General features: G+C 38.7%; 1 long non-coding RNA gene and 1 pseudogene across 3 annotated transcripts; one reads left to right on the top strand and one right to left on the bottom strand.

The window, feature by feature from the left end:
• Positions 1-25,790: 25,790 nt before the first annotated feature.
• On the bottom strand, positions 25,791-28,729 carry LOC104210473 (uncharacterized). Of its 3 annotated transcripts, none has more exons than XR_706900.2 (3): positions 28,369-28,678; positions 26,470-26,667; positions 25,791-26,273 (listed from the first exon to the last, which is right to left on the bottom strand). It is a non-coding gene; the product is annotated as an uncharacterized lncRNA (long non-coding RNA). The 3 variants fall into 3 exon arrangements; XR_706899.2 differs by having other exon boundaries at positions 25,791-26,266; positions 28,369-28,673; XR_706898.2 differs by having other exon boundaries at positions 25,791-26,667; positions 28,369-28,729.
• A 58,024-nt stretch (positions 28,730-86,753) lies between these two features.
• On the top strand, positions 86,754-130,289 carry LOC104221368 (peroxisomal fatty acid beta-oxidation multifunctional protein AIM1-like; annotated as a pseudogene).
• The last annotated feature ends 13,890 nt before the right edge of the window (positions 130,290-144,179 follow it).

Genomic DNA, 144,179 nt, shown 5'->3' with positions numbered 1-144,179 from the left:
GTCTGAATGGATCAATAATGATAAGAGCGAGATCTGAGCTGGTGTCTTCCTTAACTGCTCCACAATGGAATAGTCTTGAACTTTCATCTTCCTCGGAAATTCTTTTGCTTCTTCCTCAGTCACTACTTTCTTCACCAACACTGGATTATCTTTTGAGGTCTTAGCTTTTCTCAACTCTTCGGGGGCAAAGCATCTCCCCGATCGAATCAAACCATGAGTCTCACACACTTCTTCTTTAACCTCTTTCCCTTTGTAAGTCACGGTCACTCATTCATAATTCCAAGGGACTACCTTGCTGTCAACTATCGGTAATTGAGTTATCGGTTTGATAACAACAGGATCTGTGGGGGCGCCCTTCACAATTACCACATGCTTGTTCCTCACTCCTAGCACAACTACTTTTGCTCTTCCATGTTTTCCTGCGACGTCAATGGAGGACCCCTTCTTGACCTCTATAGATGGTTCATTATTTTCCCTGTTCAACTTGATCACAGACTTCTCACTTGTTGACTTTTCAAATGGTCTGGCTTCACTAGCCCGAATCATCATGACGGCTTGCGAAGGATTCTTAGGCTCCCCTCCCTTATGCACTATCTCAATCACATTTGTTTCATGATGGGCTGGCAAGGGATTCTGATTGATATTGGGCGCCTCTGGAGCTTGGACCTCAATCCGATTGGTGTCAATGAGTTCTTGAATGGCTGTTTTCAATTTCCAGCATTTCTCTGTGTCATGTCCCGGGTCCCCTGAACAATACTCACAACTCACCGAGCAGTCAAGATTTCTAGGAAGGGGATTCAGCAATTTAGCCTCGATCGGATTCAACATACCTAGCTGTCTCAGTCTGTGGAATAGACTAGCATACGATTCTCCCAATGGAGTAAAAGTCTTTTGCTTCTGCAACCTCTCATCCTTAAAGGCTTGATTGGGTCGAAAACCTATTCCAGGAGGGTTTCTGTAGGTTTTTGGGGGTGGATAGTTATTTTGTGGAGCTTGGTAGGGGTTTTGTGGAGCTGGCGCACGCAATTATAAGTGAGCGGGCGGCTGGGTATAGGTTTGAGCATGATGGACAGAAAAATGGGGATCTAGCGGTGGGTAATAGTGTTGTGGTGGGTTATATGGAGTGTGGGGGTAAGTTTGGGGATGGGGTCGCGGCTGGTTGTAGTAACAGGGAAGGTTCCTGGATCCAACCCAAGCTCCCGACTCAATTGTCGCAACGTCCTCCTTCTTCTTCTTCCCGAGCACACCCCCAGTACCGTTTTGAATATCCTGAGTGGTCGCCTTGATTGCTGAATAACTCATGATCTTGTTGGACTTGAGTCCCTCTTCAACCATGCCTCCCATTTTCATGACTTCATTAAAGGACTTACCTACTGCTGACACCAAGTGACCGAAATATGTGGGTTCCAAAGCCTGAAAGAAATAATCAACCATCTCGCTTTCTTTCATCGGAGTGTCAACCCTCGCTGCTTGCTCTCTCCAGTGGAATCCATATTCCCTGAAGCTCTCACCGGGCTTCTTTTCCAGCTTTGTCAACGACAGATGATCTGGGATAATTTTGAGGTTGTATTGAAAATGACAAGCGAAGGCTTGGGCCAAATCGTCCCTTGTGTACCACCTGTTGTGATCTTGTCTGGTATACCATTCTAAAGCCGATCCACTCAGACTTTGGCTTAAATATGCCATCAGCAATTCATCTCTTCCACCTGCTCCTCTCATCTTGCTACAGAATCCTCTTAAGTGTGCTATCGGGTTACCATGCCCATCGTACAGATCAAACTTGGGCATTTTGAATCCTGCTGGCAACTGAACATCCGGGAACAGACATAAATCCTTATAGGCTACACTCACTTGACCTCCCAGCCCCCTCATATCTCGGAACGATTGCTCTAAGCTTTTGACCTTTCTGATCATCTCTTCATGCTCGGGATTTTTAGGCGGTTTCTCGGTCTCTGCCAGGATATCAAGATGAGGGGTGTAAGGATATGGTTCTCGAACTTTGAAGGTGGGTTCAGGGGGATAGTACTGTTTGTCGTGAGTTTGGAACAGGGGTTCACTAGAAGATCGGTGTAATGTAGCAGGTGGAGGTGCCACGAAAACAGGTGTAATTGGTGGAGGAGGATATGGGACTTGTTTTGGTGGTGGAGCTTAAGAAGTATGGGAAGTGGTGCCATGGCATTGTTGGTAGAGGGGAAAGGCTGGAGATGAGTTCACAGTGGGAGGCTCCGGAGGTTGGGCTGATGGTGGGATATAAGCAGGGTTGGCGGGATAAACCGGTGGTGGATGCCCCTTCGCCCAAGCTTGGTACATTTCAGCCATCTATTGCTTCAGCTTATACATTTCTTCCCTCATCGCATTAACGTCCACTTCTTCCATGTCTTTCGATGGGTCGACAATACTTGTTTTCGGTTCCTGGTCGACCATATTCAGCCTGTCTTTCGATCGGGTGTTATAGGAGTGAGTTGCCAGAATGCCAGACAACTAACCACCTGCCTGGGCTTAATACATCAAACAACAACCTTGTTAGCGATTAGGCTTTAACAGATTGCTAACCGCACATTGGGCATGAATGCACCTAAATAGTTAACCGTCTCTATTATGTATTTGATTGGTTGCATGCATCATTCCGGCCTTCTCTTACTCTCGATTGCAAACCTCCCCCCTTTTCTTTCTTTTCCTTTTCCTTACTTTCGTTCCCTCTTTGTTTTTATTCTTTTTTATTTTTATTTTCTCTCTTTTCTTTCTTGTGTTTTTGCTCTTTTATTTGGTTACGATCAAATCCTATGGAGATTGCCTACGTATCATGACCCCACATGAATCAGACCAAGCGTAGTTCTTGGGGATAAATTCAATAAAGAAAAACATTTTGGGATTTTCAGTTTTCATATATATATATATATAATGCTATTACACAGATTGAAACTAACAGACTCGAAAGAAACTAACAGACTCTGATGAAAGAACGAGATACAAACTCAAAAATAAACAACCCACATACTATGATAACAGAAATACCGGCTCCAAAACAACTGGCAGACCTTAACGGAAAGAAAATACAGACTCAAGAAATCACGAATACATCAATGCCTTAATTGTCCCCGGGACCCGTGGGCCGTCATTCGGCTTTGCTGCAGGTCGACTCGCTAAATCCTCCTGAAGGTGGTAGAGATCTTCCATTACCTAGCGAAAGAAAATCATCACAATGCGAAGAACATAGATCTCATCATATCCTCGTAGCTACTGCACTTCATTGCGATATAGTTGGCGACCCTTTTGACTCGCTCTCTTGTGATGCCTGATAATAGGCGAAATCTGGGTGATTTAGCTGTTGTTTATGCTTCTGCTTGATTATATTCCAATGTCATATTATGGATAATTGATGGAAAAACAAGCTCTACTCAAAATATGTATACCTTGCAGGATGAGAAGCCTAATGATGCTTTCAAGAGTAGATTGGAATGATTTATGAGCAAGAATAACCCCTAGGAGTCGAGTGTGTGCAAGGACGAGACGGAAAAAAATCACAAAAAATCGAGCTACTGAAGCGCGCGAACTATCGCGCGAAGTTTCAAACTTCGCGCAATAGTTCGCGAAGGTTTCTGCATGGAAGCTACTGAAGCGCGCGAACTATCACGCTAACTTTGAAACTTTGCGCGATAGTTCGCGCGGGTCTTATCCGGAGAAGACTTTGTTTAGGGGTAAAATCGGAATTCTTTCTTAAATCCCACTCAACTTACATAAAGCAAGAACTCCATTATGGAAAAGATCAGATTTTGGAGGGGAGTAAGTGCAAAAATACTATTCATCCTTGAGAGAGAAAGTGAAGGAGGAGTTTCATCTTGGAGCTAAGAAAGGAGAAGAAGAACAACATCTTGGAGAAGGATTTAAAGAGTTCTTTCAAACTTTCTTCTTGTTGATTGTTAATATTATGTTTAAAACTTTTATTGTTGATTTTTGTATGATTATGAGTAGCTAAATACTCTAGTATTCTTGGGTCATGGATGTTGGATGATCTTGTTATTTAAAGCTTAGATTGAAGATCTTGAATCTATCGTTATGGGTTGTTTATTTGATTCTGCTTCTAATTATTTTACTGCGTAGCTAACAGTGAAATATTATTTACTAATCTTGAATTAAACTTGAAAAAGGAAATTCTTGGTTGCATATAGAATCAAATAGAGCAAGATCCGGATCCTGGGCATCGGGTGAAAGATTCGCAATTAAGATAAAACTATACTTAATTGCCTTGCTTGGTTGAGAAATAGGATTTGTAAATGCATTTGAATTAATATTAATACCATAGACATATAGGTATTAATTTAACTTGAATAGATGCATAAGAACTCGAAAGATTCTTATGAATATTATTAACCCTATAATCAATAACCCGGATAATTCAATAAATCAATCTTAAGCTAAAATAGTAGCATGATCTCTAGCAAGTCCATGACCCTGGAATATCTTTACCAAAATTGTTATCAAAATATTGTGTAATTGGTGTAGTAATTTTGTGTTGAATTATTGTGCAATTATTAAGTAAGATGTAAATTGGTTCTTTATATATTTTGTGATAATTTAGCTTGAATTGATAATTGTTTGAGTCTACATCAGTCGATAAGTTGATCACAATTCCTCGTGGGAACGATACTCTACTTACTACTATATTACTTGTCGATCACGTGCACTTGCGTGAGTGTTTTGGTCGCAACAAGTTTTTGGCGCCGTTGCCGGGGAATTAATATTAGCTACTTGACTGTTTTAAGATTTTATTAGCTGTTAATAAAAAAACCTAAATTTTCCATATACTTTGTTTGTGTTGCGCAGGCTCTTCTCTTGAATGTGGAGGAGTAGAAGCACAAACAACCTCTTCCCTTTTGATCCTGAAATTGAACAAACAATTCATAGAACAAGGAAGGAGTGGGAAGCTAGAAACAAAACAGAAAGAGAGTTGGACATTCAAGTTCAACCACGGCCAACAGTGATGGAAGGTAATCAAGAACGTGCGGTGATAGAAGCAGCAAGGCCAAACCTTGCTAATATGACTCAGGCCATTGTGAAGCCTGAAATCATCGGTCACTTTGAGCTTAAACAGTACATGGTGCAGCTGATACAGTCCACTGGGCAATATGTTGGTCTATCTCATGAAAACCCACAAAGGCACATTCAAAATTTTTTGGAAATAACGGATACTTACAATTATCCAAATGTTTCCAAGGATTATGTCAGGCTGACCTTATTTCCTTTTTCAATATTGTGGGATGCTAGAGAATGGTTGCAAAAAGAGCCAGCTAATTCAATCCACAATTGGGATGATTTAGCAAAGAAATTCCTAATCAAGTTTTTCCCCACCAAAAAGACAAAGTTTTTGCGGAGTCAGATTCTTGGGTTTCAACAACGGGATGGTGAAACTCTTCGCCAAGCTTGGGAAAGATACAAGAAACTACTTCGGGATTGTCCTCATCATTGTCAAACTGATGAAGTATTGGGCCATACTTTTGTTGATGGATTAGAAGAAACTTCCAAAATAAATCTTGATTCAGCTTGTGGAGGTAGTTGCATGGCAAAATCATACAGTGAAATACAACTTCTGCTGAATAACTTTACTGCTAATGATCATAATTGGCAAGGTGAAGGAGAACCAAGAAGGGCAATGAAACAGAAAGCAGGGTTACTTGAACTGGATGACATTTCCGCCATGAGAGCAGATTTAGCAAAGTTGGCAAATCAAATGACCAGAATGACAATGGGACCATCACAACCAATGCAGCAGGTTCAACAAATGTCAGTTTGTTGTGAAATGTGTGGCGATAATCACACCAGTGACATGTGCCCCGTGAATCCTGAATCTATTTACTATGTTGGGCAACAAAGCAGAGGGCTGATGAACCAACATGCACAATATGGGAACACTTACAATGCAAATTGGAGGAATCATCCTAATTTATCTTGGGGCGGAAATCAATCAAATCAGCATCAATATAGACCCCAAGGAAATTTTAATCAACCACAAAGGCCACCCCAGCAGGCAGAAGAAAGTACAAATGATTTGTTGAAAAAATTGTTGCAAGACAATCAGCAACTCAAAACGGACTTCAGAAGTCTTGAAAGGCAAATGGGACAACTGGCTGCAAATCAAAACACTAGACGTGTAGGGGCTCTTCCAGGTGATACAGAAAAAAATCCTCAAGTGAGTGCAATTACACTTAGAACGGGAAGGGAATTAGAAGAAGTTTCAAAGAAGAGAAAAGACAAGCTTGTACCTGAGGGTGAATTGATTCCCAAAGCAACACAAGAGGAAAAGAAAGATGATACAATTCCAACATCTGTAAACATTCCAAGACTACCACCACCATTTCCACAAAGGTTGCAGAAAAAGAATGACGATCGCATGTTCAACAAATTCCTTTCTATGTTGAGTCAGATTCAATTGAATATTCCGTTGGTAGATGCGATTCGTGATATTCCAAAATATGCCAAATACATAAAAGACATTGTGGCTAACAAGAGGAGACTGAGTGAATTTGAAACAGTTGCACTTACTGAAGAGTGCACTTCAAGGGTCCAAAATAAGCTTCCTCAAAAGCTAAAGGACCTTGGCAGCTTTACTATCCCTGTGAGAATAGGCAATGTTGATGTAGGCCATGAACTTTGTGATTTGGGAGCAAGCATAAATTTGATGCCATTATATTTGTACAAACAATTGGGTTTGGGAGCTCCAAAACTCACCACTGTGATGTTACAACTAGCAGACAGGTCCATAGCTTACCCGGAGGGGGTGATAGAGGATGTACTACTGAAAATTGGGAAATTTATTTTCCCGACTGATTTCATTATCTTGGATTTTCAGGCCGATGAAAAAGTTCCTATTATACTGGGAAGACCTCTCTTGGCTACAGGTAATGCTATAATTAAAGTAAGAGAAGGAAAAATGATCATGAGAGTTGACAACGAGGAAGCTGTTTTCAATGTATATAAAGCAATTCAACTTCCGCGGCAGTATGAAGAATTATCTATGATATCTGTTATGGATATTGATGAACAACTTGTCACCTCAAGTGTATATTTGCAGGATTCTTTAGAAAAAGCAATTTTGTTGATTAAAAGTTTGGAGATTAATGATGAGGTTGAGGAGATGAAACATACTTTGCATGCAACATGTGAATATATAAAAGGTTTTAATCCCTTTGAACCTTTGAACATGCCAGATGGTCCTCCTCTGAAGCCCTCAGTTGAAGAAGCTCCCAAATTGGAATTAAAGCCTTTACCTTCTCATCTTCATTATGCTTATTTGGGTAGTTCTGAAATGTTACCTATTATTATTTATGCTGACTTGTCTGAATTGCAGGAGGAGAAATTGTTAAGAGTACTTCATGAGCATAAAAGAGCAATTGGGTGGACAATGTCCGACATAAGAGGTATTAGTCCAGCTTTTTGCATGCATAAAATTCTTATGGAGGAAGGGCACAAGCCAAGCATAGAACAACAACGCCACCTAAATCCGAACATGAAAGAGGTTGTAAGAAAAGAAGTGATCAAATGGCTTGATGCAGGTATTGTATTTCCAATATCTGATAGAAAATGGGTAAGTCCAGTCCAATGTGTTCCAAAAAAAGGAGGAATGACTGTAGTAACAAATGAAAATAATGATTTGATTCCCATTAGAACTGTTACTGGGTGGAGGATTTGTATAGATTATAGAAAATTGAATAATGCCACCCGAAAAGACCATTTTCCCCTTCCCTTCATTGACCAAATGCTCGATAGGTTAGCCGGGCAGGAATACTACTGTTTTTAGATGGCTACTCTGGATATAACCAAATTGTTATAGCCCTAGAAGATCAAGAAAAGACCACCTTTACATGTCCCTATGGGACATATGCATTTAAAAGAATGTCATTTGGTCTTTGCAATGCACCTGCGACTTTTCAAAGGTGTATGATGGCTATTATCACTGCTATGGTTAAAATATTTGTGGAAGTATTCATGGATGATTTTTCTGTATTTGGATGTTCTTTTGATGAATGTTTAATGAATCTTGATAAAGTCCTTGCTAGGTGCGAAGAAACAAATTTGGTACTAAATTGAGAAAAATGCCATTTCATGGTACGAGAAGGCATAGTCTTAGGGCATAAAGTGTCCAAGAATGGATTGCAGGTGGAAAAAGAAAAGGTGGAAGCAATTGAAAAATTACCTCCACCAACATCAGTTAGAGGCATTTGTAGTTTCTTAGGCCATGCGGGTTTTTACCGTCGTTTCATCAAGGATTTTTCAAAAATCTCTTCTCCTTTGTGCAGGCTTCTTGAGAAAGATACATCTTTTAAGTTTGATGATGCTTGTCTGAAAGCATTTGATGAGCTGAAACGACGATTGGTTACTGCACCGATTATCATTTCTCCAGATTGGAAACTTCCATTTGAATTGATATGTGACGCAAGTGATATAGCCATTGGAGCTGTTCTGGGGCAGCGGAAAGAGAAAATATTTTGCTCTATTCACTATGCGAGTAGAACTCTTAATTCATCTCAAATGAATTACACTGTTACTGAAAAAGAGCTGCTCACAGTAGTATGGGCATTTGATAAGTTTAGATCCTATATAGTGGGGACAAAAGTCATAGTTTACACAGATCACTCCGCTATAAGGTATTTATTTGCAAAGAAAGATGCCAAGCCAAGGTTAATTCGATGGATTCTTCTTTTGCAGGAATTTGACTTGGAGATTCGAGATCGAAAGGGAACAGAGAATCAGGTTGCAGATCATTTATCCATGCTGGAAAATAGAGGTCATGTCACTAAAGGAGAATTAATCAAAGAAACATTCCCTGACGAACATTTGCTAGCCATCACTTCGAATGAAGCCCCGTGGTATGCTGATTATGTGAATTTCATTGCAAGCGGAGTGACTCCACCAGAATTCACAGCTGACCATAGAAGAAGGTTCTTACATGATGTGAGATTCTACATGTGGGACGGGCCTTTTTTATACAAGCAATGCGCAGATCAATTGGTAAGAAGGTGTGTCCCTGAGGAGGAGATGAATGCAATATTGCATGACTGTCATTCTTCTCTTTATGGAGGTCATCATGGGGGAGACAGAACTGCACAAAAGGTTTTGCAATCAGGTTTTTACTGGCCAAAATTATTTAAAGATGCACATGCTTTTGTTAAAAATTGTGACAGGTGCCAAAGAACCGGAACGATCACGAAGAAGCACGAGATGCCTTTACAAAATATTTTGGCAGTAGAACTCTTTGATGTCTGGGGAATAGATTTCATGGGACCATTTCCATATTCTAATAGGCACAGATATATTTTGGTTGCAGTTGATTATGTGTCTAAGTGGGTTGAGGCCATTGCTCTTCCTACTAATGATGCGAAGGTAGTGGTAAGTTTCGTAAAGAAGCACATTTTCACACGCTTTGGAACTCCAAGAGTGTTGATAAGTGATGGAGGAACACACTTTTGCAACAAATTGTTGAAAAATGTCCTAGCAAAATATGGTGTGAGACACAAGGTTGCTACTGCATATCATCCTCAAACGAGTGGTCAAGTTGAAGTGTCAAACAGGGAGGTAAAACATATTTTGGAGAAAACTGTGAGCGCAAATAGGAAGGACTGGTCCGGTAAGTTAGAAGATGCATTGTGGGCTTACCGAACTGCATACAAGACTCCAATAGGTACTTCTCCATACAGGTTGGTTTATGGAAAGGCATGTCATTTGCCTGTTGAGCTAGAACACAAAGCTTATTGGGCAATCAAAAAGCTAAATATGGATATGGACTTAGCCGGTGAAAAAAGACTGCTACAACTCAATGAACTTGATGAGTTTCGGTTGCATGCTTATGAAAATGCCAAGTTATATAAAGAAAAGACCAAGAGGTGGCATGACAAGCACATCCAACATCGTGAGTTTGAGCCGGGTCAAGAAGTTCTTCTATTTAATTCAAGGTTAAAGCTTTTTCCAGGAAAGCTTAAGTCTCGTTGGGCAGGCCCTTTCGTGGTAGTAAGCGTGACTCCTCATGGAACAGTTGAATTACGAGACACAAATTCAAGTGGTACTTTCTTGGTAAATGGGCAACGAATTAAACATTATTGGGGTGGTGACATTCAACGTCACACAACCTCAGTAGATTTAATTGATGTATAATGCAATATGGCGTCGTGCCGCGACGTAAAACAGGGCGCTGGTTGGGAGGCAACCCAACGATTGTGGTATTTGTGAATATATAATTTTTTTTATGTACTAATAAATGCAGTGAACAAGGGCAGATGCTATGAGTTAAAAAAAAAATCCGGGGGTAACTGAAACGCGCGATAGTTCGCGCACCATTCTGCCTGAGAGCGCTAAAACGCGCGAAGTTTCGCGCGAACTACTTCGCGCGCCTGGACGATTTTATAAGACTTGAAATTTCAGGCGTTTTATTTTCTGTTTGTGTTTGTTTTATTTTGTTGTTTCTTTTATTTTAGTGAGATAAATAGATAATACCCCTTCCCCTTCCATTAAAACCAAACCCAAAACCCCCAAAACACAATTATCTCTTCAAGCACTCATCTCATATGTCAAAATACTTAGAGTTTCTTCCCTAAAATCATTAGCAGCTTCACCCCACCTCACGAATTCTAACAAGGTATGAACACTAGTTTTAGTTTTCTTTAGTTTTATGATTTCCTTTGGCTATTTTCAGATTTTAAGTTTCTTGTTGAATGTTAAGCTATTAATATAGTTGTATCTTGTTATTTGGGTTTCAAACTTGGTAAAATATATTGTGGGGTTAGTTTGTTGTAAATGTGGGGTGCGTAGTACTTGAATTGGGTGATGAAGGAACTTTTGTGGGAAGCCATTGTTGCAAGACCATTAGAAAAAAAGCTGTGAGAACCTACTGCCCACAAGGTGTTTGTGGAAAAGCCTCAATGAGCATGATTATGTAGTTAAGACCAATTTTGCGTGTGAAGTCTGAGTAACCGCAGCAAGTCATAATTGTTTTGTTGGGCTGAGTTAATATGTCCACGTTTTGCAGGTATTATGGCACCAACGAAAAAGCGCCAAGCCACATGTCCATCATCAAGCCGCCAAAGGGCTGCTCCGGCGCGCTCTTATGACAACACCAAATTTGTCTCCCTTGAGGCTCATAACCGTTTTATAGCAAAGGCGGTTAAGAAGGCAATTGCTGAAAGGGGCATCAACATCAACAAGGTCAAGGAACGATGCCCCCACATGTTCAATGAGTTGATGGAGCGGGGGTTACAAGCTTTCATTGACGAGCCAGGGGAGGCTAATGAAATGGTGGTACGAGAATTCTATGCCAATATACCCGAGCACGTCCACCAGGTGCTCACAGTGCGCCAGAAGGAGGTAGATGCCTCCATTGAGGCGATACGCGCAACTTATCAACTGCCCGGACCTCTACCTGAGAACTCGGACTTCTATGAATATGGGCGTCATCCAACCGATGCCAAGTGGGAGCGCTTCTTTGATGAAATTTGTGAACCAGGGAAAACTGTAGAATGGCTAGAATTTGGAGAGAAGTTCCATTCAGTCGTCTTAACTCAAGAGGCGAAGTGCTGGTTGTATGTGATCAACAATCGATTTATTCCCTCCACAAATACTACAGAGGTGAATGGACCCTGGGCTGCGTTGATTTGGTGTTTCATCAAGGGCCTTTCCTTCGACATGGCCAAAGTGATACATGACGAGATGTTCATCAGATGTACCCAATGCCAGTATGGTTTCTTTTTCCCTTCTTTGGTGACTAGACTTTGCAGGAATGTGCAGGTGTCTGAAAACATTCATGTGGATGGGCTGGTAAGAAAAAGCCACAAGATAAGACCTGGCCCAAACACCATGGAGGCAGATCCAGCAGCAGAGATAAGTAGAGAGAATGAAAGTGGTTCGAACGCTTCGGAGGAGGAAGAGCATATGGATATGGAGGGAGAAGTACTGGCTCAAGCACCCAGAAGATCAGCTGCAACACTATCACGTGCAGCATCCTCTTCAAGAAGTGCCAGAGTATCCCGATCCACCACATTGGAACAAGAGGTGGATGATATACGCACTTCTATACATGATTTGACTACTCGTGTGGACAAAATAGCTGACCGACAAGTCAAGTCGGAAAAGAAGTTCATGGGTTGGCTGCGAGCTTTGGGGCGTGCGTGCAACGTGAATCCCGAAACTGTGTCCGATCAAGAGTGACTCCTAAGGGAAGTACTTCTGCTTCATCTCTTGTTTATAAAGAAAGACATGGGGACATGTCTCGCTTTAAGTGTGGGGTGCAAAGGATGGTAGTAATTATTAGTAATAATTACTACTTTTTAAGTTGTTTAAATTGTTTTGGATTATTGGAATGTTTTGGTGGTGTGGTACAATATATAATATTTTGGGATTGCGTGATTATTTCACTTTTCTTTGAAAAATGTTTTGGTGATTTAGTATTGTTAGTAATTGTAGTATTGTTGGAGTAATTGTTCTTAAACATATAATTTTTTTTAGAAAAAAAAACAAAAAAAAAATTAGACTTTTCCCTACGACGGATCTTTTAGACGAAATTTCTTGAGGGAACTGAGTCTAAAGAAAACGACGAAATCGTTTTTTTAGGTAAGTATAATAAATCCCCCTTGGTTTTTCTTTAAGTCGCGGTTCTTTTCCAAGGGTTTATTTTGAACCGGCATATGTAGTTTTTAATTTCTGTTTTCAATTTTTTTATAGGTAGACTAAAATAAGGAGTTATAAGCTATAGAAAAGTGAACCGATAGCATTGACACACCTGAACACAATAGACCCTAGAGTGTAACGCGCTTAGTCTTAATTGTTGAATCTCACTGAAAGTGCCTTAATTTGTATGTTTGTACTGAATTGAATGCTCGTAATGGAGTGTCTTGATGAGCTGATCTGGAATGAGTCATATGCCATGTGTGGTGAGTATTTGTGTAGTCCATGTATTGTACTTGTGTCTAGAACTTACCCGGTATGTGGGTTGAAGCGAAATTTGAGGTGATGCTTGGTTTGAAAAATGATGTTAGGCTTTCTTTGACTTTTTTTTTTGAGCTTAATTGCTTATCACAAATAAAATTTGTCCCTAGTTAACCCTTTTGAGCCTTTAGACTTTTGTTTGGCACCCGCATTACAAGTCTATACCCTTTTGTTCTTAATTGACATTGTCTTGATCCTTTTACCTCTTAAAGCACGTTAATTATGAGAGGAGAGCTAAAAGAAGTAAGAAGGAAATAAGTGTGGGGTGGCTTTTGAGTGGAACCAATAAAAGGATGAAAGGGGCACTTATGTTGTAAACGAATATACACCACTAGCAGAAATTGAGTGACAAGAAAAATTACATTGTGTTTTGCTCTAGCTAGTAGGAATGAATTAATAGAGTGCTTAAAGAAGAAGGGCGTATTTTTGGGATGATATTGTGTATAAATGAAAAGTGGGTTGAAGAATTTATGCTGAAAATTGCTCATGTGATGTGTTAAAGTGCTTAGGGGTTGAATCACTATTCCTAAATACATCCTACCCGTCCCTTAGCCCACATTACAACCATGAAAAAGTCCTAATTGATTTTGGATCGAGCTAGCCTACATTAGTAGAGATTTACATTAAGGGCAAGCTTATGGTACCAACTGCATACATGTGACTTCTTTTGTGAGATTGAGTGATTTCCTTGATATATGCGGGCATATGAATTGAATGTGATGGATTGAACTCAGTTTTTGTTGATATAATTGTGAGGGCATATGATTCGTGACAGAAAAGCAAGTCTTGACTTCTATCTAGAGTAGTTTTAGGAAGTGTGAATATTGCATGGCACTTGAGAGTCGACTTTGAGGCTAGGATTGTTCACTGCTAAGCGTAATACATGTACATTGTTCTAGATGTAAGGCGTTAAGGGAAAGAGTTGAGTAAAGAATTCTCTAGTTGATTGCTCGAGGACTAGCAATGAATTAAGTGTGGGGTATTGATAATAGGCGAAATCTGGGTGATTTAGCTATTGTTTATGCTTCTGCTTGATTATATTGCAATGTCATATTATGGATAATTGATAGAAAAACAGGCTCTACTCAAAATATGTATACCTTGCAGGATGAGAAGCCTAATGATGCTTTCAAGAGGAGATTGGAATGATTTATGAGAAAGAATAACCCCTAAGAGTCGAGTGTGTGCAAGGACGAGACGGAAAAAAATCACAAAAAATCGAGCTACTGAAGCGCGCGAAGTTTCAAACTTCGCGCAATAGTTCGCGAAGGTTTCTGCCTGGAAGCTACTGAAGCGCGCGAACTATCGCGCTAACTTTGAAACTTCGCGCGATAGTTCGCGCGGGTCTTATCCGGAGAAGACTTTGTTTAGGGGTAAAATCGGAATTCTTTCTTAAATACCACTCAACTTACATAAAGCAAGAACTCCATTATGGAAAAGATCAGATTTTAGAGGGGAGTAAGTGCAAAAATACTATTCATCCTTGAGAGAGAAAGTGAAGGATGAGTTTCATCTTGGAGCTAAGAAAGGAGAAGAAGAACAACATCTTGGAGAAGGATTTAAAGAGTTCTTTCAAACTTTCTTCTTGTTGATTGTTAATATTATGTTTAAAACTTTTATTGTTGATTTTTGTATGATTATGAGTAGCTAAATACTCTAGTATTCTTGGGTCATGGATGTTAGATGATCTTGTTGTTTAAAGATTAGATTGAAGATCTTGAATTTATCGTTATGGGTTGTTTATTTGATTCTGCTTCTAATTATTTTACTGCGTAGCTAACAGTGAAATATTATTTACGAATCTTGAATTAAACTTGAAAAAGAAAATTCTTGGTTGCATATAGAATCAAATAGAGCAAGATCCGGATCCTTGGCATCGGGTGAAAGATTCGTAATTAAGATAGAACTATACTTAATTTCCTTGCTTGGTTGAGAAATAGGATTTGTAAATGCATTTGAATTAATATTAATATCATAGGCATATAGGTATTAATTTAACTTGAATAGATGCATAAGAACTCGAAAGATTCTTATGAATATTATTAACCCTATAATCAATAACCCGGATAATTCAATAAATCAATCTTAAGCTAAAATAGTAGCATGATCTCTAGCAAGTCCATGACCCTGGAATATCTTTACCAAAATTGTTATCAAAATATTGTGTAATTGGTGTAGTAATTTTGTGTTGAATTATTGTGCAATTATTAAGTAAGATGTAAATTGGTTCTTTATATATTTTGTGATAATTTAGCTTGAATTGATAATTGTTTGAGTCTACATCAGTCGATAAGTTGATCACAATTCCTCGTGGGAACGATACTCTACTTACTACTATATTACTTGTCGATCACGTGCACTTGCGTGAGTATTTTGGTCGCAACAATGCCCTTCTCTTGTTCGGTTCTGGCTTCCAAAGTTCGTTCGACTACCTGGTTCTGCTCTTGGAGTTGTTGCAAGTCCCTTTCTAGTCGTGCCATTAAAGCGTAACAATGTTCTCTTTCAGCCTTAAAATTCTTGACTTGTTTAACCATTTCACGCTCGAGGTTGCCAATCACCTCTTCCCAACCTGTAACCCCTATTTCATATCTTTCTTTAATTTGTTGAACGAAAGCTTCAAGCCCTTCGGCGCTTTTAGACAACCTTGCTCGTGCTTTTGCTAGTTCAGACTCAGCTTTCTGTAGGTCATCTTCATAGTCACGTACCTTTTGAGTGAGGTTGTAAATGAGCCTCTCATCTTTCCTGCTTCGGCCTGGGTTCTCGGCTTCAATTTTCAACTGTCGAACCTGAGCTCTGAGGGCTTCATTTTCTCGCACCAATCTTCTCCTTTCACCTTCGGCCTCTTGTGCCTGCGAATCATTGTTGAAGGTGATATTTCTCAATTCTTCTCGTAGACCATGGATGATGGCCTTATATTCATTTTCCTTCCCCCCCCCCCAAGCTAACCTCTCTTGAATTTTATCATCAAAGGCTTGAACATGAGGCCTTTTGGAGGGCCTTTCGGGCTCTGACTCGTTGTTTACATGAGACATTTTCTCAAACCAAGAAGCATAATTTGGATCTACTTACCCCTTGGCGATGTCTGGTACCTGGGTGCCATTTTTTAGATACCGGCAGCTACTCCAATCCTGCTGAACTACAGCCTCAAGCAATGCAGCTTCTGGATGTAACTCTATGACCTGGGTGCTTAGATCTTCATCTTCAAGCACAATCTGATACCTTTCCAATAGCCTCAAGACCCTCTGCGGTGCATATGGCTGAATACTCCTTACGCCCATTATCCTCAGGTATCCTTGGGTAGCAGTCATATAGATGGCCTCTGTCCTCGGAAGCCATCCTATAGTCCACTCGACCTGACCTGTGTCAAGAACTTTCAAATGAGAAACCCATGCTTCAAATCCTTCTGGTGTGTTGTAATCTTTTATCCTCTCCTCATAACTAATGATGAAGTTATTTGGGCTTGAACCGTAACTCATGAATCTGGGATGATGGCAAAGATGCTCGATCAACCACATTTGTAGAATGAAGTTGCAACCCTCAAAAAATTGAGCCCCTGCTTTGCATAAAGTCAATGTGCGGTAGATACCTGCTAGCACCAATAGGGCAAGTGTATGATTTTCCTTGGTTGTAAGGATTTGTGCAATTCTATCCATACGAATATCCACCGTCCCTTTCTCATTTGGAAAAACCATGATCCCCACGAATGCCACAATAAATGCGAACCGACGATGAATTTGCCAAAGGCCCTTATTTTTTTTGTTGCTCAGACCCTTTTCATGTGTTTCAAAACCAACAGAATGCCCGAACCTGAAGTATAAGAAATGGAAAGCACAACACCCGTTGCTCCCACGTTCTTTATTCGTCTGTTTACTAATATTCAGGAGGTCGAAGAACTTGTACACCGATGGAACCCTTGGAAATATAAGTTGTTGCTTCCTCAAATCCCGTCCGAATTCAATGTACCCGGCTATCTCCTCCAAAGAAGGGGTGATCTCAAAATCAGAGAAACGAAAGATATTGTGGACAGGATCCTAGAAAGTTACCAATGCTTTGATCAGATCTTCCCGTGGTTTGATTTCAAAGATGTCTATAAGAGCACCCAAGTGCTTTTTCACCTATTTTTGACCATCGTCATCTAGATCATTCTACCACATACGCAAGTGTAGCCGAGCCTGTTCCCTGACCACTTCTGGTGGTTCCTGGATGGTATTCATTTGTTCCTGTGGAAGATTAAGGTTAGGGTTGACTCGAGTTGACCCTTTTGTAAACAGTTTTTTTTGAAGAAGGAAAGAAAAAAGAGAAAATAAAAGCAGAAAAGAACCATAATCTTTTCCCCTATATGCCAATTTTAGCCAAATGGCTATTTTTGCAAATGTGACCCCTTCCCAATTTCACGCGAATTTTTAGGCCGGGGGGAATTATTTTATTACCCCTCACAAACTTGTCCATTCTTTTATGAAAATAGCCTTTCGAAAACTGAAAAATACTCTGAGGCTACCTCGGCAAGAACGGTTTAAGACATAGCCGAAGCGGATCGGCTTATTTTGACCAAAAATCAAGATTGCATTCACTCGACCACCGACTTTCTTTTCTTGTTTTTTCTTTTCTCTTTTTTTTTTTTTTTAAAAAAAGGCCGAACCTTATGTAGGTTGCCTACGTATCCCACATCCGGTGAGAATCAGACCTGCGTAGTTCGGTCAGTTTTGACACATTTAAAAGAACATAGTGTTTGACTCTTTTGAAATAACTCTTTTTTGAAAATTTTTGGGCAGAGTTTCAGGACGCTTTTCAAATACCGGGATGTTTAGAACCGGGTTTTATTTCCTTCCCTATACCACTCATGGTTTTCCCCCTTTTCCGCTTTATTTTCCCTGGCCGGTCAGCATGCAAGCCAAAATAAATGTTCACATAGCATGTAGAATGCATCATGATGGTCTATTATTTGCATACCTATCATAGACGGACCCAACCCCTGTGTTGAGTCCCTTAAGTCAAATGCACATGATGCAAACAAACGTTCCTACTAGGGATCCGACATGGGGCTGTGTTTTTCTAGGTTTAAATCCTGGGGTTTTGGTCTAGACTTGGGGTACCCGAGCGGACAACTGGGGCCGAGGAGGGGGCGACGTACCGGGAGCACTGAAGTCTACCCGGCCTTGTCATTTTCCCAGCCTCGTTCTATTTGGTATAATTTCTACAGAAAAAGCGGGCTACGCGAACGTATGCACCATTTCCATAAGACTCAGATGGGTGGCGTAAGAAGACAGTTATATACAATTCAGATAATATTAAAGCGGTAAACAGATAGCATTTAGCACAAAAGATTCACAGAATACAGTAATATTAACAATAAATAAAGCCAAGTAAAACTCATGTTAACAAGCTTGAATTCTTGAACCCTGAACCAGAGATTTTGGATTCGATCCCCAGCAGAGTCGCCAGAGCTGTCACACCTCCTTTTTACCTACACCCCGTAAAAGGTATAAATACAACGGAGTTTTTCCAATTAAAGGACAATCGAAATGGGATTGTTTATTTATTAAAAATTAGAGTCGCCACTTGGGATAATTTAGGGTGTCCCAAGTCACCGGTTTAAAATCCCGAATCGAGGAAGTTTGACTCTATTATCGGTCCGCGAACACAGAAATCTGGGTAAGGAATTCTGTTAACCCGGGAGAAGGTTTTAGGCAATCCCGAGTTTCGTGGTTCCAGCACGATCGCTTTGATCATACTTGTCTTATTAGAATTGTTTAATTACTGATTTTAGATCCTATGTGCACTTACCCTTTACCGCTTTTAAATCACTTGATTATTCGTAGTTAAAGAATTGAGTTACGCATACGTATACTCTTTTCCTTTGGCGCGTCAAAAATCATGTCACGCGAACGTGTCCATAATTAATAGTGCTTTGTATTATTAAGAAAGTTTAGCGAAGTTACGCGAACGTATACTCCGATTTATTTTTTAAGAAATTGTAACTGTGTCAGGCGAACGTGTCCACAATCACGATAGCCTTTTAAACGGCCCTAAAGGTTTCTCTACAAATATTTGTTATTTTACATCTATATTATGAAATTAACACAAGAGCCATTTGTTACTAAGTGTCTAATTATGTCTTGCCTCAAATTAATTACCACAAATAATTGAACTAATACGAATTAAGGCCGAGGTATGCAACTATTAGGTAAAGGGGGAGGGGCGTTAGATGTTCAGAAGTCGGACCACCCCTATTAGTTAATATTAGCAACAATAAAACTTTTAGGCTCATGAAGAGGCCCAGAACAAACAAAAACATCGAGATCAATCCTTATTTCCAGAGGGGCTTCCAAGAACAGGCCCAAACGTCAGCTGGGCCTACTGGCCCTAGCCAGCACATGACTAACTGACATGCGTATAAACCAAAGATGCAATACGCCCCAAGTGATCGTCATTTTCTAAAAAAATTGAACATTGAATAATAAGAATTCACAGCTAAATCATCAACATATTACATGGAACTCGAATCCTGATGGTACTTTACCAGATTTGGTACTCGTTGAACTGTAAATTCATAGTCTGAATCACAGTTCATCGAGAGCGAACAGTTTGCTTGAATTCTAAATTGTACCAGAAAATGCGATACAAAACTCAAGCAAGTTAAACGTAAATACCAATTTCAATCTGATCTACTAGTCCGTAAAATAAACAATCTTGAGTCAACAGTATCTAAATCAGTCCAACTACTGACCTCGAGACAAATGAATAGTAAAATGACTACATATAAAGAACTTATACTGAGGTAGACATTAGACTAGGCTACCATGTCGTATGACATTCAGAGATTAAAGGTTGATCCCATTGTTCACAGTTGAGAGGCAGTAAGTGAAATTTCCAGCAAAACAAAGTAGACGAGCATGCTTATTCTTAATTTAAACTTAAACTGAATACAACTCAAAGCTCCGGATTCCATTTTTGATTTCCCACATCAAGCTTTACATTCGAATAGAGTGCAAAGATGTGTACCTGGGAATGAACAAAGACAAAAATGAAAAATCAACAGGAGCAGCAACAAGAATCAGCAATGAGACAGCCAGCAAAACCAGTCCCAACCCTAGAAACTATGTACAACAGCTCAATACAACAAATTCAAACACTCGGTAGCCCAACAAAACTTCAGACCCAATTTTTGGCGACCAAGTTCAGTCCCTTTCCCACTCGGATGAGTAAAAATAGTTTCAGAAGTTGAAAAGGAATCCACAATCACTGAAATTCAATGAAACAGTAAAATGCCTGCCATTTTTGTATTTTTCTGAGCTTATCTTCTTTTCAGCTCTTGGGTCTTGCCTTGAAAGGCAAGAAAAGCTGCCTTTATAGGCAAGCTATTATGGCAGGCTTAGTTTTGCACTTTGCCCCCTTTTCAATTTTCATTATAGCTCAAATACCCTTATAAAAAAAATAGAAAATCAAAACCAACCCCTTCCTCAGCTTCCTAGAAGCTTCCTAGTTTGTTATAGCAAGATTCCCTTAGGTGACTTACCCAATTTACCCCTATTACCCCTGTATTTTACCTTGAAACCCGGCCAGACTTGAACATGGGCTTTGAATCCCCAAACGGGCTCAATGATTAGCCAGACATGGGCTTTGAATCAGGCCAAATAGAACGCCTTTAATCATGAGATCTTAGACTGGCCTCAAAGCCCAAAGACGAAACCCAAATGAACTCAGAAAAATTAAAAACCAAATAAATTAACTAATTAACAATACCAAACAAATGGGGAACTAATTAAGCTCACTAATTAAGCTCAAAACAAAGACAAAAATGAGGAATTTGAGCGTGGCACTAATGAAAAATTAACTAGACCATAAACTTCAAAAAAAAAGAAAGCTGAAAAGCCAATGACATAGATACAAACGCAAAATCAATCTTAAGAGAACCTAGGTTCAGAACTTTGTTCGAATCCCAGTCAAGGTAAAAAAAAACTTAAAGAAAGGGAGAATAAAAGAAGAGGAATAGAAGGTAAACTCGGATAGAAAAGAAAAAGGGAAGGAAACTTACCCTAGCAAACCCGAAATGGCGTCAGACACCTTGATTTCAACGGAACTGATGCTAATCACTTGTTCTTTGTCAAGAACAAATGAGCAGCAGCAATTCGTGTTGAATAAGACTTCAAACTCGAGTAGATCTGAGGCTTAAGGCCATGCATGCCCACAGCTTTGACGGAATTTTTAAGGTTCGAACTCAGATTTGACATTTGGAGAGTTCTGGGGTGATTCGAGGGAATATATGTGGGGATTTGGGGTGAGGGAGAGACGGGGGTTCAGGGGTGTGATTTTGGGGTCGAACCGAGGCGGCGCCACCACCGGAGAACACAGGGGCGGCGCTAGGGTTTTCTTTCAAATCAAGATTCGAGACGTTCTGGGCTTGTTCGATGGAAAGTGCTTGTAGATTTGGACTGAGGGAGTTGAGGAGGGTATTTGGTATTAATCTGAGGTCGGTCCGTAGTGGCACTGCCTCCGACGGTGGGGGAATTTAGGGCGGTGGCGTTAGGGTTTGGCAGGGGCGGGTTTGTGAGGGAGATGGGTGAGGGGTGGGGGGCAGGTTTGGACATTTAAATACTAAGGGACCTGGGCTTCAGGACCGTCCGATCAAGAAACCTCGACGGTCCTGATCTGTTGCCCATGAACCAACGTCGTTTCGTTTGGGGGGAAGCCGGACCGGGTTAGGGGGTTTGGGCCAGGCATTGGGTCATTCCGTCTGGGCTGGGGCAATTAAATAGGTTTTAGCCCAGAGTTGGATTTCTTTCATTTCTTTCTTTTCATTTTCAATTTCAAAATTCCTTTCTTTCTAAAATTAAAATAAATCCCAAATTAATTAATAATAATTTTTAAACTAAATTAACCTACCCAATTAGATTAATCACTCATCATGGTATTAAATCCTAAATTTAAAGAAAAATTATACAATTCAAAATTAAAAAATAAAAATGCAAGATGAATTATTTTTTGTGATTTTCATTTTTTTAAAACTAATTTGCTAATTAATCTAAAAATAAAAAATTAAATCCTAAATGCAGATGCAACATATTTTTTGTATTTTTCATAAATAAAATAAAATAAACGTGCACAGACAAATGCAAATAATTAACAGAAAACGCCACGAAATCTAACAAAATTGCAAACACTAAAAGAAATTATTTTGTTTTGAATTTGTTGGAGTAATTCATATAGGGCAAAAATCACGTGCTCATAGGTACTATATGAGATAATACTGAGAATGCTATAGAAACTGAAAGTAAAGAAGACAATGGATTTTTACGTGGAAAATCCCACACAAGGGGGTCAAAAAACCACGACCTACTCTTGTAGGCTTGTAACTTTACTAACTTACAATATCCCTATTACAAGCCACTTTGCAATAACCCTATTACAAAGACTTCAACTAACTTGTGATGCTCTCACCACAAGCCACTTTATAACTCTCCTAGTTACAAAGGCTTTAAACTTATGATTATTCCTAGTCACAAGATAAACTCAGAAGTTTACAGATTTTTGGTTTTTTTCCTATGTCAAAGCTTCTAAGAAAGCAAACTAGGAAATACAATGAAGAGTAAATAACAAGATTACAACTCAACTACGAATGTACATAAACTCTTCTAAAAACTGATCCTTAGTGGAGTTGTCTTCTTAATCTTGACACACCAATGACTTCAATGCCGAATAAATACTGTTATGCTTGAGAGAGTATCACTGAATGCACAAAAATGTTGTGCCTTGCACCAGGTTGTTATATCACAAAAGACATTACAATAGATAGTGATGTCAATTCTTGGTACACGCTTCTTCCCAATGAGAAGTGATTGTTGTACTGTCTGCACAGCCACTTTTGTGCAGTTGCGTTCCAGCTAGATAGTCGACTTGTACTTCTGTTAGAGAACACTAACGGACTAGATCTTAGTTGTGTTCCTCTTCTGTAACAGTTGCGAGATGGTCACTTTCTGCTGCTACGTTCCAACTGTACAGTTGACATGTACTTCTATCAGAGAACCCTAAGGGACCAGGTCCCTGTTGTGTTCCTCTTTATAATGATTGCGAACAGTCACTAACTTGTACTTGTGTCGGAGAACCCTATGGGACCAGGTCACCAGGTCCCTGTTGTGTTCCTCCCTGTAGTCGTTCATTCATTTGCTGATTTTTAGACTTGGACCAGGTCAGTTGAAATGTATACCATGTGGGCCAGGTTCTCTATCTGGTTCTTCACAATAAGTTTGTTACATCATCAAAATATAAGAAGCATAAGGCCAAGACATTGAAAACCCATCAATTTTTCCCTTTTTGATGATGACAAACTTAGGCATGAATAGTATTTGTTTAAAGCAGAAATAACCAGATAAGATACCAGAAACTACACAAAGTACCCCCTTAATCTCATAGCTCTCTTGAAATCTGATATTCCCACACAAAGTCTGATATTCCCAAACAAAGTTCCCCCTGAATCTTATATTCTTCCCCCTTTTGGCATCATTAAAAAGAGCACAAGCAGGAATGTAGCATAAAGAAGTCTAACACAACTAGCTCATTCCATATATATGCACACAACATGACAAAAAAGAGAAGACAGAGGAACACAGTATTGTACAGGCAAAAAGGAGAGCTGTTTTATTAATGTTTACAATGGACTGAGCAAGACAGGAGTAGCAATTGTGAATTCCAGCATGCCATCACAAAAATAAAGGCAAACAAAAATAAAACAGTAGCCATAAAATATTAGAGCAAAAATAGCTGGACACTAAGAGGATCCTAGGGGACACTAGAAGAAGGAGGCTTGGAAGAAGAGACAGCAATGGTTTTGAGAACCAGGTCTAGTTGAGTATTTGCAGACAGTTGTTCTTCAAGTAATTGTGCCCGAAGTTTATCATTTTCCTTTGTCAGTAGTGCAACTTCTTCATTAATAGAATCAGGTCCTTTAACTGCTTGACTGAGCTGAGTTTCCAGTATGGCATTTTGACCCCTCAACCTTTTGATCTCTTTAGAAGCTACATTTTGAGCGTTGATCAGCTGAGAAATGGTCAAGATGCTTCCACCAACTCTTTCTAAATATTCACATTCTTCTATAGTGATCTTAGAGAAGGTTTTCTTGCGTGCTCCTACTCTGGGACTCCCCAAGGGGACCTTGTAGAATCTAAACATCTGAGTGAGGAGAAAGCCATATGGTAGCCCATGATTCCCACCTTTAAAGTTTGCCAACTTTTGCATATGATCTACCATGATTGCTGGAAAATTTATTAGGACAAACTCATCAAGGTCTTCTATTAAGACCATATCCGATTTTGTAGCAATAGATCGCCTCTCAAAACGAGGTAAGAGCACCTTATTGACCAGTTCAAAGAGAAGCTGATACTCAAGAAGCAATACCTTCGTATGCACTTGTTCCCCCTACTGAATAGCTTGCTCCTTCATGATGGCTCTCCTAAAGTTTACACCATAGACACCCTTGACTGAGGATATCCCTTCACATGGAATTCTGAGAACCTTTCCCAATGTTGAAGCGTCAAGTAGTATGTCTACTCCATTTAGTAGCGCACAAATGTGATCCCCCTCAATAGTGAAGAGAGATGTGTAAAAGGTTTGTACCGCATCTTCGTACACCAGAGGCATGCTCCCTTCAAACAAGTGTTCCCATTGTTGAAATTCCACAATCTCAAGAATTTGTCTCATACCGGCCATCTTCGAAATTGTTGGGTCAAATGTACGACCCCACAAGACTTTCTGATTTCTTAATCTCTACTGCCAAAAACCACTATCACAGGACATGGTCCTTAGTGCACCAGGTTCTTTAATAGTTTCCCATTTTCATTTGCTAGACCCTTTACCAGACTTTCCTTTCAAGCTTACTAACCCCACAATATCATCTTCAGACATGGCTTGCTCAGTTTGACTCCTTTTGGACTTGTTGCTGCCCTTCACGGATGAACCATTTTGTTGCTCAATAGTTTCATCGGAAGCTTTATCCATAGACTTTTGAGTTTTCATAGATTGTTGTACTAAGGAACCAGGTTCCATTGGAGCATTTTTGTCAATCCCACTTACTGGAACACTTTTGTTAGTGACAAATTCCCTTTGATTCATTATCCTCTTTTTCCGTGTCTTGACACTCCTCTTACTTTTCTGCAATGTGGACTCAAAACTCTCTTGCTGTTGTGACCTAATAGAGGGTGATTTGGAGGAGGACTCTACGAGCTTAGAGTGATCAGGAGGTACAGGAGAGGGTTTGCATGGAAGAGAATCAGGTTCTTCAGAAGGTTTTTTTGAGAACATCTCATGAGCTAAAGACTCGAGGAATATTGTGGTTCTTACATCTCCTAGGAATGGAGTTTCTTCCCCCTGATACTCAGACGAGAGATATGCTCCTTCATTCATCAGACTCTCAACAGTGATAGCCATGATGTTATGTCACTACAAGAAAATTGTCTTTTATATACGAGAAAAATGGTCCCTAAAAGTCCGATTCTGGTCTTAAAGTGTCAATAGAGACCAGTAAAATCTGGTCGTCACTAGTCGCTATAGGCTCTGTCTCTAAAAGGTAATAAGGACGAGCGCAATGACTGGTCGTTAAAGAGTTTTAGCGACTAGAATTATTCTGGTCTCTAAAACACATTTAGGACCAGATTTCTATCCCTTAGACAATGACCCATCTGGCACATTTATATATTTAGGGACCAAAAATTATAGTCCTTAAAGATCTTTAAGGACCAAAAGTCTGATTGCTAATTGTTTCATATCCAATTTATTACCAGAATATTATACAATTTGCGAGAAAAATAATTAGCATAATATAGACAAAATTACCAGTAACATCAAGATTTGATATATACACATCAAGGTTAAATCATTGAGACCTTGATGTAGATTTCATTAACATGTCAAATACAAGGAGGGGGACATATACCTTACCTCCAACATATTTCTGAATATGAACTTTACATAGTACAACCATCTAAATATCCTCGCTATACTAGTATATTTAATACATTCCAAAGTGAGTAATTAAACTAATATAATAAGTTAAAAATATTACTTTAAAGGCAAAAATTAGATCAACCAACAATCGTAAAGAAATAACTTAGTTTTGTAGCAGTAAGGAACATAATTGGATAAATGTTGTATTAGCTTTTGTCTGCAGGAATAATGTCTAGTGTAAGAGGCCGATGTTTTTGTTGTGGTTTGAATTCCCTCTGCTAAGCCTTTTTTTCTACTATGAAACTGCCTTGGTAAAATATCTTCATATTCAACAAATCTTCATTTCTGCATCCACTTCGCCCTGAGAACTTCACACGGTATTAATTAGTCTCAACTGTTGTTAAAACTGAGTACGTCAAGAAGCTGAACTCAATGGAGATTACATCTCTACAGCAAAGTCTAAAATAGTGCATAACTACAACAAATTAAAGCTAAAAACCATCAAGCTGCTAGTCTTGAACTACATTAATATTCAAACTATATCCTAATATTTCATCTTAGTACCTCTTGGTGCAATGGTTAAACTCTGTACAGCCTCTAAGGGAACAAAATTTCTCCTAGTGTAGCATCTTCATATGGACTCTATTATTCGAGGAAATTTTTTGTTAAAGGTATTTTTCATATATTTCATTAAGGTGAAAATTCTCTGCACTTTGTGTTCAAAATCTTGTTGTTTGAATATACTTGGACCTTCACTTGTACCTGCACATATTAACACCATATTAGCCTATACAACTAGGAAATAAATAAAAATAAAATATGCTACTGTGCACGAAAGCATTTCCAATAACTAACCATTTGGATAGCATACTTCATTGTGCTCAAATGAAATAAGGTAGTAGGGAATTCTAGTAGTTCAACTAATATGTTGGTCACAATATTTTCAGCTAGACCATCTTAAGGACATCAGAATTAGTTGCATGTTTTACTATCTTTTAAAGCTGCCCATTCATAACATTCAAGGAAGTAATTTCCTTGCATAGAGAATAATGTAAATGAAATCAAGACATTCTAAACAATGACATAGCAACTCAAACAAAAAAAAGTATTTCTTTTCTAGCACTGCTCAAATACTTCACTTTTCAACTACTTATTTATGATAACCGGGGGATATAGTTTGTTCACAAATTTGAATGTCACTCAAGTCATGACAAATAATAGTATTTTCCAGTTTAATGATATTACTTTGGAAAAAGGGTACAGTTGCTCAACCTAAATTAACTGCATACTCATATTTTTGCTCCTATTATTCTCCAAGAAGTCAAAAAAGTCAAATAAGATAAAGGATAACAATAGCTAATCCTGAAATGTAGCAACTGACATCGAAAAAAATATATTAACAACCAAGATCATGATTTCATTAGCAGATAAGAAAAATAACTAGAGATACGCCAAACAAAGAATAGTGAAACTAAGAATTTCTACATAACTTTGCACCAATGAGATTGGCTTCGCAAGAATATTATACATCTCAATGGATTGAAGCTTGTAAAAGTGCTGGGATAATGCAAATATCAAATCTAAGATGTGAAAATAGGTACAAGTTAACTCAAAGGGAGTATCATGGCCAAACACAAAGAATATCTTAATCCACTGATCAAACATAAGCTCAAAATTAGAACAAAATATAGTACATTATTTCTATGGAAAAAGAAAAGAAACCATAACTCAATAAGGGAGCCTCTAACTCTGTTGATTACTCAACTACTTAGATATACAAACAATCAAATGAACATGATAAATTTTAACTACTGTGCTACATCCTTTTATAACCACTGAAAAATAATCTCATTCCTGGTACAAGTTTTGAAGTTCAAAACTCCTAAACTAATTATTAACACCCTTCTTTCACAACATAAACCGTCTAATATTCTTCTATTTTCTTCTCGCATTACATGTGACCATCACATTTAATAGCGCAAGAAGTAACAAATATCCCCCATAGACCCTTCCAAAATTATCATGTCATAAACTGATGCAATTTACATTTAAAATTCAAATTCATGACAAAATATCTTTATCGTTACATTTGAATTCAGTAAGACATTTCTGTGATAATATGTCACAACTCATATGAATATTTATACATTGACATTAAAAGCGAAAAATAATAAAGCAAGCAAACAAAGAAAAACGTTTTAGTTTAACAATCAAAAAACAAAAATTTGTAATCACAATGTAAATCCATAAAAAATTATCTTGGAATGAAATCACTACCTCGTCGCCAATAATGATAAGAAATTTACTTTATTGGACATAGTTTATCGAGAATCCCAAAATATATCTGGAGCTCAAGCCCTAGCTAGATTTGTTATAACTTTTGGAGAAGAATTGACCCAAACAATATGGAATAACTAGATAAACCATTATAGAATACATATAAAAGGATAATTTTTGACATACTCAAAAATCAGCCCACAAACTTGTATCTGATTTAAGAACAATGCAATATTCAACAACTTTGCAGAAGGAAGAACATCAGTACTCCATCCAACGGCTACCCATGTCTCTCTAACAATATAAGAAGAAATCGAAAAAATGAAATCTTGAGAGATGAAGATTTAGGGATCTTACGGGTTTGAGAGATAAGGTCTAGGGTTTTCAAGGTTTTGAGAAGGAGAGATGGAATTTTCAGAGAACTGAGTTCTAATTACAGAGTTTTTATTTTTGTTTATTTCATCTTTTTAAGGTAAAGCTAAATAATGTGGTCTACTCCACTAAATAACAGTATTAAAAACTAGAATTCAACTATTTTAGTGGCCGAATTTAGTCCCTTCGCTAATTAAAAAATAAAATGGAGAACTAGGGACTAGAAATCAATATCGTCCTTATAAGTAAACTTTTAGGGACGAGATTTGCAACCCGTCGCTAGATTTTGGTCACTAATAAGTCTTTTTCTTGTAGTGTGCATTGCTTCTTTTTCCGGTGACTCTTTGAGAGTCACTTAGTCTAAAATAGAGGAGTTCAGATACTGATCAGGATCATCCTCAGGGACCTCTAACACTTCAAAGATGAAACCCCCTGAGTGTTCTTTGATGAGATCAGAGGAGTGACAAGACATAGAGTTCTCAGTATATGGGAGAAAAACAGGGTTTGTCAGAAAAGGAAAGACTATAGGAAAAGAGCAGGAGACAGGTGTGGGTAAACTAGAAGAATGAGTGAAATAGTGAAGCTCTAGGGATGATTTCAGGGATGATAGGAAAGAGGGAGTGGTGTTAATGGTGGAAGAATGAGGCGATTGTTCGATTGTCATTATAGGAGTACTTGGAAGACTAGTAGAGTGAGAGAGAGATGAAGAGAGGATCACAGCTACACAAAAGAGATGAAGGTTCATGACTTGCTGTGAGAAAGAGAGAAAGTTTTATTGGAAGAAGGGCTAATGATGAGAGGAGAGAGAAACAGGTTCTGAATAGTTCTAAAAACGGCGGTAGGTTTGTGGGAAAGCGTTACCGTGAAGAAGGGATGAAGGGATTTGAAAGACAAGACATGACATGTAGACTTTGAAAAGTCGGATGATGTGGCAGTTGAGTTAATTTTGTTAAAAAAATTATTTTGTGAAGCCATGCACAATAAGCACATTACTACTAACCTAGGGTACAAGAACCTGATGCCAGACCAATTTTTGAAAAAGGTTTTAGCAGCTCCTCTCTCGTAGTTCATACTGTACATTTAGCTTCTATGATCGTTATGCGTGTTTACCTGCAACGGTATTGATGTGAGTTAGGCTTGGTCAGAAAATACTTTAGCTAACTTTACCTAACGGTGTCTTGCATAGCCAGCTGATGGAGGATCAGGTTCTTTATTAGACTCTTATGACCCCATCTTCACCTTGTTTGATCCAGAATATTCTCTACTTAAGGCTTTGACAAAGATATCTGAAATTTGGTCTTCTGTTTTGCAAGACTTTCTACAGATCAACCTTTTCTTCATATTGACCCTCAGAAGATAATCCCACCCCTCAATGTGCTTGGTCCTCTTGTTTTGAGATTCTTCTTCAGTTGTTGACGAGGTCATTGAGTTTTGCTTCCTTGTCCCCCAAGGGATGAGACATAATCATGGCAAGTGAACCGTTCCAGAAGTGTTTTTCATTTCCACAGAAAAACCTGCATAGTTAACATTATCATACCCAACAGGATTAAAAATGTTGTCACCTGATAGGTAATACGGGACCAGGTCCTGAGTTCCCTTAAGGTATCTCAAACTTCTGTGGGCATCCTTCAAGTAGTATTCCTTCGGACTTTCACTTTGGATTCTATTCTGGAGTGGTGATACATAAGGAACTAAGGAAAAATGTTTTTTTTTGTTGTTTTTGTGTTTTTTTTTAAAAAAAAACTTATCTAACTCTAGAATAACAGAAAGTGATTGACTTGTCACACAGATGGGAACTTTTGTGTTTGCAGTTTGGGACTGAAGTTTGATTGGTAGGGAAGATTTGGAAGAATTTGATTTCCCCACACTATGTGTTCTGTTGTGAGGAGTTCCATGAGCTGCATCTCCATTCTTTCTTCATCTTCAGTAGTGGTAAGTGGAGTACCATGTTCCTTATGAGAAGTGGAAGATGATGTTGCATTGTCTTTTACCAGTCTCCTTCATCTTACTCATTTTATCAGCCTCCCTAATTGAAGCTTCAGATATTTCTCAGGGACAAGAGTTGGTTCATCATATTGATCATCACTGTTTCTTCTTGGTTAGAGGAAGGTGTCTTGTTGAATACCCCATGAGCACTTCCTTTCATTTAGTGTGCCCTTTGTTATAGACTTTGTGGCCTTACTCTGTGGAGAGTACCCCAGAAGGATTCCTTCGTTCGTCTTTTGCATTAATCTTCCCAAGCTGATCCTTCCCGTTGTCGAGAACATGGCATTTTTAGTCAAGAAGATTCTCAGATGAGTTGTCTTTCTATCAAGAAGGCATTTTGTTTCTATTTGACAGCTCATAGTGGGTTTTGATTCAGGAGGGACCTGATCGACACTTGTTCACCAAGTAGAAAGCAGTATTTACTACTTTTGCTCAGAATTTCTTGGCGATTCCATAGTCGAAGAGCATTGTCCATGCCACATCTTCCAGTTCTGTTCATTCTTTCAGCAATACCATTTTTCTGTGGAGTCCTTAGTATAGACAAATTGTGCGTGACCCCCCTCCCCCTTTTTTGTTTTCACTTGAATATTCTTGACAAGAACCATTAACACCTAGAGAGTCTCCTCCTTTGTTTTGTGGACCCGTGTCCAGGTGACTCTTGAGTTTGGCAGACCACGCATCAGGTCTTTATGAGTTAATTTATTCGGAGGTGAGAAGCTTGCATAGACCATTATTTCATGCCAATTTTCCGATTTCACTTATCTCATACCACCAGCTTTTGGACATTCATAGTCGACCGAGTGGACGTTCTTGTTTCCTTTGTCCACTGAGACCACTCGGCCAGTTATCAGATTGGTACCTGTACTTTAGGCCTTTCACATAGTACACGTTCCCAACTGAGTGCCAAAAAAAAGCATTCCAACTTTACATTTACTGAGAATGTACCCTCTCCTTTCATTTTAAGGATACATTCCCTTCCTGCAGGGCTTTCAGTGAGAAGAAATTCATGATATTTTCAGTCATGTGCTTTGAGCATCCACAGTCCATAGTCCATCGCAGTCTGCTTCCTCTCACTATTCCCTGTACATGCAAATCAAAGGTTAGATTTAGGAACCCAAACTAGTTTGGGTCCCTTGTTATGATAGAAATGATGAATAAGGGCTTTCCTAGTCCATACAGGCAACATCCGCTTCTTGCGAGTGGTATCTGGTCCTTTGTTAGTAGTCATTTTATCAGTAAACACTTTGTTTTTCTGAACAGACTGAATCTTGGCCTGGCAATTTTCTTTAAAATACCCATTGTTCCCACAGTGGATACATAGCCAGTTATCAGGGATAGTGACATACTTGATGTGAGGGTTTTAAGGAGTTTTCTCCCTTTGGAACCCGATGCCCTGCATGTTTCCACTATTGTTAAGATACATGGCAGTGACAACATCTGAGGACCAGGTCCACTTTAGAGATTTCTCAAGATCAATTCTTACTTTCTCCAATTCAGCTTGAAGTTGCTGATTCTTCTCGAGTTCACTACATAGACTGGTTTTCACAATAGTTAATTCCTTTTCAAGCAAGATGTGTCTCACTAGCTACTTCTTTCCCTTTCCCAAGACTCACATTCTTATGTTCTCTATTGAGTCCCTCAATGGTTTCCTCTAGATCGGTGCATATCACTAAAAGGTCATCTTTCTCTTCCTCAATAGTTGCAATTTTTCCTTATAAGGTGTGTTTCTCATTGCTAAGACCTTCTATTGTTTCTTTTAGATCAACAACTACTACCATCAAGTCGTATCTCTCATTTTCCACACTAGTTATTCTTTCATTCAAGGCTTCCTTTTCTTTTTCAAGATTAGTTATGGTCTCATTAGGTCCACTACACAGACCACCAGATCATCTCTAGATTGTTCGGCCTTTCCTAGTTCTATGGTCAGGATCTCCTTATCATTAACAAGGTTATAATAAGCATCAATTGGAACATTTGCTAACGACCTTAGCTTCTTAGAAGAGTAGGATTTCATATTTCTCTAAACATCCCTGAAGTTTACCTCATCGTCTTCATCTTCTTCATCATCATCAGACTGAGCCATCAGCGTGAACAGTGAATCATACTTCGTTGCTTCAGTTTCCACTACCATCATGGAACTGTTTTCTGCATCTGGTTCCCTTTTGGATTCACTAGAGGGGTCTCCCCAAGCAGCAAGAGCCTGCTTAATAATATTGTCAGCAACACTTTTTTGATGGAATCATTTGTTTGGAACCAGGTTCCTTTTTGCTGCTTTGTCAAGATTTTGTTTGTATTGCTCCTGTTTTGCGAGTGGGCAATCTTTGATGAAATGCCATGGCTTTCCACATCTGTGACAGAGATCGTTGTTCCTTGCTTTACTTGAACTGCCCCACTTTAGTATACCACCATTTCTTCGAACCATCTTTTGAAATGTCTTAATAAAATAGGCCATGTCACTATCTTCATCACTTGAGTCACTGTTTTCAGCTTTGAGTACCAGGTTCTTTTCCTTCTTAGGCTCTCTTCTTTCACTATCTTTCTTTCTTTTTATCTCGTATGTCTTCAGATTAATAATAAACTCATACATAGTCAGAGTTTGTAGATCTTTAGCTTCAGTAATGACATTTACCTTACCTTCCCAAGAACCTGGTAGAACACTGAGGATTTTCCTTACAAGCTTGTCTTTGGGAATGACATCTCCAAGTGAATGAAGCTCATTTATGATGGAGGTGAATCTGGTGCGCATATCTTGTATAGACTCATCATCCTTCATCCTAAAGAGCTCATATTCCGTGGTGAGCATGTCGATCTTAGACTGTTTGACCTGAGTAATTCCTTCATGTGCGGTTTGCAATGCTTCCCATATTTCTTTGGCAGTATCACAAGCGGAGACTCTGTTGTACTCATCAGGTCATATGCCACACATTAAGATTTTCTTTGGCGCGATAGTTCTTTTCTACAGCCTTTCTGTCAATGTGTTTGTACTCTTTTCTGCCTTTCAGTACCATTAGGCCTGTTTCTTCAAGCTTCTTCATGAGGACATGTGGACCATCACAAATGATATCCCATAGTTCTGAATCTTTTGCCATTATAAAATCATGCATACGGGTCTTCCACCAGCCATAGTACTGACCATTGAATCTGGGAGGTCTATAAGTTGATTGTCCTTCCTCAAAGTTGGGTGGAGCAGCCATTGAGATCCTTTCTAGGTGTTAATCTTTTAGAAAGAACCTGCTCTGATACCAATTGTTAATTTGTATGAATCTACCAAACTGTAGAGTACGTGGTCCTATATGAGATAATGCTGAGAATGTTATAGAAACTGAAAGTAAAAAAGACAAGGGATTTTTACATGGAAAAATCACACACAAGGGGATCAAAAAACCACGACCTACTCTTGTAGGCTTTTAACTTCACTAACTTGCAATCTCCATTTTACAAGCCACTTTGCAATAACCCTATTACAAAGACTTAAACAAACTTATGATGCTCTCACCACAAGCCACTTTATAACTCTCCTAGTTACAAAGGCTTTAAACTTATGACTATTCCTAGCCACAACATAAACTCGGAAGTTTACAGATTTTTGATTTTTTTCTAAGACAAAGCTTCTAAGAAAGCAAACTAGGAAATACAATGAAGAGCAAATAATAAGATTGCAACTCAGCTACAGATGTACATAAACTCTTTTAGAAACTGATCCTTAGTGGAGTTGTCTTCTTGTTCTTGACACACTAGTGACTTCAATGTCGGATAAACACCGTTATTCTTGAGAGAGTATCATTGAATGCACAAAAATGTTGTGCCTTGCACCAGATTGTTATATCACAAAAGACATTACAATAGATAGTGATGTCAATTCTTGGTACACGCTTCTTCCCAATGAGAAATGATTGTTGTACTGTCTGCACAACCACTTCTGTGTGCGTTCCAGCTAGATAGTCGACTTGAACTTCTGTTAGAGAACACTAACGGACCGGGTTCTAGTTGTGTTCCTCTTCTGTAATAGTTGCGAGATGGTCACTTTCTGCTGCTACTTTCTAGTTGTACAGTTGACTTGTACTTCTGTCGCAGAACCCTAAGGGACCAGGTCCATATTGTGTTCCTCCCTTTGGTCGTTCATTCATTTGCTGATTTTCAGACTTGGACCAGGTCAGTTGAAATGTATACCATGTGGGCTAGGTTCTCTATTTGGTTCTTCACAACAAGTCAGTTAGATCATCAAAACATTGAAAGCCCATCAATTAGACTCGGGGATATCTGGCTCCCGAATCTTCAACTGATGATACCTGAACACAAGTCAATTTTATTGAACACTCTGGCACCCTGTAGCTGATAAAAAAGGTCATCAATACGTGGAAATGGATACATGTTCTTACTGTAACCTTATTCAACTGGTGATAATCAATACACATACGCATAGAACCAATCTTCTTCTTTACAAATAAGATTGGAGAACCCCAAGGCGACACACTGGGCCGAATGAAGCCCTTATCAAGAAACTCTTGTAACTTCTCCTTTAACACTTTCAACTCTGCTGGGGCTATACGATAGGGTGAAATATAAATGGGTAAGTGTCTGATAACAAATCAATGCCAAAATCGACATCCTTGTTGGGCAGCATGCCCAGAAGATCCACCGGAAATACATCTGGATAATCTCTCACTACCGAAACTAACTCCACGGTAGGAGTATCAGCCCTGACATCCCTTACGAAATCTAGACAAGCATTACATCCCTTGTCAACCATACGTTGATCCTTTAAAAATGAGATAACCCTACTAGGAACATAATTTAAAGCACATCTCCACTCTACCCATGGTAATCCTGGCATAGCCAGTTTTACGGTATTGACGTGACAATCGAGAATAGCATGCTAAGGAGACAACTGGTCCATGCCCAAAATAATATCAAAATTTACCATACTGAACAACAATAGATCGGCTATGGTCTCAAAACCACCAAGAACAACTAAACATGACCGATACACGTGGTCAACAATAATAGAATCTCCCACAGGTGTGGACAGATGGACAGAAGAACTCAAAGAATCACGGGATACACCCAAATAGCAGGAAGAGCATAATATCTGGTCTGGACTCTCCCTCAAGGGAGACCTATACCTGCTCGTCTTCCACCTCTAGCTGGTTGTGTAGGTGGAGTGGCAACTGGTGCGGTAATCATGGTATGAGGAGCCTGAGGACCCAGTGGAATACGTGGAGCCTAAGTAGTCGGTAGAGGTACACCCCTCATGAGTCTAGGGTAATCCCTCACCATATTACGAGTGTCACCACACTTAAAATAAGCTCTTGGAGGACGTGGCTGGCTCGGGCCTGATTGGCTGGACTGACCGCTAAACAAACCCCATGCAGGAGGTGCACTAGATAATGGCAGTACATAATAAGGACATGAGGCCTAGGAGTGGCCGGAATACCACTAGAAGCTGGAATTGTTGAATGAACAATGCAACGCACATATCCCCTACCATGATGAGCTGCAACTAGGGCACAAGCACCACTATATATGCCAAAATCTCGAGGCCTCTTGGCCTCCCTCTCCTCTCTCTCCCGGGCCCACATACCCTTCAACCTCCTAGAGATCTCCACTACCTGCTAGTATGCAGTGTCCATATTCAACTCTCGGACCATGCTAAACCTGATACTATGGTAGAGCCCCTCGATAAATCGACGGACTCGCTCTCTAACAGTAGTAACCAAGGCTGGTGCATGCCTGGACAAATCGCTGAAGCGGACTGCATACTCTGATACGGTCATAAAACCTTGGCGCAATTGCTCAAACTCTACACGCTATGCATCTCTAAGACTCTAGGGGACAAACTCCCTTAAGAACATCTCTGAGAATTGAGCCCAAGTGAGTGAATCTACCTCGGCCAGACTACCCAACTCATACCCTTGCCACCACTGATAAGCCATTCCCTTAAACTTGAACATAGTGAAAGCAACTTCACTAGACTCCACAATACCCGTAGTATGGAGGATACGGTGGCACTCTTCAAGAAAACCATGGGCATCCTCTGAAGCCAAGCCACTGAAAGTAGGAGGGTGATAGTTCTTGTATCTCTCGAGCCTGAGCTGCTCCCCCTCAGAAGTTGTTGCCCTAGCCTCGGGCTGAACTAGGGTGACAAGTTCCACTGGTATGACCTATAAGACTTGGTCAACCTAGACCCACTGCTCTGGGGGTACGGGCGGCGGGAGTCTATGCTCTTCCCCCAGCTTGAGACGTGGTAGGATTTCAAAACTCCAACAATTTCATAAATAAAATCTGTTAACTCAATACGTACACCTCCCAAAATCTGGTGAGATATAAAACACAAACTCTAAGTACAGTGTTGAACAATCCTACACATCATTGTCTATAAAAGTGAAATAAAATAAGGAAGACCATGATATAAGGGGACTCTGAGGCCTGCGGACGTGGGTAGGTGTACTTTGAAGACTCCAAATGCAACTCAGCACATTAGTGTCGGGACTGAGAAAATGTACCTGGATCTGAACAAAAACATGTGCAGAAGCATAGTATGAGTACACCATAATGGTACCCAGTAAGTGCCAAGCCTAAGCTCGGTAGAGTAGTAAAGAGGTCAGGTTAAGGCCCTACTGGAGATAATACGAAACAAGACTAAAGATATAATGATATAATGATAATGACAAAGGAAATGAAACAAATAAGGAATTTACGGAAAGTCAACAACACCGAATGAAGACAGTTAATACAACACGGAAGGAAACAAGGATTTACACGTTAAGAAAACAAACAACCAAGGCAAATACAACAAATAAAGAAAGATCAACAAGGGCCACTACCAAGGTACTACCTCATAGTCCCAAATTTATAAAAGTAACTCACAGTCTTTTCTTTATATCACCACGGGAGCCTTTACATTTTGTTTTGAAAACCATTTTCCCGAAATAGCACCCCGTACATGCTCAGGAATTATGCGAGGGTCTCCTAAAGTGCTGGGGTGGCAATAGGCACCTCAGGTGCCTGTCCCCCGATGGAGCTACTGGTGGATCCTCTGCAGCAGCCCGGGCAGGTGTTCTAGTTGCACCACGTGCTCCTCCTTGGCCTCTACACCGGCCCTGGCCTCTCGCGGCTCTAGCAGGGGGCATGGGTGTTTGATCTTCGGATTCAGCGGTGCGTGTCCTCACCATCTATCAGAGAATAGAAAGTCAAAGATTTAGTTTTTGAAATCAACCAATTCGCATGATAAGGAATCAAAAAAGTGAAATTTTCCTAAAAGTTTCGTAGACTTTCGAAGATAAGTACATACGTTTTCGTATCGATCCGCAAGACTCTACTAAAGCTGCTTATGACTCGTAACACCTATGAACCTAGAGCTCTGATACCAACTTGTCACGATCCAATTTTCCCTCCGTATGATGTCGTGATGGCACCTAGTCTCTACGACTAGGTAAGCCTAACAATTAGGAATAATTGAACAGATATAATTAACAAGTTGCTGAAAACAACTAAATAATTGATAAAAACCTTTCGAAAACAGAATCACACAATACACACCCCAAAATTGGTGGTACTGATTCATAAGCTCTACAGAATAAAATTAGGGTACTACTACATCACTGTCCGAAAGGAAACACAATATTAAGTGAGAATAAGGGAAGGTGACTCCAAGGCCTGCGGAAGCCGAGCAGGCATACCTTGAAGTCTCCGATAGGGCGACAAGCAAGAAATCTCTAACGACCGGCACGAGCAGACATACCTGGATCTGCACAAAAAATATGTAAAAGCGTAGTATGAGTACACCACAGCGGTACCCAGTAAGTATTAAGCTTAACCTCAATAGAGTAGTGACGAGGCCAGGTCAAGAAACCTACTAGGTTATAAATAAAAGTATAAATTGAAATACAGATATGTAATGGAAAGTGAAGAAACAACTAATATGGAACAAGATGATAGCATGAAATAGTTCAAAAAATCAACAATAGAAATAGCATATAAGAAGCAACTAAAAGGGCTATGACGATCATGTACGGACAATAACTACTAGAACAATTAAGAGTGAAACAACAAGATATATTCCCACCAAAACACTTTGCAACATGAAGTAACAACAAGAATCACAATGAGGTACCACCTCGTGTATAATGAAATCAAAACCGAGGTACCGCCTCGTATAATCAAGAATCACAACCGAGGTACTGCCTCGTATTCACTTTTCTCAATTTCAATCCTAATTTTTCCTTATACCGTCGCATGAGCCTTACATTTGAAAATAGCTTTCTCGAAATAGCTACATGCATTTTAGCCTACCTTATGACGTCGTATGGCTTCATGTAGTTCCCCTACAAGAAACACTCACATAAGTCCCACCTTATACCACCACATGCATGTCCACCCCAAGTCTTATATTGCCGCATGCATGTCAATATCATATCACAATAGCAATTCGCACCACAAGTGCCATATATCACAACTTGCCAACAACAACAATATCAATATTTCCACAACAATAGTCCATGAATCCACCACAACGTATGCAATAATATCAACAATAACAATGGATGAAAATGCTCAATAAGATAGATGTTTCAACAATAACCAATATTGCCTCAACGTATTAACGACTTTCACAACTTCAACCCTAAATAACTCAACAATGAGAGAAATAATGTATAACCACAACATTAAATAAGACTAACTCACAATAAAAGAGATAATATTCAACAATAAGCCTCAAATAATGGAAATCAATAAGTAAAGGGATAACATGAACAATTGCTTCAAGTAACGAAATATCAATAAGGAAAGAGATAACATGAACAATAATTTCAAGCAATGATAATTAACAATGAAAGATAGCATGTACCATTAACGGAGGCAACAAATTCAACTAAAGCATGAGAGCAATTTAGCAAGTAGGATATAGAATAAATAGTAAACAAGTCAACTAAGGCATTTAAGGATAGTCAAACACAATTAGGAATAAATTGACTATGAGAATTCAGAACATAATATGGCATTTTAATTAAACCATGGAAATAGTCTAAGTAGCCTAAACCGATCAAATACCACGTACAACCCATGTACCTACTCATCACCTTGCGTACACGCATTTCACTTAGCACAATTAAATCAAACAATACCAACCCTAAGGGGTAGTTCCCCCACACGAAGTTAGGCAAGACACTTACCTCAACTAGGCCAATTCAACACTCAAAAATAGCTTTTCCCTTAAAATCCGCCTCCACACGGCTCAAATCTAACCAAATCGACTCAATATCATCAAACAATTCTAGGGAATTCAATTGCAATAGATAAAGTTAAGATCTTTACACTTTTCTCAAAAAGTCAACAAAAGTCAATCCAAGGCCCGCCCGACCAAAACTCGGGTCCAATAGTAGATTTTGTCTACCCATGACCCCACTAGTTCATATATGTGATTAGTTTCAAAATCCGAGTCCAAATTGACTCTCAAAACTTAATTTCTTACTTTTCAAAAGCTAGGTCCTTTCCTCACTGAGGACCATGGGCCAATAACTTAAGATACAAAGCATGCTCTTCTCGTCCAGAAGAATAGTTGTCTTCCTGGTTAACTAGTCATTGGTCTTTGGCACCAAAGAAAATTGAGAAGGTTGGGACGCAAGACTTGACAAATTTTTACTTTGATTCACGTGATTTTTATGTTAAAATCTAAGATATGTTGATGGAATATGATTAGAAATAGATTAGAATCACTTACCAAAGGTTTGTAGGTGAAAAATTCCTTTCCAAATCGCCTCATATTGGGTCTAAGGTTAAAAAATGAGAGAATAAGTCTCATCCCTCGGCTATTTGTCTAGTCGCAGATGTCGCAAATGCGACCTGGGGTTCGCTATAGTGAACCCCACAAACGAGAAGAATCATTCGCAAAAGCGAAGACCTTCCATTTCTGCTATCATCGCAATTGCGATACAAAGTTCGCAAATTGCAAACCTTGGACATCCGCAAATGCGGCCATGAAGATCGCAAATGAGAACTAGCTCTCCCCCAGGTAACTATCGCAAATACAAACCCAACAGCCTTGGCCAAATATCACAATTGAAATTCAAAAACTCGCAAATGTGAGATCAAAGGCACCTGTGCAAAAAAAAACAACAACTTAAACTTTAACAACACTCCGCTAAGCGTCCGAAACTCATCTGAGTCCTCGGGGCTCCAAACCAAACATCCACACAAGTCTAAAAACATCATACGAACTCACTCGCGCGATCAAAACACAAAATAACATCTAAAACTATGTATCGAACTCTAAAATGCATGAATTTTAAAGAAATTTTGAAGAACTTCCAGAATTACAACTAAGCATCTGAATCCTATCAAATCAACTCCAAACGACACCAAATTTTGCAGACAAGTTCTAAATTCCATAACAAACCTATTCCAAGTCTCAAAATCAAATTTTGAGCTCGATAACTAAAAGTCAACCTATGATCAAACTTTTCAACTTTAAATTGCCAAATTTTAGGAAATCAACACAAACCAACCTACGGACTTCCAAAATAAATTTCGGGCATATAACCAAGTCTGAAATCATGATACGAAGCTATTGGAGAACACAGTTCTGGGATAAATTTAATAAAAGTCAAAGTTTGGTCAATATTTTCAAATTAAAGCTTCTAAGTCAAGTATCAAGGGTCCAAATCAACCCGAAAGCTTCCCGAAATAAAACTAACTAACCCCACAAGTTATAAAATCATAAACACACATGTGTGAAGAAATAAAAGGGGTAACGATGTGCAATTACACAAAACGACCGGTCGGATCGTTACATAAACAAATAAGGAAATCAAATCTAATAAGAACAGGTTTCCTTAACCGAAATATTTTAGCTTTTGGAGTATTAATTTAAGAAGGATTTTGTCCAATCTCACACCAATATAAAGAGCCTTATTGATGCAGTTCAAGACTTACGTTATTCGCATAGTTTCAAGGAATTACTCTTGGAAATAGCAAACTTAAGTAAGAAGGTGCTCTTACAGACTCAAACTACTCTCAATGAAGGAACCAGGTCTCAAAGAAAAAGGTACTTAGATATTTGGTTGTTAGATTGAGTCTTTGTCATTGTGAGCACCTAATTTTTGCCCTACATGAAAATATCTCCTAAAAATAAACCAAAAATAATTTTTAAGGGATTTTAGAAGTTTTTTTTTATTTAGTTGCATTTTATGCATTTTTAGTATTTTAAAATCATAGAAAAATGATAAAAAAATGTCACATTTTAATTTCATGTCATTTTAGGTCCAATTTGCATTTAGGAATTTAATTTCATAATTTAATTGCATTCATTAAATAAAAATCACAAAACAATTGCTACAATAGTCATGTCCACATTTTAGCTTTTAGTTTTAAATTAATTAGTGTTAAATTAGTAAAAATAATTAAGATTAACTTTACAAATTAATTTAAGCTAGAGCCTAATTTAGGATTTTATTTAGCTTGTTTAATTGATTTAAAAAAACAAAGAAGAGAAGTAGATTTTGTCTTTTAATTTCGTTTAGGTCAGCTTAACTTGAAGCCCAAAAATCCCAAATTACTCAAGCACAAAACATTGAGTTCATACTCATTCCCCATTTGACCTAACCTAATTCCTACCCCTATAAAATAATCCCTAATTCATAAAATTAAAGAGGACCTAAGACCTTACCCCTTCGAGAATCCGCCGCTGGAACATATAGAACCCCCCCCCCCCCCCCCGTTGCATCCTCAAACACGCAAAATCCTACAGCTTTAGAAAAAGCTGCGCAACAGCCATAGCTTTTTGGGACTGAGAGAATCCAGAGCCTGCTCTTTTTCCTAATCACTCTCATTTTCTTCCACTCTCACTTCCACCATTAATGTCAAGCTCCATGTTCCTCACCCAAAAAATCAGCAATTAAACCACCCGAAAAATCTCCATATTTCTCCATTAAAATCAATAGCATTCTAGCCATGAAACCCACCCGAAAGCAACCTTGAAAATGTCAAAAAATCAGCTCAAACAATGCACCAAAATAAGCTGAAAAAAGCTCTGTTTTTCAGTGAAGACAATCTCTGAAATAGCAGCAAAAACCTGCTGCAAACAGCTCCGAAACTCACCTCTAACACCACCCAAAAACGAGCTTGAAACTAAGCTCAAAATTGAGCCCCAAATATATGTGTTACTGCTGGAAATCCAGCCCCCAAGACACCATTCAAAGTTGCCGAGTTGTGACACCATTCAAAGTTTCCGTCAAGGTCACTGGTTTGGCTAAGCTTCGGTCCTAGTTCTCGTTCATCATACTACTACGGTTGTAACGGAAGAAGCTTTTGCTCCAATAAAGGTCCAATTTTTTAAACATTTTTTGTCCATTTCATTCCTTTTTAACATTGATATGTGATTAATCCGGTGAATGATTTTGATGTGATGTATAATGTTTGATGATATTATCCATTTCTCACTTTTTCAATTAGTTAATGAAAGATTTTATTTTAATTTTTTAGTATATATTTTCTATTAGAATAGAACTTGTTCGATTTGCATTTGAATTACTAATGTTTCGTCTCTTATTAGATTAGTTCTTCATAATACTAATTAGTTTATTTGATGGGCTTTTAGTAAGTGATAAAATATCAAAAGACAAATCGTCTATTTGTTTGCTTGTTCATTATTTTTGTTTGTGAGTTATTATTAAAACTTGCTAAGCACACACGCATCAGAGCGAGAAGAAAAGCGTGTATCTTATTTTGTATGCTGGAGACCTTAGTTTTTTTTTTCTAATTTTTTAGCCACTCCTATGTTAAAGAATAGGGGCAAAACAGGAATAAAGAGGAGTTTTATGGGTTTTTCTTTGTAAAATCACATTGACCGGAAGCTGTTGCCGATTCCTATTTCTAAAGAGTAGTAAATCTCAAATCTAGGAGTTAGAATGATTTTTCGAATTTCGTAAAAATGCTTTAGGCACGACTTAAACAATTATTGTGATTGTGTACACGTTCGCTTGACATAATTAGGATTTTCAAAATAAAATCAAGGTGCGCGACTTTGGCCAATTTTTTTTCTTAAATAACAAAGCGTTATTAATTGTGGACACGATCACGTGACATGATTTTTGACGCGCCAAAAGAAAAGAGTATACGTACGCGTAACTCAATTCTTTCATTATGAACAAATCAAGTGATTAAAAGCGGTAAAAAGATAAATGCACATAGGTTCTAAAAATGAGTAGTTTAAAATAATTTAAGCCAAGTATAAATTGCTAAGCGACCATGCTAGAACCACGGAACCCGGGAATGCCTAACACCTTCTCTCGGGTTAACAAAATTCCTTATTTAGAATTTCTGGTTCGCAGACTTTAAATAAAGTCGAAAACTTCCTCGATTTGGGATTTAAAATAAACTGATGACTTGGAACACCAAATAATTTATTCCAAGTGGCGACTCTGATAAATTAATAATCCCATTTCAAATAATGTCACTTTAATTGAAAAAACTCCTCATATACCATTGGGTGTAAAAAAGGAGGTGTGACAGCTCTGGCGACTCTGCTGGGAAAAAAAACCCAAAATCTCTGGTTCAGGGTTCAAGAATTCGAGCTTGTTAATGTGATTTTATTTGGCTTTATTGTTGATATTACTGTATTTTGTGGACTTAATGTGCTAATTGAAATTTACCGCTTTGATATTACTTGTACTGTATTTAAATGTCTTCTTACGTCTCCCTTCTAAGTCTTCTAAAAAACGGTGTTCACGTTCCTGTGGCCCACTTTTCTGTTAGAGTTATATCAAATAGAACAGGGTTGGGCAAGCAACAAGGCTGGGCAGACTTTCGTGCTCCCAGTACGTTGCCCCCTCCTCGACTCGAGTTTGTCCGCTCGGGTATGTCAGGTTTAGAACACAACCCTTGGTTTAAACTTAGAATAACATAACCTTATGTCGGATCCCTAGTAGGAACATTTATTTCATCACGTGCATTTGACCTTGGGGACTTAACATAGGGGTTGGGTCCGTCTAGGTCAGGTGTCTCCAAAAATAACAGACCATCCTAATGCATCCTAATGTTGACCGGCTAGGAAAAAAATCAAGAAAAAAACAAAAAGTTAGGTAGGATAGAGAATTTACCCGATTTTAAAAATCCCAGTATTTGAAAATGTCTCGAATATCATGTATTTCAAAAAACAAGTGAGTCAAATATCATGCTTTTTATGACAAAATTGATTGAACTACGCGGGTCTTATTCTCACCGGATGTGAGATACATATTCTCACCGGATGTGAGATACATAGGCAAACATCATCCGTTCTGGCCCCAATTTTTTAGAAAAATCCAAAAACAATTTCCTTTAATTCCGTCCTTAGAAGCATTTCCTTAGAAAAATTTTAAAAAAATATTTTACACTCAAAAGAATAGTTTCCTTCTTTCTGAAGTCTTTCATATGAAAAAAAAAATCAATCAAAAATCAAAATCCAAAATACGGGTTTCCTTTGTTTTGAAGTATTTTTCTCAAAAATTCAAAAAACAAATCTTTTCCTTGTTTAAAAGTCTTTCTTTCAAAAAAAAATAAAAAAATTGAAGTCCAAAAATATTTTCGCTTTTCTTTAGAACTGCTTTTATAAATACATAAAAACTCAGAAATCCAAAACATTTTCTTAAAATTCTCTTTTTCGAAAATTTAGAGGCAACATCCAAAATCCAAAAATATTTTCTTTCTTCTTTAGAAAAAGAGAAAACAAATGAAAATTCAAACAAAAAATATTTTCTTTTTACTTTTAAAATTCTCAAAGTTCAAATCAAAAGCAAATGAATTTTTAGAAGTCTTTCTTTCAAAAACAAATCAAAAATCAAAAAAATATTTCATTTCTTCTTTTAAAGCATTTCTTTCAAAAATTCCAACCAAAAAAAAAAGTTAGTTTATTCACTCCATTTTTGTTCTTCCCGAACTACGCAAGATCTGATTTATGCGGTGTCATGATACGTAGGCAATCCTCATCGGATTCGATCATAGCCATAAAATTAACTGAGTGAAGAATAAACTGGAAACAAAAAGAGAAAGAAAAATTGAGTGGAAAAAAAAAGAGTGACAAAAATAAAAAAAATAAAAAAGAAGAAAAGAGAGTGCCAAAAAATAAAAGAGCGACAGAAACGAAATGAAAAAATCAATAGTTATTAAGAGAGGAAGAAATAAAGAAAAGGGGTACATACTTAAAGGGTTAACTAAGACTGTGATGAAACATGCAACCGTTCAAACACATGGTAGAAACGTTTAACTGTTTAGGTGCACTGCATCCAAACGTGTGATTTTCTATATGTTAAGCGTCTCAAAACTAACAAGGTTGTTGGGTGTGCACACTAGCCAGGTTTTGGTGGTTGGTTTTGTTGGTAGTTTAGCCTCCCCTCTCACAATATGCAAAGGCACAGATGGCCTTCGCAAGTAATCTACCAATCATCGGTCCTGAGGATAGCCCGACATCGGCTATTCTACAGCTAGAATCAGTAGCTGCTGAAGAGAATAAGATGTTGTGTCTCCACATATTGGAAATGTGGGATACCTGGTCTAATGGTAGGGAAACGCCAAGTGCAATCCCTGGGTTCCCTGAGTTGATCCCTAGGTCAGGTGAGGTTACCAACGCCCCTGTGCCCAACCCGCTCATCCTATGCGGGCACCCTCCAATGCCGTTCAATGATCCTGGCATGCCTTCTGTGGTTCGCCCCCAGGTGCCAGTTTCCTGGGCACCTCCAATATTGTTATCTACAGCACCAGTATGCACCAGAACACAACCAACTTTACCACGACCGTATGTTGAGCCTCCAATGTTCACCTTTCAGCGTCCACAGCTTCAATCAGAAATAACATATGTGACCCCGTATTCTTTCACTCAACCTCTGCAATATGATCTCTTGGGGGAGCAAGAAAAGGTTGTTAAAAATCCCGAGCAAGAGAAAATGGCTCGGAAGATGAAGAGCCTAGAACAAAGCCTGAAAAACATGCAAGGTCTGAGTGGCCAAAAGAGTGTCTCATACTCTGACTTTTGTATGTTTCCCCATGTCCACTTGCCAGTTGGCTTCAAGATTGCAAAATTTGAAAAGTACAACGGGCACGGAGACCCTATCTCTCATCTGAAACGATATTGTAACCAGTTAAGGGGTGCTGGTGGAAAAGAGGAGCTACTAATCGCCTATTTTAGGGGAAGCCTCACCGGAATCGCTTCTGAGTGGTATACGGATCAAGAAATTACTCATTGGCATGTGTGGGACGATATGGCTCAAGATTTTCTCTGCCAGTTCCAATATAATGTGGACATCGCTCCCGACAGAAACTCCTTGTCCAATTTGAAAAAGAAACCGCCGAAAGCTTCCACGAATATGTTGTCAAATGGCGTGATCAAGCTGCCAGGAAGGCTCCAATGGACGAAACTGAAATGGTCACGGTCTTTCTGTAGGCCCAAGAGGCTGACTACTTCCAGAACATGATGCCTGCGGTGGGTAAGTCATTCCCTGAGGCTATCAAAATTGGGGAAATGGTTGAAAACTGTCTAAAAACGGGCCGAATCTTGAGTCATGCTGCTTTTAAAGCCATGTCACCAGATGTTCAAAATGGTTCGGAGTGTTTGATGAATAGAAATGGGAGTGAGGAGGGAGCCATGATGGTTTCAAGCTGGAGGCAGGCCCGCAGGTCATTCAGCCAGTCATATGTGGCTCCTATGGTCCCACCACACTAATATCCCCTTCAAGATGATTCTTATGTCGTGGCACTGCCTCCCTATGCAGTGATGAACCCGCAAACTTACCCTCGGCAACAATATTATCCACAAAATCGAGCTCCACCTCCCAGAAATGCTCATCGTGACCAAGCTCCATATAATCCTCAACCAAATGATCCCCAATACAATCCTCGCCCGAGAGAATCTTTCAAAAAGAATCAGTTCACCCCTATTGGTGAATCGTATTCAAGCTTGTTCCAAAAGCTAATCAGGCTAGATCTATTGCAGTCAGTGGCCCCTAACCGGTCGAACCCTGAGTCCCCCTCGCACCGAGATGACGCTAGATGTGAATACCACTCTGGGGCAGTAGGACATAGTACAGAGGATTGTTGGACCGTCAAAAGGGCAGTTGAAGATTTGATTGAAGCTGAAAGAATTGTTTTTCAGGATGAAAAAGCTCTTGATGTGATGAACAATCTGTTGCCTGCACACAACAACAGGCCAATAGTCGGAATGATTTGTGAAGATGAGGAATTTGATCTGGCACTAAAGGCTATTGCAGCCATTGCCGAGACAGAAGAAAAGTCAAAAAATGGTCGCCAAGCATGAAAGTTCCCCATCAGACGGGAGTCTCGGTAGACAGTCTTGCTATCCTTTCTGCGTCCGAATTATCTCAGGGTGTGATCCGGATGTTTTACTTTATTGTCTTACTTTCCGATATAAACCCTTCTATCTTCAAAAAATTGAAATAAAATCAAAAATCAAAAAATCAAATAAAATTAATATTTCATTGTCCAGAAATGTCTCTTTTCTTAATCTTGTCATTTTTCTTATTCTCTTTTTAGTTCTGTTAAATGCAGATTTCAATAATATGACATACTTGCGTACTTCATGCCCAGATCCTAAAACGTTGTCAGACCTCGAAATAATGAATCAAGAATTAGATCGCAATGAAGATAAGTTTAAGTAAATAAAGCAAAGACTCGGAATAGCTAAAGAAAATTGGTTCCAGATTGGAAAAGTTCATACATTGCAACAAGAGTACTGCCAAAAGAGTGTGTTGTACTTGGGATAACATCGAAGGAAATGTCCCTGAAACAACTGTCAATGCAAATTCAGTCAAAAGGTACTATGTTGGATCCTCTATATAGCATTAATATTCTCCGGATGGGATGAAAAAGGCTTTCTTTCTCACTATCCAAATATTCAACCCATTGTAAACCCTTTAAGCCGGCTCTTATTCTTTGATTACCCTCTTTGGAACTTGGAAGTTATTATTGAAAAAGATGAATGAAAAAAAATGAAAAGAGAAGAAAATCCAAAAAAAGGAAAAAAGGAAAGAAATTGAAATAAATAAAAAAGGAAAAGGAAAGGAAAAAGAAAGAGAAAACAAAACAAAACAGAAGAAAAAAAAATCAAAAAAATAAAGTTCCTTGAACTACGTTCGACTTGATTCTGAAAGGATACGTAGGCAGCCTCTCTTTGGGGTTCAGTCATACCAAAATAAAAATTCAAATTCCCCTAAAAATTCAAATTCCCCAATAAATTCATTTTATTATAATTGTTCGACGATGGTTTCGCCTGAAAGGTTCCAAAGCTGTAATTCAATCCAAATTCCTCTTACCCCAAATCATGTTCAAGTCCTTCCGATCAATCGGTAAAAGATGTTTAAAATTGGAGGATACAGTTACTTGGATCTGATACAACAAAATGAGAGAAATGAAATAAGAGAGTCTTATTGGTGAAAACCCACACGGGCACCGTGAGGCGACAGTAAGCAGAGAAACTAGAAATGAGAGAGTCTTGTTAGTGAAAACTCGCAAAGAGCACTATTAGGCGATGGTGAGAAGAGAAATGAGAGAGGTCGGCTCGTGAAAACCCGCAAAGGGCACCCCTGATCGAAAAGAAGATCCTCACAGCCATCGACACCGACAGAGTCCTGGCAAGGTTTCTCGATTTTGAGGCAAAAGTTGTGATGAATTTCAGAGAGTCGGACGGTTTATGCAGATCAGGCATCCAGTGCAAAAGGCATGTCATGTTTATTGAAGTCCGCATGTACTCTAGATAAGTCCTTCTTTCCTCTCCCCGAAAGGGACACTTCTTGTTTAAACTCATTCCCCATTCCATTGTTTGTTTTCTTTGAATCACTTTAGGTCTAACTCTATTCCAAAACTAAGACAAAGAAAGGATGGTAAGACTGATTTACAGGGTTCTCATTTGATACAAGCTAATATGCAAAAAGGCACCCAGCCTCGTCAGGGGAATAAGTCGGCCTCGACTGGCCATGGTGGCTGATGCTTCAAAATCAAAACTCTTGGAAGGAGAAAATCAAATTGAAGTGCCTATAAAGGCAAATGATGTTGAAAAGGTTGAGTCCCACGTGGCCAACCATCTCGGTAAAAGTTTGAAAAGCCAAGGTACTTAAATGATCTGAAATTAAATTTGGAAGAAAGAAGCCAGAAATGAAAGGCTTACGAAGGCGAAATAAAGTTGGAAAAGGTTTAGTCCCACACGACTAGTCGTTGTGACAAAGTTTGAGGAGCCAAAAGTCCCCCAATGCTCCGAAGTTTAAAAAAAAGAAAAAAAGGAAGTCAAAAGGGAAAGGCCTACGAAGGCAAAATAAAGTCGATAAGGTTGAGTTCCACCGATCAACCGTCATGACAAAGTCTAGAAAAAACAGAGGTTCTCCAAGGCCTAAAAGGAAATCGGTCCTCGGGGAACAAGCAGTTGCAGTTGAGATCTTCATCACAGAAGTCGGGCCAAAATCAAGTGATTGAAACAATCAAGGCCACAAAACCAACCATCGTTTCAAACTAACAATTGTTCTTTGTTTGAAAACATGAAACAGGTGCAATCCAAAGCAACCTTGTAACAAGCAGGTGCAACCAAAAGAAACTACACAAGGGCTAGAAATAGTTTTGCAGCAATAATCAATCCAAAAAGGAAGTCTCTTCCAAATTCTTTCCTGCATTCTTAATCATTTTTTCTTAAATAAAATAAAAAAGAGAAGAAAATTCAAAAACATGTTAGCCTAGGGTCCCCAATATCTTGTTAGGTTTTTTCAACATAAGGTCTCCAATCCCTAGTTGATTTTACTTTAGGAATAGGGTCTCCACTCCTCAGTCTGCTTTTCCAACATAGGGTCTCCACTACTTAGTTGATTTTATTTTAGACATAGGATCTCCACTCCCTAGTCTGCTTTTCCAACATAGGGTCTCCACTCCCTAGTTGATTTTATTTTAGGCATAGGGTCTCAACTCCCTAGTTGCTTTTATTTTAGACATAGGGTCTCTACTCCCTAGTCTGCATTTCCAACATAGGTTCTCAACTCCCTAGTTGATTTTATTTTAGACATAGGGTTTCCACTCCCTAGACTGCTTTTCCATCATAGGGTATTCACTCCCTAGTTGAAGTTATTTTAGACATAGGATCTCCACTCCCTAGTTGCTCTTCCAACATAGGGTCTTCACTCCCTAGTTGATTTTATTTTAGGCATAGGGTCTCCACTCCCTGGTCTGCTTTTCCAACATAGGGTCTCCACTCCCTAGTTGATTTTATTTTAGACATGGCGTTTCCACTCCCTAGACTCCTTTTCAATCATAGGGCCTCCACTCCCTAGTTGAAGTTATTTTAGACATATGGTCTCCATTCCCTAGTCGTTTTTTCCAACATAGGGTCTCCACTCCCTAGTTGATTTTATTTTAGGCATAGGTCTCCACTCCCTAGTCTGCTTTTCCAACATAGGGTCTCCAATACCTAGTTGATTTTATTTTAGACATAGGATCTCCACTCCCTAGTCTGCCTTTCCAACATAGGGTCTCCACTCCCTAGATGAAGTTATTTTAGACATAGGGTCTCCACTCCCTAGTCGCTTTTCCAACATAGGGTCTCCACTCCCTAATTGAAGTTATTTTAGACATAAGGTCTCCATTCCCTAGTCATTTTTCCAATATAGGATCTTCACTCCCTAGTTGATTTTATTTTATACATAGGGTCTCCACCTCCTACTTGAAGTTATTTTAGGCATAGGGTCTCCACTCCCTAGTCTGCTTTTCCAACATAGGGTCACCACTCCCTAGTTGAAGTTATTTTAGACATAGGGTCTCCACTCCCTAGTCGCTTTTCCAATATAGGGTCTCCACTCCCTAGTTGATTTTATTTTGGACATAGGATCTCCACTCCTTAGTCTGCTTTTCCATCATAAGGTCTCCACTCCCTAGTTGAAGTTATTTTAGACATAGGGTCTTCACTCCCTAGTCGCTTTTCCATCATAGGTTCTTCACTCCCTAGTTGATTTTATTTTAGGCATAGGGTCTCCACTCCCTAGTCTGCTTTTCCAACATACGGTCTCCACTCCCTAGTTGATTTTATTTTAGGCATAGGGTCTCTACTCTCTAGTTGATTTTATTTTAGACATAGGGTCACCACTCCTTAGTCTACTTTTCCAGCATAGGTTCTCCAGTCTCTAGTTGATTTTATTTTAGACATAGGGTTTCCACTCCCTAGACTACTTTTCCATCATAGGGTCTTCACTCTCTAGTTGAAGTTATTTTAGACATAGGATCTTTACTCCCTAGTTGTTATTCCAACATAGGGTCTTCACTCCCTAGTTGATTTTTTTAGGCATAGGGTCTCCACTCTCTAGTCTGCTTTTCCAACATAGGGTCTCCACTCCCTAGTTGATTTTTATTTTAGACATAGGGTCTCCACTCCCTAGTCTGCTTTTCCAACATAGCGTCTCCACTCCTTAGATGAAGTTATTTTAGACATAGGGTTTCCACTCCCTAATCTGCTTTTCCAACATAGGGTCTCTACTCCCTAGTTGAAGTTATTTTAGACATAGGGTCTCCACTTCCTTGTCGCTTTTCCAACATAGGATCTCCACTCCCTAGTTGAAGTTATTTTAGACATAGGGTCTCCATTCCTTAGTTGTTTTTCCAACATAGGGTCTTCACTCCCTAGTTGAAGTTATTTTAGACATAGGGTCTCCACTCCCTTATCGCTTTCCCAACATAGAGTCTCCACTCCCTAGTTATTTTTATTTTAGACATAGGGTCTCCACTCCCTAGTCGCCTTTCCAACATAGGGTCTCCACTCTCTAGTTGAAGTTATTTTAGACATAGGGTCTCCACTCCATAGTCGTTTTTCCAACATAGGGTCTCCATTCCCTAGTTGATTTTATTTTAGACATAGGGTCTCCACTCCCTAGTCGCTTTTCCAACATAGGGTCTCCACTCCCTAATTGAAGTTATTTTAGACATAAGGTCTCCATTCCCTAGTCATTTTTCCAATATAGGATCTTCACTCCCTAGTTGATTTTATTTTATACATAGGGTCTCCACCTCCTACTTGAAGTTATTTTAGGCATAGGGTCTCCACTCCCTAGTCTGCTTTTCCAACATAGGGTCACCACTCCCTAGTTGAAGTTATTTTAGACATAGGGCCTCCACTCCCTAGTCGCTTTTCCAATATAGGGTCTCCACTCCCTAGTTGATTTTATTTTAGACATAGGATCTCCACTCCTTAGTCTGCTTTTCCATCATAAGGTCTCCACTCCCTAGTTGAAGTTATTTTAGACATAGGGTCTTCACTCCCTAGTCACTTTTCCATCATAGGGTCTTCACTCCCTAGTTGATTTTATTTTAGGCATAGGGTCTCCACTCCCTAGTCTTCTTTTCCAACATACGGTCTCCACTCCCTAGTTGATTTTATTTTAGGCATAGGGTCTCTACTCCCTAGTTGATTTTATTTTAGACATAGGGTCTCCACTCCTTAGTCTACTTTTCCAGCATAGGTTCTCCACTCTCTAGTTGATTTTATTTTAGACATAGGGTTTCCACTCCCTAGACTACTTTTCCATCATAGGGTCTTCACTCCCTAGTTGAAGTTATTTTAGACATAGGATCTTTACTCCCTAGTTGTTATTCCAACATAGGGTCTTCACTCCCTAGTTGATTTTTTTAGGCATAGGGTCTCCACTCTCTAGTCTGCTTTTCCAACATAGGGTCTCCACTCCCTAGTTGATTTTTATTTTAGACATAGGGTCTCCACTCCCTAGTCTGCTTTTCCAACATAGCGTCTCCACTCCCTAGATGAAGTTATTTTAGACATAGGGTTTCCACTCCCTAGTCTGCTTTTCCAACATAGGGTCTCCACTCCCTAGTTGAAGTTATTTTAGACATAGGGTCTCCACTCCCTTGTCGCTTTTCCAACATAGGATCTCCACTCCCTAGTTGAAGTTATTTTAGACATAGGGTCTCCATTCCTTAGTTGTTTTTCCAACATAGGGTCTTCACTCCCTAGTTGAAGTTATTTTAGACATAGGGTCTCCACTCCCTTATCGCTTTCCCAACATAGAGTCTCCACTCCCTAGTTATTTTTATTTTAGACATAGGGTCTCTACTCCCTAGTCGCCTTTCCAACATAGGGTCTCCACTCTCTAGTTGAAGTTATTTTAGACATAGGGTCTCCACTCCATAGTCGTTTTTCCAACATAGGGTCTCCATTCCCTAGTTGATTTTATTTTAGACATAGGGTCTCCACTCCCTAGTCGCTTTTCCAACATAGGGTCTCCACTCCCTAGTTGATTTTATCTTAGGCATAGGGTCTCCACTCACTAGTCTTCTTTTCCAACATAGGGTCTCCACTCCCTAGTTGATTTTAGTTTAGATATAGGGTCTCTACTCCCTAGTCTCTTTTCCAGCATAGGGTCTCCACTCCCTGGTTGATTTCATTATAGATATAGGTCTCCACTCCCTAATATTTTTTTCCCAAGGATATACCATCCTGGTTTTATTACTTTCAATAAAGAAATAGTTTAGATTTTTGTTACAAATAACTCACAAAATTTTCCTAGTGAAAACTGGAGCAGAAAATTTCGTTTGTTTGTTTGCTTTGGTGCCTAAACAGGTTTCCACCATGAGGCACGAGGTTCGAGATGACCAAAAGAAGAAGTCTCAACCTAAGTAAAAGAAAAGAAAAATAAGAAAAGAAGTTGAACTCTAAGTGCAGAAGCGGAGAAAAGATGTGGACTGCCCAAGATATGATTGAAGTCATAAGCTTAGCATGTCCCGCCTTGATCCGAAGAGCTGCAGGAAAATGAACCAGCTTTCGCAGCTAACGCGCATCAAGATTCAGATCAAAGTCTGCCGGAAGAACCAGTCAAGACTCAAGATCAAGTTTCAGAAGATTTATAGATAGGAATTTTGTAACTCGTAGCTGATAGGTTTAGTTAGTTTTTTTCATTTTGATTTTGATGTAATAATAGGACCGCGGACTAGAGCCTCGACGGAACCTCACTCGACTCTCGAACTCATCACTCCATTATCCCTCCAGAACTACACCGACCTAATTCCTTTATAACCAAGGAAATATAGGCAACCTCCGAAGCAAGGTTCGGTCAAACTTTTTCAAAATGCTTCTACATAGAGTTTCAAACGGGCAAAAATTGCTCGTAATTGCTCACTTTATCTTTGTCCAAAAACTCTTCATGTTTCCGACCAAATAGGGGCAGCTGTGAACACCTAATTTTTTCCCTACATAAAAATAACTCCTAAAAATAAACCAAAAATAATTTTTAAGAGATTTTAGAAGTTTTTCTTTATTTAGTTGCATTTCATGAATTTTTAATATTTTAAAATCATAGAAAAATGATAAAAAATGTCACGTTTTAATTTCATTTCATTTTAAGTCCAATTTGCATTTAGAAATTTAATTTCATAATTTAATTACATTCATTAAACAAAAATCACAAAAACAAATTCGACAATAGTCATGTCCACATTTTAGCTTTTAGTTTTAAATTAATTAGTGTTAAATTAGTAAAAATAAATAAGATTAACATTACAAATTAATGTAAGCTAGAGCCTAATTTAGGATTTTATTTAGCTTGTTTAATTAATCAAAAGAAAAACAAATAAGAGAAGTAGATTTGGTCTTTCAATTTCGTCTAGGCCAACTTAACTTGAAGCCCAAAAATTCCATATTACCCAAGCCCAAAATATTGAGCCCATACCCATTTCTCATTTTACCTAACCTAATTTCTACCCCTATAAAATAATCCCTAACTCCTAAAATTAAAGAGGACCTGAGACCTTACCCCTTTGAGAATCTGCCGCTGGAACATATAGATCCCCCCAGTGTTGCATCATCTTCAACCCCCAAACACGCAAAAACCCTACAGCTTTAGGAAAAGCTGCGCAACAGCCATAGCTTTTTGGGACGGAGAGAATCCAGAGCGTGCTCTTCTTCCTAACCACTCTCATTTTCTTCCACTCTCACCTCCACCATTAATGTCAAGCTCCATGTTCCTCACCCAAAAACTCAGCAACAAAACCACCCGAAAAATCTCCATATTTCTCCATTAAAATCAGCAGCATTCTAGCCATGAAACCCACCCGAAAGCAACCTTGAAAAGGTCATAAAATCAGCTCAAAAAAATGCACCAAAACAAGCTGAAAAAAGCACAGTTTTTCAATCAAAACGACCTCTGAAAAAGCAGCAAAAAGCAGCTGCAAACAGCCCCAAAACCCACCTCTAACACCACCCAAAAATGAGCTTGAAACTAAGCTCAAAACTAAGCCCCAAATAGATGTGTTACTGCTAGAAATCCAGCCCCCAAGACACCATTCAAAGTTGCAGATGTCACGACCCTAAACCCCGACCCGGTCGTGATGGCGCCTCTCGTGAAGACAAGACCAGCCAATTAAACTTAATTCACCTTCTTAAAACAGTTAAACAATATATAAGCAGTTTAAAAATGATTTAATAATAATAATTAGCAGAAGTACAACCCGATACAGCCCTAACCAGGGCGTCACAAGTCACGAGCATCTACTAAGGTATAAATACAACTGAAAATCTGAAGTGTACAAATACAGACTAATGAAATGAAGAGAAAGAGAGAAGCAGTGCTGCGAACGCCGACAACTACCTTGCTAAACTTCGATGACTCTGCCTCCGATCAGCCAAAACCCGCTACCGGGTGTATAAATACCTGAATCTGTATGCAAGATGTAGGGAGTAAAGTGAGTACTCCAACTCAGTGAGTAACAAATGTAAATAAAGACTGAAGGCAAGAAATCACGTAAAGCATATCAAGATATTGTATAGAAGCAGTTCAAAAACCAGTAGGAAAGCAGTGAAGCTATAAAATCTCTCAAAACATCTTAGCTCAGCTTAAACTTCTTTGAAAATGGCTTTTTCAACAGTTACGCAAATGAATGCAAAACAGTTAGTGCAGATAAGCAGAGAAATCCGCCCCTCAGGCACAAATAACATAGTTTAACAGGTAAATGACAGGTAAATATGAAAGATAAACACATAAAGGTTCGCCCATCGGGCTCAATGTCAACAACTCCGCCCCTCGGGCAATATCTTAGAACAATACCAGCCCCTCAGGCAATCACGTAGAACGGTACCAGCCCATCGGGTAATCACATAGAACAACACCAACCCCTCGGGCTATCACATGGAACAATATCAGCCCCTCGGGCTATATCTCACGTCACAATAGGTATCCGCGCTCACTAGGGGTGTACAGACTTCGGGAGGGGCCCCTTACGGCCCAAGCGCAATATCAAGCCATCTCGTGGCATCAAATCTAGGCCCTCGGCCTCATATCAGTCAAACCACCCCGTGGCGTATATATCTCAGGCCCTCGGCCTCATAAACAATATCAACAAACAACCTTGTGGCTTACATATCTCAGGCCCTCAGCCTCAAATCAGTATCAGTGTTTCCTCATAACTAGGCCATCGACCTTACTCAATCAAAAATACTCACAAGCCCCTCAAGCATTAGTAAAATAGTATTTCTCAGCCCAAAACATCATTTAAAATATCATTTAAGTCTCAAAACGGAGTAAAAATGGCTGAGTAGTAAACACTTTGGAAAATAACATGACTAAGTTCAAATAATAAGTCAAAATAGTGAGGAAATAGTAATAAAATCCCTGAAGGGTTCAAATAGTTAGCACGAAGCCCAAGTATGGCAATCAGCCCAAATCATGATGATAGCAAATAAGTTTCAGTCAAATACGTGGTAAAATCATCAATCGGGATGGACAAGTCACAATCCCCAATAGTGCATGAGCCCACGCTCGTCATCAAGCGTGTGTCTCACCTCAATATAGCACTACGATCTGCAATCCGGGGTTTCAAACCCTCACAGCATCATTTACAATCATTACTCACCTCGAACCGGTTAAATCTCTAGCTCACGACGCCTTTGCCCCTCAAATCGGCCTCCACGCGCGTCAAATTTATCCAAAATCAGAACGAATATGTCACAATATGCCAAGGGAACAAAGCCTAAGCAAAAACAATCATAAAATACCAAAAATCCCAAAATTAGCAAAACCCGAGCCCCGGGCCCACTTCTTGAAACTCAGAAATTTTCACATCATTAGATTCCTTATCTCCCCACAAGTTCATACATATCAAAAGTACCAAAATCGGAGTTCAAATGACCCCTCAAATCCTCAATTTAAGGCCTCTTAAACTCAAGCCCTAATCTTCCATTTTTAGCTCTTTAATTCTTTTAATTTCAGCCTTAATCCATGAAATATTACCATTGAAATGTGTTTTTAAGTCCAAAAATCCTTACCTTAACGAAGTCTCTTGATTTCTCTCTTCAGAATCGCCCAAAAAGCTCCAAGGTCGAAGTCAACAATAGTGGAATAATCAAACTCGCGAAATGAAATAACATATATGCTCTGTCCATCCCTTTCAGCATTTGTAGTCAAAAATTTGCTTCTGCGGTACCGCATTTGCAGTCTGAACCTCCGCTTCTGCGGAAACACTTAAGGGACCAAAGCCGCTTCTGCGACTAAACTCCCGCATCTGCGACATCGCAGATGCGGTCACCATACCGTTTCTGCGGTCTCTGCTCATCTGACCCTTTTTCGCTTCTGCGATGAATTACCCGCAAATGCGGCGCCGCATCTGCAGTCCACAAATCGTAGATGCGAAAATACCAGAAGCAGCAAATCTGAAGCTGCAACACAATTTCAATTTCTCCGTTAACCATCCGAAATCACCCCGAGGCCCCCGGGACCTCAACCAAAAGCACAAATATGACCCAATACCTTATTCAGACTTGTTCCAATTATCAAAACACCTCAAACGACATCAAATCTACCAAATCACATCAGATTCAAGCCTAAGTTTCCAAAATCTTCCGAAATACGCTTTTGATCAAAAACCCAACCAAACCACGTCCGAATGACCTGAAATTTTACACACACATCCCAAATGACACCACGAAGCTACTGCAACTCTCGGAATTTCATTCCAACCTCTATATCAAAATCTCAGCTATCAACCGGAAAACACCGAAATCTCAATTTCGCCAATTCAAACATAAGCCTTCCACAGACCTCCAAAATGCATTCCGATCACGCTCCTAAGTCCCAAATTGCCTAACGGAGCTAACCAAATCATAAACATTTCAATCCGAGATCATATACAAACAAGTCAAATCTTTGTCAAACCCTTCAAATTTCAAGCTACAAATTGAGAACTGTTCTTCCAAATTTAATTCTGATTTCCCTGAAAACCAAAACCAACGATTTACATAAGTCATAATACATCACACGGGGCAAGTCTTGCTCGAAAACTGGCGAGCAAAGTGCAAAAGCTCAAAACGATCGGTCGGGACAACCGAGTTGTGTCAAAGTTTGAGAGTTTCCGTCGAGGTCACCGGTTTGGCTAAGCTTTGGTCCTAGTTCCTGTTCATCATACTACTACGGTTGTAACGGAAGAAGCTTTTGCTCCAATAAAGGTCCAATTTTTTAAACATTTTTTGTCCATTTCATTCCCTTTTAACTTTGATATGTGATTAATCTAATGTATGATTTTGATGTTATGTATAATGTTTGATGATATTATCTATTTCTCACTTTTTCAATTAGTTAATGCAAGATTTTATTTTAATTTTTTAGAATATATTTTCTATTTGAATAGAACTTGTTCGATTTGCATTTGAATTACTGATGTTTCGTCTCTTATTAGATTCTTCGTAATACTAATTAGTTTATTTGATGGGCTTTTAGTAAGTGATAAAATATCAAAAGACAAATTGTCTATTTGTTTGCTTGTTAATTATTTTGTTTGTGAGTTATTATTAAAACTTGCTAAGCACACACGCGTCAGAGCGAGAACAAAAGCATGTATCTTATTTTGTACGCTGGAGACCTTAGGTTTTTTTTTTCTAATTTTTCATCCACTCCTATGTTAAAGAATAGGGGCAAAACAGGAATAAAGAGGAGTTTTATGGGTTTTGTTTTGGTAAAATCACATTGACCGGAAGCTGCTGCCGATTCCTATTTCTAAAGAATAGTAAATCTCAAATCTACGAGTTAGAATGATTTTTCAAATTTCGTAAAAATGCTTTAGGCACGACTTAAACAATTATTGTGATTGTGTACATGTTCGCGTGACATAATTAGGATTTTCAAAATAAAATCAAGGTGCGGGACTTTAGCCAATTTCTTTTTCTTAAATAATAAAGCGTTATTAATTGTGGACACGTTCGCATGACATGATTTTTGACGCGCCAAAAGAAAAGAGTATACGTACGCGTAACTCAATTCTTTCATTATGAACAAATCAAGTGATTAAAAGCGGTAAAATAATAAATGCACATAGGTTCTAAAAATGAGTAGTTTAAAATAATTTAAGCCAAGTATAAATTGCTAAGCAATCGTGCTAGAACCACGAAACCCGGGAATGCCTAACACATTCTTCCGGGTTAACAGTTTTCCTTACATAGAATTTCTGGTTCGCAGACTTTAAAATAAAGTTGAAAACTTCCTCGATTTGGGATTTAAAATGAATCGGTGACTTGGGACACCAAATAATTTATTCCAAGTGGCGACTCTGATAAATTAATAATCCCATTTCGAATAATGTCACTTAATTGGAAAAACTCCCCATATACCCTCGGGTGTAAAAAAGGAGGTGTGACAGTCGTGAATTGTAGCCTATTTGCCTTTTGTGTACGGGTAAAATCGTAAATAATGTTACCCCCAATTTCCTGGTAAATAAATGATAAGGAAGCACGATCTGACACGATCTCGGGTAAAGCCGAGAGGTTCCGCGCCATAGAGCCCGGGGAGGACGAATGGTGCACCCGGGGCTGGATATGGTAGAGCATCGGGTCCGTGAAGAGTGAAGGGACGAGACTAAGGAAAAACTATTAGATACAATAAGTAGGGAGCCGTAATATCTGCCCTCAATCGGATGTTATGGTGAAAATCTCGCCCGGTATCAACTGCAGATCAATGTTTACTAGGAGGAGAAGATTTTTTTACCTTATATAGACTTGTACAAGGATTGAAACTCCCCTACTATATAAAGGGGAGAAACTTTTTATTTTAAACACATTGTTAGCATGCATATCAAAGCTATAAAAGTTCATTTTTATTATTTATATATTATTCATAGTGTTCTTCGGCTGCTTAATTATTTGGTTGCAAACGAGCCTGTCTCGAAGGCTCGACTGAGGTCAATTTTCTGTGTTCATCTAAAAGACAAGGTTAATTGCTCATCACGTTTGGTTTGATCATTTTTTCTCTCTTTACTTTAATTATTTTCCGTTCATAGATCATTCGTGTTAAATCAAATCACGTATCTTTTAATCGCATACAAATTTAATTGTTACTCATTTTTAGCGTAAACAGTGGCACCCATCGTAGGGTTAAGGATAATAGTGGTGATTTAATATGAAACTCCATAACACACCCTACTTTACACTTGCTCTTTGAAGTTTGATTTTAGGTTAATCTAAAAATGTCAAATTCTCAGTCTGCTCACTTGAACATTAATGCTGAGTTAGGCCACCACGGTGAAAACAATAATGTGGTACCCAGCAATGATGTAACCCTTGTTGATCCCAATGGTTTCCCAACCGCTGTCCCGGTCGATGCTAAATCACAGGTTGCCATCAACATCAACCTGCCAAGTGACCCCGAAAATAGCATTCGCGGGGAGAGAAGCACCCGAAGGGGAAGGTGATGGAGTTAGCTTGTAATTGATTTTCAAAATGATACAAGCTCAGCTAGCGGCAATAGCACAGCTACAGACCCAATGCCACGCCCAGAGCAGGACCGCGCCCAAGTAGGTTAGCAAAAACGCTCGAAGGGATGAACAAATTGTTGTGGAACCGGACGTGTTCGGGCCTGAGGAAACTTCCAAGGTGATGAAAATGATCGAAGCACTAATGAAGCGGGTAGCGTCTAGTGAGAAAAAGATAGAGGCAAATGACAAGAAGGTGGAAACATAAAATTATAGGGTCGATCAGATCCCAGGAGCGCCTCCAAAATTGAAAGAGCCGGATTCCAAAAAAATCATTTAGAAGCCTTTCCCCTGAGTGCGACCCAGAAGCCAAGTTCGATGAGATTGTGAATGCCCAACATTCCCAAATATAATGGGACCATAGATCAAAATGAGCATGTAACCTCCTACACATGCACAATAAAAGGCAAAGACCTAGAAGACAACGAGATCGAGTCAGTTTTATTGAAGAAATTTGGGCAAACACTGTCCAAATGAGCGATGATATAGTACCATAACTTGCCTCCAAATTCCATTGATTCATTTGATATGCTTGTAGATGACTTCGTTAGGCCCATGTTGGAGCTATCAAGGTCGAGACAAGGAAATCAGACCTCTTCAAAGTCAAGCAGAGAGACAACAAGATGCTTAGAGAATTCGTGTTAAGGTTCCAAATGGAGCGAATGGATCTGCCCCCAATTGTAGATGATTGGGTCGTTCAGGTGTTCACTCAAGGTCTCAACCCTCGAAGTTCCGTCACTTTTCAGCAATTGAAGCAAAACTTGGTAGAGTACCCAATGATTACTTGGGCCGATATCCATAACAAATATTAGTCGAAAATTAGAGTCAAGGACGACCAGCTGAGGGGCCCCCTTAGTGTCTTTTTACCCCAACAAAGCAAACGACAGGTCTAAAAGAATTATGGACCAGGAGCCAAGGCCAGCCCGAGATCAGTATTAGCCATACAACTCGGACATAAGGGAAAACGGGCCCAATCGCTATCCAACTAGAAACGACAAGAGAAACAATAAAGGACCTAACAACTGGGGTATGATGAATAAAAACGGTTTCGATAGATCACTTGGAGGTAAGGAAGCCTTGAGAATGTTGGAATATAACTTCAACATGGATGCTCCAAGTATAGTGTTGGCCATTGATCGCATCAAGGAGACCAAATGGCCTAGGCTACTTCAATCTGATCCCGCATAGAGGGATCACAACTTGTGTGCAAATACCATGGTACTCATGGTCATAGGACCGAAGACTATCGACAGCTAAGGGAGGAAGTGGATCGACTATTCAACAACGGGCCCTTCAGGAATTCCTAAGTGAACGGGCCAAAAATCATTTCAAAAACAAGAACACCAACAAATAGTTTGAGCAAGAGGAGCCTCAACACAAGATCAACATGATCATTAGGGAAAGAAGGATACTCACCATGGGAACGGGCCTCCCACTTGCCCCTTAAGACTATGTACAACTCAGGCTAGGAGTACGATAGTTGCTTGCAGATCCCCTTGACCCACTCTTTAAAACGGGGGACTGCGTTGGGGACTCAAGTGACCGCTGCAGAATGGGAGAACCGAGAGATGGGAAGAAGAATAAAACCATAAAAGTTTTTTAACTACTCAAAAGGAGAGAAATTTATGTGTTAGGTTCCACTTCTCAAGGAACGGCAAGAGCTCGGGGAGAATGAGATCCTCGGTCTTCACCCGAACGAATCTCCCTTGCCAGCCTCAATCCCTATCTTCATCGATGCTCAAGAATGGAGCTTTCTTTGCCCATTGGACAAGCTAGATTAATCCCCCTAGAAAGATTCGGGGACTGTATAAGCAAAGAAGATGGTCGATGGTAAATTGGGGCTCCTTCGTATTATTAACAAAGTGACGGAGGAGAATCACGATCCTCCAAATAGATGGGTGAATCTGCCCGAGGCAAACCTCCTGCCTTTTACAGAAGTCGAGGACTATTATTTCTGTCGGGCTAATCATGAAGGGATACGAATAGACACTTAAGTACCCCTCCACATGTGTGGTGATGTCCTCGTCAGGGCCAAGGACGACCACTTCTTTGCCCTCCCACTTGCAGTCCTTCGGAACCAATGTGTCCTTGGTGATAGAGCATATGTACCTCCTCACCTCGATCCCCTTGCTTGGAGGCTTTTTTGACCTTAAAGTCGTTGTCTATAGAGCAGCCTCCGGACATAAAAAAGATTTAGAGGAGGTTCTGGTTACTTCCAATAGGACAACTTTGACATTCGTGTCCAGGTTAGAAGTTGAAGGGGCAGTATGTTGGGGCATAGATTTTGAAGTTTTTGCCATTATCTGGGAATATGAAGGTTGGAAGACGAGTGTGAAGGTTTGAAGGCGGATATGAAGATTTGAAGATGGGTATGGAGATTTGAAGGTCAAACATGTAGATTCAAAGACGAAATATAAAAATTTGAAGATTGGAGATGAAGAAATAAAGATACAAAGAACTATGTATGAAGGTTTGAAGGGATCAAGAGCAAGAAAAACGTTCGGAGGTAACTTAAGAAGGTTTAAAATCGGAAAGTAAAAAAGTAAAAAAGGAACCGGGGCTTTTATAAGAGGAAGGTAATTAATGTGTGACATTTCGCATTTGAGGATTGTCAACTGGTGGCTAACACGTGTACGAAGTCAGAATGACGTGACTGATAAGATGTTTCACTAACTCGTCGACCTGATTGTAGCGCACGGAGGAAGGAAACGGAGTCAATTAATCACTTCTCGTCGTTTTGATGAATATGCTCTCCGAAAAGTGAGGGGACTATCAGTGTACGGGTAAAATCGTGGATAATATTACCCCTGATTTTTCGGTAAAGAAACGCAGAGGGAAGCACGATTTGACATGACCTCGGGTAAAGCCGAGAGGTTCCGTGTCTCAGAGCTTGGGGAGGACAAATGGTGCACCCGGGGCCGGATACGGTAGAGCATCGGGTCCAAGAAGAGTGAAAGTCCGAGACTAAGGGAAAAATGGTTAGACACGATAAGCATGGAGCCATAATATCCTCCCTCAACCGGATGTTATGGCGTAAATCTCACCCGGTATCAACCGCAGATCAATGTTTACTAAGAGGAGAAGATTTTTTTACTTTATTTAGACTTGCACTAGGATTGATACTCCCCTACTATATAAAGGGGAAAACCTTTTCACTTTAAATATACTTTTGGCATGCATATCTAAGCAATAAAAGTTCATTTTTATTCTCTAGATACTGTTCATAGTGTTATTCGGGTGCTTAATTATTTGGTTGCAGCAAAGCCCATCTCAACGGCTTGACCGAAGTCAATTTTCAGTGTTCATCTAAAAGCCAATCTTAATTGTTCATCGCGTTTTGTTTGATCATTTTTGCTTCTCTTTATTTTACTTTTTTCCGTTCATAAATCATCTGTGTTAAATTAAATCATGTATCCTTTAACCGCGTACAAATTTAATTGTTACTCATTTTTGGGTAAACACTTTTAAAGAAGCGTAATCATAGGTTAGCATAAACTTTGAGTTTTTATTTCACTTTCTAGACTAGAGTTAATTTAGAAAGGCGTAGCTACAGTTGAGTTGATTGTAGGGGAACAGTACTAGAGTTAGTCCCTTTAGCTATTAAGTTGTAACCTAAAACTACTTTTGAAGTTAGTGAAGTTTTAAAGGCAAATCCTATATGGGTAGGTCATGATTTTTACTCCCTTGAGCAAGGAGATTTTTCACATAAAATTGTTGTGTTCTTTAATTCCGTACTTCGCTAGTTGTTTCTGTTTGAATTAGATACGTCAAAGAACCAGATTCTTTGATTCGTGAAAATCGGCAAGATACAATTACTCCCCCTTTCTTGTGTCACGGTGCAGCGTTAGAATATTTATATATATTTAATAAAAAATTTAATATAAATAATATATTTAAATAAAAGCTACTGAATTCGTCCTTACTCATATGTAACCCTCTAACTCCGCCACTGGGAAGGAGGATGAAGATAGAACACCCACCACCCACTTGTAGGTTTACTATTTTCTTCTAACACCTACCTATATGATTTCTTCCTGCAACTATATATACAGTGTATGTATAGTACGGTTTGGTTTCGTGATGTGGTTATTTTTACATGTGTCTGCGACTGCGTGTGTAGATTATAGCCACGCAAAGAGTGCTGGTACTTATCTATAAACAGGCATGTCATGCAAAGTTTCTAATTATGACCATATTGATTGAAGGCTATAATTAACAAAGGTGTAGCTCCTCAAATTCTTTATCCTTTCAATCTCTCACTATAAGCTGATTTTTATATGTACAATTGATCTTCTATTGTTTGTTCGAATCCAATTTTTATTTTTAATTTGTAGTTTTCTTCTAGCATAGAAGAACACAACTGAATTTTCAATATAACCTGATAATCTTCTACAGAAAATTATGTAAGTAATTCACCAATTTCTTTATCTTGCTTTTCAAGCTAGGCACTATTTTTCTGTCACCAAAAATACGGCCACGACTAGTAAATGAGACTAATAATTATGGTTGGTCGTTTTCGGTAGAAATAAATAATGCTCAACATCTACAAAATGTCTTGTATTAAAAATTACGAAGTATAGAGTAATAGAGATATAGAGCCTGTTTGGCTTAGTTGAATTAGAGTAGCTGATAAGTATTAGGTGCTGAAAAGCACTTTTAAGTGTTGAAGTTGATTTAAAAAATAAGCAGTTACGTGTTTGGATAAAAGTGCTGAAATTAATAATAAACAGCTGAAGAACTGGGTATATGAAAAGTTTTGTTTTAACGACACATAGAAAAGAACAAATAGGGAGGACATAGTGTGGGGTCCATCCCATAAATCAAGGAAGAAAATTTTCTTCCTTGATTAGCAGCCCACCTTTCTTTCTTTTTTGTGTCAAATTCTGTAGGCGTGCAAAAGGCAATGTCAAATGTAGTAGGTGAGGCTCTGCCTATAAAAGGAGAGTTTCGGCTCTTATTTTATACACTAATCTCAGAGGAAAAATATATCTAAGAGTTAGAAAGAAAGAGTGAGGCTTCACACACATGGTATAAGAAAATAGTCTGTGAGAAAATAGAGAGTGAGTGATATTGTAGTAAGGTGGGAATATCAAAAGAGGGTTATTTCTTTTGAGTATTTTACTCGGACCTACAAAGTGTAAAATTCCATACTATAGTGATATCAATTGCTCTTCTCACGGCCGTGGTTTGTTTTCCCTTATTCAAAAGGGTTTTCCACGTAAAAAACTTGGTATCGTTGTTACTCTTTTATTCTTGTTAATTACCGTATCTCGGTGCTACGTTATTATTCTGTTTTTATTACCGTGATTATTTTTGTAGGGGGTTTATTCCTAACAACTGGTATCAGAGCCAGGTTTCGCTCGTTCACTAAAATACTATTCACTATCGGTAGTACTATACTCGGTGAAAAATAAAAATGTCCGGAGTAAAGTACGAGGTAGCAAAATTCAACGGAGATAAAGGTTTCTCAACATGGCAAAGAAGGATGAGGGATCTGCTCATCCAACAAGGATTACACAAGGTACTAGATGCTGATGCCAAAAAGCATGATACCATGAAAGCTAAGAATTGGGCTGACTTGGATGAAAGAGCTGCTAGTGCAATCAGGTTGCACTTATCAGATGATGTGGTAAATAACATCATTGATGAAAACACTGCACGTGGAATTTGGACAAGGTTGGAAAGCCTATACATGTCCAAAATGCTGACAAATAAATTGTACCTGAAGAAGCAGTTATACGCTCTACACATGGGTGAAGGTACGAATTTTTTGTCATATTTAAATGTGCTTAACGGATTAATCACACAGCTTGCCAATCTCGGAGTGAAAATCGAGGAAGAAGATAAAGCCATCTTGCTATTAAACTCGTTGTCATCTTCGTACGATAATTTGGCAACAACCATCCTGCACGGTAAGACTACTATTAAGTTGAAAGATGTCACATCGGCTCTTTTACTCAATGAGAAGATGAGAAAGAAGCCTAAAAATCAAGGACAAGATCTTATCACAGAAGGTAGAGGCAGGAGTTATCAAAGGAGTTCGAGCAACTATGGTAGATCCGAAGCTCGTGGGAAGTCAAAGAACCGATCCAAATCAAGAACCAGAAATTGCTACAACTATGATCAACCAGGTCACTTCAAAAGAGATTGCTCAAATCCAAGGAAGGGCAAAGGTTAAATAAGTGGCCAGAAGAATGACGACAACACAGCCGTCATGGTACAAAACAATGATAATGTTGTCCTCTTTATAAATGAGGAAGAGGAATGCATGCACCTGTCAGGTCCAGAGTCGGAATGGGTGGTTGACACAGTGGCATCTTACCACGCCACTCCGGTAAGAGATCTTTCTTGCAGATATGTAGCAGGTTATTTCGGCACAGTTAGAATGGGTAACACAAGTTACTCAAAGATTGCGGGGAATGGTGACATTTGTATCAAGACAAATGTCGGATGCACATTGGTTTTAAAGGATGTGCGGCATGTACCTGATTTGCGGATGAACTTGATCTCGGGAATTGCTTTAGACCGAGATGGATACGAGAACTATTTTGCAAATCAAAAATGGAGACTCACTAAGGGATTATCGGTGATTGTAAAGGGAGTTTCTCGTGGCATGTTGTACCGGACAAATGCATAAATATACCAAGGTGAATTGAATGCGGCACAAGATAAGATTTCTGCATATTTGTGGCACAAAAGAATGGGTCATATGAGCGAGAAGGGATTGCAGATTCTTGCCAAGAAATCACTCATTTCTTATGCCAAAGGTACAACGGTAAAACCTTGTGACTACTGTTTATTTGGTAAGCAGCATAGAGTCTCATTTCAGACATCGTCTGAAAGAAAATTGAATATACTTGATTTAGTATATTCTGATGTTTGCGGCCCAATGGAAATTGAATCAATGGGCGGTAACAAATATTTTGTTACTTTTATTGATGATGCTTCACGAAAATTATGGGTTTATATTTTGAAAACCAAAGATCAGGTGTTTCAAGTTTTCCAGAAGTTTCATGCTCTAGTAGAAAGGGAGACGGGTCGAAAGCTAAAGCGTCTCCGAAGTGACAATGGAGGTGAGTACACTTCAAGGGAATTTGAAGAGTATTGTTCAAGTCATGGGATCAGACATGAAAAGACAGTTCCTGGAACCCCACAGCACAATGGCGTAGCCGAGAGGATGAACCGCACCATTGTGGAGAAGGTGAGAAGCATGCTCAGAATGGCTAAACTGCCTAAGTCATTCTGGGGTGAAGCAGTTCAGACAGCCTGTTACCTGATCAATAGGAGTCCATCAGTTCCGTTGGCGTTTGAAATCCCAGAGAGAGTCTGGACCAACAAGGAGGTGTCCTACTCGCATCTGAAGGTGTTCGGTTGCAGAGCTTTTGCACATGTACCAAAAGAGCAGAGAACAAAGCTGGATGATAAATCTATTCCCTGCATATTTATCGGATATGGAGATGAAGAGTTCGGGTACAGACTGTGGGATCCTGTAAAGAAGAAGGTCATCAGAAGTAGAGATGTAGTCTTCCGAGAAAGTGAAGTTGGAACTGCTGCTGATATGTCAGAAAAGGCGAAGAATGGTATAATTCCTAACTTTGTTACTATTCCTTCTACTTCTAACAATCCCACAAGTGCAGAAAGTACGACCGACGAGGTTGCCGAGCAGGGGGAGCAACCTGGTGAGGTTATTGAGCAGGGGGAGCAACTTGATGAAGGTGTCGAGGAAGTGGAGCACCCCACTCAGGGAGAAGAACAACCTCAACCTCTGAGGAGATCAGAGAGGCCAAGGGTAGAGTCACGCAGGTACCCTTCCACAGAGTATGTCCTCATCAGTGATGAGGGGGAGCCAGAAAGTCTTAAGGAGGTGTTGTCCCATCCAGAAAAGAACCAGTGGATGAAAGCTATGCAAGAAGAGATGGAATCTCTACAGAAAAATGGCACATACAAGCTGGTTGAACTTCCAAAGGGTAAAAGACCACTCAAATGCAAATGGGTCTTTAAACTCAAGAAAGATGGAAATGGCAAGCTGGTCAGATACAAAGCTCGATTGGTGGTTAAAGGCTTCGAACAAAAGAAAGGTATTGATTTTGACGAAATTTTCTCACCTGTTGTCAAAATGACTTCTATTCGAACAATTTTGAGCTTAGCAGCTAGCCTAGATCTTGAAGTGGAGCAGTTGGATGTGAAAACTGCATTTCTTCATGGAGATTTGGAAGAGGAGATTTATATGGAGCAGCCAGAAGGATTTGAAGTAGCTGGAAAGAAACACATGGTGTGCAAATTGAATAAGAGTCTTTATGGATTGAAGCAGGCACCAAGGCAGTGGTACATGAAGTTTGACTCATTCATGAAAAGTCAAACATACCTAAAGACCTATTCTGATCCATGTGTATACTTCAAAAGATTTTCTGAGAATAACTTTATTATATTGTTGTTGTATGTGGATGACATGTTAATTGTAGGAAAAGACAAGGGGTTGATAGCAAAGTTGAAAGGAGATCTGTCCAAGTCATTTGATATGAAGGACTTGGGCCCAGCACAACAAATTCTAGGGATGAAGATAGTTCGAGAGAGAACAAGTAGAAAGTTGTGGCTATCTCAGGAGAAGTACATTGAACGTGTACTAGAACGCTTCAACATGAAGAATGCTAAGCCAGTCAACACACCTCTTGCTAGTCAGCTAAAGTTGAGCAAAAAGATTTGTCCTACAACAGAAGAGGAGAAAGGGAACATGGCTAGAGTTCCTTATTCTTCAGCAGTCGGAAGCTTGATATATGCAATGGTATGTACTAGACCTGATATTGCTCACGCAGTTGGTGTTGTCAGCAGGTTTCTTGAAAATCCTGGAAAAGAACATTGGGAAGCAGTCAAGTGGATACTCAGGTACCTAAGAGGTATCACATGAGATTGTTTGTGCTTTGGAGTATCGGATCCAATCTTGAAGGGCTATACAGATGCTGATATGGCAGGTGACATTGATAACAGAAAATCCACTACTGTATATTTGTTTACATTTTCAATGGGAGCTATATCATGGCAGTCGAGGTTGCAGAAGTGTGTCGCACTCTCTACAACTGAAGCAGAGTATATTGCGACTACTGAAGCTGGCAAAGAGATGGTATGGCTCAAACGGTTTCCTTCAAGAGCTTGGATTGCATCGGAAGGAGTATGTCGTCTATTGTGACAGTCAAAGTGCAATAGACCTGAGCAAAAACACCATGTATCATGCAAGGATGAAGCATATCGACGTGAGATATCATTGGATTCAAGAAATTATAGAGGATAGGTCTATGCAGGTAAAGAAGATCCATACAAGTGAGAATCCTTCGGATATGCTGACCAAAGTGGTACCAAGAGACAAGTTTGAGCTATGCAAAGAACTTGTCGGCATACACTCAAACTAGAACCTCTGGTGTTACCTCCTTCAGGTGAATAGGACTGGAAGGGGAGGTTTGTAAGGTCCATCCCATAAATCAAGGAAGAAAATTTTCTTCCTTATTAGCAGCCCATGTTTCTTTCTTTTTGTGTCAAATTCGGTAGGCGTGCAGAAGGCAATGTCAAATGTAGTAGGCGAGGCTCTGCCTATAAAAGGAGAGCTTCGGCTCTCATTTTATACATCAATATCAAAGGAAAAATATATCTGAGAGTTAGAAAGAAAGAGTGAGGTTTCACAGACATGGTATAAGAAAATAGTCTGTGAGAAAAATAGAGAGTGAGTGATATTATAGTGAGGTGGAAATATCAAAAGAGGGTTATTTCTTTTGAGTGTTGTAGTGGTCTTTTGAGTATTTTACTCGGACCTACAAAGTGTAAAATCCTTGCTATAGTGATATAAGTTGTTCTTCTCAGGGCCGTGAGTTTTTTTCCCTTATTCAAAAGGGTTTTTCTCGTAAAAATCTTGGTGTCGTTGTTATTTTTTTATTCTTGTTAATTACCATATCTCGGTGCTACGTTATTATTCCGCTTTTATTACCGTGAATATTATTTTTGTAGGGGTTTTATTATCAACACATAGACCCATAAAACCCAACATTCAATTTTATCAACTTACAATTTAAGGCTGTATTATGGCCCGGGCCTAAACGGGCCTGGGTTTTAGGCGGGCCGGGCTGAGGCGGTCCCGGGCCAAACGGTCTCAGGCTTCACGGTCCCAATGTGTGGAACCAACCCACGGTGGTCCTAAGCCCACATGGTCCCGGGCGAAATGGGTCGGGCCCGCAGGCCTAAACGGGCCCAACGGGCTTTTTTCGTTCCGGGCTATTTTTTTTATCTAAGGCACTTTCTTGTAAACTATATATGTATATATTAGTATAAATTGCTTACATATAGCTATATAAATATATATAGTATATATAGTATGTATAGTATGTATATATAAGGGTGTGTTATGTGTATATATAATTATATATTGCCTTATGTAATATATATATTGCCTTATATATATGTATGTATATATATATAGTTTATATGTATTAGATATATATATATATATATATATATATAGTTTATATGTATTAGAGATATATATAGTGCCTTATATATATATATATGTGTATGTATATGTATGTATGTATATATATATATATATATACACACACATATATATATAGGCTATTTTTTTAATTTTTTTTATCTAAGGCACTTTCTTGTAAACTATATATGTATATACTAGTATAAATTACTTATATATAGCTATATAAATATATATAGTATATATATATATATATATATATATATCAAATTTAAACACAAAATAAATTGCAAAGAAATATTCAAGGGAATGTCTTATATATTTTACTATTACGACATTAACAAAGAATGGCAATATCTTTCTTAGTCTTACTCCCCCCAATAGAATGAGCACAACAAGGTACTAATACCACCATTAAAAGGGAAAAAACTAAGGAAGATGTGCCAAAATACAAGTTATATGTTAGTCTATGTATTATCTCTAACAAATCTCATAAATCCTTCAAGGTCCGGAGGAATTTCCGTTGGTGGTGGTGGAAAAGAAGCTTGTTCATCACCGCTTCCGGGCGAAGTAGCATCCTGCGCAAGTTCCGCTAGCATTTCTTCATAAGCTTCATCTATCTCCGGTTGTGATTCTACAAGTCCAAAATTTCTTCTTTCCGAACGGATCCAATCTCTGAAGAGTACTGATTTTTCCAAGCTCTCCCTCATAGACGCTCTATGATCATCGATTTGAAGTCTCGCTTGACTGAATGCGCTCTCTGATGCCACTGTTGAAGCTTGAACACTTAAAATATCTCGAGTCATCCTTAAAAGAACCGGATAGTGTTTTTGTTTGTCCTTCCACCATTCCAAAACATCGAAGGAGCCATCGGGATTCTCTGATTCAAGTCCCTGCTACAAATAAACTTTAAGCTCAATTAGTTGTGAACTATTACCAAAATTATCACCTTGAGAACCCCTGAACTCCGTCCAAGAACTAAGGGCTTTTAGGGCCGCAGTTCTTTTAGATGCTTGCGAACTAGATGAAGTAGGAGTTGGAATATTTGGTCTAGCTTGATCTAAGGCAAGTTGATAAGCATTATAAATTGTTTGAGCATTTATTTTAATTGAGGCTTTTGCATCTCCAAGTGTAGCAAATTCCTCAGCTGAAAGTGATAAAGCGTTATAAATTTTTGAATACCAAAAGTGAGGACCTCCTAATTTCTTTGTAGGATTTAATAATGCAGCAACACCAAAAATAGGGGGCTTAGGGAAAAAATATTTTTTAAACTTAGCTTTCATAGAATTAATAGCTTCTTGATAAATTACTCCACCCTCTGAAAATTGAGTAAATAAATCTACAAGTACTGCAATATAAACTAAACAGTTCGAAATAGTAGGATAATATTGGCCAGATAATTCATTTGTAGCAATATGAAATTGTTCTAAAAAGTCTACAAGCATTTTAACACTACTCCAATCTTGATTTGTAAGGTGCTCATCATCATCATCACCTACACGAGCATTATACGTTGCGCTGATTGGGTTCTTACATTCATATGCAATAACTAAACTTTCATACATGTAATTCCATCTAGTTGGACAAGCTTTAGGAACCTTTCTTTCTCTAAGGCCAAATTCATCACATTTTTTAAAATAGTCTCTAAGTCTACTTCTACGGTTTGAATAAAAAAGCCAATTAAGAGCCATTTTAACCATTTTCAATTTCTACATTTAAAACTTTCATACCAGCACCAACGATTAAATGGTAAATATGACAAATACATCTAACATGAAAAATATTATTAAATGCAGGATTTAGTGTAGTTGTAAGCAAGCCTATAGAGTTAGTGTTACTAGAAGCATTATCCATTGAAACCGACATAATTTTATCTCTAATGCAAAAATATCTACAAATATCTGCAACTGTGTTAGCAATAAACTTACTTGTATGGCGTGAATTAATTATTCTATAAGCAATAATGCGCTTTTGCATTATCCACTCCTCATCTTTACAATGACTTGTAACAGTTAGATAATCACAGTCATTACCACTTCTACCAATATCAGTAGTAATAGCAATGCGACAAACTATATGAGTAAATAAATAGCGCAAATATTGTTCATATTCATGTTTATATTTATAAATATCGCTCTTTACGGTTGCGCGAGGCCATCTTGACGACCCAAAAGGGTCATCACCTGTTTTTAATTGAAATCTATGTCTTTGAGGCCCTGAAAACCTCATTTAGAGTTGCCTCGATTTGTGTGCGCAGTCCGAGCTCGTAGCCGGAAAGCTTAAATGTGAAATCTTGTGAAAATTGCTAAATTTTGACATCGAAATGAATAAATTTGACTTCGGTCAACATTTTAGGTAGACTCAAACCCATAATTTGACGATCCCGGAGGGTCCGTAGGAAAATATGGGACTCGGGCGTATACCCAGAATCGAATTCCGAGGTCCCCAGCCCGAGTTATGAATTTTTAAGTAAAATTGTTCTCTGAAAATGTTTAAAGAAAATGGAAATGAAATCTGATTAGAAAGCAATGGTATCGGGCCCGTATTTTGGTTCAGGTGTCCGGTACGAGTCTTATATATGTTTTGAATCACTCCTGTAAAGTTTGGTCAAAAAACGGACGTCGTTTGACGTGATCCGGACCCAAATTGGGAAAATTGATGTTTAAAAGGAAATTTGAGAAATTTCATGGATATTGAGGCTCAATTCGATGTTCATGATGTTATATTAGTGATGTTATCACACGAATATGTTCGTAGGGTGTTTTTGAGGTAGTATCCATGCTTGGTTTAGAGTTTCGAGGGCTCGGGTGAGTTTCTAGTAGGTTCTGGGATGCCTTAGGCTTTAGAAGATCAGATATTGCAGGTTCAGGAATTTTGACAGGTCTCTGAACCCTCTTGCGCGGTCCGCGAGCAATCACCTGCGGCCGCAGAGGGGCCAGCGCGGCCGCGGTCGCCTTGAGCGGTCCTCGGTGGGTGTTGTGCGGTCGCGGTCGGCTTGGTGCGCTCCGCACGGGGAAATGATCTGCAGGTCTTCAGGGAGCCTGCGCGGCCGCGGTCCTTCTTGCGCGGTCCGCGGTGGAAACTTCATAGGGGTATAAATACACGTGAATTTCAGTTATTTTACACTTTTCAAAACCCCAAAACATAAGAGGCGATTTTCCAAAAAAAACTTTCTTCTCCGAAACGATTGGTAAGTGATTTCTAACTTATTTTCTTCACTTCTTAACATCTTTTAACATGATTTCAACTTCAAATCAAAGATTTTCATGGGGAAATTGGGTGATGTGGGTAGAACCTAGGTTTTTCTAAAATTAGGGATTTGGACCTCAATTTGAGGTCCGATTTCAAAACAAACCATATATTTGAATTTGTGGGGGAATGGGTAATCGGGTTTTGGTCCGAACCTTGGGTTGCGACCACGTGGGCCCGGGGGTGAATTTTGACTTTTGGGTAAAACTTTGAAAAACTCATTTTCATGCATTGGGGTTGATTCATTTAGCATTTATTAATGTGATTAAGTAACTTATGACTAGATTCGAGCGGGTTGGTGGTGGAATCAAGAGGTAAAGCTATAATTGAGACTTGAGTGGTATTCAAGGCATCGAGGTAAGTATTTGGTTTAACCCTAGATTGAGGGATTAGGAGTTGAGTCATATTTGCTACTTGCTTCTTGTTGAGTACGACATATAGGCATGGTGACGAGTATCTATACATTGGTGTCAAGAATGATCGTGGGTCTTAACTTGAAAGTTGTTGTGTTTTTGAATGACACCTTGTATACTTTAATTAATGATCCTCTATGATTAAGTATTTCCATTCATTGAACTGAGTACTAGCAAAGTGAGATTGGTTATAGCTGATTCTCCCTTGCCGGAATGACTATTTCGATATCCTTGTTCCCTTTCCGGGAATTTATTATATTACTTATGTTCCCTTGCTGGGATTTCTTCTGATTGTGTGATGAACTGAAATGGGAGCGGGTGGTACGCCTACCACAAGATATTATGAAATGGGAGCGATTGGTACGCCTACCACAAGATTGATGAAATGGGAGCGGGTGGTACGCCTACCACAAGATATTATGAAATGGGAGCGGGTGGTACGCCTACCACAAGATATTATGAAATGGGAGCGGGTGGTACGCCTACCACAAGATATTATGAAATGGGAGCGGGTGGTACGCCTACCACAAGATATTATGAAATGGGAGCGGGTGGTACGCCTACCACAAGATATTATGAAATGGGAACGGGTGGTACGCCTACCACAAGATTGATGAAATGGGAGCGGGTGGTACGCCTACCACAAGATTATTATGAAATGGGAGCGGGTGGTATGCCTACCACAAGATATTATGAAATGGGAGCAGGTGGTACGCCTACCACAGGATATTATGAAATAAAAGCGGGTGGTACACCTACCACAAGAGATAATGAAATGGGAGCGGGTGGTACGCCTACCACGAGATAGAATGAAATGAGAGTGGGTGGTACGCCTACCACGAGATATGAGAAATGGGATCGGGTTGCACGCCTGCAACAAGAGGAAACTGAAAGTGAAAGTTGCCTTTATTTTCTTCATTTGTGATAGAAGTTATAATGCTAGCTTCCTTATTATTCCCTGTTATTTCTTTTAACTGCTATCCCCGAAGCATGTTCCCCTTCCCCAGCTTTAACTGCTTATTACTTGTTTACTTTTCCGCCATATATTATATAACTGTACAGGTTTAGCTGGAGTCTGGTCCTAGCCTCGTCACTACCTCGTCGGGGTTAGGCCAGACACTTACCAGCACATGGGGCCGGTTGTGCTGATACTACGCTCTGTGCTCTTTTGCACAGATCCAGGTTTTAGACAGCAGCGTAGCGTGGGATCTAGCCTTCAGTCCAGTGAGACACTGAGGTAGCCTTGCAGGCATTCGCAGGCCTGGCGCCTCCTCTATCTTTTATTTTCGTCTGTTATCTCATATATTCGAGACAAACAGTTTATATTTTCTTTCAAACGATTGTATTTAGCACTCTTAGAAGTTTGTGAGTAATGTGACACCAGTTCTTGGGTAGAGGCATATGTTGATTCTCGCATTATTGTTCAATTTTCTTTAAATTTAAGTCTTCCACATATTTATTTAATTCCGTTGCTTTCATGTTATCGCCAATCATTGTTAAAAGAAGTACATGTTAACGAAGTAAGCAGTTAAGGATTAGCTTGCCTAGCTCTCATTAGTAGGCGCCATCACGACTCCCGAGGGTGGGAAATCCGGGTCGTGACAAGTTGGTATTAGAGCTCTAGGTTACATAGGTCTCACAACTCATGGATAAGCTCAGTCGAGTATGAGGGAATTGTACAGAGACGTCTGTATTTATCCCCCAGAGGCTACCAAGTTAGGAAAACTTCACTTTTGTTCTTTCTTGTCGTGCGCATGTGTTCCTCAAATGCTAATTGAACTTCTACTCTGTTCTTCGCAGATGGAGAGAACACGCGCTTCCTCATCTACTGCTCAGCAGCCCGAGTCCCCTACAGCAGCTCCCACTAGGGGCAGAGGCAAGGCCGAGGTCATGCTAGAGGCCGGGGTAGGGGCAGAGCTCAGCCCCGAGCAGCAGCACCAGTGGCGGAGCCTCAGGTTGATTTTGAGGAGGAGGTTCCAGCCCCAACAGTTCCGGTGGGCCCAGCTCAGGTCCTAGAGGGGTTTATCGCTACCCCAGTTCTCAGGCTGGAGGAGGGCCTCAGACTCCTGCTACATGCACTTCGGAGTAGGTAGCTCCCCAGATTTAGGTTCCAACAGTTCATCCAGTGGTGGCAGTTCAGTTGGGTGTAGTGGCTCAGACCGGCGATGGAGCGCCTATGTCCGCCGATGTTTTGTGGAGACTGGACAGATTCACCAAGCTCTTCACTACTACTTTCAGCGGAGCTCCTTCTGAGGATCCCCAGGATTTCCTATACAGCTGCCACGAGATTCTCAGGAACATGGGCATTGTTGAGACCAATGGGGTCGATTTTGCTGCATTTTGCTTATCTGGATCCGCCAAGACTTGGTGGAGGGATTATTGCTTAGCGAGACCAGCCGGATCGCCATCTTTGACATGGGAGCAGTTTTCAGTGTTGTTTCTGGAGAAGTTTCTCCCCGTGATGCAGAGAGAAGCCTATCGGAGGCAGTTTGAGCGCCTTCAGCAAGGTTCTATGAAGGTCACTCAGTATGAGACCAGGTTCACCGATCTAGCTCGCCATGCTCTTGTCATACTTCCAACCGAGAGAGAGAGGGTGAGGAGGTTTATTGATGGTCTTATTCAGCCGATTCGTCTTCAGATGGCCAAGGAGGCCAGGAGTGAGATTACATTTCAAGAGGCGGCCAATGTGGCCTGTAGATTTGAGATGGTTCTGTCACAGGGAGGTGGTCATGGGTCGGATAAGCGGCCCCGTCATTCAGGTAGATTCAATGGTACCTCGTCTGGAGGTAGAGATTCATATGGTAGAGGCCATCCTCCTAGGCCCTTTCAATCAGATCTTCAGGTCTCCCATGGTACTTCAGGTGGTCGTGGTTCTCAGACGCACTATTCTGATCAGCAGCCTTACAGTGCACCATCACCACCTATCAGTGCACCGCCACTTCAAAATTTCCAGGGTCGTCAGCCCCAGCAACCGAGGACTTATTTTACTTGTGGCGACATGGGGCACATTGCTAGGTATTGCCCTTGAGCTTCGAGCAGTTCTCCGCATCAGGGTTCTCGTGCTATGGTACAGGCACCAGATGTCACACAGCCTACCCAGCTAGCTAAAGGCGAGGCAGAGGTGTTAGAGGTGGAGGTAGAGGTCCTAGAGGTGGAGCTCAAGCCGCTAGAGGTGGAGGCCAACCAGCAGTAGGCTGTCCCAGAGAGGCAGTTCAGGGTGGTGGGGCCCAGCCCCGATGTTATGCACTTCCAGCCAGGCCCGAGGCTGAGTCTTCAGATGCAGTCATTATAGGTACTATACTAGTTTGTGATAGAGATGCTTCAGTGTTATTTGATCCAGGGTCTACGTATTCGTACGTGTCATCTTATTTTGCCCCGTACCTGGTCATGCCTAGTGATTCATTGAGTATTCCTATTTATGTGTCTACACCGGTGGGTGATTCTATTGTGGTTGACCGAGTTCATCGTTCTTGTATTGTAGTGTTTTGGGGGTCTTGAGACCCGTGTTGATTTGTTGCTTTTAGACATGGTCGACTTCGATGTTATATTGGGAATGGATTGGTTATCCCCGTACCATGCTATCTTGGATTGTCATGCCAAGACCATGACCTTAGCCTTACCGGGTTTTCCCCGTTTAGAGTGGAGAGGGACTCCTGGTCATTCTACCCGAAGTATTATTTCGTATGTGAAGGCTCGGCGTATGGTCGAGAAGGGGTGTTTGGCATATTTGGCTTATGTTCGTGACTCCAGTGCTGAGGTTCCCTATATTGATTCTGTGCCCGTGGTTCGTGAGTTTCCTGAGGTTTTCCCTTCAGACCTGCTGGGGATGCCACCCAACCGGGACATTGATTTCTGCATTGATCTGGCTCTGGGCACTTAGCCCATTTCTATTCCGCCATATCGTATGGCCCCGCCAGAGTTGAAAGAGTTAAAGGAACAGTTGCAGGATTTGCTTGAGAAGGGTTTCATTAGACCCATCATTTCGCCTTGGGGTGCGCCGGTTTTGTTTGTAAAGGAAAAGGATGGTTCGATGAGAATGTGCATAGATTACCGGTAATTGAACAAGGTTACAATTAAGAATAAGTATCCACTGCCAAGGATTGATGATTTGTTCGATTAGCTTCAAGGTTCCAAGGTATTTTCAAAGATTGACTTGAGATCTGGCTACCACCAGTTGAGAATTAGGGAAACCGATGTCCCTAAAACAGCTTTCCGCACTCGATTCGGGCATTATGAGTTCTTGGTTATGTCATTCGGGTTGACTAATGCCCCAGCAGCGTTTATGGAGTTGATGAACCGAGTGTTCAGGCCTTATTTGGACTTGTTCGTGATAGTCTTTATTGATGATATCCTGATAAATTCCCGCAGCTAGGAGGAGCACGAGCAACACCTCAGAGTAGTTCTTCAGACTCTGAAGGATAGTCAGTTATATGCTAAGTTCTCGAAGTGTGAGTTCTGGTTGAGTTCAGTGGCATTCCTGGGTCACGTTGTATCAGCAGAGGGTATTCAGGTTGATCCAAAGAAGATTGAGGTAGTCAAGAACTGGCCTAGACCAGCATCAGCTATAGAGATTCGGAGTTTCTTGGGATTGGCAGGCTACTAAAGTCGGTTCGTAGAGGGGTTCTCATCTGTTGCAGCCCCGATGACCAGGTTGACCCAGAAGGGTGCCCCGTTCAGATGGTTGGACGAGTGTGAGGCGAGCTTTTAGAGGCTCAAGACAGACCTGACTTCGGCGCCGGTGTTAGTTTTCCCCACATGTTCAGGGCCTTACACCATTTATTGTGATGCATCTCACATTGGACTTGGTGCAGTGTTGATGCAGGATGGCAAGGTCATTGCCTATGCTTCGAGGCAGTTGAAGGTTCATGAGAAGAACTATCCAGTGCATGATTTGGAGTTGGCAGCCATTGTTCACGCATTGAAGATTTGAAGGCATTACCTGTATGGCGTGGCATGTGAGGTGTTCACGGATCATAAGAGTCTTCAGTATTTGTTCAAGCAAAAGGAGTTGAATTTGAGGCAGAGGAGGTGGTTGGAGTTGTTGAAAGATTATGACATCACTAGCCTATATCACCCGGGAAAGGACAACGTGGTGGCCGATGCTTTGAGTAAAAAATCAGCCAGTATGGGCCGTCTTGCTTATATTACAGTCGGTGAGAGGCCACTTGCTTTGGATGTTCAGGCTTTGGCCAATCGATTTGTGAGGTTGGATATTTCTGAGCCTAGTCGAGTATTAGCTTACACGGTCGCTCGTTCTTCGTTATTGGAGCGTATCCGTGATCGGCAGTTTGATGATCCCCATTTGTGTGTCCTTAGAGACACGGTGCAGTGTGAGGTTGCCAAGTAGGTTACCTTAGGTGATGATGGAGTTCTGAGATTGCAGGGTCGAGTTTGTGTGCCTAATATGGATGGGCTTCAAGAGTTGATTTTATAGGAGGCCCATAGTTCCGGTACTCTATCCATCCGGGCGCCGCGAAGATGTATCAGGATTTGCGGTAGCATTATTGATGGCGTAAAATGAAGAAGGATATCGTTGCCTATGTGGCTCGGTGTTTGAATTGTCGGCAGGTTAAGTATGAGCATCAGAGGCCTGGTGGTTTATTTCAAAGGATTGAGCTTCTCGAGTGGAAGTGGGAGAGAATCACTATGGTCTTCATTACTGGACTTCCGTTGACCCGGAAGAAGTACAATACAGTTTGGGTCATTGTTGATAGGCTGACCAAGTCAGTGAATTTCATTCCTGTGGCAGTCTCCTATTCGTCCGAGAGGTTAGCTGAGATCTATATCCGAGAGATTGTTCGTCTTCATGGTGTTCCGATATCTATCATTTCGGACCAAGGTACGCAGTTCACCTCGTGTTTCTGGAGAGCAGTTCAGCGAGGGTTAGGCACCAGGTTGAGTTGAGTACAGCATTTCATCCTCAGATGGATGGACAGTCCGAGCGGACTATTCAGATATTGGAGGATATGCTCTGAGCTTGTGTTATTGACTTTGGAGGTTCGTGGGATCAGTTCTTGCCTTTAGCAGAGTTTGCCTACAACAACAGCTACCAGGCGAGTATCCAGATGGCTCCTTATGAGGCTTTATATGGTAGGCGGTGTCGATCTCCGGTTGGATGGTTTGAGCCGGGAGAGGCTCGGTTGTTGGGTACAGATTTGGTTCAGAAGGCCTTGGACAAGGTCAGGATCATTCGGGATAGGCTTCGTACAGCTCAGTCCAGGCAGAAGAGCTATGCAGATCGTAAGGTTCGAGATGTGGCTTTTATGGTTGGTGAGCGGGTGTTGCTCTAAGTGTCGCCTATGAAGGGCGTGATGAGATTTGGGAAGAAAGGCAAGCTTAGCCCTAGGTTCATTGGTCCATTCGAGATCCTTGATCGAGTGGGAGATGTGGCTTATAGACTTGCATTGCCACCTAGCTTATCATCCGTGCATCCAGTGTTTCATGTGTCCATGCTTCGGAAATATCACGGCGATCCATCCCATGTGTTAGATTTCAGCACTGTCCAGTTGGACAAGGATTTGTCGTATGAGGAGGAGCTGGTGGATATTCTAGACCGACAGGTTCGCCAGCTGAGGTCGAAGAGTTTTCCTTCGGTTCGTGTTCAGTGGAGAGGTCATCCCCCTGAGGCATCGACCTAGGAGTCTAAGTCCGATATGCGGGACCGGTATCATCATCTTTTCCCCGACTCAGATACTTCCTTCTTCTGTCCGTTCGAGGACGAACGATTGTTTTGGAGGTGGAGAATGTGACGACCCAAAAGGGTCATCACCTGTTTTTAATTGAAATCTATGTCTACGAGGCCCTGAAAACCTCATTTAGAGTTGCCTCGATTTGTGTGCGCAGTCCAGGCGCGTAACTGGAAAGCTTAAATGTGAAATCTTGTGAAAATTGCTAAGTTTTTACCTCGAAATGAATAAATTTGACTTCGGTCAACATTTTAGGTAAACGGACCCGAACCCGTGATTTGACGATCCTGGAGGGTTCGTAGGAAAATATGGGACTCGGGCGTATGCCCGAAATCGAATTCCGAGGTCCCCAGCCCGAGTTATGAATTTTTAAGTGAAATTGTTCTCTGAAAATGTTTAAAGAAAATGGAAATGAAATATGATTAGAAAGCAATGGTATCATGCTTGTATTTTGGTTCCAGCGCCCGGTACGAGTCTTATATATGTTTTGAATCACTCCTGTAAAGTTTGGTCAAAAACGGACGTTGTTTGACGTGATCCGGACCCAAATTGGGAAAAATTGATGTTTAAAAGGAAATCTGAGAAATTTCATGGATCTTGAGGCTCAATTCGATGTTCATGATGTTATATTGGTGAAGTGATCACACGAATATGTTCGTAGGGTGTTTTTGAGGTAGTGTGCATGCTTGGTTTAGAGTTTTGAGGGTTCGGGTGAGTTTCTAGTAGGTTCCGGGATGCCTTAGGCTTTAGAAGATCAGATGTTGCAGGTTCAGGAATTTTGACAAGTCTTTGAACCCTCTTGCGCGGTTCACGAGCAATCACGTGTGGCCGCAGAGGGGCCAGCGCGACCGCGGTCGCCTTGAGCGGTCTGCGGTGGATGCTGTGCGGCCGCGGTCGGCTTGGTGTGGTCCGCACGGGGCAATGATCCGCAGGTCTTCAGGGAGCTTGCACGGCCGTGGTCCTTCTTGCACGGTCCGCGGTGAGAACTTCAGAGGGGTATAAATACACGTGAATTTCAGTTATTTTACACTTTTCAAAACCCCAAAACATAAGAGGCGATTTTCCAAACAACCTTTCTTCTCCGAAACGATTGGTAAGTGATTTGTAACTTATTTTCTTCACTTCTTAACATCTTTTAACATGATTTCAACTTCAAATCAAATATTTTCATGGGGAAATTGGGTGATGTGGGTAGAACCTAGGTTTTTCTAAAATTAGGGATTTGGACCTCAATTTGAGGTCCGATTTCAAAACAAACCATATATTTGAATTTGTGGGGGAATGGGTAATCGGGTTTTGGTTTGAACTTCGGGTTGCGACCACGTGGGCCCGGGGGTGAATTTTGACTTTTGGGTAAAACTTTGGAAAACTCATTTTCATGAATTGGGGTTGATTCATTTAGCATTTATTAATGTGATTAAGTAACTTATGACTAGATTCGAGCGGGTTGGTGGTGAAATCAAGAGGTAAAGCTATAATTGAGACTTGAGTGGTGTTCAAGGCATCGAGGTAAGTATTTGGTTTAACCCTAGCTTGAGGGATTAGGAGTTGAGTCATATTTTCTACTTGCTTCTTGTTGAGTACGATGTATAGGCATGGTGACGAGTATCTATACATTGGTGTCAAGCATGACCTTGGGTCTTAACTTGAAAGTTGTTGTGTTTTTGAATGACACCTTGTATACATTAATTAATGATCCTCTATGATTAAGTATTTCCATTAATTGAATTGAGTACTAGCAAAGTGAGATTGGTTATAGCTAATTCTCCCTTGCCGGGGTGACTATTTCGATATCTTTGTTCCCTTGCCGGGAAGTTACTATATTACTTATGTTCCCTTGCCGGGATTTCTTGTGATTGTGTGATGAACTGAAATGGGAGCGGGCGGTACGCATACCACAAGATATTATGAAATGGGAGCGGGTGGTACGCTTACCACAAGATTGATGAAATGGGAGCGGGTGGTACGCCTACCACAAGATATTATAAAATGGGAGCGGGTGGTACGCCTACCACAAGATATTATGAAATGGGATCGGGTGGTACGCCTACTACAAGATATTATGAAATGGAAGCGGGTGGTATGCCTACCACAAGATATTATGAAATGGGAACGGGTGGTACGCCTACCACAAGATTGATGAAATGGGAGCGGGTGGTACGCCTACCACAAGATTATTATGAAATGGGAGCAGGTGGTACGCCTACCACAAGATATTATGAAATGGGAGCGGGTGGTACACCTACCAAAAGATATAATAAAATGGGAGCGGGTGGTACGCCTACCACGAGATAGAATGAAATGGGAGCGGGTGGTACGCCCGCAACAAGAGGAAACTGAAAGTGAAAGTTGCCTTTATTTTCTTCATTTGTGATAGAAGTTATAGTGATAGCTTCCTTATTATTACTTGTTATTTCTTTTAACTGCTATCCCCGAAGCATGTTCCCCTTCCCCAGCTTTAACTGCTTATTACTTGTTTACTTTTCCGCCATATATTATATAACTGTATAGGTTTATCTGGAGTCCGGTCCTAGCCTCGTCACTAGCTCGCCGGGGTTAGGCCAGACAGTTACCAGCACATGGGGCCGGTTGTGCTAATACCACGCTCTGTGCTCTTTTGCACGGATCCAGGTTTTGGACTACAGCCGTAGCGCGGGAGCCAGCCTTCAGTCCAGTGAGACACTGAGGTAGCCTTGTAGGCGTTCGCAGGCCTGGCATCTCCTCTATCTTTTATTTCCGCCTGTTATCTTATATATTCGAGACAAACAGTTTATATTTTCTTTCAAACGGTTGTATTTAGCATTCTTAGAAGTTCGTGAGTAATGTGACACTAGTTCTTGGGTAGAGGCATATGTTGATTCTCACATTATTGTTCAGTTTTCTTTAAATTTAACTCTTCCACATATTTATTTAATTCCGCCGCTTTCATGCTATCGCTGATCATTGTTAAAAGAAGTAATTGTTAACGAAGTAAGCAATTAAGGATTTGCTTGCCTAGCTCTCATTAGTAGGCGCCATCACGACTCCCGAGGGTGGGAAATCCGGGTCGTGACCATCCTTTATAAGTAGGATTAAAAACTCTTCTAATATAATGCACAAAATGAGGGTTAGAAGGAAAACTATAGGGTAAGCACATAACAGTAACCATTTTTGCCAATTCTTCACGGTCTTTATTTGGATCATAATATAAAATGTCATCGGGAATTAAATTTGAACCTGTACTAGGGTTAACCGTAGTATCTACACTTGTCCCCTCTTGCGCAACTTGCATTTGTAAAAATCTAGCTTTATCTCTAGGGTGTGTCTTTATGTGTCTAGTCAAACTACTCGTACCGCTACGGTCTCCAGTAAATTTATGAACTAGTTGAGACCCATAAGTTTTACATTTAGCCTTATTTTGTTCTCTTAGTTGAGTAAAAAAGTGCCAAACAAGAGATGTTTCGGGCCGTTTAGCAGGTTGTCTATTAAAAGTAGGGGTTACTACAGGAGGGTCAGGCGGGGCATCATTTGGGTTATTAACAGGACTAGTATGTGTATCACCTAAATTCGGTTGCGTTTCATCTAAATCATCATTTTCCTCATCATTTTCGAAGATAGTTTCATTAGGATAAAGAGCATTCATAACTTCTTCATTTAATTGTTGTCCTAGTGCAACATCATGGCAAAATTGACTATCGGAAAATCGAAAACAAGGATTATCACTATCAAGAATAATAGGTGGAGGAGGACGGGTAACAGGTCTGGGTCGGGGAGCTAGGGGAAGAGTAGTAGTTTGGCTACTAGATTCACCAATTTTAGATTTTCCCTAACCCTTACCACCAAAAACAAATTCAAAGAAAATGTCATATTAATTATAATTATACTAAATAAAACTAACAAAACTATAATATTAAAACTTAAGAGTTCGAACGAGTTTACCGAATTGACGAACAACTTCTTGAAAATTGAATATCGTTGAAGACTTGAATACTTCAATTCACCAACTTCACAAGTTTTCACGAAATTGCAATAATAAAGTAAGCAATTATAGAAGAAAATTAGAGAGAGATTGAGAGAGATTGATAAATTTGTGAATAAAAATAAAAGAATAGGGGGGGGGGGTATTTATAGTTTTGAGAATTGGGAAAAAGTATAATTATAAAAAGTTTGGGGTTAAAACAAAGTTTGGGGGCCAAATGGCTATTTTTTAAAGTGCCAAACGATTGAATTTTGATGGTCAACGGCTAGATTTTAAAAATCTGACCGTTGTTCATTTTTAAAAAAAAAAATTAAAAATAGTCGTTGGAGCCCGTTGGGCCCGGTTGATTAATGGTCCCAGTCTCACGGGCTATTTGGGTTGGACCGGCCCGCTACGGGCTTATGCACCACTAGAGACCGGGTCTGCTTGAACCGGCCTGTTTGGCCCGCGGTCCCGAGCCGAGCCCGGACTACAATACAGCCTTAACTTACATTTAATTTCGAGCAAAATACATGAGCAGCTATTAATTCTATGATAAACAGTTAGTCCTTTTTTATTTGGTAAGATATATTATTGAAAACTTTTTATTTAGTAACCGGTGCAAACTTTCTCAAGTTACTCATTGAATGGAGCTTCGAGTTTCAGAATTTAATTTTGCAGCAATGACTCCCAACGCCCAAGTGAGGATGGAAACTGGAAACGATGGCATTGCTATTATCAGTATTTGCAATCCTCCAGTTAATGCATTAACCATTTCAGGTAATTACTTAATATTGTTTTTCCAATATTTTATATGCAATCTTTTAATAATAGTTTTTTTTCTCAAACTTAGATATGTTGTATTCTCCCAAAAAAAATCTCTCAATAATCTCTTCATTTTATCTGAAATTAATTCAGTGTGAAACTTTATTTGAGGTATGATGACGCTTGCATATGTATGTTACTATGACTAGAAGTTTTATTATAACTCATGACGGCCTTCTTCAATATAACTATATAAATATTCAGTCGCTAAATTAATTCTACTCCATCGGTTCCAAAACTATTTTTCTAAAAAAGCTTTCTATCTCTAGAATGAATTCTCCTCTCAGGTAACACTGAAATGACGAGAAGAACGAAGAATGGAGGGGGAGGGCAACAACGCATGGTAGAAAACTCCAATAATCAATCGCGAAGAACTGGAATTCCACAGTCAGCAGATGCAAAGAAGACAAGGAACATCAATGAAATCCAAGGAATTGTGCCATTAGGTTTCAGCCAAGGATCATCAATAATGCCAATTGCACATGCAGAGCACACAATTCAAGTGATGAAGACTCCATTGAATCCGGCAATAACTCCGGTGATTCACTCAGATGGATCCTGGGCGGATAGAGTGGAGGCGGAAATTACGGAGATAAATGCAACAAACAAGGTACAATTGAATACGATAACTAATTCATGGAGTAAAACTGTGGGCATAGCACCAAGTAGTGAAGGCTTAGACCTAAATAGCGAGGTTATAGCAGGGGAAAATGTCAAAATTACGATGGATGATATCAAGGATGAACTCGTGTACTGGAAAACAGTAGTGATATGCTATGTACTGGGATCAAATCCACCGTTGACTGTAATTGATGGATATTTCAGAAGAATATGGGGAGGGTTGGGGATAGATAAAATTGCACAAATAAACAGAGGAGTGTTCCTGATTAGATTTCACACTGTTGAAAGTAGAACTCAAGTCATTGAAGATGGAGTCCAGATGTTTGATAAAAAGCCTATGGTAGTGAAGCCTTGGGAACCGGATGTGGATGTAAGTAAGGAAAATGTAGATAGAATACCAGTGTGGATAAGGCTGAAAGGCTTGGATATCAAGTATTGGGGGAAGAATGCCTTAACAAAAATAGTTGGATTGATTGGGAAGCCATTAAAAGCAGATAGAGCTACTACAAATAAGGAGAGATTAGCATTTGCCAGAGTTCTCGTGGAAGTATCTATAAATCAGCAATACCCTAAGCAGGTTATGTTTGAGAATGAGGTGGGGAGAATAGTGAAGCAAGAGGTGTATTATGAATGGAAGCCAACATTATGTCCAAATTGTAAATATTTTAGGCATGAGTCACAAGAATGTTGGAAACTACATAGAGAAGAAGCAAAAACTAGAAGAAAGCAGCTGGAACAGGGGGAGAAAACTACAGAAGGCCCTATTCAGAACAAGGAGAACACAAGTGATGAAGGCAAAACTAAAGAGAAAGTGTTAGAGAAAGCAACAGAAGGCCCTACTCAGAATAAGGAAAACAAAAGAGATGAAAACAAAGCAAAAGGAAAAGTGGTAGAGAAACAACAGAACAATCCCATGGTTATAGTAACAGGGAATACATTTGAGGTGCTCAACAAAGGTGGAGACATAGAGAAAATGAGGCAGAATAAAGCTAGTTCTTCTAACCCTAAGGGAGAACCAGTGGTGAAGGGGTCAGGACATGGGAGGGGTGGGGCAAGACCCCTGCCCAATGGATAAGTTAAGATTCTGGAATGTAAGGGGACTAAACATACTAGATAAACAGAGAGAAGTACATCTGTTTATGCACAACAGTGGAGCTAGTCTATTTGGTCTCCTAGAAACAAAGATTAAGAGATCTAAAGCTCATAGAGCTTCTCTTAATCTTTGTGAGGGGTGGTCCTTTACAACAAATTTGGCTCAGCATCCTAAGGGAAGGATTTGGTACTGTGGAAACCAAACATTTTTTAGGTAGATATTCAAAAAACTACAGATCAGTTGATTCATAGTACAATCAAGCATAGAGGAACAAGAGAGAATATTAATGTTACCATGATATATGCATACAATGATATAGCTTTAAGAAGAAATTTGTGGAAGGATATAGAAGAAATATACAAGTGAAATAAGGGCCCACGGGCAGTGATTGGGGACTTCAATAATGTGCTAAATACTGATGAAAGGATAGGAAGCAAAGTAACAGTGGCTGAAACAAAGGAGTTCAGACAATGTGTTGATACATGTTGCCTTCAAGAACTTAAATCTACTGGTGCATTCTACATTTGGAACAACAAACAGAGTAGAGAAGATAGAGTAATGAGCAGAATTGATAGAGTACTGGTAAATTTTGAATGGATAACAGTACTACCTGCCTCAACTGTTCACTATATGATTGAGGGGTTGAATGATCATAGCCCAGCTATCATAGTTAGGATAACAGGAAGCAGATGGGGAATAGGCATTTCAAATATTTCAACATGTGGAGTATGGATCCAGATTTCAAAGATAAAGTGGCTGAAAGCTGGAACAAGGAAATTAATGGAACAAAAATGTACCAAATAGTAGGGAAGGTAAACAGATTAAAGGGAGTATTAAAGCAACTAAACAGAACAAAATTCAGCAACATAGAAGGAAAAGAAGAACAAGCTAAGAAGGATTTGGAGGAATGTCAGCAACACACACAACAAAATCCCCTAAACCAAGGTCTTATTGAAAGAGAGCAGCAACTGGCAAGCAGATACAGGAGAAACAAGGAAGCAAGTGACCAGTTCCTGAGGAAGAAAAGTAAAGTACAATGGCTGAAACAAAGTGACAAAAACAACAAGTACTTCCATAGCTACATGAAGGAAAGAAGAAATGCTAATAGGATCTTATCTATCAAGGCTAAGGGAAACAGGGTGACAAATGTGGAAGAGATAGTAGAGGTTTTTGTGGAATTCTATTCAAACTTGCTAGGATCTACTACAGACAAGAGAGAACATGTTTACAGTCCACTGGTAAGGGAAGGCAAGATAGTAACAGAGGGGCAAAGACAATTTCTGACAGAAGAATTCACAGAAAAAGAAGTCAAACAAGCTTTGTGGAAAATAGATGGTGAGAAAGCTCCTGGACCAGATGGGTATAGGAGTAAATTTTTTAAAGATAGTTGGGAAATAACAGGTAAAGCTCTGAAGGAGGCAGCACTGGAATTTTTTGAATCAGGGAAACTGTTGAAAACAATGAACAGAACAGTTTCACAGTAATACCTAAAAGTAATCATGCAGAGACAGTAGGGGATTTCAGGCCTATTGCATGCTGTAATACAATCTATAAGGTCATTTCCAAAATGCTATGCAACAGATTGAAGACTATTCTACCAGACATAATTTCAGAAAACCAAATTGCTTTTGTAGCAGGGAGAACAATCATACAGAATATTCTAATATGTCAAGACTTGGTTAGGCTATACAAGAGGAAGGCAGCAACAAAAAGTTGCCTGATTAAAATAGATCTCAAGAAGGCCTATGATTCAATAGAGTGTGAGTTTGTGGAAGAAATGCTACACGCTCTAAACTTTCCTATGAAATTCATTAGGTGGATCATGGAATACATCTCAACACCACAATATACAGTGGCAATCAATGGAGGATTCTATGGAAATATAAAAAGTAAGAGGGGTCTGAGACAAGGAGATCCAATATCTCCTCTACTCTTTGTAATATATATGGAGTACTTCTCAAGGATAATGAAGCATGTAACACAGATGGAGGGGTTTAGATTCCACACCAAATGTAGAAGCTTGCAGCTGAATCATTTATGATTTGCGGATGATGTTCTTCTCTTTTGCAAAGGGAAAATCCAATCAGTGATGCTATTACAGAGAGGATTACAAACACTCACTAACTCTTCTGGGCTAACAACAAATGCAGGGAAGTCAAATATATTTGAAGTGAACATGGAAGCAAAAGAAATCAAGGATTTATGTGAAATGACAAGGTATAGCAAGGGCAGACTCCCATTCAAATATTTAGGAGTCCCAATTTCCTCAAAGAAGATCTCAAAAGTGGATTGTCAGGTACTAGTTGATAAGATGGCTAACAGAATAAATAGTTGGATTTCAAGGAATCTATCATATGCAGGTCGAGTGCAAATGATAAATGCAGTCTTGATGCACATACATACGTATTGGGCTTCAATTTTCATACTGCCCAAAGCAGTCTTAAAAAGTATTACAAAAATGTGTAGGAACTACTTGTGGGATGGCAAAGTGGAAACAAATAGAGTGCCCTTAGTAGCCTGGGACCTTGTGTGCCGACCAAAACAGGAAGGAGGAATAGGAATAAAGGACTGTGTAGCATGGAATGAGGCTGTGATAGGGAAATATGTGTGGGATATCACTCAAAAAACTGACTCATTATGGGTCAAGTGGATAAACCATATTTACCTTAAAGATGTAGAATGGTGGAAGTATAAAGCAGCAAATGACAGTAGCTGGTACTGGAAGAAAATATGTATTGTTAGAAACAAACTGGCAACAGGTTATGTAAACAAGGGGTGGCAGTCAAGTATAGGAAAATATACAATAAAAAAAGGATATGAATGGTTGAAAGGGTCCCTAGACAAATATCCATGGAGAAGATAGGTATGGAGTAAACAGAACATGCCAAAACACAGCTTCATTTGTTGGTTGACTATGCAGAAGAAGCTGCTCACTAAGGATAGGCTAGGAGTAGAGGTGTAAATACTGATGGCCTATGTATGTTGTGTGGGGATAAATAAGAAACTATAGAAAACCTTTTCTATGAATATCAGTTCTCCAGTAGATGTATTGGCATAATATTGGAATGGCTAAAAATCAGAGTCACAAACTTGGAGGGACAGCTATTATGGAGAAGAGTGGCAAGGAAGATGGTTGTAAAACTGATCAGAGAGTTTGCATATGCAGCTTTAGCAGCAACCAACTACTATGTATGGAAAGGTAGGAATGAAGCTGTATGGAAGAATTCAGTGCCTAGACCACATAATGTGTGTGAGCAAATCAAGGAAGAATGCAAGGTTCGAATTGTAGAAGTATTAAACAAGAGAATAAAAGGGAAAGATAGAATATGGATAGAATAAATGTATAGATAGATAGGAAGGAATTGTACAGTTTCATTATATAGGTAGAAGAATAGATAGTTGCTCTATAGATCTCTGGTTTGGAGATGAATAAAAACTTCATTCCATCAAAACTATTTTTCACTTTTTTCCTTTACTTTATTCAATTTATAGTATAAATTGACTAACATTTTAAGATATATTCTTTGGCTGTTTTGATATGACGAAAATTCCAATTTACACTACTTATCTTGTAGTGTGTAAATTTTTAAAATTTTACTTAGTATGAATCAATACATACCAGTTTTAACTTCAAATATTGATCAGACTATAACTCTTAGATAAATGAAAATAGTAAATAATATATATATATATATATATATATATATATATATATATATATATATATATATATATATATATATATATTCGCGCATACAGAGTCTTTCTTTTTCCTCAAAGACACACACAGACACTTACTTGAGTTGAGCCTTTAATTATTTTCATTTTCTTTGATCAATTGAAAACAGTGTGTAGGCATATAAATTTTATTGAAATTAAATTCATAAAATAATTTGGACTATATTTTAAATTCAAGATATATTGGTCCAAATAAAGATATGGGCTAATATAATTGAATTAATTATATAAGTCCAATATAAATGGATTAAATAAGTAAGTCTTAATCCATTGGGCTAGCCCATTTAATTGGGCTAGAGTGATGAGCCCACTTCATCAAGCCCAAGATTTCATCTTTCTAGAGGCCTAGTTTGGTGCCACGTGTCAAATGGTGTGGCACGCCAAGTCAAACAAAAGATCCAATAGGATCGTGCCATGTGTCAAAATGACAAGGCATGCCCAGCCATACTAAAAGGCCAATGAAATCGCGCCACGTGTGCAAGTGACATGTTCTGGCCAATCAAATGCGGTCACGTCACATTTCAATTTGATTGGTCGGAAAGAGTTTGTTCTTATCATGACTCCTCCCTTCCACAACTATAAATAGGGGTCTTCATAACTCAGAAAAGACACCAGAAGTTATAACAAGAAGCAAGAAAGAGCTCGTGGATCAAACGTTGCAAATTCCTCCACAAGTTTCAAGCTTCAAGTTCAGGTTCAAGAAATCAAGTGCAAGTTAAAGAACGAAGAACAAATCAAGGTCAAGTTCAAGCAATCAAGATCAATCTCAAGAACAAGATCATCATTCAAGGCAACAAATACATATTCAAGATCAAGCTCAAAGGCCCTTGAATTTATTTACTATTGGAAGGAAGAATCAGAGGATTCAAAGAGATTGTAACACTCAAATATTCGAAATAAAATACTACGATTGTTGCAATATTTTCGGTCTTGATTTTATTTTCTCGACGCAATTTATTGTCTACAAATTCTGGCACGCCCAGTGGGACAATCTCTACCTCTCATCTCAACTTTTCAATTACCATAGTTTAAGAACATTGAAATGGCTTCGAAGAAAATCAACTCCAGATCAACATCCACCAAGGTTGCTAACTCCAGGTTCTATGCTGATGTGGAAAGCATCCCCGATGTCACCTTTGGAAGCTTCAAACCAGTTACAAGGAGCAAAGCAAGCTCTTTAGGACAACAAGCACCCCAAGTGTCGTCCGCATCAACCCCTGTTTTCGGATCTTCATCCTCAAAAGGAGCAAGATCTTCCACAAACGCATCTGAAGGGGGAAGCGATGTTGTTGAAAAGATCAAGAAAACTCTTGCTCTACTTGACCTCTCCGGCTCCAAGCACTCTGCTGTGAAGGAAGATGATGATGCTTCAAACGATGGATCCTCCCCACTTACATCACATAGCATGAGCCAATCAAGGATCAATCTGTGTGAAAATCCATGCTACTCTCCGTCATCCACGACAATCATGCAAGCCATGTTGACAAACACTTCATCTATGGAGGAACAGTTGGCAAACATGACGGAAGCAATCGCTGGCTTGACCAAATGCATGCAAAATCAAGAGGCTAGAATTGACAAGCTAACAGATAGGGTGGGAATCTTGATGGAAGAAGAATCTACCTATGCACCCGGCAAGCTCGCAGAAGTTCTAGAGAGTGACTCTCCCCCAACACAAGCAGCATCCACTAAGGCTATCCCTGTCTCATCTGAAGGGATGATTCCAATCAATCAACTGAAGGAGTTCATCAAAGGAACCATTAAGAACAAATATGAAGTTGCTGCCAAATCCTCCCTTACATATGCAAAGTCGTACACTTCAAGGGTAGATATGTTGAAGATGTCTGCTGGCTAACAACCTCTGAAGTTTCAACAGTTTGATGGTAAAGGTAACCTAAAGCAACATGTTGCGCACTTCATGGAGACGTGCAACAATGCTGGGACTTATGGAGATTACCTCATCAAGCAGTTTGTCCGCTCCTAAAAGGAAATGCTTTTGACTGGTACACAGACCTCGAGGTTGGATCTATCGACAGCTTGGATCAACTAGAGCAAGAATTCCTCAATCGCTTTTATATCACAAGACGCACGGTGAGTATGATAGAGCTTACAAATACTCGTCAACGAAAGGGGGAACTAGTTATCGACTTTATCAATCATTGGAGGAATGCAATCCTCAACTACAAAGACAGGCTTAGTGAAGTTTCAGGCATATAGATGTGCATCCAAGGCATGCATTGGGGATTGCACTACATCTTGCAAGGTATCAAACCTAGAACATTTGAAGAACTTGCAACTCGTGCCTACGACATGGAATTGAGCATGGCCTCCACTGGAAATGAAAGGCTACCCATCTATGAACCTCGCAATGCGAATGACAAGCAAGAAGTCAGGAAGTGGGGCAAGTTCGTACCCAAGTCTGAAAGCAAAGAAGCTATGAATGTCAAAACGTCACCTATGCACCCGGCAAGCTCCCAGAAGTTCTAGAGAGTGACTCTCCTCCAAAACAAGCAGCATCCACTAAGGCTATCCCTGTCTCATCTGAAGGGATGATTCCAATCAATCAACTGAAGGAGTTCATCGAAGGAACCATTAAGAACAAATATGAAGTTGCTGCCAAATCCTCTCTTACATATGCAAAGCCATACACTGCAAGGGTAGATATGTTGAAGATGTCTGCTGGTTATCAACCTCTGAAGTTTCAACAGTTTGATGGTAAAGGTAACCTAAAGCAACATGTTGTGCACTTCATGGAGACGTGCAATAATGCTGGGACTTATGGAGATTACCTCATCAAGCAGTTTGTCCGCTCGCTAAAAGGAAATGCTTTTAACTGGTACACAGACCTCGAGGTTGGATCTATCGACAGCTGGGATCAACTAGAGCAAGAATTCCTCAATCGCTTTTATAGCACAAGACGTACGGTGAGTATGATAGAGCTTACAAATACTCGTCAACGAAAGGGGGAACTAGTTATCGACGTTATCAATAATTGGAGGAATGCAATCCTCAACTACAAAGATAGGCTTAGTGAAGCTTCAAGCATATAGATGTGCATCCAAGGCATGCATTGGGGATTACGCTACATCTTGCAAGGTATCAAGCCTAGCACATTTGAAGAACTTGCAACTCGTGCCTACGACATAGAATTGAGCATGGCCTCTACTGAAAATGAAAGGCTACCCATCTATGAACCTCGCAATGCGAATGACAAGCAAGAAGTCAGGAAGTGGGGCAAGTTCGTACCCAAGTCTGAAAGCAAAGAAGCTATGAATGTCAAAACATCACCTATGAAGTTAACGACGAAGGTGAGCAAGAAGCAGAGTATGAAATCCATTTATTTTCAAGACAAGCCAAGTGGAAAGTTGACTCTAAAAGAAATGCAAGAAAAAGAGTACATATTCCTGGATTCTGATGTGCCAGCCATTTTCGAAGAACTCCTCGAGTTAAATCTCATTGAGCTTCTGAAGATGAAGCGACCAAATGAAGCTGGAAAAACAAATGACCCAAAATACTTCAAATATCATCGACTTGTAAGCCACCCTCTGGAGAAGTGCTTTGTCTTAAAGGATAAAGTCATGGATTTGGCTCGCAAAAAGAAGATCGTGCTTGAAGATGAGAAAGCAAGCGCAAACCAAGTCTCTATCACCTTTGGCTCATTCAGTCCGGATGACTTATGTGGTTTTAAAGAAAGTAAAGATGAAGAATTACTAGAGAGCGACAAAGCTGAAGTCAATCAATCTGATGATGATGAAGGTTGGACATTGGTGACTCGTCGTAGGCACCACAAAAGGAGACCTGCAAATAATCAATAGAACAACAATAAGGAAGATGATGGTAAAAAGACCAACGAAAAAGAATCCAGTTAGGCATTTGAAAAAAGCAAAAGTGGAGATGCACCATTCTCAAAAGCCACGAAATCCAGTGACCTTGGAGGAGTTTTTACCAAGTTGGTTCCCCACAAAGATTTCTCATAAGGGCATTGATGCCTCTTGTTGCCATGCTGATAAAGGGGAAGAAAAGAGTGATGACCTACCATTGGCACCATCTTCGGAAAAGCCCATCGAGTCCACTCCTCAAGAAGTTAATGCTTGTGAGGAAAAGGTCACGTTCACAAATGACGATCTTTTGCTAGGTGACACTCCTCATAACCGCCCATTTTACCTGGTTGGCTATATGCGCGATGAAAGGGTAAATCGGATTTTGGTTGATGGAGGATCCTCAGTGAACATTTTGCCAATCCACACTTTGAAATAACTTGGTATTCCCATGAACGAACTCTCAGAAAGTTGTGTGATGATCCAAGGATTCAACCAAGGGGGGAAAAGAGCCATAGGCGCGATCAGGCTGGGAATCACTATTGAAGATATGCAATCAAGTGCATGGCTGCACGTGATCGACACGAAGACTTCATACATGTTTTGCTTGGGAGGCCTTGGATACATAAGAATAAAGTAGTTACATCTACCTACCATCAATGTTTAAAATACTACGAGGGTGAAGTCGAGAAGATGGTAGTGCTGATGATGATCCATTCACCGAGGTTGAGTCACACTTTGCTGATGCAAAGTTCTATTTGAAGAACCGCATTGTGAAGGAGCTGAAAATTGATGATGGCATGAAAAGCAAGAATAAAGAGCCCTCAACTAAAATAGAAGAGGTGACTACTGGTAAAGCCAAAGCTGCTAGTAAAGAGGTACAACCCAACACGAATATGTCTTATAGAGGGAATGTTACGTCTTGTGGCAAGAAAGTAAGTCCGGCACTCCAATATATCCCTAAAAGGAAGAAAGATGAAAGTGAATCATCTAATCGCCAAGCCAACATGCTAAAGGAGTTAACTCTTCCAGTCAAACGAATTGAGGCAGTAAAGTCATCCTCAATGCCACTTGCAAGGTTTGTAGCCCAAAATCGTTTGCAGAATGTGGCACTCCCTACAAAGCGAACAGATGAAGGTTTTGACCCTAACGCTTACAAGCTATTTTGCAAAAACTGGATACAATCCCAATGAGCCGTCAAAGTTAGGTAAGCTCCAACCAGAAGTTGTAATGAGGCAACCACGTGAAGGTTTGGGATACAAGCAACTGTCACCAGTGTGCATCTCAATAAGAAGGGCAAGCAACAACTATATCACTGTAGAAGATGAATCAGCCGCTTCTAACAAACCTTCTGTCTTTGATCGAATTGAAAGATCACCTGTGAGTACCTCCGTGTTTTAATGATTGGGTCCACTAAAGAAGGGGAACAAGTTCCGGAGAAATTTTTAAAGCATAAGAACACCCGTTTCTCCCAAAATCCAGGAGATCTCTAAGGATTTCCAAAGTTTGGTTCCTCCTAGAATGAGGCGACAAACAAAACTTATGGTTTCATGTAAAGAAGTACTGAAGGTAAACCATATATTGTGGTCTATACTAAGGAATGTGATGAAGACGAAGAAAGTGTAGGTTCTTCGTATCTTGTTACTGGACAAATCAAGAATGGCATTCCATTTTTGATGGAAGATAATGCGGAGTTGGAGGATGTTTCGCCATGTTATCACATATCCTTCAATGATGGGGACCCTCAAGAAGATGAAGATGCTAAAGATGCTCCACCTGAACTTGAAGAATGAGTGAAGACGACAGTTGATGCCTTAAGAGAAGTTAACCTTGGCACCGATGAAGAACCAAGACCCACCTACCTAAGTGCTTTACTTGAAGCTGAAGAAGAGAGCACTTATATTGAATTACTCAAAGAGTTTAGGGATGTATTTGCTTGGAGTTACAAAGAGATGCCTGGCTTGGACCCGAAAGTAGCATTCCATCACCTTGCAGTCAAAAATGGTGCTAGTCCTATTAAACAAGCTCAAAGGCGTTTTAGGCCAGACTTGGTTCCCTTGATTGAAACAGAAGTTAACAAACTCATCGAAGCTGGATTTATTCGTGAAGTTAAGTACCCAACATGGATTTCAAGTATTGTCCCTGTAAGGAAGAAAAATGGCCAGATTCGAGTGTGCGTTGACTTTAGGGATCTTAAAAATGCGTGTCCAAAAGATGAGTTACCGCTTCCCATTCCAGAACTGATGATCGATGCTACTACTGGGTATGAGGCAATGCCATTTATGGACGGTTCGTCGGGTTATAACCAAATACGCATAGCACCAAAGGATGAATAGCTTACTGTATTCCGTACCCCAAAGGGTATTTATTGCTACAAGGTAATGCCTTTTGGCTTGAAGAACGTTGGTCCTACTTACCAAAGGGCTATGAAGAATATTTGCGATGATATTCTCCATAAGAATGTCGAATGCTATGTTGATGACTTGGGGGTGAAATCAAGATAGAAGGGCGACCACATGAAAGACTTGAGGATGGTATTTGAATTTCTCCGGAGATACCAACTTAGGATGAATCCATTGAAATGTGCCTTTGGAGTTACTTCTGGAAAGTTCCTTGGTTTCATTCTCCGACAATGAGGGATCGAAATTGATCAAGCCAAAGTAGATGCCATTTTGAAAATGCCTGAGCCTCGAAATATCCATGAATTGAAAAGTCTACAAGGAAAGCTAGCATACCTTAGAAGATTCATATCAAACCTGGTTGGGAGGTGCCAACCGTTTAGTTGCCTCATGAAGAAAGGCGTTCCTTTCAAGTGGGACCAATCTTGTAGCAATGCCTTCGAAAGTATCAAAACCTACTTGATGAAGCCTCCAGTTTTAGTAGCTCCTATACCTGGAAAGCCACTGATACTATACATTGCAGCGCAGGAAAGGTCTGTTGGAGCACTATTGGCCCAAGAAAATAGTGAGGGTAAAGAAAACTCTCTTTACTACTTGAGAAGGATGATGACACCTAACGGGCTGAATTATTCGCCAATTGAAAAGTTGTGTTTGGAGCTAGTCTTTTCAATTCAAAAGTTAAAGCACTACTTTCAAGCTCATGTTGTCCGTCTTGTTTCTAAAGCAAACCCTATCAAGCTCGTGATGTCAAAACCTGTTCTTAGTGATCGACTAGAGAGATGGTACCTCTAATTTCAACAATTCGAGATTTTGTACATCCTTCAAAAGGCTGTAAAAGGACAAGCATTGGCAGACTTCTTGGCAGATCATCCAATACCTAATGAATGGGAGCTAACTGATGAACTACCTGATGAGGACACAATGGTCGTTGAAGTTCAACCTCCATGGAAGATGTACTTTGATGGTGATGTGCATCGTGGGGGAGCCGGGGCTGGCGTAGTATTTGTCACTCCCCAAGGTGAAGTCTTGCCTACTCCTTCACCTTGACATAACTCTGTTCCAACAATGTTGCTGAATATCAAGAATTAATTATTGGGCTTGAAATGGCCGTTGATATGAAGCAATTGCAATTGCAAGTCTTTGGTGACTCCCAGTTAGTGGTCAATCAGCTTTTGGGTAGTTACGAGGTCAAGAAGCCTGAACTATGCCCATATCATGATTACGCTAAAAAGTTGATGGGGTGGCTAGGTGATGTGACTATTCAGCATGTGCCAAGGAAAGAAAATAAGAAAGCTGATGCTTTAGCTGCTCTAGCCTCATCATTAGCCCTGTCTGACCAAGCGCAAGTTACCTTCTGCCAAAATGGTTAGTACCGCCGCCAAATGAGGCTGAAGGTGAAGAAAACGAACTCAAGTATCTTATTGTTGTTTCTGAAGTTGAGAAAGAAGAATGGAGACAAACCATTATTGACTACTTATGCTATGGGATACTTCCAGAAAATCCGAGGAGCAGGACTGAAATCCGTCGTCGTGCACCTCGTTTCCTTTACTACAAGGATACTCTATACAGAAGGTCGTTCGAGGGAGTACTCTTGTGATGCCTAAGAGAAGAAGAAGCTCTCCAAGCTTTGCAAGAGGCACATTCTAGGGTATGTGGGTCATACCAGTCTGGACCAAAGCTCCACTTCCATATAAAAAGGATGGGATATTATTGGCCAACGATGGTAAAAGATTGCTTAGACTACGCTCGAAGATGCAAGGCTTGTCAATTCCATGAGAATTTTATTCATCAACCTCCTAAAGTGTTGCACCCGACTGTTGCATCCTAGCCATTTGACGCTTGGGGATTGGATGTTGTTGGACCACTGCCAAAGTCTTCTGGTGGGCATCTATAAATCTTGGCTGCAACTGACTACTTCTCAAAATAGGTTGAAGTTATTGCTCTTAAGGAAGTAAAGAAGGAAAATGTTGCAAGTTTCATCCGAGTAAACATTATTTATCGCTTTGGCATTCCTCGTTACATAGTAACGGATAATGGAAATCCATTCGATAATAGGTAGATGAACAAGATTTGTGATCTCTTTGGCTTCAAGCAACGTAACTCTTCGATGTACAATGCTGCCGCCAATGGTCTAGCTGAGGCATTCAACATGACTCTATGCAACTTGTTAAAGAAAGTCATCTCCAAATCCAAATGAGATTGGAATGACCGTATGGAAGAAGCTCTATGGGCATATAGGATGACTCACCGCACGCCAACACAGGCGACTCCTTATTTATGGAGTCGAAGTCGTCTTGCCACGTAAGCGTCAAATACCTTCGTTACGACTGGCTATTCAAGAAGGGATCACTGATGAAGAAAATGCTCGAATTTGGTTAGAAGAGTTGGAAGCTCTTGATGAAAAGAGATTGGAAGCTCAATAGAGTCTTGAATGTTATCAAGCTCGATTATCTCGCTCCTTCAATAAAAGAGTTCGCCCGAGATCCTTTCAAGTAGGAGATCAAGTCCTTGTCGTATGAAGACCCGTAATTACTTCTCATAAACCTGTAGGGAAGTTCACTTTAAAATGGGATGGGCCATATATCATACAAGAAGCTTACTCAAGTGGGGCTTACAAGCTGGTTGATGCAGATGGTATGGGGATCGGCCCTATCAATGGCAAGTTTTTGAAAAAGTATTATCCTTGAAATTGCAATGCTCCTTGATGCACGAGCCTAACTGTATGTTGCTACACTCCTGGCCCGCAAGAGTATAAACTGTGTACGGCCCAAAAAAAAAGTCCGCTAGGTTGAAAATCTCGAAAGAGGCGGCCTAGGAAAAAGTTAGGATGTAAAAAAAAAGTCCGCTAGGTTGAAAATCTTGAAAGAGGCGGCCTAGGCAAAAGTTAGGATGTAAAAAAAAAGTCCGCTAGGTTGAAAATCTCGAAAGAGGCGGCCTAGGAAAAAGTTAGGATGTAAAAAAAAATTACCCAGTCTGAACTACGGTATGACTTGATCCTCTTCACCGAGGTACGTAGGCAGTTTAGAGTTTCATTCTAAGTTCAGTCGCATAAGTTCAAAGGATACATATTGCCCCAATTGTTGTTCGAACGAAGTATGAAGGAATGTAATATCAAGCTGAAATGCCATCCTCCTACTGAACTTTGACCTCATTTGATTTAAAGAGGGCAACCCTCCATGGTAAATTGATATCTTCGATCGGCAGATTTTAGGAGGATGTCAAGTATTTACATTGAAGTCCATGGATTCTCTATGTCTTCAGGTTCGCCAAACCTTCAAGTTTGTTGGTCTCCAAGTCCACCCTCTGCCTTATAAAAAAAAGGGGAAGAGAAGAGAGGCATCAAAAGGAAATACAAGTATAAGGAAAGGATTGCTTGGCACAACGTTTCAAATTCAGTGAGACTTGAACTCAAGATATTTGTGTGAATATGGCTCTTAAATTTCGATTGATGACAAGTAAGATATCTTCCGATCTCGAGGCTTTCATACCAAGATATGAATTTTTGTGACACTGCGCAAATCTGGAATTGATGGCGTGGTGCAATGTAAAGTTGATTTCAAAATATTATCTGGGACGATTCCGAAGTTGTTTGATTGAGAATTTTGGATATATTCTAAATCTTGAAGTCTAGTTTTCTTGAAATCAAACGGTTTTGCAATTTCGATATTTCTACACCAAGATATGAATTTTTTGGTGAGACTGCGCAAATCTGGAATTGATAGCGTGGTGCAATATAAAGTTGATTTCGAAATATTATCTGGGGCGATTCAGAAGTTGTTTGATTGAGAATTTTGGATATGTTCTAAATCTTGAAGTCTAGTTTTCTTGAAATCAAACGGTTTGCAATTTCGATATTTCTACACCGAGATATGAATTTTTTGGTGATACTGCGCAAATCTGAAATTTTTAACATGGCGAAATCTAAAGTTGGTTTCAAAATATTATCCGGCGCGATTCTGATGGTTTTTGATTCTGAGTATTGGATATATCTTAGATATTGAAGTCATCAAACGGTTCATTATTTGGACTCTCCCATGGCAAGATATGAATCATTTGTTACAAGCACGTAAAACTGAAAATTATGCGACTAAGATAAAAGTCGAACAATGTAAAGCAAAAGAGAAGCTGAAATATTTAAGCCCTCGAAGTCTCCAAGTTGAAGTCTTCAAGTGTATTCAAGTTGAAATCCCCAAGTTGAAACCTTCAACCCCGTTGGTCTTCAAGTTGAAGTCTTCAAATCCAATGATCTTCAAGTTGAAATATTTAGGCCCTCCAAGTCTCAAAGTTGAAGTCTTCAACCTCGTCGGTCTTCAAATTGAAGTCTTCAAATCCGCTGATTTTCAAGTTGAAATATTTAGGCCCTCCAAGTCTCAAAGTTGAAGTCTTCAAGTCCGTCGGTCTTCAAGTTGAAGTCTTCAAATTCGTTGATCTTCAAGTTGAAATATTTAGGCCCTCCAAGTCTCAAAGTTGAAGTCTTCAAGTCCGTCGGTCTTCAAGTTGAAGTCTTCAAATTCGCCGATCTTCAAGTTGAAATATTTAGGCCCTCCAAGTCTCAAAGTTGAAGTCTTCAAGTTCGTCGGTCTTAAAGTTGAAATATTTAGGCCCCCAAGTTGAAGTCTTCAAGTCTTTCGGTCTTCAAGTTTCAGTCTTCAAATTCGTCGATCTTAAAGTTGAATTGTTTAAGCCTTCCGAATCTTCGAGCTGAAGTCTGCAAAGTCCGCCAAATCTTCAAAGTTTTCCAAGTGTTCAAGTTGATGTCGTCTTCGAGTTGAAGCTTTATAACTTTCTAATCTTAAGGTGGACATATAAGTCACTTTGCACCTTAAGTTGGCCTCTTCGCGGATTTGTCCTTAAAAGGAACTATAACTTTCCAATCTTAAGGTGGACATATGAGTCCCTTTGCACCTTAAGTTGGCATCTTCGCGGGTTTGTCCTTAAAAGGAACTATAACTTTCCAATCTTAAGGTGGACATATGAGTCCCTTTGCACCTTAAGTTAGCCTTGCCGATAGTCGAGCCACATTGAGAGTAATCTCTCTGGTAATCGGGTCACATTGAGAGTAATCTCTCCGGTAGTCGGATCATTTTGAGAGTAATCTCTCCGGTAATCGGGTCACATTGAGAGTAATCTCTCCGGTAGTTGGGCCATATTGAGATTAATCTCTCCGGTAGTCGGGCCATATTGAGAGTAATCTCTCCGGTAGTCGGGTCATGAGAGTAATCTCTCCGATATTCGGGCAAGGATGAATATTCATCCCCTCACACCCCAAGATTGTCTTCTTCATGCGTGGATCATCTTGTTAAACAAAAGCACATAACTAAAAAAAAGACAACAAAACAAGAAAAGCATAAGAAAAAAAGAAGAAATTACCTTCACATTAATGCTTCCAAGTCTATAAAACTAGACTCAAGTGGCTTGCAAATACTGTGAATTGATGCTAAACAAATACGTACTGGGGTTTATATAGATATCAAAAGGCAGCTGCGAGAGGACAAATACCGATGTGGGATATTGCAATTATTTTTCATGTTGGATTCGGCTACTGCATTGTTACTTCTTAATAGGATTGGTCTTCGCAGGAATCCAAAAGCAATTGAAAATGCTATTTGGAATTGAGATCAATCGCGGCTAGGACTTGTATTCAACTCGTAGGACTTGATTGGGCGTGCCAGAATTTGTAGACAATAAATTTGCGTCGAGAAAATAAAATCAAGACCGAAAATATTGCAACAATCGTAGTATTTATTTGAAATATTTGAGTGTTACAATCTCTATGAATCCTCTGATTCTTCCTTCTAATAGTAAATAAATTCAAGGGTCTTTGAGCTTGATCTTGAATATGTATTTATTGCCTCGAACGATGATCTTGTTCTTGAGCTTGAGCTTGATTGCTTGAACTTGACCTTGATTTGTTCTTCGTTCTTGAACTTGTACTTGATTTCGTGAACTTGAACTTGAAGCTTGAAACTTGTGGAGGAATTTGCAGCGTTTGATCTACGAGCTCTTTCTTGCTTCTTGTTATAACTTCTTGTGTCTTTTCTGAGTTATGAAGACCCCTATTTATAGTTGTGGAAAGGAGGAGTCATGATAAGAATAAACTCTTTCCGACCAATCAAATTGAAGTGTGACATGACCGCATTTGATTGGCCAGAACATGTCACTTGCACACGTGGCGCGATTTCACTGGCCTTTTAGTGTGACTGGGCATGCCTTGTCATATTGACACATGGCACGATCCTATTGGCTCTTTCGTTTGACTTGGCGTGCCACGTCATTTGACACATGGCACCAAACTGGGCCTCTAGAAAGATGACATCTTGGGCTTGATGAAGTGGGCTCATCACTCTAGCCCAATGGATTAAGACTTATTTATTTAATCCATTTATATTGGGCTTATATAATTAATTCAATTATATTAGCTCATATCTTTATTTATATCAATATATTTTGAATTTAAAATATAGTCCAAATTATTTTATGAATTTAATTTCAATAAAATTTATATGCCTACACAGTGATAGCTGGCTTAAAAGCACAATATCAAGAGGCAGTAAAACGAAGCGATATCAAAGCTATAGTTTTGACTGGTGAGTGTTTTTTTTTTTTTTTAAAAGATCAATCACATATAAGATTTTATCATGCTTAATTTATATATCGAAATTAGTTTTTCTTCCGTATTTGTATTCTGTATGTATTTAAGATGGAATGAAATCCTCCGTTCTTATTTAGTTGTCAGGATAAAACTTTGCACAATCTTAAAAAAAAATTAATTATGAGTGTAATTTGACTACTTTATCCCTCATTAATTCTTTAATCTTTATCTATCTCTTAATTTGAGTAAGGGCAAAGTTGGAAAACAAAATTCTCTTGATTTGTTAAATTGATAATTATATAAAAACAATTACGTATGCACAACAACTAACGGATAACGGAGGGAGTAACTGCATATATATATATATATATATGGGGAAAATAGGTTTTGAATTCCCAATATTACTTATGTGGCCGTAGTCAAAATTCTCCTCCATTGGGTTGGTGTTGCAATAAAGTGCATTTAGTATATAGCACTTAGGTAGTTAATTAGAGAAGATAAGCCACTAAATTCTAGAAATATTAGGGATGACAAATTACCACAAAATTGCACAGGTTGTCCCATTAAGGGATTGGCCTTTAAATATTATCTTTATTTTTACTTTGTTACAGAATTTGGTTTCTTCTTCACCAAGAATATAGTTCTTCAATATTAGAAGTTTTGAATTCCTATTTGGGAGTAAAATTGGAAGTCAATAATCGATTATTATTAAAATTATTTAATATTTATAATTTGTGCATTTTTTTTTCAAACGCCAATTTAGCAATTTACTTTTAAAATCTCAAATCTCCAAATTGGTCCTCAAAAAGTGTTGAATAAGACAAAGTGAATCTTTTTGATTTGATGTTATTTGATTAAATTGGTGATTGGGGATCATTTATGCTGGTATTTAGAGGTTTTGTTTCAAATTTGAGATTATTTGGAGTAGATTTGAGGTGGTTTGATTGAAATTAAAATTGCGATTTTGAAGAATACTTTGTTGAACAAAACAAAAAATATTATGCCGATCGAGTAGATTTTGATGAACAATTTAACAGATAAGTCAATTTTAGATAACACAAAGTCAAGCCAATCTGGTAGGGTTCGGTGAACAGTTAAACAAGCACAACATACAAACTGGGTAGAGATTGTGAACAATCTAACAAATAGGTCGAATGTAATTAATACAAAGTCATGTCAATATGATTGAGTTTGATGTACAATTGAACAATCACAAAATCATGTCATTCGAATAGAGTTTGTGAACAACTAACAATATATGTATCTATATATATATTAAAGCAAGAAAGTTTGAATTATGGTTAAACCAAGTGGCAAGCTACTATAAAGTCACTTGGCAATCTTAAAGAGTTTGTAGGAGATTGTCAAATCTATATCTATATATAAATTAAAGCAAGAAAGTTTGCATTATGGTTAAACCAAGTGGTAAGCTACTATAAAGCCACTTGGCAATCTTAAAGAGTTTGTGGGAGATTGTCAAATAAAAAAATATCTCACTTAAGAACTATATATTAAATTCCATTTATTAAAATTAAATTAAAATAAATAAAGTTCAATCATTGTACTAATATTTTCTAACTGTATTTTTTTATTTGGAAAGTAAAGAATTTTGATATCTATAGCATTTGGATTCCTTTTCTAGTATCGAGTGAAAAGAATATATCCTACCGTAATCTAATGTGCAGTTTTAATTTATTTTAAGAATTCAATACTTTTTAATGAGTTGAAGAATATATTTTAAGGTTTTAACCTAAAGCTTAGAATGTAGATATATTTAATAATTTATTTATTTCATAATGGATAATCCAAAGTAACTGTTTTAGACTAAGTTTTCTGAATTTTAAACAAATATACAATAAAAATAATTTTTTTAAAGGTTAAAAGCTTCAACAAAATAATAATTACTAGAAGTTTAGTAATACAAATACCGTAACATTTTTGTGAAGTACTATATAGTTTGATCATATGCACTGTTATTTTTGTCCATTATTGAATAAAATACTAAATGAAAAAATTAAATAAAATATCATACTTATTAGAGAAAATAATTTAGAAAGAGGGGGACAAAGATAGTACGAGAGAATTTATACTTTGAATTAATATAAATGATAAAATAAAGCAAATAAATAATTATTACTCAAAAATATTTTTGATAAATTCAAATATTATGTAGTAAAAGATTAAAAATAAATAAAAAGATTATTTTAAGAGAAATAAAAAATCATATTCATTATGGTATATTATAATAGAAGTAACATATAGGGATATAAAGTAGGTGACAAGCTAATAAAAAGTTAAGTAATAATGTAATCATATTATGTAACAGGTAACACAGTAACAATAGACAAAGAACAAAAAATAGAGAATTTCTATCTTATCTTAATTTATTTACGGTAAAATTAATTATCTAATATATTATAATTTATTTTATATCTCAATTGTTTGGAAGCAATACATACATTTTTTTTCTACTAATGTTAGCGGTTGCTATGCTAAAATATATAAGAAGGGAGGATAGATTCTTCTCTAATGGTTCAGGTATGGACAATCACTTTTTAGCGCGTTGTTGATATTTATGTTCTCTCAAATTGTATGAGCCAATTGATCGAGCAACCGATGGGGTCGAATATACATATATATATATATACATACATATGTGTGTGTGTGTCAATTAGAATGAAATAGATTTGGATAGAGTAAACACATAGATAAATATAATTGCACTATTTGGGATTGCTATTTACACAAAATAAAGTGAATCACAAAATCATAAGGTAAGATTCATTTAATTAAGAATTACATGTAAGAATTCATCTTCTTTTAGTACATGTGCATCCTAAAAGAGAAATATTTAAAGTAGGTTAATATTTATTAATTATAATATATTAATCTTAACTATATCCCAAAGGTATTATTTAAATTGTTAAAAACAATGTGACTTTAATTGTGTGGTTAGCAAAATTATTGAGCAAATTACGATCCAACTGTTTTATAAGTTGGTAACTCCTACAAGTTAGAATATATTGGTTGTTAATAAATTATCATGTATGTATATATTAATTTGTCACTGTGTAATTTTAGTTTGGTAGAAGCTGATGTTGATGTGAGAATTTATTATGTTGAGATAATAATATAATATATTTTTATAATTTAAATTAAGATATTACTAAATGTTTTTATTTGTTATTACTCTATATAGTATGACTTCACTCAGTTTCAATATAGATGAGATAGTTTGACTTGGCACGAAATTTAAGAACGAAAAAGAAAACTTTTGAAACTTATGATCTTAATAGTTTTGTGGGGCAATGATATTTGCATGGGTGTAAGAACTTCTCATTATATGTAAAATGGGTAAAATAAAAAATTTAAAGTTAAATTATTTCCAAATACAGAAATGTATCATTCTTTTGGAACATGCTAATAAGAAAAATATTTTATGTAAATTAAAAGGGAAAGGATATTTATTTTTGAATCATATTATATTTTTATTTGTTTGAATCACCCGCTATATATGGGGTTATAATATTTAAGTTTATGTCAATAGTTATTCGTATAATTTGTTCTTTTAAACTTATAGAATTTAGTAGCATCACAATATTATCCTTTTACTAGTAGCAAATATAACATAAAATCTACAAATTATCCGGTGAGAAATCTCTGACAAACAATAAATGTGCGTGAGGCCAGGGTCATTTTAAATACTTTTAAAATAGAAACAATATTTAAAAACCAGCCCGTTATATGGTTATTCCTGTCAATCGCTCATAAAAATATGACCCGCACAATTTAATCCAAATTTGGCAGAGGGCTTCTCATAATTTCATATCGGGTTAATTTGTACATAGGGATGGCAACGGGGAAGGCGGGTGCAGGGTGGGGTGGGTTTTGTTTGACGCGGGGCGGGTTTTTTCTTATGCGGATGTGGGGCGGGGCAGGGCGGGTTAAAATAATTTTAAAATTTTTTAAAGCGGGGCGAGTTGCGGGGCAACTTTAAATTTTATCTTTTTTAAGCAAACTAATTATTTAAACTACAGTTTCACATTCTTCTTCACTAGCACCAATGACGTAAGGGAATAATAAGTGGAATGTGGGTCCCAAAGTATCAAAATCTCTATCTCACAGTCATTTGTGCCTAATTTTCAGAATCATGAAGAAGAAAATTTAATTATTTGTAGATTTTTTCTTTGCTATAATAATATATTATGCATATAGAATTATTATACATACATAAAAATTATAGAATAACCACACATATAGTTCAATTTTATTGTCGGCACTTTCTCAATTTCTCGTGCTCTTCCTGACATGGACAACTAGTTTATTTTGGAAGACCGGCATAACACTCTCTCATTTTTATGTTTATGTGATTCTATTAAACACTTCATTTTATAAAATAAAATGTCAAACTAATTTGTTTTAGAAAAAAAATTAAAGAAAAAAATTAAGTGGGGCGAGGCAGGTTCAAGCGAGGTGGGTTGAAAATTGAAAAAACAATTATGCGGTGCGGGTTGAAATTTTTGTGGGTTTTGCCAAACCCACCCCGTCAACCCGTCCCGCCCCATTGCCATTCCATTTGTACAAAGCTCATGTCGCCCATTGTTGGGCTGATTTGAGTTAATATATAATCGAAGTTATCCAAAAGAACAAGAAATTTCATCGATCATCCTCCTTAAGGGCTAGTGTTCAACTTTTGCCATGTTAAAAAAGTTTAGTAAATGTAAATATCCGTCAGAACTTGTGCTCCTCCTCCTTTTTTTCCTCCTTCTTCATCTTCTTCATACGTGTTGCATAGAATATTGAAAACCCTTTGCTTATTTATGATTGGTTTAGTTGAAGAACTTGAAAAAAAAATTATTGTTGGATTTTGTTGAGCTTGATCATTAAAAGAAAACAACGTGTGTCTACGGATTTTTTTATTTTGCGTTGAATCTAACTATTAAAAATTATAAGGGTTCATATTAGAATGTCGAATATCAAATATGGAGTCAACAACGATTGGTAAAAATTCTAATAAATTCTCGATGATCCGCACCGGAATTTGCAAACAAACATGTTTCATAGTTACGCTACGATTTGTACCAAGCTTCTGGTGATTTGCCAAGACTTATGAAAGTTCATCCATCAGAAAGTACTCCTGCTGATCCGCCAGAATTTATAAGCAATTTATTTCTCATATAATTTGTACTATGCTCCTGGTGATTCACTAGGACTTGGCAATCCCATCAATAAAAAACTCCTGATGATACACCAGGATATTATATATACTAAACTTCAGATAATATGCCGTGAGTTATGGCAAGGTAAATCTTCTGGTGATGAACTTCTAATTAGAAAGCTATTTTGCATAATTTATTTAAATAAGGTCAAAACTTATAGAGTGGCATGAAATAGCCTATTATAAATCTTCCATAAGAAAACATGTCAAAATTCCTTTTGATATACATGTTAGATGAAGTCAAAATTTTAAAAAAAAATGTATTAGTTTTGTTTGGTATGTAATCAAATAAATTATAAGATAATAACCAAAAAAAAAAATTAAACTTAGTTCAAAGAAACAAGTTCGGGCATGACCCATCGTTTGGTAGCTCGTGTTCTGCCTCGTGTAAAAGATCAAGAGCGGATAATGAAAAAATTCTTGAAACTTTTGACAAATATGGGAATTGGATAAAATGTTGTGCAGCTAGCATAAGGTGGTGAAAATTTTCTGTAACTTATCATCCTTCAGTAGTAGTTAATTCACCAACTTATTTTCTTTTCACAAGAATCATAATTTGCTAATTCAAAAGATTCTTACAAGTTCAATAATTATTAGGTAAATCATTATGATGGTGTTTTTGATTCTTCCTTGGTAATAACAAAGGAAGAGGTGAAATAAAGAGATAATGCTTGTAGTAAAAGAAGGAAAAAGAGATCATTCATGTTGTGAGGGTCAGTGAGGTCAGTTACAAATTATGAAGAGTATATTCACTTAAAAATAGGTATCTGCCTCGTGAAGAGGAGCAATTTTCCAAGTTCGAAGGTAAAGCTTTTGGACATCTTCTGTTGTTTTTTAACGCATTGGACCAAATTAGATCTTTAATTTGGGCAAAGCACACAATTTGAGTGACATACGATATTTCAGCGGTATTAGTAGATATTATGGTTTACAACTCTCTTGGAAAATTAAATTTCTCTTCCAACATTATAGGGGATGGCAAATTTTGTGGTGGTCTTGATATCAACGTCGTTCAGAATGTTCAAAAGAACGGTATTGTTGTAACTCAGATTTTCTTGTACTAATTTATGATAATGCTCTAAATGTGAAATGACCAGCTTGTTGCTTGATATGTCAGGGGATATCTCACTTCTACCGGATGCATCAGTTGATCTTGTGATTGACACAATAGAAAGTATTAACACATCATAATCACTAGTATCCTCTAAGATATTTGCCTATTTTTTCCATACTGACATAGATAATTCAGTTGGAATATATACCACAACGGAAGCAATAATAGAATCTTATTCACGTGTAATTTAAACAACTAGCACGTATGGAGATTTTAGGATTACCTCTTGAAGCGTAAACACAACAAATCTAGGTCGTTCTCCAGTTCCTCAGTTGAAAACACACTAGCAGATTTCCACAGTCTTCTACTGTGTTACCCAAACAATAACCGAAAATAGAGAATTTTGGGTGGGCAAAATTCTAGTAGAAACCGCAGTCAGAATCATGTAAAAAAACGTCCAGCCCTTATATCCATATATATAGCTGTATTTTTTAGGTCAAAACCGTTTTCAAAACCTGTTAGGTTTCCTTCTCCCACTAAGGGACGATTTCCACGTTTTCTTTCCACTAAGTAACAGTTTCCACTATTTTCTATTATTTAGGCACAGTAGGGACCACAGAATTTAATTAACAAGGCTTCATATTATGATATTAATTTCGAAATTCTGAAACTAATTTCCATCATATTAAATTACGAATTATTCCACTAAAAAATCGTAATTGCACTCCTTAGTTCAATTTCGAAATTCTTCCATAAAACCTTATTTAACTCCCCTTGTTAAGATTCAGATACTAATCAGTCAAATTAAATTACTGATTATTTAATTTATTGATTACTTCCTTTAGACTTACACTTAACTTATTTCATGTGTCGGATACAAAATCCACCGGTCGGGTTTACACATGAAAACTTATAAGCTTTCATAAAGGAGTATCATCAATCTCAAAATCGAGACATGGATTCCATCAACTAATTATTACTTCGCCAATGTATATCATTGTTATCCAATTTACCAGGCTTATTGACTCGCGAAAGAATCTCGCCTTTTAATAAATCAAAACAACAAGTGACATACACAGCTAATAATAATTATATCAGGATTAAGAGTATAAGTACATTAAATGGACTAGAGAAATTATTTTATAAAGTCAGTATAAAATACTCATCTCTACTTGATCCGTTCAATACATACAAAATGTACTAGCACAAGAAGTTGGAATTAAACCATTCCCATAATCAAGATAAATTATATTTAATCTTGTGCTACAATCATTCCGATGATTTGTCCAATTCCATCATTAGATTGTGAACATTAACTTTTATGTCTTACAAGAACCGATGATTTAATCTTCCGTGTATAAGCTAAACTCTATACACTAAATCATCTACTATGTAAGCAATGGACGCACAAACCAACACATGATCTATTTAAAATGAAACTTTATTGAATTTAAACAAGTAAATAAATAATTGTTCATAAAGAATACTATAACAATACGCATGGCTTATAGTATATTCTAACAATCTCCCACTTAGACTAATAACCATGCGTCTACAATTTTGACACTCATTCCTTCTACATGCTTATCAAAAGTCTTTCTGTGGTAAGCTCTTAGTAAACGGATCTGCCAAGTTGTTCTCTGACGCAATCTTGGTGACCACTACATCCCCTCTCTGCACTATATCACGAATTAAATGATATTTACGCTCAATGTGCTTTGCCCTCTTATGGCTTCGTGGCTCCTTTGAATTTGCAACCGCACCACTATTATCACAGTAAAGCGTAATTGGCGCTTGAATCGAAGGAACCACACCCAACTCTCTCAGGAAGTTACCGAGCCAAACTGCCTCTTTGGCTGCCTCAGAGGCTGCCACATATTCGGCTTCCATGGTGGAATCAGCAACACAAGTTTGCTTGATACTCCTCCAACTTATGGCTCCACCTCCAAGAGTAAACACATTACCTGAGGTAGACTTTCTAGAATCTCTGTCTGATTGGAAATCCGAATCAGTATACCCAATAGGTACCAGGTCATCCGATTGGTAGATCAACATGTAATCCCTAGTCCTTTTCAGGTACTTGATTATATGTTTAACCGCCGTCCAATGCTCTTTCCCAGGATTAGACTGAAATCTGCTAACAACGCCAACGGCAAAGCAGATATCAGGCCTAGTGCATAACATAGCATACATGAGGCTCCCCACAGCTGATGCATAAGGGACCGCCTTCATCTTTTCTATCTCTTCATCAGTCTTAGGAGACTGATCTTTAGATAGAGAAATTCCATGTCTGAAAGGAAGGAATCCTTTCTTGGAATCATGCATGCTAAACCTGGAGAGTATTGTATCAATATAAAGACCTTGGGACAAGCCTAATATCCTTTTCTTGCGATCTCGCAAGAGTTTGATCCCAAGGATATGAGCCGCTTCTCCCAAATCTTTCATATCAAAATGTGTGGACAACCACTGCTTAACTGAATTCAACATGCCCACATTATTTCCTATGAGCAGTATGTCATCTACATATAAGATCAAAAATGCCACTTTGTCCCCATCCCACTTTTTGTATACACAAGATTCGTTAAGACACTGATCAAAACCAAAAGTTTTAATCGCCTTATCAAAACAAGTGTTTCATGCCCTAGATGCCTGTTTTAGTCCATAAATGGACCTTTTAAGCTTACACAACATGTGCTTTTTGCCACTTTTCATAAAACCGTCTGGTTGCATCATATAGATGCACTCATCAAGACTTCCATTAAGAAAAGTTGACTTGACATCCATTTGCCAAATCTCATAATCATAATGAGCAGCAATGGATAAGAGAATCCTTATAGACTTAAGCATGGCTACCGGCGAAAAGGTTTCCTCATAGTCAATCCCTTCTTTCTGAGTAAACCCTTTCGCTACAAGTCTTGCTTTAAAAGTTTGTACTTTTTCGTCTACACCTCTCTTTTTCTTATAGATCCATTTGCATCCAATGGGTTTAACCCCATCAGTTGGTTCTACAAGATCCCAAACCTGATTAGAGTACATAGACTCCATCTCTGATTTCATAGCAGCAACCCACTTATCGGCATCCTTATCATGTAGTGCTTGGTCGTAATTGACAGGTTCGGAGGTAGGCTCCTCAAGGATCCTATCATATGATTCTCCCAAGAGCGTGTAACGAATTGGCTGTCTTATTTCTCTCCCACTACGACTACGCACTACATCAGTTGCAACTACATCACGTTGATTTTGTGGTTGAACCACAACATCATCAGGAACCTGAGTCTCCATGTTATCCACAGGGATATCAACGACTTCTTCCTGTTGTGCAGTCTGCTCAACATGACTCCCACTACTTTGTGGTAGTATGACTGCGGGCACTTGTTCTTATGGTACATGAAGTCTATTGACATTTCTCCCACTACTAAAGTGCAATGGTATGTCAAAATCGACTTCCGGGGTTTGGATATGGTCGTTTTGATTTTCAGATGACTGAGTTTCCATTCCTTTGCTAAGTTCCTGTAAAACGAGTTTACTTCTAGGAACATGGTTCATCAAATAGTCCTCTTCTAGAAACTTGGCATTTGTGCTAACAATTACCTTTTTCTCTTTAGGACAATAGAATAAACCACCTTTCGTCCCTTTTGGATAACCTATAAACACGCATACATCCGTTCTTGCCTCCAATTTATCCGTTTTCCCCTTTAGCACATGTGCCGGACAACCCCAAACTCGAATATGCCGCAGACTAGGCTTGCGCCCAGTCCACAATTCTGTAGGGGTCAAGGGTACTGACTTTGAAGGAACTAAGTTCAGAACATAATTCGCCGTTTCTAAGGCATGTCCCCAAAAAGACGAAGGCAAATCGGAATAACTCATCATTGATCTAACCATTTCCATAAGAGTCCTATTTCTTCTTTCAGCTACACCATTTTGTTGTGGAGTTCCAGGTGCAGATAATTGAGATGTAATTCCACATTCTGATAAATAACCAATGAAGTCCGTAGAGAGGTACTCCCCACCACGATCAGATCGTAGTGTCTTGATATGTTTATTATGTCGCTTTTCAGTCTCAGTCTTGAATTCTTTGAACTTTTCAAAACATTCAGACTTTCGACGCAACAAATAAATATATCCATATTTTGAGTAATCATCTGTGAAAGTCACAAAATACTCAAAACCACCTCTTGCTTGGACATTCATTGGACCACACAAATCAGAATGAATTAATTCTAATTTATCACTTGCCCGATTTCCTTTTGAGGGGAAATTTCGTTTTGTCATTTTCCCTTCTAAACAAGATTCACAAGTTGGTAGTGCCTCCACTTTCAATGAACTTAAAGGTCCATCCTTGACCAACCTGGAAATTCTGTTCAGATTTATATGACCCAAACGCAAGTGCCATAAATATGTTTCACTCAATTCAGAAGAACGTTTTCTCTTGCTTGGTAAATCAACATTATTCAGTTCTTTAGGTGGTAACGGTTTAGGAATAGAGTCAACAACAAAAAGACCATTAATCAATGTAGCCGAAGAGAGATAACGCTTATTATGAGTAATAACACATTTATCAACGTCATGACAATTAAAATCATAACCATCTCTCATAGCGCTAGAAACCGAAATTAAATTCCTTCTAACGGAAGGTACATATAATGTGTCTTTTAAAGCTAAAACTCTACCACTACCAAACGAAATACTAATATTTCCTAATGCTAAAGCTGGGGCTGCTGAACCGTCTGCTTGATAAACATTGATTTCTCCTTTACTTAGCCGCCGCGTTACCTGAAACCCCTGCAAATAAGTGCAGATATGATTAGTGGCTCCCGAATCTACACACCATGACATGGTAGAAACAGCCGCTAAAAATGTTTCAACGACAAGTAGATGTAAATCACCTGGTTTATTTTTCAGCTTGGCCAGATAAGTTGGACACTGCTTCTTATGATGCCCGGGCTGCTTGCAGTGATAACACTTGCCCTTAGCCTTTTTCACACCAGCAGTCGCGCCACCAACAGAGGGTTTTTGAGCCTTTTTCTTTTTCTGCCCGCCTCTCGGCTTAGAAGAAGAACCTGCCTCAAAATTCAATGCCACGGGAGGAGCTTGGGACTTGATAATAGTCTCTGCCGACTGCAGCTCATTCAACAATTTCGCAAGGGACAAATCCATTTTGTTCATGTTATAATTCAGGCGAAATTGCTGAAAACTGTCAGGCAAAGTCTGCAGGATCATTTCAACCTGCGTGTCCTTATCAATGTTAGCTCCAAGGACCTCCAGTTCATTCAGAAGACTCATCATCTTCAGAACATGGTCCCTGACCGATGAACCTTCAACCATTTTGGTATTCAGAAGGGCTTTCATGGCAGTCTGCTTAGCCGCACGATTCTGATCTCCGAACATTTCTTTGAGATTTTCCAGAATGTCATAAGCAGACTCCATCGACTGATGCTGATGTTGCAGAACATTCGACATGGATGCCAAAATGTAACACCGCGCCATCTCATCAGCCTTAATCCATTTCTGGTAAGCCTTCTGTTCATCATCTGTGGCATCATCTCCAGGTTTTTCTGGACACACCTCATCGAGCACAAATTTGTACTCTTCAGCAATTAGAACAATATCCAAATTTCGTTTCCAATCAACATAATTTGGACCCTCAAGTTTGTTTTGGGTAAGAATGGCAGTAAGGGGATTAAAAGCAGTCATTGTTAATCTGGGAGACATTAAATATTTAAATAGATCAAATCAGTTTGTATTATGAACATTAAAATTCAAAACACATTATATATATACAATCTATGCACCTTGAACAACAAATTTCGATGGGAAAGAAGCTATTCTTGCAATATACATATATAATGACAGATTTTCACTCCATAAACTTAAACATGTCATACTCAGATGGAGAGTAAACTGTTAATTTAAGCCAAGTGAATATCAACATTCAACATATATTAGTCCCATTGAACCAACATGCATACTTAGATGGAGAGTAAATACAAATAATCAATGACTAGTATAACATAGTGATTATTCATAATATTTTTATCCGATATGGAAGAAGACCTACTTCAACGTGTAAAAACATTATATCACTGATTTTTTAAGCCCGGGGACCAAGGGAATTGATCCCCACAATTATTGGAATTAAAAACAACTAAAAATAAAATTTCAGAATTTTAGAAAAACAGCAAAAACACCATCTAAACGACCCCGAACGCCCAAAAAATGACTTCAATCATTAATCCATGAGTATTGCTCACTGGGCCGTTTCGCATGGACCTGCCAAGTTTCAGGTCAATCGGAGTCCGTCAACTTTTTGACCTCCGATTTTCTGTCCTAATTCAGCAAAACGTATTTTTCCGTTTTACATGATAAAATTCAATTTTCAGATTATTCTAACTCAACATCACCAATATTAAAAGGATACATCAAGTTTTCAGAATAATCAACACAACCCATAACAGATAATCACACCAAAAAACAGTGCAGGTTTTCAGAAAAACGAACTTTGCATGTAATTCAAAACTTGCATATAGAACATGATATTAATCCTTATGGTTTATCCTAATTATTTAATTAGACATGAGTAAGCTCTTATACCAATTTTTGGAATATATACCACAGCGAAAGCAATAACAGAATCTTATTCACGTGTAATCTAAACAACTAGCATGTATGGAGATTTTAGGATTACCTCTTGAAGCGTAAACACAACAAATCTAGGTCGTTCTCCAGTTCCTCAGTTGAAAACACACTAGCAGATTTCCACAGTCTTCTACTGTGTTACCCAAACAATAACCGAAAATAGAGAATTTTGGGTGGGAAAAATTCTAGTAGAAACCGAAGTCAGAATCATGTCAAAAACATCCAACCCTTATATCCATATATATAGCTGCGTTTTTAGGTCAAAACCGTTTTCAAAACCTGTTAGGTTTCCTTCTCCCACTAAGGGACGGTTTCCACGTTTTCTTTCCCACTAAGTAACAGTTTCCACTATTTTCTATTATTTAGGCACAGTAGGGACCACAGAATTTAATTAACAAGGCTTCCTATTATGATATTAATTTCGAAATTCTGAAACTAATTTCCATCATAATAAATTACGAATTATTCCACTAAAAATTCGTAATTGCACTCCTTAGTTCAATTTCGAAATTCTTCCATAAAACCTTATTTAACTCCCCATGTTAAGATTCAGATACTAATCAATCAAATTAAATTACTGACTATTTAATTTATTGATTACTTCCTTTAGACTTACACTTAACTTATTTCATGTGTCGGATACAAAATCCACCGGCCGGGTTTACACATGAAAACTTATAAGCTTTCATAAAGGAGTATCATCAATCTCAAAATCGAGACATGGATTCCATCAACTAATTATTACTTCGCCAATGTATATCATTGTTATCCAATTTACCAGGCTTATTGACTCGCGAAAGAATCTCGCCTTTTAATAAATCAAAACAACAAGTGACATACACAGCTAATAATAATTATATCAGGATTAAGAGTATAAGTACATTAAATGGACTAGAGAAATTATTTTATAAAGTCAGTATAAAATACTCATCTCTACTTGATCCGTTCAATACATACAAAATGTACTAGCACAAGAAGTTGGAATTAAACCATTCCCATAATCAAGATAAATTATATTTAATCTTGTGCTACAATCATTCCGATGATTTGTCCAATTCCATCATTAGATTGTGAACATTAACTTTTATGTCTTACAAGAACCGATGATTTAATCTTCCGTGTATAAGCTAAACTCTATACACTAAATCATCTACTATGTAAGCAATAGACACACAAACCAACACATGATCTATTTAAAATGAAACTATTGAATTTAAACAAGTAAATAAATAATTGTTCATAAAGAATACTATAACAATACGCATGGCTTATAGTATATTCTAACAAATTCTGCAATAACTTATTTGTCCTGATGTTGGTTATTGTAGATGGGAAGAAGCCTTCTGTTGGGATTTGCCCTTGGTGGTGGCTTGGAATTGGCCATGGTTTGTTATTTTTTGCAAATTGTATTGTTCAACTTTATGGTTTTACACTTTTGTAGCATTCAGTTTTTTGGCTAACATGCTTATATCATTGATATTTTCTAGGGGTGCAGTGCTAGAATTGCAACGCCGAAGGCTGAGCTTGGTCTACCTGAACTTAAGCTTGGAATTATTCCTGGTTGTGGAGGTAATGATGTCTGGCTTTGTTGAATTGTTGTTGGTTAACTGAGTGCTTTCTGTTGCTTCCGTTATCCATTGACTTTCCTGATAAAGCCACACATATGCTCATAGGCACTCAGCGTCTTCCAAGGCTCGTTGGGACATCAAAGGCCATTGATATGTCGATGGTAAGCCATATTCTAACGATTTATTTTTCTATCAATTGGTGTTTCCGTCTCTTGCATGGGGAGATGGTTTCTGTTGATTAATTGATTAGTCCAATGCAGCGAGGTGCCTCGTGAATTGCATGGACTTCTCTCTATTAGATGAGAATTTCTTCAATTTAACGATCACAGTCTGCGTTAAGTGACCAAATAATAAATACAATATCAACGGATTGATGCTGCCGTAGTTCTGTTGAAACTGGCAAAAGAGATACTCCATTCTTACAGAGCTTTTTCTTGTAACATTTATTTAATGTTTGAACTGATTAAGTTGTTTGGCGGGGTTAACAGATTATCTAAACGCGCAAAGCTTGGGTCTTTTCCATTTTCCCCTTTCCACCTATCTTTTTGTTAAACACTGGTAATTACCATGTGACAGTCATCCAAGATCATTACTTCTGAAGAAGGGAAGGAGTTGGGACTTATCAATGATGTGGTATCTTTCAAAGACCTCTTAACAGTTTCTCGTCTCTGGGCATTAGATATTGCAGAAGGACGGCAAGCCCGTCTTAATACACTTCAAAGGACAGATAAAATTGAACCTATACGCGAGTCATCTGCTATCCTGGAAACTGCTAGGCAAAAGGTTTTGAAGACATCTCCAAGTATGCCTCATTATAAAGCCTGCCTCGATGTGATAGAAGAGGGCATCATTTCTGGAGGTTATGCTGGAGTTTTGAAGGTGAAGCTTATATAAAGCATTCCATAAAGTTCTGTACCTCTCATGCAAAAACTTTTAGTAAAAAGATGCAAGTGCAGATTTATGTATTTGCTACATGAGATCTTGTATTTTCTATCTCTACTATTTTTTTGTAGTTATTTTGATTGTCTTTCGAACATTTATCGTGAGATTCTCCAATCTGGTTAATTTTGTCAGTTGTCGAGTTAATGGGTTGCTGCTATTTGTAGGAGGACAAGGTTTTAAGAGAATTAGTCCTATCAAAATCTGCTAGAGCTCTGCTTCATGTGTATTTTGCTGAACGTGCAACATCAAAGGTACAATCTATAAGCGCTGCAATTTCATGGTTACTTGACTCACCTAATATGCCCTTTAGTACTCTAATTATCCTGCTCAGCAGCCCAATTTATGAGTTAAGCGAAAGGGAAGTCCTATACATAGTACATAAAGTGAAATCTATTTAGTATCTAAATTCATTCCATTAATTTCTACAGAGAGTAACTATTTTGATAATTTCATTGTATTTAGAGGCTGCATTGGAGGTTTAGTGTATATGCATTGTCCAAAAGTGCACTGACTTCCTGCAGATATTTACATTTGTTCGACTTCTTAAAAATATTATATAACCATGCAAGTCTTGATTATGCATCCCACAAATGTCGTTAGGATCTCAATGTTATTAAATTTGGTACATTGCCCATCTAAGAACTGTTTCAAAATGCTGTATTGCCTGGTCATCCTTTGAAAAAATTGGAACTTCTACTATGTACAGGTACCAGGCATTACTGACTGTCAGCTTAAACACCGGAAGATAGAGAAGGTTGCTGTTGTTGGTGGTGGTTTAATGGGCTCTGGTATTTCCACAGCTCTTATACTCAGTTCTATACAAGTCATTCTCAAAGAAATCAACTATGACTGTCTGCAAAAGTCACTTAAATCAATAGAAGGTATGTTTCCCGCTTTCTGAATGTCATTTTCAAATTACGGAGATATAAATTTAGAAATTTACACTCTTTGATAGGCAAACTGAAAAGCTTTTCTGTTAATAAATTGAAGTGAAAAATGTAAGCAAGTATAGAAAATGGGAACAGAATAAGCAGTACATATTGTTAGAAGTTCATTCACAAGGCGGGACATGATGGAAAACTAGAAGGCAGTGTCATGAATTTTTCCTTTGTCCAATCCCTAGAAGGGTGGTGAACAGTCAAAATTATATATACATAAGTTGCATGGTAATAGTGAAACTAGATTAGTAGGGTTTATGAGGCACAAAGACCAAATACACAATAAAGATTAGTAGGGTTTATGAAACTAGATTAGTAGTGTATTGGTACCTGAAATTGAATAAATGTTTACTCTAGTGTCTATATCTTCGACTATGACTGTTCAGAGTATCAGAATAAAGATTTGAGGCTCTCGAGATTATAGCAGCGTGAATCTCATTGTACATTATCAATATTTTGAAAGCCTTAGATTGGATATAGGGGAGTAGCAACCACTAACTTCGGATTTCAATCAGGACTTGGTCAAGTCGAGAATACATTTCCATTTGTTTTGTTTGCTCCTTTATCCTGAAGCATCTTAGGGGTATTGAAGCAGAAGCTTTAATATATTTTTTACTGCTCTCTTCTATGTTTCTCCTTTGTATATGATAGAAGGAACATGTTAGTGACCTAATAGGAAAAAACGGAGAAACAATATCAAATATTACACAACTTACATTGTAGAGCATTCTGAATGGAGTATAAGAGAACACATGAATGTTGTAAAGATATCTTTTATTCACTGCACAGTTTTGTTGAATGGTCAAAGAGGAAAATAGTTTGTGCTTCTAAATTGTCTTTTGATATGCTATTCAAATACAGCTGTCAGATTAAGTCCTTGAGTTCATCTGCAAAGCACATTTGATTCCTTATGTTTATGCTGAATTTCCTTACTTATCTACTTTTGCAGCCCTGCTCATGTGATGCCGCTCTTGGAAATTGTACAAACGTCTAAACAAGTAATACTAGACGTTCTTAAATTTGCTAAGATCATCGAAAAGGTTCCTATAGTGGTTAAAAACTGCACTGGTTTTGCTGTCAACCGGACATTTTTCCCATACATGCAAGGAGCTGACATGTTGGCAAATCTGGGGGTTGATGTTTTCAGAGTCGATCGAGTAAGCACTGAATTTGGCATGCGAATTGGACCTTTTCAGTAATATCCTCTCTCCTGATTCTGTTTCTTATGTGTTCGCTTAAAAATTATTGATCTATGTTCTCTAATATTCTTTTGTAAGCAACTTAAAGTTTTAGAAATGTTAAATTAGTCTTGGGATTCTGTGAAATGAGTGTTTGCTTAAAGGATGTATGAAGCGGTAATGACACATCCGGTGGTTTTACAGAATATTTGCATTTGAAATATGATACATTATAATTGCTTGTTGTAATTCTGCAGGCTTTTTGACTTGTCTGGATATAATGTATATCTGGCAGTAGTCAAGGGGTTTGCTGCAGCATTTCCAGATCGCACTTTCCAGTCTCCATTACTTCAGCTTATGATGGAAAATGGCCATACAGGTATAGAGGATATAATATGTCTTGCGTATAAATTATTATTGTTTCGTAATTGTGCAAACAAGGAATTCATCAAATAGTTTAGATGAACAAGAATCAAAATTGCTATAGTTTTACTCGTGATAATAAATTTTAGTCATATTGTGAGGAAAATTTTTTGTTAGCAGTCTTTTTTTTTTTTTTCTGTGGATGTATTCCAATGACCTACCTATTGGCTATTGATTTGGAAAAACTAATTTTAAAAATGCAGGCAAGAAGGACGGAAGAGGCTACTACTTATACAAGAAGGGAAAGAATCCTGAACTCAATCCATCCGTGCCGAAAGTAGTTGAAGAGTGCAGGAGACTTGTGAGCATTATACCTGGGGATGTTAAAATAGTTGGCAGAAATGTTTGTCCCACATCGGTGGGAAATGAATAGTTGGGGGGATTTTTCCCCTATAAAAGAAGGCCTAATGTTTAGGATTGAAACACACCTCTCATTTGTCTTCTCATCTGTTTAAGGCATTTGTATCTTCTCTCTTTAGTATTATTTCACTTGTATTTTTGGAGTGAAATAAAATATTGGTTGTGTCCGAGGAGTAGGCAAAATTAGCCGAACCTCGTAAATTCTGGTGTTCCCTTTATTGTTGTTTTATTGTCTTATTTATTATTTGGTGGCTGTCATAATTTTTGGTATAGTAGTTGTGACTTATTCACACTATATACATTTGACTTCCGCAACAATTGGTATCAGAGCCAAGGTACTGTCTAAGTATGCTCTGTGGTTGCAGCATAGTCTGATCTTCCACATCAGAAAAGATTTATCTTGGTAACTGAGTCAAGGTTCTGTCTGAGTATGCTCTGTGGTTGCAGCTTAGTCTGATCTTCTACATCAGAAAGGAATAATCTTGATTTGTGTCGTCAGCTATTAAATAATATTTGTGTCAAAGATGGGAGACAATAAACAAGAAGAATCTACATCAAGTGTCAACAATACGTCATCATTGGCATCTTCGCTTATGACAAGAATTGTGTCAAATGCGAAATTTGCGGTCGAAATATTTGACGGGTCCGGACATTTTGGGATGTGGCAAGGCGAGGTTCTAGATGTCCTTTTTCAACAAGGGCTAGATCTGGCCATTGAAGAAAAGAAACCAGATGTTATTGGAGAAGAAGATTGGAGAATTATCAACCGTGTTGCTTGCGGTACCATTCGATCCTACCTTGCTAGAGAGCAGAAATATCCATACACAAAGGAAACTTCTGCAAGTAAATTATGGAAAGCACTGGAGGATAAATTTTTGAAGAAAAACAGTCAAAATAAATTGTACATGAAGAAGAGACTGTTTCACTTCACCTATGTTCCTGGTACCACGATGAATGAACATATCACCAGTTTCAATAAGTTGGTCACAGATTTGCAAAATATGGATACAACTTATGATGATGGTGACTTGGCCTTAATGTTGTTGGCGTCACTTCCTGATGAGTACGAGCACCTTGAAACTACTCTACTCCATGGAAATGACGAAATTTCTCTCAGAGAAGTTTGTTCGGCTTTGTACAGCTATGAACAAAGAAAGCGAGAAAAACAGAAGGGCGGAGAAGGAGAAGCACTGTTTGTGAGGGGTCGTCCTCAAAATCAAACGAGGACAAAGAAGGGAAGATCCAAGTCAAGATCCAGACCCAGCAAAGATGAATGTGCCTTTTGTCGAGAAAAAGGGCACTGGAAGAAAGACTGTCCGAAGTTGAAGAATAAGGCCAAACATAACAATGGAAAGGCTATTATGGATTCAAATGTAGCTGATTGTGATGATTCAGACTTCTCATTAGTTACAACAGAGTCATCAACATCATCAGACATATGGTTGATGGACTCGGCTTGTAGCTATCATATGTGTCCCAACAGGGACTGGTTCGTGGAATTTCAAGAAGGAGAATATGGAGTCATCCACACAGCGGATAACAGCCCTCTTACCTCATATGGCATTGGTTCAATACGATTAAGGAACCATGATGGAATGATCAGAACATTGATAGATGTTCGATATGTACCGGATTTGAAGAAGAATCTCATCTCTGTGGGAGCCCTAGAATCAAAAGGGTTCAAAATCATTGCAGAAAATGGAGTGATGAGAGTATGCTCCGGTGCACTAGTGGTAATGAAGGCTAATCGGAAGAATAATAATATGTACCGCTATCGTGGCAGTACAGTTATTGGGACAGCGACAGTGACATCCAGTGACGACAAAGAGGCAGAAGCAACCAAGCTATGGCACATGCGCTTGGGACATGCTGGAGGAAAATCCTTGAAAACTCTATCAGATCAAGGATTGTTAAAAGGAGTAAAGGCTTGCAACTTGGAGTTTTGTGAGCATTGTGTTAAAGGGAAACAGACAAGGGTTAAATTTGGTACAACGATCCATAATACTAAAGGCATTTTGGATTATGTACACTCAGATGTTTGGGGTCCTTCCAAAACACCTTCATTGGGTGGGAAGCACTATTTTGTAACCTTTGTTGATGATTTTTCCCGAAGAGTATGGGTGTATACAATGAAGAGCAAAGATGAAGTGTTGGGAATTTTTCTCAAATGGAAGACGATGGTGGAGAATCAAACAGGCAAGAGGATCAAGTGTATTCGCACAGACAATGGAGGTGAATACAAAAATGATCATTTCAATAAGGTCTGTGAAAATGATGGCATCGTCCGACACTTCACTGTTAGACATACACCACAACAAAATGGAGTGGCAGAACGTATGAACCGGACCTTGCTGGAGAAGGTACGGTGTATGTTGTCCAATGCTGGCTTGGGCAAAGAATTTTGGGCTGAGGCAATTACATATGCATGCCACCTCATTAATCATCTACCATCTGCTGCTATTGATGGCAAGACACCATTTGAAAAATGGTATGGAAAACCTGCTGTAGATTATAACTCTTTGCACGTGTTTGGCTCAACTGCATATTATCATGTGACGGAGTCAAAATTGGATCCAAGGGCAAAGAAGGCTATTTTTATGGGAATTACTTCTGGAGTCAAAGGATATCGCTTATGGTGTCCTATGACAAAGAAAGTAATATTCAGCAGGGATGTTACCTTTGATGAATCTGCTATGGTAAATAAGGTAACAGAAGATACCAAACAAAATAAAGATGCTTCTAAGCAGGTGGAGTTTGAGGGAAAATTTATTTTTCCTACACAAGAAGCAGAGGAGGAAACAAATGAAGATTACCCTCTAGAAGGAGAGCCAGTAGAGGAGATTCCAACTCAGGAACCTCAACAACAACTTGAATCAATAGCAACCAGCAGGCCAAAAAGAACAATAACGAAACATGTTCGTCTCATAGAGACAGTTGCTTGTGCAACCTCAATTGTAGCTGATGATGTTCCTACCACTTATAAAGATGTTGTCCAAAGTTCAGAAGAAGATAAGTGGAGGATTGCCATGAATGATGAAATACAGTCCCTTCATCAGAATCATACATGGAGATTGGCCAATCTCCCGAAGGGAAAGAAAGCAATTGGGTGCAAATGGGTATTTGCAAAGAAAGAAGGATTTCCTAACCAAGTAAATGTTCGCTACAAAGCAAGATTGGTGGCCAAAGGATATGCTCAAAAGGAGGGAATTGATTACAATGAAGTGTTTTCTCCAGTTGTAAAACATTCCTCCATTAGAATTATGTTGGCTTTGGTAGCACAATTGGATTTGGAACTAGTTCAGATGGATGTAAAAACTGCGTTTTTACATGGAAACTTGGAGGAGGAAATCTACATGACTCAGCCAGAAGGATTCAAAGTTGCTGGAAAAGAAAATATGGTGTGCAAACTTGAAAAATCGTTGTACGGATTGAAACAATCTTCTAGACAATGGTACAAGCGATTTGACGAGTTTATGTTGCGGCAAGGGTACAAGAGAAGCAAATACGATCATTGTGTGTATTTGCACAAGCTTAAAGATGGTTCCTTTGTATATCTTCTCCTATATGTTGATGATATGTTGATAGCTTCCAAGAATTCGGAAGAAATTGATAAGTTGAAGATTCAACTGAAGAAGGAGTTCGAGATGAAGGATTTGGGTGAGGCAAAGAAAATTCTTGGCATGGAGATAATTAGAGATAGACGTTCAAAGAAACTCTGTTTATCTCAAAAGGAATATTTGAAGAGAGTACTTCAACGTTTTGGCATAGATGACAAGACTAAGCCAGTTAGTACTCCACTTGCTTCCCATTTTAAGCTAAGTACTACTATGTCGCCAATGGATGAAGCTGAACGAGAGTATATGTCAAAGGTACCATACGCAAATGTTGTTGGTAGCTTGATGTATGCAATGGTTTGCACAAGGCCTGACATTTCACAAGCTGTTGGAGTTATTAGCAGATATATGCACAATCCAGGGAAGGAGCATTGGCAAGCTGTGAAGTGGATTCTACGGTATATTCATAATACTGTAGATGTCGGGTTAGTTTTTGAGCAGGAAGACAATCAGTCTGTAGTTGGATATTGTGACTCAGATTTTGCGGGTGATATGGACAAACGAAGATCAACTACTGGTTATGTGTTTACTTTTGCAAAGGCACCAGTTAGTTGGAAGTCTACTTTGCAGTCAACAGTTGCTTTGTCTACAACAGAGGCAGAGTACATGGCTATTACAGAGGCTGTGAAAGAGGCAATTTGGCTTCAAGGATTGCTAAAGGAGCTTGGTGTTGAACAAAAAGGTATCACAATTTTTTGTGATAGTCAAAGTGCTATTCAATTAGCGAAGAACCAAGTTTATCATGCAAGGACGAAGCACATTGATGTTCGGTATCATTTCGTACGAGAAATCATAGAAGAAGGTGGAGTCACGGTGAAGAAAATTCATACTACGGAGAATCCTGCTGATATGCTGACAAAGGTGGTGACTGCGGTCAAGTTTCAACATTGTTTGGATTTGATCAACATTGTTGAAAACTGAAGATTGAAGATGAAGACACAATCAAAATTTGTTATTGAGAGAAAATTGAAGATGTGGAATTTTTGCCAAGGTGGAGATTTGTTAAAGTTTGGCAAAATGCCAAAGTCCCACATTGGTTGGGAGTTAAGTTTGGGGGGGATTTTTCCCCTATAAAAGAAGGCCTAATGTTTAGGATTGAAACACACCTCTCATTTGCCTTCTCATCTGTTTAAGGCATTTGTATCTTCTCTCTTTAGTATTATTTCACTTGTATTTTTGGAGTGAAATAAAATATTGGTTGTGTCCGAGGAGTAGGCAAAATTAGCCGAACCTCGTAAATTCTGGTGTTCCCTTTATTGTTGCTTTATTGTCTTATTTATTATTTGGTGGCTGTCATAATTTTTGGTATAGTAGTTGTGACTTATTCACACTATATACATTTGACTTCCGCAACAGGGGAGACGTAAAATGTTTCTTATGTTTTTTTGTTCCAGTAATAATTTTTCTTCGTGGCCTCATGGCATATCGTTATGTGGAACTTTCTGTAATTTTGATATGTTATTCATTCTTGAATTTCATGAGGCATTTTGACAGGGCAATTAATTATCTATATAGTAATATTTTTGCCTGCCTTATTTCACTGAGCATGCCGACATGTTTGGTGAATTATAATTTGGCAGCCAATATCTGTGACGGACCAAGAAATAGTGGAAATGCTCTTCTTTCCTGTGGTTAATGAGGGGTGCCGAGTTATTCAGGAAGGAGTTGTTCTGAGAGCATCAGACCTTGATATTGCTTCGGTCCACGGGATGAAATTCCCTTCAGAGAGGTATGATTGTATTAGCTCTTCATAATGTGTTGTCGTCAAGTCCTTCCTTATTCTCAGAACGATTCGAAGTAGGACTCATGTCGGAGGAGCTTTAAGCGTGAGTTGACACTCATTCACCAACATTTTGAATGATGAGGTTCAGCATGAAGAGAGTAACCTACTGTCTCCTGTAGATAAGAGTAGATCCTAATATCATCTTACCTCTTTTGAAGAACGTTACTGATTAGTTACTCGTACCAGGTCTAGCAACCCAGCTTGTCTAATTGCTACCTTATAAAGTAAGACATGGCGTTCATTGTGGTCGATTTGTGAGATTAGATGGTAATTATTTCTCAGGATGCTACTGGTCTAAATTAAATTTGTGTGCTGCCTTTGATTGCTCAGCACCCAATCTGGAGATTGGGCTTTTGTTAGAACCGTCAAAATGTGCTGATCCAGCCCAACCCACGAGGGCTATAGATTTTGTCATCCAACCCATCATTTGAAAGGGTTTCAGAAGGGAGATTTGCAAAAATAGGATCATTTCAGGATGCTATTAACTTTTATCTCTGTTTAAGTAATTTTTACAAGAGTAGGTTGGCGGGGCATAACTCAAGTTCCCGGGCCTAATTTGTTCAAAGTTATGCTAGTGGGCATAACTTTTAACATGCACGAGTGTATAACTTTGAACAAGTTATGCCCCGCCCCGACAAAGTTGTGTCACTTGGTCTTATATCTATAGAACTCTTAAAAATGGAGACAAAAGTTACATATCATCCCTTAAAAGGGACACCATCTGCAAATTCGTGTTTTTGAAATGCTAGCTCAACCCAGCCCTATGCAAACTGTGGCCTAGCCCATGGGCTGCTCTCCTAAAGTAATAAGTACTCTTATTTACCATCAAAAATTTGATGCATGTTCTTCCAAAGATTGACATTCTCTTGAAGGATGATTAAAAGGTCATATTAGTTAAATACATTCGTGTGCTTACTTATTCTCGGGCTTGAATCAAAGTAGAATTCATGTCGGAGGAGTTTTGGGCGTGAGTTAACCCTCATGCAACAGCAAGGGCCCGCCACTCCTGTATCTGATAACTATTCACAAACTTATAGTATATATTAGCTTCTACTTTGTGTTTGCAGGGGTGGTATCATGTATTGGGCAGATTCAATTGGAGCAGAATACATATATAAACGTCTGAAAAGTTGGTCAGAAGCATATGGTAACTTTTTCAAGCCATCACTATTCTTGGAAGAAAGGGCTACCAAAGGCATACCATTGGTATGTGCACTATATATTACAACTACTCCTGCATCTTTAGAAAATTTGAGTAAAATCCTTTTTTTTTACTTTCTCTTTTTTGTTTTATTTTTTGTCAAGTATGTGACTAGCCCTTTTTCTCTATTATTTGGCATCTTGAATGTTTAGAATAGTTACACTGCTTATATTATTTATATTTCAATCAAATGCAGGGAGATCACCCATAGGGATAGAGAGAGATATCTTGAAAGCAGCAGCATTGGTGTTTAGTTTATCGTATTTCTTATAACTAGTTTTAGGATACGCGCATTGCGCATGTACCTTATATTAATGAATAATAATTTTTTTTTTTTTTTGAAAAAAGTATAAATTCTTAAGAATAACGAATGTTATTCCTATTCAGTTAAGTGTATAATAATCTTTTGTATCTCTCCGGTATAATTAATTATTTTGTCATGAAATCAGAAACTCATAGTTGTTGATGGTCTTTGTTGCTTAATTGGAATAAAGAATGGTGTTTCAGACTTCCATTTTGTGTGAGACAATTAGGAGAATGTTGTACCCGTAATTTTTATGATTTTTCGGCAAGAAGGAAATTCTTTGCTTTGGCTGAAGGAATTATCATTTTTAAAAATTCAGAAATTTAATAATTAATTATTTTGAAATCCAAACAACATAACCAATTGTTTAACTGTTTAAATTGTCATCTCCTTTCATTTTCTAGAAAATCCAGCCAATTTGTTTTAGGAAGATTGCTCATGTTTGCTAAAATTTCATCCTCCGTTTATCTAGAAAAGTAGTACTCTCCTATTATTTCCCTATCTTACGAAACTTTAGGAATTAACAAATACTTTTCAAGTAAAAGGAGATTTAAATATATAACAATGCTCTCTTTATATTGGAAACAATTGTCAAAAAGTGCACAAGAATAATATTTGAAAATCTAAAATAATGAAATATATTTGAACTTTTACTGGCAGAACATACATAGATTCTTTACCTCAAAACTAATGGTGTCCGGCACTTCATCCTCCCTTGGAGGATTAAAATAGGACGCATGAAGAATGATACCGAAGACATGTGAAACTGAATTAGATGCAACAAATCTTGATTATAGATCCAAAAAAACACTCAAACAAAAAGCAACCGAATGAAGATAAATTTATATAAATACAGTAAAAATTGCACGGGACGCTCTATTTGGCCACCCCCTTTTAACTTATATCCGTTTTTTTCTGTTTGCATTCGTACCTATTTTTTTGTTAAAAGCGTTTTAAAAAGACAATTTCGTCTTTCTTTAATAAAAGACTATTGACAAACTGCATGACAAAAACTTAAGCATGTTTAGACTGAAGTTTTAGCAAATAAACTAAAAAACTTCAATTTGTTTAGACTGAAGTTTCGGATAAAACTCAGGACAAAACTGTAGACTGTGTCACAAAACTTCAGCATGTGTTTGGTATGAAGTTTTAGCAAATGAACTAAATAACTTCATCGTGCATTAGCAAAATCTCTTTAGAAAATTACATATTGCAAGACAAAAACTTAAGCATGTTTAGTCTGAAGTTTTAGCAAATGAACTAAAAACTTCAGCATATTTTGTCTGAAGTTTTAGCAAATGAACCAAATAATTTCAGCATATTTTGTCTGAAATTTTAGCAAATGAACTAAAAAACTTAAGCATGTTTAGTCTGAAGTTTTAGCAAATGAACTAAAAACTTAAGCATGTTTAGTCTGAAGTTTTAGCAAACAAACTAAAAAACTTAAGCATGTTTAGACTGATGTTTCGGATATAACTCATGACAAAACTGTAGATTGCGGGATATATAACTTCAGCAAGCATTAGTATGAAGTTTTAGCGTCAATGTGAAACAACTTAATGCTATATTAGCATGAAGTTTTAGCTTTAACGTGAAACAACTTCATGCAAGGGTGATTCTGAAGATGAATCTGGATATGTTTCTAATTTTTTGATAAAGCTGCTGAGGGGAGAGGAGGAGATTTTTTTTTTCATGAATGAGGTTGCAGATCACGCGATTAATGCATGATGCAAGTTTTATATCTTTTGTCAGGGGTTTAATTGTCATATTATTACGGATTTTTTGTCAGTTGGCTACCAAATCAATAATTTTTAAAAATATGGTACAGGTTAAAAAGTGGCACAGATATAAGGTACGGCTGCAAATCCCCCTATAAATATACCGTAAAAGAATAGAACTGAGGGAGAAAAAAAATGTCCAAAAGAAAATTTTAATAGTGGAAGTCCTTTGATAAAAGAAAAGGAAAAGGGCCTAAACTACCCCTATTGTTTGATAAATGGTTTATTTATTACCTCCGTCCATCTATTAGTCAAAAAAGAGACTTTTTCCTTCCTATGCCATATATGAAACCTTATTACTAAAAATGTGCATAGTTTCATATTTACCCGCCATGTTCACAGTTATTCTACAAAATATATACCATTCATTAAATACCAATTATGAATGGTATATATTTAAGGTTCTTCTTGAAACTGTGTTCTCACCGGCGCTTCTCCTTTTAAAGCTGCTTCCCTTGAAGTTTGGGAAGATGATGTCCCTGAATAAAAGAATATTGTTTCTGGGAATCCAATTGCAGACCGATGCAGATGCTTAAATCTCTTCTCCTTGAAATCATATCCTACAACCTACACAGTAGTTGAACAAGTTTATTAAGACCTTGCCACTCCTTTCCTTGCACAGGAACTCACTTAGCATCTCCATTAAAAGTACAAATCGAGAGACGGATAAGCAAAAAATTAAAGAATTGCTGATCATTGCCAATTATTAGGAGCTGATTCCTTCCTAATTAGGCGCGCTACAAATCTGGAACTAAATATTCTTCCAGATATTCCTATTTAGGCACGCTACAATTATGGAAGTAAATATTCTTCCAGATATTTTCACCATTGACAGCCATTAAAAAGCTTGAAGCTTTGAATTCAAATTTGGGTTTTCAAAAATCATTATTTGTTTGGATTGAGTATTGTTGAAAATAATCGGGAATATGGTTTGGAGTTTATATCTCAATTTTGAGGGGTTTTGGTGAAGATTAGACTTGGTTTTGACTGAATTTCAGATTGAAACTCGAAGAAGAAGAAGAAGAAGAAGAAGAAGAAGAAGAAGAAGAAGAAGAAGAAGACATATTGCAGAAATTGTAGATAAATTATAGATTATTTGTATTCTGATTGTAGATACTTTATTTTCTGTTTTCACAAATAAAAAACGGCTAAAACTTCTACAAATCTTCTGAAAAAACTCAATTATGTCAAAAATCACAATTATGCTACAATTGAATAGGAATTGGGATATAAAAATTCAATGTACCCAGTTTGTAGATATTTTGTAGATAAATTGTAGATGATTTGTATTCTAATTGTAGATGCTTTGTTTTCTGTTTTTACAAATCAAAAACGACTAAAACTTCTACAAAATCTTCTGCAAAAAATGCAATTATGCCGAAAATACCAATTAAGCTATAATTGAATGGGAATTGGGATATTAAAATTTAATGTACCCAGTTTGTAGATATTTTGTAGATAAATTGTAGATTATTTGTATTCTGATTGTAGATGCTTTGTTCTCTGTTTTCACAAATCAAAAACGACTAAAACTTCTACAAATCTTCTGCAAAAAACGCAATTATGTCGAAAATACCAATTAAGCTACAATTAAATGAGAAATTGTACCAATGTCAAAAATACCAATTAAGCTATAGGCTACAATCGAACCTCAATCCCACACACTAGCAGGTTAGATTTATGCTTTCGTGTCAACAGGCAGAATATATTTGAATGCTAGCGGCAGGTGAATGCATGTTAATTTAATTGAACATATTTGCATGATCCAAATATGCTTGACAATCTGTATTAGATAGATAGCAAAATTTAATTGAATTCAGCTTTTGTTAACTGACAAAATTAAAGTTTTTCACACGCTTTGTGTAATTTGACTAGTACCAACAAGTTGCTCGCCATTTATTCCTAAAACCATGTTAAGTGCAAAAATTTACTCATCGTTGGTTTTAAATGATTATGATTTTATGCATATTTTCAAATAATCTGTATCACAAAAAAATTTATGAGTTGGACTCAATTAGGTGACATATTTTAATATGTTAACAAAAACTGCTCAAGGTAAGGATGCTAGCTTTTTAGGTTAAAATACATTATGGTATAGAATTGGTAATTTGGTATACTAAATGTAATTAAGTCAAACCTTAAACATTGAGGGTAATAAGGTTTCCTATGTGGCATAGGAATGTAAAAATTCCGTCAAAAAATACATATTCCATCCATCTATTAGTTCAAAAGTACATACTATGTTAATTTTATTAATTAAAATACCCTTACGTTTAACGGCAGACCAGCTGGACCTTCAAATTAATTTATTGGCGTCTTTTTACCTGGCCGCTTGACACTCTTGTCCAAAAACAAGTCTGAGTAAAACTGAAAAAGCTAGCATTAATTGTTTCAACATTTTCATTGTCTGATGGGTTCAAATTCGGGTTCAGTTGAATTGGATAAAACCCAAATCTAAAAATCAATTCGGGAACGCAATATCAGATAATTCAATTCTTTATTTTGATTATTTTACTTTTTTTATTGATAATATAAACAAACAGTTTGCATGAGAAATGGGTTAAAACACGGATGTGGGATTTCATCGTTAAGGAACTAAATAAACACTTTGGTCATCGTTTACAAGAGATTTGGGCTGCTATTGAAGGAAAATTCGAGGAATCCTCCGATGGGTTAACCATTTGGACTTGTAGAGAAAGAAAAAAGATTTTAAAGAGAGAAAGACACAATGTTTTAGAAACGGCGGAAGAACGACATCTGAATGATTTTTTAGACACAAATCACGCAACAATTTAGTCCATATGTCTACTTGTATAACTCAAAGCTCTTCAAATATCAAATTAAATTTATAATTTCAGTGCTTTATGCCCTCATCTTTTGTACTACAATCTGTTCACGAGGATCATGGAAGTGGCGAAAAAGAAAAGATACAAGTGAGGAAAAATGATAGACCATAAAAGCCATGGAAGGATGAAACAAAGGAGGAAGAAGAATCCACAAAGGTTTTTTTAACCCGGATTGTAAAAACATTAGGGTAGGTTTGGTTTATGGGACGGGTACTAAACCCTTATATGTGATGTCTGACCCAAAATACAATGTGGCCCAATAAAAATATGCCACCTCAATAAATAGAAGGCCCACAGGTTTTGCCGTTAGTCGCGGGGGTAATTTATTAATAGAAATAACGTCACGTACCTTTTTGGACAAATAGGTGGATGGAGGGCAACTGTAAAGTGTAAACCATTTAGTAAACGATAGGGGTAGTTTTGACCCTTTTCCGTAAAACAAACAAAATCTACCATGCACTCTTAGTTTAATAAGGAAGAATTTAATATATAAAATTTAGTTGATTTCGACATTTTAAAAATTAGGAAAATAAGTAAATGACTATTCTATCCAATATGAAATCTATTTTGAAAGGGTAAAATAGCTAGGCGAACGATATTTCGCTAAGGATCTTCGTGCTTTTAATATAGTATAGATAGATATAGATATAGATAAATATAGATTATAACGTGGTTTAATTCTACGTTCAAAAAAGTACTTAATTTGACACTCCCAACATGGGCTCTCTTTTATCATACGCGCCTTTTTTTAATAGTTTTTTCCATGATTTGCATCTAATTTCTTTATTTCCTTGCAAAATCATAAAAGAAACCCCATGAACATTAATGAGGATAAAATAGGAAAAAGAAAAACAATTAAAGTTTCCTTTAAACTAATTTCATTTGAAGAAAGATCGATATGGCATCTTCAATCAAACATTCCTATAGGTGATCGGAGGCAGAGTTGGGATTTCAATGTGACGACCCAAAGGGTCATCACTTGCTTTTAGCTGATTTATGTGTCTCCTAGGCCTTGAAAACCTTATTAGAGTCGCCTCGATTTGCGTGCGCAGTCCGGGCGCATAGCCGGAAAGCTTGAATATGAAACTCTGTGAATAATGCTAAGTTTCGATATTAAAATGAATAAATTTAACTTCGATCAATATTTTGGGTAAACGGGCTCATATCCATGATTCGACGGTCCCGGAGGGTCCGTAGGAAAATATGGGACTTGGGCATATGCTCGGAATCGAATTCCGATGTCCCAAGTTCGAGAAATGAATTTTTAAGTGAAATTGTTTTCAAAAATTGTTTAAGGAAATTTGAAATGAAAATTGATTAGAAAGCAATGGTATCGGGCCCGTATTTTGGTTCTGGCGCCCGGTACAGGTCTTATATATGACTTGAGTCATTCCTGTGAAATTTGGTTGAAAACGGACGTCATTTGATGCGATCCGGACATTAATTGAGAAACTTGATGTTTAAAAGAGTTTTGAGAAATATCATTGATCTCGAGGTTCTTAGGAACATGGGCATTGTTGAGACTAATGGGGTCGATTTTGCTACATTTCGCTTGTCTGAATCCGCCAAGACTTGGTGGAGAGATTATTGCTTAGCTAGACCAGCCGGGTCGCCATCTTTGACTTGGGAGCAGTTTGCAGTATTGTTTCTGGAGAAGTTTCTCCCTGTTACTCAGAGAGAGGCCTATCGGAGGCAGTTTAAGCACCTCCAGCGGGGTTCCATGACGGTCACCCAGTATGAGACCAGGTTCATCGACTTAGCTCGTCATGCTCTTGTCATACTTCCTACCGAGAAAGAGAGGGTGAGAAGGTTTATCGACGGTCTTATTCAACCGATTCGTTTTTAGATGGCCAAGGAGGCTGGGAGTGAAATCACTTTTCAGGAGGCGGCCAATATGGCCAGCAGAGTTGAGATGGTTTTGTCACATGGAGGTGGTCATGGGTCGGATAAGAGGCCCCGTCATTCAGGCAGATTCAGTAGTACCTCGTCTGGAGGTAGAGATTCATATGGTAGAGGTCATCCTCCTAGGCCCTTTCAGTCAGCTCTTCAGGTTTCTCACGGTGCTTCAGGTGACCGTGGTCCTCCGATGCAGTATTCTGATCAGCAGTCCTTAGTGCACCACCAGCACCTATCAGTGCACCACCGCTTCAGAGTTTTCAGGGTCGTCAGCCCCTGCAGCCGAGGGCTTGTTTTACTTGTGACGACACGAGGCACATTGCTATGTATTGCCCTCGAGCTTCGAGCAGTTCTCCGTATCAGGGTTACCGTGCTATAATTTAGGCACCAGATGTTTCACAGCCCGCCCAACCAGCTAGAGGTGGGGGTAGAGGTGCTAGAGGTGGAGGTAGAGGTCCTAGAGGTAGAGCTCAAGCCGCCAAAGGTGGAGGCCAGCCAGCTGCAGGCCGTTCCAGGGAGGTAGTTCAGGGTGGTGGGCCCCAGCCCCGATGTTATTCTCTCCCAGCCAGGCCTGAGACTGAGGCTTCAGATGCAGTTATTATAGGTACGGTTCTGGTTTGTGATAGAGATGCTTCAGTATTATTTGATCCAGGGTCTACATACTCGTATGTGTCATCTTATTTTGCACCGTATCTGGTCATGCCTAGTGATTCGTTGAGTATTCCTATTTATGTGTCTACATCGGTGGGTGATTCTATTGTGGTAGATCGAGTCCATCGCTCTTGAGTATTCTATTTTGTTGCTTCTAAACATGGTCGACTTCGATGTTATATTGGGGATGGACTGGTTATCGCCTCGTGTTTGTTAAAATGAAGCAATATGAAAGTGTAGTAGGTCGTTAAGGTTTGGCTTGCCTAGCTCCCATTAGTAGGCGCCATCACGACTCCCGAGGGTGGAAAATCCGGGTCGTGGCATTCAACTTTATAGATTTTGAATTATAGAATGACAACTTTAAGTACTGATAAGTGGATTCTAAATTTAAAATTTATTTATATTTAATAAATTTTTAACACAAATATTCTATTTGAGCAAAATTTATTGAGCTCAATTGAATTCGTACTCAGGCTTCTAGCTCTACTCATGTATGTGATTACATGGCATATTACGACCTTATTTTATGCCAAAGGAAGAATTCTCGATACTTAATTGAAATATCTTGGTGTAGGCATGTAAATTTTATTGGAATTAAATTCATAAAATAATTTGGACTATATTTTAAATTCAAAATATATTAGTTCAAATAAATTTATTATGCTAATATAATTAGATTAGTTATATAAGTTCAATATATATGGATTAATAAATAAATCCAAATCCATTGGGCTAGCTTATTTAATTGGGCTACATGTGATAAGTCAACTTCATTAAGCTCAAGATGTCATCTTCCTAGAGGCTCAGTTTGGTGTCACGTGTCAAATGACGTAGCACACCAAGTTAAACGAAAGAGCCAATAGGATCATGACACGTGTCAGAAATGATATAAGGCATGCCAAGTCAAATTCAAAGGCCAATGAAACTGCACCACATGTGCAAATAATATGTTTTGGCCAATCAAATGATGTCTTGTCACACTTCAATCTGATTGATCGGAAAGAGTTTGTTCTCATGACAACTCTTATCTTCCGCAACTATAAATAGAGGTCTTCATAATTCAAAAATGACACCAGAAGTTATAACAAGAAGCAAGAGAGATCTCGTGGATCAAACGCCGCAAACTTCTCTACAAGTTTCAAGCTTCAAGCAATCAAGTTCAAGTGTAAGAAATCAAGTTCAAGCTGAACAACGAAGAACAAATCAAGGTACATGGAGCACGAGTTCAAATCAATTCGCGCTAGCTGAATTCAAGATCATTGTTCATGGAAACAAGCATAAATTCAAGATCAAGCTCTGTAGCCCTTAAAATTATATCAGAAAAGAAGAATCATAGGAATCATAGAGATTGTAAAATTCAAATCATTTGAAATAAAATACTACGATTGTTACAATATTTTTTGGTTCCAATATTTTCTTGATGTAATTTATTTTTTACACTGGTCTCCTTGGTTATTTAATTGAAATGTCCGTTTTTATATTAAACAATATTGTTGGTGCCTCGTCGGTTATTTATCTTCTTTTTCGGACAGATTATATTGTTACAAAATGCCGCATAGTTTTTATTTGGTTATCTGATGAACACTATTGGAAATTTCCGGTAGTGTCCGTTGATTATTTTTAGGGATGTTCTTCTTATTATCGGCGGTATTCTGTCGGTTTTATCCCTAGAAAAAATGAGTGTTAATTTTTAATAGTAAATCTAGATAGAATAATAGTATATTTTCAATCCATCTGTTTACCATCCCTTAACATTTCAAGAATACATAATACACTTAGAATGATTCATGTTTTTTTTGTGCAATGAATGATTCATGTTGTTGTAACTTGAAAATGCACGAACAACTTTTATTAAAGTGATTTATCTTTAAAACTCTCTCTATCTATTGTTAGTTTGGAGTATTATTCCCATACTATGGATCCCCCTCCGATTAAGCCACCACTCCCACCGGAACCCCCATATAAGCATAGCCAAATGGAGGTAGAATTACCTCATCACTCCTATAAGGAAATACTCTTGGACAAACCAGCGAGCAACCAAACTAATTACTATGAAATCGACCACCAACCAATTCCAGATCTGGACAAAAGGAAGTCATTGAGGGTTCAATTCCACTTTCACAAGATGACAAAGAGCGCCTTTACCTTCCATGGCATTACTCTGTAATCATCAAAGTTTTCAAGCGAAAGATGCCTCACCATCTCCTTCGATCTAAACTAAACGACCTATGGAAGCCATCCGAACAGTTAATCTTAATTGACCTAGGATGGGACTTCTACATAGTTAAATTTAGTTTAGAAGAAAGTATGGTTAAGGCTCTACACCTAGGCCCCTGGTTCATCTCCGGAAATTTCCATTTTGTACGTAGATGGGAACCAAAGTTTGTTCCTTAAGAATCCACTCTTACTTTTACTGCCATATGGATCCGGCTCCCTCAATTACCAACAGAGTTCTATGATCAGGATATCCTGGAGAAAGTTTGTAGGAAGCTGGGTAAACTTCTCAAGATATACCAATGTACATCCTCTACCCTAAGGGGAAGATATGCCCGTATTTGTATTCAAGTTCCACTGGAAACCCCAGTAGAAACATCAGTAATAATAGGGGACCATAAGCAGGCTGTGATCTACGAAGGAGAGGGGACTCTGTGCATCGTTTGTGGCAGAATAGGGCACACTGCACAAATTTGCAAGTACAGGGCACCCACACTCACAACAACCCACGAACCACAGGAAGATCATCAAAAGAAAGCAGTCATTTCGGAGGAAAGTGAGTAGAAAACTGTCACCTTCCCAAGAAGACGCAAGCAGGGACAAGCAAAAACAACAAACAAAAATGATGGTAGAATGAACAAACCACAACATGCTCCACGGACGGAAGAGATATACGTAAATTTGTTCGATGCCAATTCAGGTAAATTTCTCCAAACTCAAACTCTTTGTTATAATTCAAAAAAAGTTAATTCCGCCCAAAATACCCAAAAGAGGCCCAATGGCCCAATGCATAATAAAAACACCACTAACGCACAAGACCTGCCCCAACAAGGTCAGAAAACAGGCTCACGAGCAAAGCCCAGAACAGGTGCCAAAAGAAAAGTGTGGCCAACTACTGAGGACCCCACCAACCCCAATCATGAGCCCATCATCCAAGGGGCCTCTAGCCCAACTCCCAAGGCCACAATTCTCAAGAGCGGCGAAACACCCAATAGGGCCGATCCCTTTTCCCCAAACGGGTACTCTAACAAGGGTACCACTGACAGCTCAATTCCCTACCCAAACACACAAACCTACGTTTTCCCTACCAACACGCCTAAAACAACCTCTAATGGAGAAATACCAACAGTCATCAACAACAATCGAGTGCCCTATCTAGTACCCTCCCCATTTCCAGATGAAAAGACTACAACCGTCACCTCCATTAGATCCCCAATTAATGACCATCCCACCCCTTGTTCCGATGTCCAGAAACCCTTCCACTGACCAAGATGTGACACCAAAAGAGGTTCTTATGGAACGACAGTCCCTTAACTTCACCCCATTTGTTACCCAAAGTAGCAAGACAAAGACACAAAAATGGAAAAAGAAACACAACCAACCATCATCACCTCCTTACCACCACCACCGGACCACCAACCGGCCTCCTGGTTGGAGGTTGCTTTACAAGGCCAAGGACTCTCCTACAATTTCACCTTGGGCAATCTGACGGTGACCCTGATAGTGCAAAACCCAGCCCATCTAGCCAGAGTCATGGTGTAAGCACTGAGCAAAGCACTGGCAACCTTTTTACCTCTCCTATGGCAATCGATAGTCAACAGTGATAGCAACTCCCCATTAACGGACCCTCAAGATCTCAACAACTAAATTCTACAAAGCTTCCAAACCCTACCTTTCTTCCCAAATCTGATGAAAGAGGACCCAGCAGCAGAGCCGGTCTTCGTCATGATTGACCAGCCAACCCAAAACAAACCATCTTCTTCTGCTCCAAAAGGGAAGAGCAATTCCCCACCTCTCAGAATATCCAGAAAGGAATCTCTAAAGCTCTGGAGATCCTCAAGAAGAAGAATACCTCAGAAGAACAGGAAACACCTTATGCCACTCCAAGAACGGACTCACTACTCCTAGACTCAGTGAGATCAATAGAGTTCAGCACGGAAACCAGTGATATAGTAGTGGTACTATGCCCCGAAACAAATACCAAGTGTGGAATGAGCCTAGTCTCAACCCAAACACATGGTCCGATGAAACCCCTTCTCAACCTAACTCCAGTCCTGAGTCTCAATAGGAAGTCCCCCCACTTCAAATGTCGGGTCTGAAAGGACCACAGATCCCTCAAGAGGGAACTCACCAACCATCCCCAACTCCAATGATGAAATATATCATATGGAATGTTAGGGGTAGAAACAATGCCGAGTTCAAATGGCACTGTTTAGAAATGGTTAAAATGCACAAGCCTGCCATGCTTGTCCTGCTTGAAATGAAGATGGCAGACCACCAGACCCTAGCCCAGCAACTTCAGTTCGATATGATCATTCAGTCTCCGGTAGTAGGACCATCTGAGGGTATAGTATTTATGTGGAAAGAGGAGTTCGTGGCAGTTAAAGAAGTGGTAACTACCCCCCAAGGCATCCATGAAATGGTAAAGGTAAGTCCAGACCACCCTTCATGGCTCTTCTCTGCTATTTATGCTAGAAATCTCTTAGCAAATAGGAAACTCCTATGGGAGAACCTAATCACAATATCAAAATACATAAAAAAACAACTGGTTTATAGGTGGAGACTTTAACGAAGTCTTAAAGCCCAGGGACAAATTTGGTGGTAATCCCATAAACCTGAGCCGCAACAACCTATTTTGGAACTGTATAAATGAGTGTAACCTCCTAGAAGTAGGATATAAAGGAAGCAAATACACTTGGACCAATAAAAGGTATAGTAACAAAACCTCTCTAATTCTGGAAAGAATAGATAAGTGTTTTGCAAATGAAGGCTGGATTGAACAATACCCTGAAGTTACTGTACTTCACCTTCTTAGGATCCACTCAGACCATTGTCCTTTACAAATTAACTTGGTAGGGCCTCCAAACAACAAACCACCAAGGCCCGTCAGGTTTGAGTCAATGTGGGCTAGCCACCCTTCTTTCCCTAACATCATCTTCCATTCTTTGGAAACATCTTCCATCAAGAATCTCTGGAATCCAAAAATCTCCTAGCTACCAATTCAGTAGTTACCTATTACACCTTGAAACAGAGCTAAATGCTGAACTCAACCTAATCCTCAAAAATGAAGAAGACTTTTGGAAACTTAAGTCTAGAATTAACTGGCTAAATGAGGTTGATGCTAGCACCAGATTCTTTCACACATCCACCCTCAATAGAAGAAGGAGGAACAGAATCATCTCTCTTAAAGAAGAGAATGGAAATTGGCTTCATGACTAAAATAACATTCATTCAGCAATTGTGGGCTTCTTTACTGATCTATATACAATATCCCACACTGAAGCCCCTTGGGATCCCAAAGGCCACTCCATCATGGTACTCATTCTGTCTCAAAGCCAAAGAGCTTTTATGGACAAACCTCTTTATGTGAGTGAGATTAAAAGGGAAGTCTCCATAAACCCTTCAAATCTCCTGGCCCTGATGGCCTCCACCCCTTCTTCTACCGAAAGTATTGGGATATAGTAAGGGACTCTATCACAAACTTCTATCAAAAATGCTTCTCTACAAACTCTATGGACAGTACCATGAACCAAACTCAGTTGTGCCTAATCCCTAAATTCCCCCAAGCTACAATGCTAAAAAATTTCAGGCCCATTGGTGTTTGTAACACCATCTACAAGTCAGTCACAAAAATCATTGTGGACATGATAAAGCCCATTCTACCCCACATCATTGGGCCAAGCCAAGCAAGCTTTCTCTCTAATAGGAGAGCCTGTGACAATGCCATCATTGTCCAAGAATATATCACTCACTTTAGAAAAATGAGGGGGAAGAGTGGCAACATGATCCTAAAAATAGACCTAGAGAAAGCCTTTGATAGGCTGGAATGGTCCTTTATTAGAGACACTCTAGTTGCTTTCAACTTCTGCCAGGGCTTATCCAAACTCATCATATCATGCATCAATACATCATCTATTTCTATTCTTGTCAATGGGGGAAAAACAGAGTCTTTCAAACCCTCAAGAGGCATTAGGCAGGGCGACCCTATGTCTCCCTACCTATTCATTATGTGCATGGAAAGATTATCAAGATCTACATAACCAATGGCATCCCATAAGTATAAGTAGGTCCAGACCAAAAATATCCCACTTATTCTTTGCGGATGACCTCACCCTCTTTGCTAAAGCAAATGACAAGAACTGCAATACCATTCTTTCAATATTGCAGAACTTCAATGAGCAGTCAGGACAAAAAATAAATCTCACCAAATCAAGAGTCCTATTTGTAAGCACGTGATTTTTGCTTTACGGACAATCACTCCAAAAGAAAATAAAAATAGTGACAAATGGTTTCGCTGTACAATTTTTCGATCTGTCCGTGACATGTGTTTGTGGGTCTGTCCATTTTGCATCTAGTCATTATCAAACGAAAATACAAAAAATATATATATATAAAATATATGTGTCGTTAAAACAAAATTCAAAAATATGAATATATGTG

The sequence above is a fragment of the Nicotiana sylvestris genome, chromosome 8 (assembly GCF_000393655.2).
Source record: "Nicotiana sylvestris chromosome 8, ASM39365v2, whole genome shotgun sequence".
NCBI lineage: Eukaryota > Viridiplantae > Streptophyta > Magnoliopsida > Solanales > Solanaceae > Nicotiana > Nicotiana sylvestris.
Note: the sequence above shows the minus strand (reverse complement) of the source record. Positions and strands in the feature narration are given on the sequence as shown.